This window comes from Sorex araneus, chromosome 4, assembly GCF_027595985.1.
Source record: "Sorex araneus isolate mSorAra2 chromosome 4, mSorAra2.pri, whole genome shotgun sequence".
In the NCBI taxonomy this organism is placed as follows: domain Eukaryota; kingdom Metazoa; phylum Chordata; class Mammalia; order Eulipotyphla; family Soricidae; genus Sorex; species Sorex araneus.
Window position 1 is genome coordinate 205,498,680 of NC_073305.1, and position 121,896 is coordinate 205,620,575.

A 121,896-nucleotide genomic window follows, 5' to 3' on the forward strand; every position below is an offset into this window, starting at 1 on the left:
CCCATCCCAAGGGACTCAGCCCTGGCAGTCGAAATCCCCCAGAACTCAACCGCCGACATGCTCAAGGCCACTTCCCATACGCTTGGGCTGAGCTTCCCCCACGAGTGAACCTATCCCAGGAGGGGAGATGCAGGTGACACATGTTCTCAGGCACCACTTACGCTCAACAGCAACACAAGGGCACAAGGTGTCCATGGGCTTGGGCAGCATGTGCTTCCTTTGTTCAACCTTTTACAGGGTTTCCCCCAAGCTACCCCAGTGGGGATCTCTACCTAGTTAAGAGTCTGTTGCTAGGGTGGTTGCCATGAAGGTAGAGTTGGGAGCAGTGGATGTCTTTGATACTCCTTTCCTAGCCTTTATTCCTGTTGGCTAGGCAGGACCCCCTCTGCTCTCCGAGGGGGGAGGGTCCAGCCTTCCCTGGGTTTGTGCTGGCACCAGTAAAGGTTTTTTGTGATTTTTTTTTGTGTATGTGTTTGTGTGTCCAGTTTTGTTTGTTTGGTTTTTGATCAGGCTTTGATTCCTGTGCTCATACCTTCGGATTTTAGCTACCAAAAGACTATTAGTTTCATTACTTCCCAAGAACTCATTGCCGGAGCTGGAGTGATAGCACAGCGGGTAGGGCATTTCCCTTGCATGCGGACGACCCAAGTTTGATTCCCAGCATCCCATATAGTCTCCTGAGTACTGCCAGGAGTGATTCCTGAGTGCAGAGCCAGGAATAACCCCTGTGCATCGCTGGGTGTAACCCAAAAAGCCAAAAAAAAAAAAAAAGAACTCATTGCCATGGCGAGCCCTTCTCTACCTGCCTGCCTGCTTCAGAACTTTGGGCAGGGTAAGGGAGACCCAGCAAACCTCATCCAATGGCAACTGCAGATTGGGGCTGCACACAGGTTCCATGCAAAAGGTTCCATGCAAACTACCGCTGTGTTCCAATGAAGATCTTAGAATAGAATCAAGGAGTGGGGTTCCCATCAAGGACATCAGAATTGTAGTCTTTAAAAAAGGCTCAGGGGCTGGCGCAATAGTACAGCGGGTAGCATGTTTGCCTTGCACATGTCCGACCTGGGTTCGATCCCTGGCATCCCATATGTCTCCCAAGTACCACCAGGAGTAATTCCTGAGTGTAGAGCCAGGGGATGAGCATTGCTGGGTGTAATCCAAAAAGAAGAAAGAAAGAGAGAAAGAAAGAAAGAAAGAAAGAAAGAAAGAAAGAAAGAAAGAAAGAAAGAAAGAAAGAAAGAAAGAAAGAAAGAAAGGAAGGAAGGAAGGAAGGAAGGAAGGAAGGAAGGAAGGAAGGAAGGAAGGAAGGAAGGAAGGAAGGAAGGAAGGAAGGAAGGAAAAGAAAAGAAAAGAAAGATTCCAATAGTCTTGGACTCCAGATGAACCATCTTCCTGTTTCAAGTTGACCTGTCCTGCTGATTGGAAAAGGGATTAAATCTCTATGCAAAGATGACTGAGCTCAGAACCTAGAGAATCTTACCTTTGGAAACCTGAGAAAGAAAGAGATTTCAATGCTACTGGGTCTTCTGAGAATCTACCTTACCAAGAAAGTTTTTGATCCTACTAAAGAGAGAAAATAATGGGTGGGAGAGAGTACAGGGGTTATGAGAGTGCACTAAGCCAATCTGATTCAAGGGTTTGATTAAGGTACCATCTGCAGTTCCCCCAAGCTTCATCAGAAGTGATCCCTGAGCACAGAGCCGGGAGTGAGCCCTGAACACTATTGGGTGTGGCCCCAAATAAAAATTAAGGGTGATAGAACAGAAGTTAGGGTATTTGACTTGCACATGGCCAACCTTGGTTCAACCCTCAGAATCCCATATGGTCCTCTGAGCACTGCCAAGATATTGAACACTGCCAGGAATGAACCAAAAGTCAGTAATTTTTTTTTTTTGCTTTTTGGGTCGCACCCGGCAATGCACAGGGGTTACCTCTTGGCTTTGCACTCAGAAATTACTCCTGGCGGTGCTCAGGGGACCATATGGGATGCTGGCAATCGAACCCAGGTAAGCTGCATGCAAGGCAAACGCCCTACTCGCTGTTCTATTGCTCCAGCCCCAATAATAATAATTTTTAAACAATACTTTTAATTTAAAAAATAAAAGGTAGGGGTCAGAAATAGGCAGTGGGTACTATTCTGTCTGTGACTGACCCAGATTTGATCCCCAGCATCCCATACAATCCCTTCAAGAGAAATTCCTGAGTTCAGAGCCCGAAATAAGCCCTGAGCATTGCTGGGTGTGTCCCTCCCCAAAATGAGAAGACAAAAAATATTACTAAACTCAGTAATTTTTGAAAGCCAAAATGGCTTTATTCAGTGATTCAGAACTAGGGTGCATAGTCTAGCAAACAGAATGTCTTTAGTTAAATAAGAGAAAAGGTATTTGTGGGTAGAGAGAAGATAGGACAAGGAAGTTGTAAGTGAAAATAAGGATTACTCTTTTGGGGAACTAAAGGGTATTAGGTGGATCACCTCACTGGTGCTGACCAGAAAATTTCAAACTGAGTGTTTAAGATTATATTCCTGGGGAAAATTGAAACTGCAACCAGCTTTAGGTAACAAGTCCTCAGTGACTCCAATTTAGGCTATTACTCCTCTATAACATTAGTAATGGGTTTTTTATTGTAATTTGGGGGCAGATACAGGCTGCAGAAGTACTGCAAAGGTCAAGGTGCCTGTGACCAACCAGGGCGCTGCCAGGTGTAATCCCTGAGCACAGAGCCAAAAGTAGCCTAAGAGCACAGCCAGATGGAATTCACATAAAATCTACCGTTTTCATTTGTATCTACTCTGCCTTGTGCCACACCCTACTATGCTAAGAGGTTTCTTATTCCCTGCTCAGTGCTCTGGGTCGCTAGGTAGCACCAGGCATTGATTGAACCATGATGCCAGGTGTCGAACCTGAGTCTGCCAGCAAAGCCCGGGCTCTGGCCCAAATCGGTTCGGTGCCTCTGATCAGTCTGTGCTTCATTAATAGATTCAAGGCCGATGACAAAACAATGGTCGCAAGGCCTGCAACTATACACCTACACCCCGAAATTAAATTCGAAAGCCGGACTGTGCTCAGCCGCCCCCCTGGTGGCCAGTGTAGACAAAGCGCCTGAGTTTGCACCGTAGCGCGGCCCTGACGTCAACGGCCGCGGGGCCAACGTGCGCGCAGGCGCCCTCGGCCGGGGAAACTCTCGTGGGACTCCGGGGGCGGAGCCTGAGAAGGAACGATCGTTGCGGGCCTCGAGCAGGCACTTCCGGAAACGATTAGCTGTGATTGGTGGAGCCTCGGCGAGGGGGCGGGACACCGGGAAATTCGAATGGGAGAGGCGGGCCCGAGGCGCGAGCGGAATGGACGCGGGGGTCCCCGCGAAGTCGGCGCGGCGTGAGATGGCGGCGGCGACTTCAGGTACGCGAGTTCGCCTGGGCGGGGTGGGGTGCTGAAGTCCGGACCCGCGGGTTGGTCTCGGAGAGGCTGTGGGGACGCGGGCGAGTGCGGAGCCTCACGCCGCCCCGCCCGCCTCGCCCTTGGATCGTTTGGTTTCCGGCTCGTTGCTGGCGTCCGTGGCGAGCGCTCAGCGCTCCTCTCGGCGCGCCGTGTGAGTTGGGGACAGTGACCCCACCGTGGCCGGCACGCCGCGCAGGGCGCCGGGACAGCCGCGAGCTGCGGGCCGGGCCGAGGTCCAGGCCCGCTGCCCCGAGTGGACTGACAGCCCACGGCCGCCGCCCGGGGACTCCCCGCTCCGGAGCAACGGCTGGAGTCTCCTCCCCTCCCGCCCGGGGTGAGACAAGCTACTTTGTAACCGAGTGTGGAGTCTCCGTGCGCCCGGACCGTTGTCAAGCTCTGACGGGGGGAGGGACCGTCCCAGCGGCACCCGGGGCTATGGGGAGGTGGCGACTCTCACTCGCCCAGAGTTAGGACAGCACGTAAATATCGGGGTCAGAACCCGCACCCAGGCAGTGTGACTCCAGCCCCCGCTGGCCAACGGGCCCGGGAACGGATTCTTCCGTGGAAGACAGGCCCCAGACCCTCCGCTGCCTCGGGTACCCTCATAGGAGGTGTCGTTCGTCCCCTCTTCCCTAGCCCAGGGTCCGTCTCCAGGGGCACTTAGAGGGGTCATGAGATGCCCTCGGAAACACGCAGACATCCAAGCCTTCCAGTGTAGACTTGGAAGCAAATCCTGGGCTGTCTGGAAAGATTTCACTGAGGCCTGATATTCAGAGTCTGAATTGGTGTTTGCCAGGCCTGGGCCGGACAAAAAAAGAAAAAAAAAGACCACCAGCTGATCTTACTTGTGATGTAAATTGAGGCCCTTGCTGCTCGCTCTGGCCCAGTTTCTTTATCAATAAATGAGAAAGCCTTAAGCCAGAGAGGATCTTGGGGCTTAGTCTATCCACTATTTCCCAAAGTGAGTGCTCCAGGGCACTGGAGCAATCCGGGGCTGTAGCAGCTTGAGGTGCTGAGGGGTGAGGCCCCGGCTGGTCTCTTAAACAAGGGAGCTTGGGGGGGGAGTGCTCAGTAATTATTTCTCTGGAAAGGGAGCAGAAAGCCAAGGAAGTTTGGGGAACCTCTGAGGTAGATTCTTGTAATATCAGCAGTTATTTCCACGAGGGGCTGGAGCGATAGCACAGCGGGTAGGGTGTTTGTCTTGCAAGCTGCCCACCTGGGTTCGATTCCTCGGAGAGCCCAGCAAGCTACTTTATAATAAACACAGGCAATGAACACTGAGGTTAATTCATGCACTGGGTCTTAATTTGTTCCACCAGCACTCCCAGAGGTCATACTCTGCCCGGTCTTGGGACTAGGAAAGAGCAGAGACTTGTTTTCACCAAGTTCACAGGCAAACATGAGGAACAGAAGAGCCAGAACTGGGGAGAGTGACGAGTGCATGGCTGAAGCTAGAGAGCTATGGCCGCACCTCAGCGCCTGCGTGGGGGAGGAACCCCAGGAAAGGTGTTTGAGGACAAATAAGGATGAGGTATTTCCAGTCACTTCCAGGGGGTAGAGATTCCCTCACATCTCGGGCTAGGTGTGAGGGAGCCTGGAGTGATGGAACTGAAGGATGTTCACAATGGCTGAGAGTGAACAGTACAGGCAGAAAGTGGAGGCAGAACGATGGCTAAAGGGAGACTACAGGTAGAAGAAAATAGAGGTGATGACCATCTGGACAGAGTGTGGAATTGAGACCAGGGATATGACTCAAGTGGTAGAGTACATACATATCTTAAAATATTCGAGGCCCCGGAGACTCCTAACACTGCAGGAGTGATAATATATACCTGTGTGTAGAACTTTATATTTTAAAATGTATTAATCACTGTATCACTGTCATCCCATTGCTCATCAATTTGCTCGAGTGGGCTGTGCTATTGCTGCAGCCCAAATGTATTAATATGTATCATAAAATATAAGTATAATATAGGTAGAATTGGCATGTTAGAGAATGTGAAATTAAGAAATACACTCATCTGGGAAACGGAAAAGATAACACATAGCTGACCTGGGTTTGATTCCCAGCATCCCATATGGCCCCCGAGCAGCACCAGGAGTGATCCCTGAGTGCAGAGCTAGGAGTAACCCCTGAGTATTGCCAGGTGTGCCCCCCTCAACAGAAAAATACCTCATTTGGGGGGTTGGTCCCATTCGTTTATGATAGAAAGTATAGGAGGGGTGGAGTCATAGCACTGCTGGTATGTTGCTTGCCTTGTACTTGGCCTACCCAGGTTCAATCCCTGGCATCTCATACAGTTCCCTGAGCACCTCCAAGAGTAATTCCTGAGTGCAGAGCTAGGAGTGACCCCTGAGTATTGCCAGAATTGGTGTAAAACTTTAAAAAAAATAAAAGTGGGGGAACATAGGAAGAAGAGATTGTAGAGAGATTTGAGGATTGATTTTGTTATATTTTTTTGGGTTACACCCAGCGATGCTAATGATTGCTGACATTTATTGAACATTGCTGAGGGGTACCATATATCCATATATACATTATTTCTTTGATGCCACAGATTCTTTTTTTTTTTCCTTTTTGGGTCACACCCGGTGATGCACAGGGGTTACTCCTGGCTCTGCACTCAGGAATTACTCCTGGCGGTGCTCAGGGGACCATATGGGATGTTGGGAGTCAAACTCAGGTTTGCCACGTGCAAGGCAAACGCCCTACCCGCTGTGCTATCACTCCAGCCCAGATGCCACAGATTCTTAAGGGCAGATACTGTTATTTCTGTAGAGAGGCTGAGAGTTTGAAGTTAAGGTCACACTGCTATTGGTGAGGTTTGTCTTTGAGTCTGCTGTCCTTGGGGATAATGAAGGAGATGAAAACGCCTGGGAATTTATTTTGTATCATGGAACTGAGGATTTAACTCCACTTGAAGTGCCTACCCCCCCCTCCCTCCCTCCCTCCCTCCTTTCCTCCCTTCCTTCCTTCCTCCCTCCCTCTCCCCCTTCTCTTTCCCCCCCACAGGTAAGTTAGGTGACTTCTCTCTTCTCTCTTTCTTTCCTCTTTTAGGAAAATGCAGGTTAGTATAGAATAAAACACTGTGGGATTGATTGGGGATATAGCTCAGTGGTAGTGAGCTTGCTTTGCATTATTGGTTAAAATCTGAGTTTGATCCTTAGCACTGCAAAAATAAATACAAGTAATTTTTTTTTAATGCCTTACGTAAGTTTTACAGAGTGCAAATGCTGCTCTAGGCAGCTTTACAGGAATTCCCTTATTTACTGCTTTTACTACCAATGAGTAGGCATTTTTATTTGTAGGCATGGAAATTGAGATTGAAGCACAGGAATAGAAAATCATTTCCTCTGGTTATTGTTAGAGGCAGGGTTAGGGTTTACATTCAGGTCGTCTTACCCTACCAGACTTACTTTACCTTCACATTGCCACCCCACTTAATAGACATGGCACACAAAAATTATGTCATTTGTCCAGTGCCACAAGCTTATAAATATTAGAGTTTGGAATTTAACTTCTGACCAGAGTCTACGCTTTTTCCACATCACAGATTTTCCTTCCCCTGTATTGATCACTGATCTTTAAATGCTTCTGTGATGAGTCGGTGGATCTCTGTGCCAGTCTCCTCATCTGCCCAGGCCTATCTAGATGGTATACTTAGGCACTTTGTTGACTAGTCTTGCTGCTGATATTAAGGGTTGCCAATGAGGATCAGAGGAAATAGAGGTGCCAACATATTTTGTAAACTACAGTGAGCGGCCTGAGTGACAGTACAGTGGTAGGGTGCTTGCCTTGAACATGGCCAACCTAGGTACCATTCCCAGCATCCCATGTGGTCCCCCAAGCACTGCCATGAGTAATTCCTGAGTGCAGAGCCAGGAGTAACCCCTGAGCATTGCTGGGTATGACCCACAAAGAAAAAAAAAAAAAGAGTGAGCTTCATCTGTCAGCTTAAGAACAAAGGGCCCAAGGCTAGAGAGCTGGTACTGTGGGCAGTGCACTTGCCTTGCATGAGGCAGACCTGGGTGTGATACCTGGCACCCAGTGTGGTTCCTTGGGCCTACAAGGAGTCACCCTAAAGTTCAGAGTCAGGAGTAAGCCCTGAGCACCTCTGGGTATGACCCAACTCTTCCCCCACCCCAGGAAAAGAGGAGGGCCTCCCCCCTTCTTCTTCTTCTTTTTTTTTTTTTTTAATATTTTTAAAGTAAAAGAGTTTTATTTAGGGGACGTGAGTGAGAAGAGGAAACCCCACGGAGTCAAAGAGAGGACTAGCACTCCCAAGTTGGGATGCTGGCCACTCTGGGCTGGGCTGGCCAAGAAGTAGAGGTCTTGAAACAAGCTATTTGCTCTGTAGCTGTCTTCCGTGAAAGCATCTCTCCACATTTTGGTCTTGCTATTTCTACATCAGTCTTTTATGAGGTCTGTGGCTTACCAGCAATCATTTGCTGCCCCTCGCAAAAAGAAGATCAGAGTTGCCAAGATCTTTTTCCAGTTTGTCTGAACAGGGAGATAATACGTCATCCTCATTAAAAGCAGATCTTTGAAGAGGAGGAGATCTTGGTTTGAATTCTGCTGTCTGTTGTCAGCTACAGCAGGGCATGCTCCCAGTATACAATAACAACTACCATCCTCAAAAGATTTTTTTTTCTTCAGTTTATTTAATCTTCACAAAAATAGACTTAAAAAAAATTATCTTGGGGCCAGTACACATACTATGTTTCCTGGAGTCTGGGTCCAATCCTGGCACTGTGTGAGCTCCTAAACACCACCAGCTGTGGCCGAAAAAGAAGTATTTTTGTCATTGTTTACTGATAATGAGGATAATTCATGATCTTTTCTTTCCCCTCAAAGATAACTTAGACTAAATTCCACAAAGGAAATTGAATGCTTACAAATAGCGGATTGTATATCAGTGTCTTTTGCAAACTGAGCAGGGACAAAAGTAGGGAACTACTTCTCTTCTTTTCCAAACACATCCACAATGTCTTTTCTTATGTTTTGGTTTGGGAATCATACCTGCAAGCATGGGGGTGGGGAAGGACATTCTTGGCTGACCACTCCAACGTGTTGAACTGTTTCTCCCCAGAACTTTTTTCTTTTAAGTGCAGACATTATAGCATTAAAGAACTGGGTAACACAGAATAAACATATAATCACTCATCAAGAGAAAACCATCATTATTGGTTTGTTTTGTTTGAGTTTGTATGTAATTCTAGGCATTAAAACCCCAGGACAGAAAAGTCAAGCAGTTCATTTACTAGGTTCTTTTTGGGGGGCCACACCTGGTGGTGCTCAGGACTTAAACTCCTGGCTCTGTGCTCAGGATCACTCTTGGCTGGCTCCAAGGACCATTTGAGTCCTGGAGATCAAACCCTGGGTTGGTCCTGTGCAAGGCAAGCGCCCTACCCCATTGTACTATCTCTCTGGCTCCATTCACTAGTTTTCAAGTGAGGGCAAATGTTAACTCTTTTTCTTTTTCTTTATTTTTGGGTCACACTCGGCGTTGCACAGGAGTTACTCCTGGCTCATGTACCCAGGAATCACTCCTGGTGGTGCTCAGGTTACCATATGGGATGCCGGGAATCGAACCCAGGTCAGCCGCATGCAAGGCAACTGCCCTACCCTCTGTGCTATTGCTCCAACCCCCAAATGTTAACTCTTAATTCTTCAAAAAGCCCCACTGAGTGCTGATTTACTCTGCCCAAGCAGTTCAGAATAGGTCCCGCCAATAATGGCAGCAGCATTTGGGAGTTCTTTAGAAATTCAGAATCTGCTAGAGAGACAGCTCACGGGTTAGGCCCTGAGTCCAGTGCCCCCCACACCATATGACACCTCACACATTTCCAGCGTGGTCCAGATGACCCTGAGCATTGCAGCCTCATTTCCTCTCAAAAGAAGCTCAAAAGCTCTGGTATCATCCCAGGCACTGACCCAAATCTGCATCTTAACAAGATCTTCCAAGTTTTTTCTACAAAAATATTAGTCTGCATTTCACTTGGACTACTTCTAGAGCAGAGACGGGTGAAGCCAAGTATGGGGACACGTACAGTATGGCCAGAGCTTCTCCTGAAACAAGCTGTGGAGGCCAGTGAGCTGTAACTTGCCAGTAGTATCCTGGGGACCCAGCCCCAAGCTTCTTTCCTTGCTCCTATGACAGGGTTATGGGGTCCACTAGTATTTTTTTCCTTAGGATTTCACATATGAAAGGCAAGTGTTTTATATCCTGGTTTCTCTCTTCTGGGATTTTGTTTTGCTCGTAGGCCCTGCTTATCTCTCCTTTGAGTGCAGAAAGACAACATGTAGACTACAATACAAAATAAAATTCATGGCCACATGACCCCAATATAAAATGCCAAGGTGCTCAGAATCTCAGCCCCTCTTTTATTAGAAAACTGGGACGAAGAGAACTCGCCTCTCAGGGACATTAAGATGTGCTTCTAACCAGTGTTAATAAAGTAAATAAGACGGTTCAGTTCCCAACCTGTAGATAGTCTTTTCCCTCCACCCTCCACTGTACCCGAGACCAACCATTTGATCCCTATTCTCCGTCCTGTCCTCTGCTCACTTTAGAGAACACACCAGTCCCGCCTCAGAGAGTCCTGTCGTGGCCATGCTTTTGCTCATGCCGTTTCTGTTGCCTAGGATTCTGGACCAGCTCCTGTGCAGCCTTCAGCGCTCAGCTACATCGAGTAGCTCCTCCCCAAACTCCTAGCTCTCAGCAAAGCTGGTCGCTGCTTTCTCTGTGCTGCCTGTATCCTCCATGCATAACATTTCTCCTCTACAGGAGCGGGTCGCTGTCGTCTAAGCAAGGCTGGAACCGGCCGCCGCCCACCAGCAGCTCGAGTCAGGGTGGCTGTGCGACTGCGGCCATTTGTGGACGGACCAGCGGGAACAAGTGAACCGCCCTGTGTACGGGGCCTGGACAGCTGTTCCCTAGAGGTTGCCAACTGGAGGAATCACCAGGAGACTCTCAAATACCAGTAAGGTTCAGGCTTTTCTTTCCTCCCATCCTTCTCCCGGCCTGCTCACATTATACCTTCTCAGCTAGACAAAGGGAGGAAAAAAAAGAGTTTCTGTTGCAGGAAGTGTGCAGTCTCTCTGGAAGCAGTGCCCACCTGAGTCACAATGGGATCATTTGGTCTGGAGCCATACATTGTACAGTGGGTAGAGCACCTGCCTTGCATGTGGCCAACCTGGGTTTGGTCCTTGGCGCCCATATGGTCCCCTGAGCCTACCAGAAGTGATTCTTGAGCACAGATCCAGTAGTAAGCTCCAAGCACTGCAGGAACCCAAAACTTTTTTGTTTGATTTTGGGCAACACCTGGTGATGCTCAGGGGTTATTCCTGGCTACACACTCAGAAGTGCACAGGGGACCATATGGGATGCTGAGGCTCAAAGCTGGACTGGCTGTATGCAAAGCAAGCTTCCTACCCACTGTACGATGTCTTGGCACCCCCCACCCCCGCAAAAAAAAAAAAAATCCTTATATAAATAAACAGATGTTTCCAGGTACTCACTGTACTGGGTCCTCTGGAGAATTCCGTGGGGAAAAACTGGAAACTGAATTGGACACATAGGAATTGGACACATATAACAGGGTATATACGTCCTATATGTCTCATGGAGGACATAGGCAGAGTGGGAAAGGAGCAGGCAGGGAGTCAGGCTAGAGTTTGAGGAGCTGTGGCAAGGGTGGAAGAACAGAGACTGGCCAACCAACCCAAGCCATAGTTGACGGGGCTCTGAGAAGACCACCGAGATTTGTGGGCAGAGCTTACAAGGGCAGCTACTCTAAGATTCCATCAGAAATGTAAAATTCAGATTTCTTAGTCTGTCATTCCAGGCCAGGGGTGGCAAACTCTGGCCTAGAGAGGTGTAATCAGACCAGGGGTCTTTCTAGAAATAAAGCTTTGCTTACTTACATATCACTAAGCACTGCCACACCTATTTCCCTTTTGTCTGTGATTGCTTTCTGGCTCTGATAGCAGAGTTAAATAGTTGTGAAAGAAACCATTGACCCAAATAAAATATTTGACAAAGTCTCAAATATTTCCTATCTACTCTTTTTTGTTGATTTTTATTTGTTTGTTTGTTTGTTTTCAATACCCACCAATGACTGAGGGCTATTCCTGGCTGTGCACTTGGGGGCCATACCAGGTGGTGCTTGGGGACCATGCAGCACCAAAGATTAAACTCGGGCCTCCACGTGCGTGCTTTGTAAGCACTTAGCCTATTGAGGTCTTTCTCTGACCCCCTAATTCTTTTCTCTCTCTTTCTCTTTTTTTGGGGGGTGTTATTTTGGTTAGGGGCCACACCCAGCAACCCAGTGATGCTCAACAGTTACTCCTGGCTCTGCACTCAGAAATCACTCCTGGTGGTGCTGGGGGTGGGGGCATGGGATGCTGGGGATAGAAATCAGGTCAGCGTCAGCCCTTTCCAAACAATCTTTCATTGGGGTGGGCAGTGGCTCCCAGCACAGGGGTCCCTCCAGGACACCAGCCATTCAGTGCAGGTTCACATCGCAGCTCAATGCAGGGGTGTGATACTGCCTAGGCTCAATGCCTAGGCTCCCCCCAGCTATCCTGACAGTGCAGGGGCATCCAGGGATGGGCCTGGTGGTGCTCGGTGCTGAGAACCAAACTCGGGACCGTCATCTATATGACTTGCACCCTAGTGTATCACACTGTAGCATCTTCCTTTTCTCTCTTGAATTTTTTACAGAAGAAAATTGCAAGCTTCATTTTAAGTCCTTGGCAATCTAACTTTAGTTTTCAGTCTTCTCCCTATACCTACGGCCCTGCATTTCCACTTTCCATTACCCAGCTATAATCTCGGCCACAGCTTCTCTGCCTGAGTGCAGGACCTGGGCTACAGGCGCCGTGAACCTCATTTAGCCGTAAGCCCCATCCTCTGCTAACTGTATTATGTTGCATGCATTCTACCTGTCTTATATACTAGGGCATGAAAAGGACTGGGGAGAGCTCTGCCCTTTCAGAGCATTTCTTGTCTTTGTGCTGTTTATGATCCCAGAATAGCTTGCTCATGTTTCTGGCAACATCCTCTTTTAAAGGGAATTACTTTTTCCTTTTACTCTATTTTCATACCTGTTTCTGGAATCACAGCAAAATAAGGGGTCAGCTTCCTCATCAAATCATAGAACAGAGGTTGGAGTGATAGTACAGCGGGTAGGGCATTTCCCTTGCACGCCACCGACCTGGGTTTAGTCCCCAGCATCCCATATGGTCCCTGAGAACCGCCAGGAGTAACCTCTGACAATTGCTGGATGTGACCCAAAAAGCCAAAAAAAAAAAATCATAAAACAGCCAGAAACAGGGAACTCAGATGCATCTCTATTTGTGACACCACTATATTCCTAACTGGAGTGGAGCAGGTGTACAGTAGGTGCCTAAGGTACATAAGGTCTTTGTGCAAAAGGGACAGAGACTCTTGAATTGAGGCTGGTATTAACAGTCTATGGTCAGTGGCCATTTGGTTATAACATCATTCATCGGTCATATGATGTAGCAGACAGGCCATAGGCACACAAGGAGAAGGATACACGTCTAGCCCATCATGTACCAAGGCTAGAACACATGATCCCACCAGCCTGCTGTTCCTCACCCCTGCTCCAGGGATGGGAACCGTCCATTAGCTTCACCCTTTCTTCCTGTCTGCAGCTTTGACGCTTTCTACGGGGAGCGGAGTTCTCAACAGGACATCTATGCGGGATCGGTGCAGCCCATCCTCAGGCACTTGCTGGAGGGGCAGAACGCCAGTGTGCTTGCCTACGGGCCCACAGGAGCAGGTGAGGGAGCAGCGAAAGCCCCGAGAAAGCTAGGAAGTATGCGGGGGCGGGGCGGGCTCACGGCTCTCTCCACTCTCGCCTCAGGAAAGACTCACACAATGCTGGGCAGCCCAGAACAACCCGGTGTGATCCCCCGGGCTCTCATGGACCTTCTGCAGCTCACACGGGAAGAGGGCGCTGAGGGCCGGCCCTGGGCCCTCTCCGTCACTATGTCCTACTTAGAGATCTACCAGGAGAAGGTAAGGCCCCACTCTTGACTGTGGAGGGAGGAGACAAAGGCTTGGAATAAGCCATAGTTCAGGCCCAGGAAGTGACGAGTGTAGAACACTCACCTTGTATTGCCCGGACCCCCGAGCATCACCAGGTGTAGTGTCCCAGTCATGAAAAATAAGATGCCATTCTAGAAAAAATCAGATGCAGCTTGAGCAAGGAGGTAAGAACTGGAAAGACAGACCTTGGGCTAGCACTTGGGAACCCAGCAAAGAAGACTGGCCCCAGGAAACAGAGCTGGTGCCTGGGAAACTGGCCCTACTCTCACTGCTCAAACAGGTCTTAGACCTTCTGGACCCTGCAGCGGGAGACCTGGTGATCCGAGAAGACTGTCGGGGAAACATCCTGATTCCAGGCCTCATGCAGAAGCCCATCAGCAGCTTCGCTGAGTTTGAGCAGCACTTCTTACCAGCCAGTCGGAACCGGACCGTGGGAGCCACCCGGCTCAACCAGCGCTCCTCCCGCAGCCATGCCGTGCTCCTGGTGAAGGTGTGGCTCGCCGCCAGGGTGAGCGCCTGGGAAATGCAGTAAGCCTTGCTTAACTAAGCTCGCTCTTACCCGCAGGTGGACCAGAAAGAACGGCTGGCCCCATTCCGCCAGAGGGAGGGAAAACTCTACCTGATTGACTTGGCTGGTTCAGAGGACAACAGGCGCACGGGCAACAAGGGCCTGCGACTGAAGGAGAGTGGGGCCATCAACGCCTCCCTCTTCGTGCTGGGCAAGGTGGTGGATGCCCTGAACCAGGGCCTCCCTCGTGTGCCTTACCGGGACAGCAAGCTCACGCGCCTCTTACAGGTCAGGCTGCCCATCCCAGGGCTGGGGGGCTAAAAGGGGGCCAGACAGTACAGCTGGTAAGGCGCTTGCCTTGCACACCATCCACCAGGTTGGGTCCCCAGCATCCCACATGGTCCCCTGAGCACCGCCAGGTGTGGCCCCAAAATTTAAAAGTGGGGGGACTGGAAAAGCAGGTGCTTCGGCCTATTGGGGATCCAGAGATCAGCACTCAAGAATTGACCTGCCCAATTCGCATTCTCAGGACTCTCTGGGTGGCTCAGCACACAGCATCCTCATTGCCAACATTGCCCCCGAGAGACGCTTCTATCTAGACACGGTCTCTGCACTCAACTTTGCTGCCAGATCCAAGGAGGTGATCAATCGGCCTTTCACCAATGAGAGACTGCAGCCTCATGGTGAGGACTGGGCGGTGGGAATTTGCTGGCTTCCCCAAGCACCAGCGGATGCTGACCATCCCCTCTCTCTCCCTAGTCCTGGCACCTGTTAAGCTGTCTCGGAAAGAACAACTAGGCCCTACAGAGTCAAAGAGAGCTCGGGGCTCTGAGGATGAGGAGAATGAGGGACCCGAGTCCCTAGAAACCCCAGCTTCTACTTCCCAGAAGCTCAGGTAAGCAGCGGAGGGGGCAGTGCTGGATATAGTCCTCCCTCAGTCTCTCTCCTCAGTGCTGCTCCTTGGGCCCGGAGGAGGTCTTCTCTCCTTGAACCCCTGCCCCTCCCCTTTACACTTGCCGATCCCTTTAAACAGCAGAACCTCATGTTCTATAGGGCAGCTATTTGGGGGGTAGGAGGGGGACTGCTTTTGCTTTTTCAATTTAGGAGTAATTTGGATCAGTTCTCTCAGGTCCAGAGGGTAGGAGCGAGTAGGGAGATGAGGTGGAAAGCTGTCTCGCTGAGAGTGGGCCTTTCGTGCACTAGAATCCAACATTTCCACACCTCTCCAAGGAACTTGCCGCTATCCTGATTTTTTCCTGAGTCTGCCCTCATGTACACAAAGCCTCTCTCAGTTCCTTCTGTGTGTGGTCTGTTCTGATGGCCTCCCCACCCTCCAGGAAGCACTCACCTTTCTGTCACCTCTGTTTAGTGGTCACCTGGCCCTCCCTAACTCAAAGGTTGGTTTAGTTTGTTGATTTTGTTTGGGGAAAACAAAGTCGCCCAAGGAAACCTAGGCATTCAGGAAATGTGATGCTGCAGACTACCTTGGGGCTCCAGCCCTTTGAGCTGTCTCTACCTCTCTGTCCCCCAGCCCCCAACTGCAGTTTTAACTTTGCCTTGTTTCTATCACTTGCCCAAATAGTATAAACTTTAAGTCCTAAGACTATTAAACAGATGATCTTAGGCGGCCAAAGATGCAGGCTCTCCCAGGATGCTATTACAGTATCAAGGAAAGAATCACCAAAAAAGTGCTTGTTCACTCAGAATCCTATCCGTTAGTCTTGTCTTTCTAAAGGCTTTGGCTAGCAGTCTCCTCTTGGGTGCACAAATGAGAAACATTTTGGTACGGAAGCATTTGTATTACAGGTAAAGAGGCTTTGGATAAGCGCAGAGATAGGGGCCACTTCAGACCTAGACACTTATCTTGGAGCTCGAGACTCAGACCAGTGAGGTGGGCCTACCTATCAGGCACAGGGAGGCAGGCAGTATTGAGTACAATAAGGAAGAAAAGCTTCTTGTTCCGTGTGAACGTGGAAGGAAAAACTCCTAGTTTGTCCATATATTTTGGCCCCGCTCTTCACAGGCACATCTACACAAAGAACCTTCTTTGTGATGAGACTGCTTTACAGAGTAGGAAGAAGATAGGCCATAAAGCTGAGCATTATGGGAGAGGTAGCATCAAACTCTGGAAAGCTGAGACTGAAGAGATAGTAGTGCAAGTAAGGCACCTGTCTCACGGGAACCCCACCGGGGTTCCATCCCCGGCACCACATATGGTCTCCCAAGTGCCAATAGGAGTGAGCCTTGAGTGCAGAGCCATGAGTAAGCCCTGAGCACTGTCGGGTGTGGCCCAAACACAGAAAGAGACTTAAAAATCAGATGTGTGGAGGTGAGGACAATTCCAGACAGAACAAACGTTAGGCATGATCCGCTTATTAGGACTGCCTGCATAGGCCTTCACTACTGCCTGCTGGCTAAAGGTGGGCATTGGAGGTCTTCACTGACAGAGCTCAGGTAAAACTGTTTCCTCTGAATTTTCCTCAGGTACTGTGAATGGACATGCACACAGTCCTTGCTGTCATCTCCTCTTGATTTCACCTTGATTGGATAGTGACTCCAAGACAGGGCCACTGCTATCTTAAACCCCCAGATGCTTGTTCTCTTCCGCTCTGGTTACTGGGACAGGCTGTTTTCATTCTCCTGAAAAGTTACATCCAGCGTCTGCACACTTGGTTAGAGTTGCCCCGAACGTTAATGCTAGGGTTCTGGAAGCACAATAGACGTGACGGCATGACGAGGGGGATCTTGCTACATGGGAGGGTGATGAGAAGAGGTAGGAGGAGAGTAACCTCTGTTTGCTCAGCCCCCTACAGAAACTAAGCAGTATGGACCCGGCCATGCTGGAACGCCTCCTAAGCTTGGACCGTCTGCTGGGTGCCCAGGGGAGCCAAGGGGCCCCTCTGCTGAGCACCCCCAAGCGAGAGCGGTTGGTGCTCATGAAGACAATGGAGGAGAAAGATTTGGAGATTGAGGTAAATGTTGGGAGGTGGGGCCTGGAGTTCCTGCTGGTCTTGGGAGGCTATTCCAAGATCTTCCGAAAGGGAAGAGCAAAGACTAATTCAGCATCTAGTTTTTTCCCAACACTGGGCCCCTCAATTCTGCAGCCTCTCCTTGAGTGTCCTTAATACGGCTGTACTTTGAAAATCATTGAGGTCTGATATGCCAAATTTGAAGGGAAAGAAAAACCCAGATAAAATAAACAAATATTGGACACTAATTTCCTAAAACCCAACTCAATACAAGTTCGGATTTTTCTGTGTGAACACTTTCCCTGTGCTGTTTCCGAGCTCCTCCCGTCTCTGGGAAGCCCTGATCCCTGGAGAGCTCTATATTTTGTTGGGCTCCAGTTGTCTTTGGGAGTTTCTCTAACCCGTCCTGCACACTCACTCCCCTACTCCAGTTCCTTCAAGCCCTGAATTTGGTTCTGGGTTCTTGCCTTGATCTTTTTCAAGAGACTTAAGGTGAAGCAAAAAGAATTGGAAGCCAAAGTATTGGCCCAGGCCGCTGGGGTCCCGGAGGAGAAGGAGAATTGCTCTCCCCCAGCGCTTCAGCCCCTTGCTCGCCGAGCAACCACGGTGGCGAAACCTCTCAAAAAGGCTGTGGTGATGCCCCTACAACTGAGTAAGTATGGGGGCCTCAGAAGGGAGGAGATGCTCAGAGCAGCCGCCCTCAAGTCAGTTTTGTCCTTCCCCTTGATGCCAGCCGAGGGAGTGAGGAGGACCTGGTGCAGAACTGGGTGCACTACTCGTGAGCACTTAGTGGGGTACACAAGAATATAATTGATTGTGTAAGACCAACTGAAATTACTTCCAAATGGGTGTATAAGGGAGCTTATATGAAGATAGGGTACTTTGATTTTTGTTGTTTTGTTTTGGGTCACACCCAGTGGTGTTTGGGGTTTACTCCTGGCAGGCTTGGGGGACCATATGGAGTGCTGGGGTTCTAGAACCCAGGTCAGCCATGTGCAAGGCACGCGCCCTACCGCTATACTGTCGCTCTGGCCCCACGTTGGAATATTTTGTAGCTCTCTGTATTTGGAATACCTTGCATGTGTGAGAACTTGCATCCCAAAATAAAACAAGAGTCATGTGAAGATACAAGAGACCAATTCTGGGTAGAGAGGAACTAGGGAATTAGAAATGGGTAGACCTCAGGCTGGAGCAGTACTATATTGGGTACTATTTATTGCCTTGTGCATGGCCGACCAAGGTTCAATCTCTGCCATTCCGTATGGTCCCCTGCATACCACCAGGAGTAATTTCTGAGTTCAGAGCCAGAAGTAACCCTTGAGCATTATGGTTGTGGTTAAAAAAAAAGGGGGGGTGTAGACCAGGGACCTGCGCCATAATACAGTAGGTAAGGGTGTTTGCCCAGGAATCCACCTGGAGTGATCCTTAAGCACAGACCCAAAACTAAAAGAAAGGGAAGACCAAGAGACTACAAGGGAGGGTGAAAAGTCATCTGTCATGAGTTCACGATTCTTGTTTTCAGTTCAGGAGCAGACAGTATCCCCAGCTGCTGAAATTCACATCCTGAAGAAGAGGGGCCGGAAGAGAAAGGTGAGAGTAGCAAGAGCTTAAGGGAAGTTAGGAGCAGGGATAGGACTGGCCATGGCTAACAGACCTGTCTGAACTCTTAACAGCTATTTGTCACTCTTCCAAGTGATATGCAAATACCTCATAAGGCAGAATTGGTGTCTTCCTGCTAGCCCTCACCCTTGTTCAGTAGCTCTGAAGTACATTGTGGAGCCTTGATCCTGCGCACTACAAACTTTGAGTCCAAAGGGAATATAACCTAAGCACTGGAAAAATGAAGTAACACTGGAAGAATTATTTAAAAGCTGATGTGGAATCTTACTGGATATCTTCTACATGCTTTTCTGGGGATGAAGGAGAATTTCTTCCTTAGAGATAAGGGACCAGATTTAAGTGCTTACAACATTTATTAAGTGATTTAATTAAGTCATTTCATTTTCATAGCAATATCCTTTTACCAATGTAGTAAAATGAAAATTAGTGCAGAGAGTGACCAGAGGGAAGGGCTTTTAGAAAGACACGACAGTAAAGAGTGACTGAGGGTAGCTAGCTGTCATAAGGCTCCTAGCCTTGGCAGAAAGTCCAAAGTAGTTTGCTGCCAGGAGCTGCACAGCAAACTCTGCTGTTTGTGTCACTCACCCCTCTCTGCCTCATAGCTGGAATCTCCGGACGCCTCAGAGTCCGAGGAGAAGGCTGAGGACGGCTGGGAGCTACAGATCAGCCCGGAGCTGCTGGCCCTTGGGCGCAAAAAGATACTAGATCTTTTGAACGAAGGCTCTGCCCGGGATCTGCGCAGCCTGCAGCGCATCGGCCAGAAGAAGGCCCAGCTCATCGTGGGCTGGAGGGAGCTGCACGGCCCCTTCAGCCAGGTAGGAGCAGGAGGGCGGCCAGGGTGGGATAGGGGTTGGCATTCCCAGGCTCCTTTCCCATCGCTGCTGTCCCGCCAGGTGGAGGACCTGGAACGCGTGGAGGGTATATCAGGGAGACAGATGGAGTCTTTCCTGAAGGTGAGCCCCCAGCTCTGCACCCCCGCCCCGCCCCGGCCTGTGCCATACCCTTCTCTAACATTGCCCCCCTTCCCTCCTGTGTTGCAGGCCAACATCTTGGGTCTCGCTGCAGGCCAGCGCTGTGGCTCCTGACTGCCGGCTACCAGCCTCCCTCCGCCTTTCGTTTTCTGTTTTTTAAATCCTTGTGAACCTGCGTGTTTTGTAAATACAGTAAAAAACTCCCCGACTTCGGTCTGATTCTTGGGGGCTGCGGGGGCGGGGCGGGCCCCGCGTGCCCTTGGGATGGGCCACCAGCTGGGCCCCGCTAACTTCCTTGGGCGCCATCTTGGGGGGAACAAGAAGTAGCGCAAGGTTGTAAATACAGGGCTGGAGCGGGGAGGGGGCCCGACGGTGGCCGATAGGAAACAAAAAGCTCACGCCCGCCGCCCGCCGACCGTTAGGCGGGCGCGCGCTTAGTTTGGCCCCGCCCCATCCGTACCTCCGGCGCGCGCTCCCCTGTTCTCCCGCTCGGCAACGACAGCGGTTCTGTGCGCGTGCGCGCGACATAACGGCCGCTGGCGGAGGGAGGGGGGGTGGAATCTTTGAAGGGGGGGAAAGAGAGAAGCCGCCCCGTCTCCCGCGCGCCCACCACCTGCGCCATCGTCAGCCAATCAGCGGCCGTCTCAGGGGTCTCGCGCTCGGGGCGACTCGGGCTGCTGGGTGGCTCCCCCGTCCCTCCTCCCGCCAGAGTCCCTCTCGAGCCTCCCCCCTCCCGCGGGCCGCGCGCACGCGCACGCTCGCGCCCGCTCCAGCCTCTTGTGTGTCCTCGCGCCCCCCGCCCGCCCTCCCCGCGCGCAGTGAGCTCCGCTCCCCCCACCCTCCTCCCCCCTCCCGCCCGCCCCGCGCGCCTCCTCGCCGGGTCCCCCTCCCCCACGGCCGCCTCCTCCTCCTCCCGCCCCAGGGTGAGCGCGAGCCACCTCCCTCCCTCCCTCCGCCATGGATCCCGGCAACTGGAGCAGCTTCATCTTCCAGGTAACAACCCCCTCCCCCCGCCCCCCACCCCTCCTTCCCACACCCCCTCCCGTCCGCCCTCCCTCCCGTCCCACCCCCCCTCCGCGCGCCCGGTGCGCGCGCAGCTGTCCCCCTCCCTCCCTCGCGCCCTCCCCCGCCCTCCCCGAGGCGCCGGCTGGGCGCGCGCGCGGCGGGGGCCGAGCTGCTCCCTCGCTCCCCCCACCCCGCCCCGCCAGGCTCCAACCGCCGCCGCCGCCGCCGCCGCCGCCGCCGCCGCCCGGGCCCCCGCCCCCGGCCCCCGGCCCCGCGGGGCCTTCCGCCCCCACCCAGGGGGCGTCGCCGCCGCCGCCGCCGTCGCCGCGCTCCGCGGCCCGCCAGGCGCCCTCCTTTGCTCCCTCCCGCCGGCCGGGGTGCGCGGGCGGCGGGGCGGCCCGCGGGCCATGCGTTCGGCGCGGCCCAGCCCGGCCGGCCGGGGGCGGCGCCCCGAGCCCGGGCCCCGCGCGGCCCGCGCCCCCGGCCCCCGCTGAGCCCCGGGGCCCCCCGCCGTGGCCGAGGCCATGTTCCCCGTGTTCCCTTGCACGCTGCTGGCCCCCCCCTTCCCCGTGCTGGGCCTGGACTCCCGGGGGGTGGGCGGCCTCATGAACTCCTTCCCGCCACCTCAGGGTCACGCCCAGAACCCCCTGCAGGTCGGGGCTGAGCTCCAGTCCCGCTTCTTTGCCTCCCAGGGCTGCGCCCAGAGTCCATTCCAGGTGAGTAGGGGTCGGCCGGGCCGGGCCGCGCCGGGGGGGACGCCCGCGCCGCGGCCCACACGCGCCTTGTCTCCGCAGGCCGCCCCCGCGCCCCCGCCCACCCCGCAGGCCCCGGCGGCCGAGCCCCTCCAGGTAGACTTGCTCCCGGTGCTCGCGGCCGCCCAGGAGTCGGCTGCGGCCGCCGCCGCCGCCGCCGCTGCCGCTGCGGCCGCCGCCGTCGCCGCCGCCCCCCCGGCCCCGGCTGCCGCCTCCACTGTGGACACAGCGGCGCTGAAGCAGCCCCCGGCGCCCCCGCCGCCTCCCCCGCCGGTGTCCGCGCCCGCGGCCGAGGCCGCGCCCCCCGTCTCCGCCGCCAGCATCGCCGCCGCCGCGGCCACCGCCGTCGTCGCCCCCACCGCGGCGGTCGCCGTGGCCCCGGTCGCGTCGGCTTTGGAGAAGAAGACAAAGAGCAAGGGGCCCTACATCTGCGCCCTGTGCGCCAAGGAGTTCAAGAACGGCTACAACCTCCGGAGGCACGAGGCCATCCACACGGGCGCCAAGGCCGGCCGGGTCCCCACGGGTGCTATGAAGATGCCCACCATGGTGCCCCTGAGCCTGCTGAGCGTGCCGCAGCTGAGCGGCGCCGGCGGGGGCGGGGGCGACGCGGGCGCCGGCGGCGGGGCGGCCGCCGTGGCCGCAGGTGGCGTGGTGACCACCACCGCCTCGGGGAAGCGCATCCGGAAGAACCACGCCTGCGAGATGTGCGGCAAGGCCTTCCGCGACGTCTACCACCTGAACCGGCACAAGCTGTCGCACTCGGACGAGAAGCCCTACCAGTGCCCGGTGTGCCAGCAGCGCTTCAAGCGCAAGGACCGCATGAGCTACCACGTGCGCTCACATGACGGCGCTGTGCACAAGCCCTACAACTGCTCCCACTGTGGGAAGAGCTTCTCCCGGTGTGCACGGGGCCGCGGCCGCCGCTCGGCGGGGGCGGGGGGGGGGGGCGCGAGCTCGGGGACGCAGCCACGCCGGGGGAGGAGGGAGGCCCGCCCCGCCGGCTTCCCCAGAGCAGGGGGTGGGTCTTAGCCCAGGGGGTGGGCCCTGGGGTTGCCGGGCCACTGGGCGGGGACGCGCCCTGGAGGCCTCCCGCCGGAGGGGAGGGGCTTCCGCCTGGCCCGGACTGGGCGGCGCTGGGGAAGCTGGGATGGCCAGGCAGCACCTTCTAGGAAACCCCTGGGGAACTAAACTCGACTGCTCTGGGGACAGCGCCAGGGCCCTAACTCCCACCCCCAACGTGTTCCCAGGCCGGATCACCTCAACAGTCACGTCAGACAAGTGCACTCAACAGAACGGCCCTTCAAATGTGAGGTAGGAAGCTCACGGCCTCCTGTCCTGGTTTTCATGATTTTGATCCTCATTGTAGCTGTCCGAGTTCAACCTCTCAGACCCCCTTTTTCTCTCTCTCTTGCTTTTTTCACTCCATTTTCTCATCCCTTCAAGATCTCATCATCCCATTCCCATCTCCTACAGATCAAAGATCCCCAAGGCCCTGATTCCCTTAACCTCTTGCCCCCTTCTCCCCACTCCCCAAAGCTCTAACTCTCCTGACACCCCCCACGCCCCTCCCCCCTCCCCAGAAATGTGAGGCAGCTTTTGCAACGAAGGATCGACTGCGGGCACACACTGTACGACACGAGGAGAAGGTGCCATGCCACGTGTGTGGCAAGATGCTGAGCTCGGCTTATATTTCGGACCACATGAAGGTGCACAGCCAGGGCCCTCACCATGTTTGTGAGCTCTGCAGCAAAGGTACTTTGTAGGGGCCTGCTGGGAGGGCTGGGGACAAAGGGTGGGAATAAAGCTAGAGGCCCTTCCACAGATGAGGGTCAAAGGGCTGCAGCCAAGAGCTTGTGGCATCTTAAACCCTTCAGGAAGCAAGCGGAGCTGCTGGCATGGGGATGGCACCAACATTAAATTCTAACTGGTCGTGGCTCGAGAAGCACGACCAGACAGTCGGTCTGTGGGTGTGCCAGGGGAGCGGATCATACCGTGGCTGCTTTGAGGGAATGAGTGTCAAGAGAACCCATTTCTGGGACCGGAGAGATAGTATAGTGGGTAGGGCGCTTGCCTTGCATGCGGCCAACCCAGGTTCTATTCTCGGCATCCTATATGGTGCCCCGAGCATTGACAGGAGTGATCCTTGAGCACTGCAGGTGTGGCCCCAAAACAAAACAAAAAAAAGTCAGGGAGAGAAAACCAGTTCCCGGGGGGCTGAAGGCAAAGTTTTCCGTTAGTTCTGCAGCCACACCTGGTCTTCAGCCCCTGAGGCAAGCAGAGGTCCTGGGCTGGGTAGTGGGCACTTGCCCTGCCCCCCCAGCAGAAAATGTTGCCTGCGACATTCATTTTCTCACTGAGTAAAGGGGCTGAGGCTATGGGGCACTGAAGGGAGGGGACACAGCCGTCTCTGCTGAGGGTCAGTCCTTCAAGTGGCTAGGAGCCCATGTCCAGTCACCCGGGAGATCGCCCCCAGCCCTGGAGCATGGGCTGTGTGGGTGCCAAGGCCGTGAAGCCAACTAACTCCTCTCTAGCAGGCCCGGCCTCCAGGAAGGCCTTGTCCATCCAGCCCCAGGCAACCCATGATGGGGTGGGAGGAGGACAGGGCCACTGAGCAGGGCGGCCCCCGCCTAGGAGAACAGCCCCGTCTCTGGGGTCTCCACCTGGCTGACCCCCATCCCCCCAACCCAATCCCCCCCCCCCATAGGCTTCACCACGGCAGCATACCTGCGCATCCACGCGGTGAAGGACCATGGGCTCCAGGCCCCGCGGGCTGACCGCATCCTGTGCAAGCTGTGCAGCGTGCACTGCAAGACCCCTGCCCAGCTGGCCGGCCACATGCAGACCCATCTTGGGGGGGCCGCCCCCCCTGTCCCGGGAGACGCCCCCCAGCCACAGCCCACCTGCTGAGGGGGACCCCCGCACCCACCAGGCAAGGCGTGGGGCACTGGCTGGGGGGTTGGGGTGGGGTGTGTGACAAGGGGGCTCAGAGGACCCAGAAGGGGATCTTGGCGAGGCCAGGGAGTCCCAGCTCTCACTCAAGTTAGGGAGACTACCCGAACAGGGAGGCCCCTTCAGAACTGGGTACGGTTGCAGGTTAAAGCCTCTGGGATCAGACAGGAAGTGAGCAACGGCTGTGTCCCGCGGGAGGGAGTCCGGAGGAGTCTAGAGCGAGGGGCCAGGCTCTTGCCATTCAGCTCGCGCTGTGATCTGCTGTTTGTCTTGCAGGTACTGGTGAGGTCTGTCCCATGGCAGCGGCGGCGGCAGCAGCGGCAGCAGCAGCAGCAGCAGTAGTAGCAGCTCCCCCCACAGCCGTGGGCTCCCTCTCCGGGGCTGAGGGGGTGCCTGTGAGCTCCCAGCCACTTCCCTCCCAGCCCTGGTGAGCTCCAGGTTGGCGGGGGGACCGAGGGGAGACCGGAGGAAAGTCCCTTGGTTCCACCCTCTTTCCCCCTCCCCACCAGCTCCTCACTACTTCCCCATCAACCAAGGAGCCTCCAGCAGGAAGGAGGAAGACAAGTTTTCTTAGGGGAATTCACTAGGTTTTAAAGATTTGTTTCTCCTGCTCCTCTCTCCTCCCTCAGACCTGACCCCGTACACCTGTTCCCTTGGTTGTGTTGAAGCCCCCTGGACAGTGGGCAGGGGTGGCAGAGGACAGGAGCAGCCACTGCCCTCACCCCCTCTCCTTTCTGGAACCCCCCTGCCCTGCCCTTCTGGGGATTTGTGAGCCTTTTCCCCGATGGCCCTGCTCTCCTGGCCCTCCCCCCTACTGTCTGCTACCCCTCCCTGGGGAGTTGGTGCTTTTATTATTATTTTTTTTTTTTAAGGGGGAAGGAGAGTAAGGAGGGGAATATCAGATACTGCCCCAAAGAGGGGGGAGACGGGAGACTTGAGAAGGGGCAGAAGCAGGGAAGGCAGAGATTGTACCTTCATAAAGCGGGCTGGTTTGGGGTCACTCCCCTAAAACTTAAGAGCGACTGTCAGGGCAAAAGACCAGGGGAGCAAAATGAGGAGCCATTAGGGCCAGAGGCAGGGCAAGAGATGGAATCTTAGGGGCCAGGGGAAGGGGGGGGATCCAGAGACTAGAGGTGCTTCCTGGGGGTGGGGGGGAAATGCAGCCACAGTGTCTCCCCCCTTCCCTCTTCCACCCCAGCTCCAGCCCTGGCCTTTTCTTTTCATCCCTCTTCCCCATGAGAGTCCGTGGCCCTGGCCATGTCATCGTGTTCCTGTGTCCCCTGCATGTTCCCCACCCTTCACCCCCTCCTTTTGCGCGGACCCTATTACAATAAATTTTAAATAAAACCTATCTCTGGCTGAATTGAATGACTTCCCAGCCCTCAGCAGCCCTCCGCCCCCAAGGAGTTCTCTGGGGCTGGCCCCGCGGCTGTGGCTCCTCCCCAGAGACAGCACCCAGGCACCGCCTAGAGCCTGGGTGGGGCCGAGGCACCCCAGGTTTGGGAGAGCAGGTTACCAGCCAATTGGGGCAAGGGGCCCCGGTAATCCCTGGTGGGCTGGAGAGGCAGGGGTTAGAGGTCCAAGCTGGACAGATGAGGAACTGTGCCCGGTCCCTATTCCTCCTGCGGGGGCAGCCAAGTACCTGCGCACTCCCGGCCCTGGGCGAGTGATGCTGTGGCTGCAGAGGAGCCCTGAGCTGAGCCCTAAGGCGGGAGCGGAGAGCTGGAGCACTGCACTGCCCCTTGGCCCCATGGTTCTTGGCACTGCCCAGACTGGAGACAGCTCCGCCCAGCGCCCCCCGCTGCGCCACGCTGCCCCTGCAGTCAGCCCGATCTTGCAAGTCCCTTCCAGAGACCCTTTATCTGGAGCCTTCCAGTACCTATTTCTGCGGTGCTGCTTTGGGGTACAAGGGTCTTCGGTCCCCTCCCTCGAGACCTTGCGGTGCTCGTCTGCAGCCTCCCCAAGTTTTGCCTCATCTCCCATCCCCTTTCTGCTCACGGTGCCTCCCCGGGGTCCTGGCGGCTCAGTGGTCCTCGCAGACCCCTCTCCGTTTCCTGTCAGAAGTCCCGGTGACCGTTGACGGGAGGGGCCCGGGGCTTGGGAAGGGGGCGCCCCGGGAGATGCGCGCGTGGGAAGAAGGGGCGGGGAGGGGGCGAGAGTGGTCCCCCGGCTGGTTGCCCGGGTAACTCGGGCCCTGGCACGCGTGGCTCCCCTGGGCTGGCCGGGAGGGGCGGGAGGCGTGCAAGGGGCGGGGGCGGCGCGCGCGGCAGCGGGAGCGGCGGGGAGGGGACCTGAGAGCAGGGAGAGGAGGGGACGAGCAGAGCGAGGGGAGACCCGCCGCCTCCCTCCCTCGCTCGCTGACTCGCTCCCTCCCGGGCTGCGGCTGCTGCAACGGCAGCAGCGGCGGGAGCAGCAGTCTGGAGCCCGGCGTCGAGGTGAGCCCCGGACGCGCCCCGGCTGCGGGTAGGAGCGGACCGACAGACGGCCGGGAGGGCTGCACGGGAATGCGGGCGCCTGCGGACCCGCGGGTGGGAGTGGGCGCGCCGCACCAATGGGAGAGGGAGGCGCCGTCCCCGGCCCGAGGGAATCCCTGGGAGAGGGAGCAGAGGAGGGGATCAGAGGAGATGCCAGGTCTCCCCCCGGGGAGGGGCCCAGATGTCTGCGCCCCAAACGCGCAGCAAGAAAACCCGCACCGGCTGGGTGCCCTGGGAGGAGGGGAGGATGCTGAGGGAGTGAAATGGGAGTCTCGGGGGAGCCCCTGCCCTGTCTGTCTGAGTGCATGGGTGTCGGCACCGCTTGTTGATTTGGGGGTGCTGGGCCACCTGCTAGGATCGGAGCGTCTGGATTTGGCGGAGTGGACCAGGAGGTGGCCAGGAGGAAGGTCCTGTTTACAAAGGGGTTAATCCCAGGGCTCTCCCGCAGCACTCCTCCCCAGAGATGTCCCACCCCAAGGCGAAGGAAACCCCAACTTTTCTTCCTCTCCCCAGAGCCGCCCCACTGGCCCGAGACACAGCCCTTTGGGGCTACAGTGCGGTGAGCCTCTTCTCACAAGCCCATCTCCTCCTCTTCCAGGATCCGCTGCTGTCTCAGCCGCTCCAGCCTCCCCGCAGACGCCCTCTCCCCTCTCCCCTCCCAAGATGGCAGCCAGCAGCACTGAGGGCCCCGAGATGAAGGGGCTTGAGGAGGACCCCCAGACCCAGGGCCAAGGGCCTAGCTCTTCTGAAGTGGGAGCTGGCCCTGTCCCAGCGGGGGTCCCAGATGAACCTGAGGCCCCGCAGCCAGGCCCAGAGACTACAGGGGCCCCTGTGGGCCCGGAGCCTGAGGTGACCAAGGTGGGGCCAACTCCAGAAACCACGGAGACCCCAGCAAGAGCCCCAGATACATCCCCGGCCAGAGACCTCAGTTCAAGCCCAGGAGGGAACTCCAAGGCTAACACCAGCCCCGAAGAAGCTGGCCAAGCACCAGCGTCCCAACCGGAAGTGAGCAAAGAGGCCTCTGCAGCTCAGGGGGCTGCCGTGCAACCCGCAGCCCCGCTGGAGCAAGCCTCAGAGCCCCCTCCCCAGCCCGCCCCCCAGCCTGCCCCCCAGCCCAAGTCCCCTACCCAGGACGCCCCTGCCCCTGAGGTCCTGACTGAGAGTGGGGGAGAAAAGCAGGAGAACGGGGCAGTAGTTCCCCTGCAGGCGGGCGATGGGGATGAGGGCCCAGCCCCCCAGCCCCACTCACCACCCTCCACCAAAACCCCACCTGCCAACGGGGCTCCCCCCCGGGTGCTGCAGCAGCTGGTCGAGGAGGACCGGAAAGGAAGGGTTCACAGTGGCCATCCGGGATCTCCCCGGGGCAGCCTGAGCCGCCACCCCAGCTCCCAGCTGGTCGGGTCTGGGGTGGAGGGGGGTGAAGGCACCCAGAAACCTCGGGACTACATCATCCTCGCCATCCTGTCCTGCTTCTGCCCCATGTGGCCTGTCAACATCGTGGCCTTCGCTTATGCTGTCATGGTGAGCCCCAGGGGTCCCTGGCCCCAGCTCCGGCCATGCCTGGGTCAGCGCCCCACAAGGAGCCTGGCCTTCCACCCCCCTGCATGGACCTTCCCTCCCAGCCAGGACTGGAGCCCTTACCCCTTCAGGTGGGAGGGATCAGGAGCCACGCTGCCCCCCCTGGGGCCTGGCTGACCTGTGCCCTCCTCCCCTGCCTCTCCTTCCTCTCCTCACGCCGGGCCTCCTCTGGACGACTCTCACCTGGTCCCTGCTGCGCGCCCTCACCCCTCCTCACCCCAGTCCCGGAACAGCCTGCAGCAGGGGGATGTGGACGGGGCCCAGCGTCTGGGCCGCGTGGCCAAACTCTTAAGCATCGTGGCGCTGGTAGGGGGGGTCCTCATCATCATCGCCTCCTGCGTCATCAACTTAGGCGGTGAGTGTGGGGGTCTGGGACAGGCTGGGTGGCGCGGATGGGTTGGCAAGGGCAGCTGTACTAACCCCTGCCCCTGCTCTCTCCTGTCTGTCTCCTTTGTCTCTCCTTGTCTCCCCTCCCTTCCCTCCCTCCCACCTTCTCGTCCCTCCCTCTCCTCTCCCACAGTGTATAAGTGAGGGGCTCTGCCCTGCATCCCAAGACTTTTCTTCCTGTTGGGAGCTGCCTTGGGCCCACCCTTCCCTGGGGGAAGCCCAATCGATGGCCCAGGCCCGCACCCATAGGGACCAAGGGAGCCTGAGCAGCCTTGTTTACAGCTTCTTCCCTGCTCCTGCATCCTGCCAGGCTCCTCTGCCAACCGTAGGCCTCCCTTCTCCTGCACCGTTTCCAACCTCCCTGTATGTCTGCCTGCATCCCCGCCAACCTCGGGGCCTCCCTAGCCCTGCATTTCTGGAAACCTCCCTGCACTTCTGGAAACCTCCCTGAACCACCTCCCCAAGTCTTTGCTCTCAGCTTCCCTGCATCTCTGCCCACCTCCTTCCAAACCCAGGGATTCCCTGCACCCCAGCCTGGTCTCCCCCTCCCAACTTTCATTGTCTTGGCATCTTCCTGATTATTTTCTTCTTTCTCGCCTTTAGCACCCTCTGCCCCCTCCACACCGTCTGCCTCCTTCCGCCTCCTTCCCCTCCTCCCTTCAAGATCCCCTCTCTCCTCCATCCACCCTCCTGCCACCGTTCATTCTGCAGAAACTCCAGCTTTTACTGGGGAGGGCAGGGGTGTCAGGAGAGGGCTCTCTAACCTGGGGCTCCGACTGTTCACTGTTCGGACCAGCTGGGCCCAGGCCCGGTCCGGACCGCTTGCTGGGGTGGTGAACCCACACCTGGGAGAAGGGCGGGGCCGCTGACTCGCCCCACCTGGGCTTTTGAGCCCAGTCAGTGAGTTACTTTCTTAAACAGGCGCCCTCGGGGCGGGGGTCGTTCGCGGGCTCTGTAGGAAAAGAACCCCCCCAAATAGGACCAAAGCTCCGAGCTACAGGAGCGAGGAGGGGCGGGCGCTCTACAATCATTTTCTATGAGGACCGGGAGGTTTGTTGCTCGCTGCAGTCCGCTGGGGAGGCGGGGACTGAACTCCCGCGCGGTTCGACGCGGTTCGGAGTTGACGGAATTTTTGTTTTCTAAAAAAGTGTGTGTGTTGGGGGTGGGGTGGGGTGGCGGGGAAACGAAATTTGAAAAAAAAAAAAAAAGGATACATCAAAACGGATTCTCCCTTTTTGTATGCCGGATGCTGCATGAGTCTGAAACACCAATAAACGCAGACTGCATGAGTCCCGCCTTCAGCCTCACTTGGTCCTTGCGTCCGTCCGCCGCGGGGCCGTGCTCCTTTCGGGTAGACGCGACTGGGTAGTCCGCGCACGCGCCGCTCTGGTGTCCATCTTTACTGTGGGCGAAGCCGGTGCTGCCCGGGCGCCTCTCTGCGCATGTGCGCTCCGTCCTGGCGTGCCTCTTCCCAGGCGCTTTGAGGAGCGCGGAGCCTCCGCGCCATCCCTGTGCGCCTGCGTGCTGTCACCCTGCGCAGCCCGGGAGGCGGGTCTTAGCTCCAGGTGCGTTCGCCGCGGAGGTGGCGCATCTGCAGGCATTGGTGTCCACCTGGGCGGCGTGAAGGCGAGAGGGACGGGCCCGAGAGTGGTGCCGGCTGGCCCCTGGCCACCGCGGAGTACCGGATCTCGACCCGTGGGGCGGGGTCCTTGGCGGGGATCGAGCGCCCCCTCCTGGGAACGGGCAGTTTGGTTGCAGGGGCCGCTGTGAAGTCTCTAAACGGGCAGCCTCGGGGTCCTTGTTGGGACGGGGGCTCGGGGAACTGCGGCATCTCTTTTCATCGCAGGGGCCCTTCCCTAGTGTCCTATGTCCCTTGTCCGGGCTCATGGAGACGTTGCGGCCACAACGGCGGTGCCTTTGTCTGAAGAAGGGGAAGTGACCTCGGGCCTCCAGGCTCTGGCCGTGGAGGATACCGGAGGCCCCTCTGCTTCGGCCAACAAAGCCGAAGACGAGGGGGAGGGAGGCCAGGAGGAGGCCGGGTGTGAGGGGCCCGGGACTGAGGAGGCGCAGGGAGAGACCCCCCGCGAGGATGGGGAAGAGCTGGCCAAGGGGGAGGCGGAGGACTGGTGCGTGCCCTGCAGCGATGACGAGGTGGAGCTGGCCGCGGACGGGCAGTCCTGGATGCCCCCTCCCTCGGAAATCCTGCGGCTCTATGAACTGCTGGCCGCCCACGGCACCCTAGAGCTGCAGGCCGAGATCCTGCCCCGGCGGCCCCCCACGCCGGACGCCCCGAGTGAGGAGGAGAGATCGGACGAGGAGCCAGAGGCCAAAGAAGAGGAGGAGGAGAAGTGAGGAACACCCTCACCCCTGGTCCCTGGGACCGCCCCCGACGCCAGGCGGAAATTGGGGAGCGGGGAGATTGCGGAGCATGGAAATCGTAGGGTGGGCAGGGGGGCTTCCCTGAGTTGCTGCAGGCTGAAGCGGTTAGGGCGGGTGACGCTTTGGATTGACCGTTTTCATTTCTTCCCATATTTGTCTGTCGCAGGCCGCACATGCCCACCGAATTTGACTTTGATGATGAGCCCATGACACCAAAGGATTCCCTGATTGATCGGAGACGCACCCCAGGTATAGACCAAAGGGAGGAGTTGGGGGGAGGTGAAGGGCTTGGTTGCCCCTCAGCTTCGAGCAGCGGAAGAGCATTCCCCCAGCAGACCTATCTAGATCGACACCCATCTTAAGACTCTCACAGATGATTCAGTCTCGCTTCCCATTGGGCCTGTTCCGCCTCCCCAGATGTTCCAAGTTTTCCTCATCAGCATGATCATAGCCCGCTACCAGGGCCTTCTGTGCCAACTCATCTGGTTGCCTTGGGCCTTCCTTGACTTCATTCAGCCTGGGAGCCAGACTCTCTTTCCATTTGCTCCTTCCATCATTCCAGCAGCAAGTCCTGTTTGATTTGCTGCCGCATTTTCAAATTCACCTACCACTCTCAGCCTTGGACACCATCCCCATGTCCAGACCTCCATTGTTGTACCTGTCAACTCATCTCCCTGCCTTCTATCTTAGCATTCAAATGATCTTTGTAAAACTTGAGTTGTCACTTCTCGGTTTAAAATGCTACAAAGCCTTCTATTGCTAGGGAGACACTCCAAACCTGAAACACTCCAAACCCACACGCCCTTGAGATTTTCTAAAGACGGGCCGTAGCAGTAGTACAGCAGGTAGGGCATTTGCCCTGCACGCAGCCTGTCGTCCCATATGGTTCGATCCCTGTCGTCCCATATGGTCCCCTGAGCACCGCCAGGAGTGATTCTTGAGTGCAAAGCCAGGAGTAACCCCTGAGCATCGCTGGGTATGACCCAAAAAGCCAAAAAAAAAAAAAAAAAAGAGATTTTCTAAAGACATCTCCATTTACAAGCGCTCCAACCCCCTGTAAATATTTGGCGTCATCTTTCTCATCTCTGCCAAATCTCTACACTCTTAGAAAAGAGTTTTGATTTTCTACTTTAGGGCCTTTGCACTTACTATTCCCTTGCCTGGGATGCTTACTGGCACCTCATAATGCAGAACTTCACTGCCCCCCCAGGTGGAAACCCAGCTCTAAAGTTCCATGACAATCAACTGTATGCAACCTCACCCCTACATTTCTCAACTCCCCCTTCTCTAGGGAGCTCAGCTCGGAGCCAGAAACGGGAAGCCCGCTTGGACAAGGTCCTTTCAGACATGAAGAGACATAAGAAACTGGAGGAACAGATTCTTCGGACTGGCAGGGACCTCTTCAGCCTAGACTCAGAGGACCCCAACCCCACCAGTCCCTCACTCCGGTCCTCGGGGAGCGGTCTCTTCCCTCGGCAGCAGCGGAAATACTAACTGCGGTTGCTTCTGCCTTCCAGGTGCAAAGTACGCACCCACTGGCCGGCCATTCTCCTCCCAGCACCTGGGAAGAGGGTCCGAGCGTGCATGGGTGCAAGATGGCGATCCCATCCTCCCAACACGAAGATGTGCGTGTGTGTTTCTGGTTTCTGTTGAACATTTTTCGGAGGCCTGGACTGACTTTTGAATCTGAAATAAAAAGTAGTTATCTTCTCTTAGAGCTGGGGATGCCCTTAGAGCCCAGACGGAAGCCCGGGTGGGAGGCAGGACCATCTTCCCCCAGACTTCGAAATCAAGCCAGATGGGGCAGAGGTGGATCCACCCAGTGCCTGCGTCCTGACCCTGGCCAGGCCCCTCCTGTCAGCTGCGCGCTGGCCCCAGACGAGGGAATCCGTTTCTCTGGGCTGAATGAGCCCTGAATGAGCCGTGGTGAAACCACCCCCAGAGGAGACGCAGGGGCCCTTTAAATGTCCAAGCCCCACCCCCGGGCCGGCCTGCCGGGAAGTGATCTCGGGCCGGCGAGGGCGTGTCTGACCTGGGGAATCCCGGCAGCTTTGGGCACCTGAGTGAGAGCACTTGGCCGCTTGGACTCGCCCCAGACTGCTCGCGGACCTCGTCTCCTTGAACCCCCAGTCCCCTAGGCCCTTGCTCCTGCCGGGACAGGTAAGATTTCTCGGAACTGGAGCTAGTGAGCGCTCAGCGGGCCGAGTGCAGGCAGCAGGGACCTCTCCAGCAGCCCCCGAGCGACCCTTCAAGCAGGAAGTACCCCCTGAGCACTGCTGGGTGTGGCCCAGTATCCCCCCAGGACAGATTTCTCTAGGGGCAGGCGGTAATTCAGCTGGTAGGGCACCTGTCTTGCATGTAGATGACCCGGGTTCAATCCAAGGCCCCGGCACCCTGTATATTCCCCAGAGCCTTGCCCAGACTAACCGCTAAATTATGAGCTGAGTGCGCCCCTCTCCGCCCTCCTTCCCGCCCCCCCCCCAAAAAAAAATTCTCCAAACCCTGAGTGTGGAGGAAGAAGTGCGCAGAGACTTGGTCTGGGAAGTTTCCTTTTCTTCTTGCTTTCGTGTCGGTGTGCGGGCCACACCCAGCAGTATTAAGGGGCTGTTCTGCTTCTGGGCTTGGTGCGTGGGGGTTGTGTCAGAGCTCCGGAGACCATGCGGTGCCCGGAGTGGAACCCCGGCTTCCGTGATGCAGAGATGCGCCCAGCCTCATGGAGCACACCCAGAGCCGGCCTGCTGCGCGGTAGGCAGGCAGCAGTGCCCAGAGGGCGCGGAGCCACTCCAGGGGATTCTCAGCCCGCTGCTAGGTGCTGGGCACCGCCTGGGCCCAGCGGTGCCGGTGCCACCCTGGGCTGCACCTGGCAAGGCTCAGGGTTTCTTTGGGGTTTTGTCTCAATCCTTCCCACACCCACTTTCCCCGGATCCTCAGGCCTCGCATATTCTAGGTCCCACTTTGGAAGGAAGGGCGGTGGGCTGGAAGGGCCTCTTGTACCCGCCTTTCCCCCTCCTGGAGCCCTGGACGCTGACCTGTCCACTGAGCTAGAATGTGATTATCCCCTTTGAGGTCCCTCCGCTCTGCTGAGCACTGCGGCCCAGTGCCAGATGGGCCTTGAGATGGCCTGAGAAGCTTAAACACAGCATCTTAAGGTTTTTTTGTGGGTTTTTTTTTCCGGTTTTTTTTTGGGGGGTGGTTGTTTTGGGGTCACACCTGGCCATGTTCAGGGCTACCTCCTGACTCTGCATTCAGGAATCACTCTTGGAAGTGCTCCGGAGATGCTATAGGATGCCGGGTCAAACCCAGGTCAACTTGTGCAGGGCAACCCTACCCACTGTTCTTTTTGCTCCGCTCCTTCAGGTCATTTGTTTAGAGGGCACACCTGGCAGCGCTCGGGGACTAAAGCGGGCCTCTTGCGCGAGAGGCATGCACTCTCCAGCCCTGCCAGCGCATCCTAAGGTAGTCTTGGCTTCAGAAGATGTGGGGTCGGGGCTGGAGCCATAGCACAGCGGGTAGGGCGTTTGCCTTGCATGCAGCCGACCCGGGTTCGATTCCCAGCATCCCATATGGTCCCCTGGTTACACCACCAGGAGTAACCTCTGCATTGCTGAGTGTGGCCCAGTAAGCAAAAAAAAAGAAAGAAAAATGCTCTACTGAGCATTTGCCTTGATTCCCTCTGGGAAGGGGGAGTGGAGGATGGGAAGCCTTCATACCGGCCTGCTGGCGACCTAGGGCCGGAGAGTGGCACCTGCAGGCAGGGAGGAGTCATCAGCGGAAGGTTTCTGCCTCTGCCTGTGTAAACCCTTGGTTACTGGGAGACGGCTGACTGTCGTGCAGGGCATCAAGTGGCTCCCTGGAAATGAAGTTTCCACCCTTGATACACAAGCACCATTGTCCTGGGCGTGGCTCTGGGCAGGGCAGCCCCTGAGTGAGCGGCCTAGACTGGGGCCTCCAGGGAAACCTGGTCCACCCTGCAAAGACTGAGAAAGATTCACCTTTGAGCTGCCTTTGGCACCGTCTCCCATCAAGGACCCTGCCTTGGCCATTTGCCCTCCGGGAGGGGGCTCTGCGGGCACAACCCCTGGCATTCTAGCACTTTCCTCTGTCAGTTGTATGCTGTTTAGTGAGCTTCCTTCTGCATTGTTGCGATTGTCAGTTAAAAGGCAACCAGGCAGGTGAGTTCTTCCTAAGCAGGGCACTTGATTTCCTCCTGGTTGCAGTCGGCCTGGGAACTCGGGTCCAGTGCGCCGAGCCTGAGAGCTGGCCCGGGGAGTCGCAGAGCGGGCCGGCCATCACACTGCTTCCACAGCGAAGGTCATGCTGAGCTCAGGGAAGACTTGTCAGAGAAGTTCTGAAACCTTCCTGCTTCAAAGATCTAGGGAGGGAGTCTGAGCCATGGGACAGCGGGGAAGGTGTTTGCCTTGCAAGCGGCTGACCCGGGTTCGACCCCAGCATCCCATATAGTTCCCCAAGCACTGCCAGATAAACCCAAAAAGAAAAAAAAAAAGATTTAGGGAAATAGTCTTGGGTTTCTATTACAGCACTAGTGGGGAGTAGCAGCCCCTGCACAGTTACTCGGACTATTACATTTAAAATTGGTGATGAGGGGGCTGGAGCAATAGCACAGCGGGTAGGGCATTTGCCTTGCACGCGGCAGACGCGGGTTCGATTCCCAGCATCCCATATGGTCCCCTGAGCACCACCAGGAGTGATTCCTGAGTGCAGAGCCAGGAGCAACTCCTGTGCATTGCCAGGTGTGACCCAAAAAAGCAAAAAAAGAAAAATAAAATTGGTGATGCGGGTGCTAGAGAGATAGTGTAGCAGACCTTAGGGTGCTTGCCGTGAACTCAACCAACTCAGGGTCGTTCCCAGGCATCCTGTATGGTTCCCGAGCACCACCAAGAGTCACCCCTGAGCACAGAGCCACGAGGAAGTGTTGAGTACTACCAGGCCTTCAAATTTTTAAGTTTAAAAATAAAGTCAGAGGGCTGGAGTGATAGAACAGCGGGTAGGGCGTTTGCCTTGCACGCCGCCGACCCGGTTTCTATCCCCGGCATCCCATATGGTCCCCTGAGCACCGCCAAGGGTGATTCCTGAGTGCATGAGCCAGGAGTGACCCCTGTGCATTGCTGGGTGTGACCCAAAAAGCAAAAAAAAAAAAAGTCAGAGCGGCTGGAGCGATCACACAGCAGGTAGGGCGTTTGCTTTGCACATGAATGACCCGGGTTCGGTTCCCAGCATCCCATATGGTCCCCCAAGCACCACTGGGAGTAATTCCTGAGTGCATGAGCCAGGAGTCACCCTTATGCATCACCAGGTGTGACCCAAAAAGCAAAGAAAAAAAGTTAGTGGTGGGAGTTTCAAGTTGAGCCCACATTTATGCTGAACCCTCTGTGTATTTTCCACAGCCTAAGGTTAACAGAGGTCATGTGGACTGTGTTGAATCACCGACTTCACCCCCAGACCAAGCCCCAGGGCATGGGGAAAGGGGGCTCGGGTTGGTAATGGGGGCTGCCAGAACCCAGACTGGAGAAGGGGCTGGAGGAGCTCAGTACGGCCCCCAGCCCTGACGGTGGCCTTAAGTCTGAGCCGCTTGGGAGTCCAGGTCCTTCGCACTAGTCATGTCCTGTCCCACCCCAGTCCCTTTAGCCCCCTGGGAAAAGGCAGGTCTCTCAGCTGGCAGAATGCAGCACGGGGGCTGCCTAGTGACCTGAGACCACGCCGCCATTCACTGCTCAGGCCTTGCTGGGAGCGCCGGCTCAAGAGCCTCGACTCTAGCGTGAACTGAGTCCATACTTCGCCTGTGGGAGGCCCTGGTGTACTCCCAACACGGCATAGTCCCCTGAGCACAGAGCTGGGGGTAGCCACGGAGCACCACCAGGTTTGAACCTCACCTCAGATCCATTCAACTCAGGGTTTTAAAAGCCCTTGCTAGAGGGGCTGGAGCGATAGCACAGTGGGTAGGGCGTTTGCCTTGCATGCGGCTGACCGGGGTTCGATCCCCAGCATCCCATATGGTCCCCTGAGCACCACCAGGAGTAATTCCTGAGTGCAGAGCCAGGAGTAACTCCTGTGCATCTCCGGGTGTAACCCAAAAAGCAAAAACAATTTTTTTCATTAAAAATAAATAAATAAATATGGGACTGGAGAGATAGCGCAGCGGGTAGGGCGTTTGCCTTGCACGCAGCCGACCCGGGTTCAAATCCCAGCATCCCATATGGTCCCCTGAGCACGGCCAGGGGTAATTCCTGAGTGCAGAGCCAGGAGTAACCCCTGTGCATCGCCAGGTGTGACCCAAAAAGCAAAAAAAATAATAATAATAAATAAATAAATAAAAGCCCTTGCTAGAGACCAGGAGGCACATGCTTAGCTCGGCCGACATAGCATCAGCGTGGCCCAGGCGGCCTCCAGCATCAGAAGGCCTGAGCTGCCCCGCGCCCTCCTTGCCTTCACCCACTGGCCTGTCTAGCTCAGCGCCACCAGACATCCTGAGCACGCCTTGGAAGCCCCACTAGCACCCCAAAAAAACCTCTTTCCAGGTCATCTTTTTTTTTTTTTTTTTACTTTTTTTGGGTCACACCAGAGATGCTCAGGGGTTACTCCTGGCAGTGCTTGGGGCACCATATAGGATGCTGGGAATCGAACCCGAAGATCACCTGGAGAGGGTGATCTTCATGCATGCACAGAATTGAGGTGGCCACTGCAGACCAGGGCAGTTCTGACTTAGTGTGTCCAGGTCACAGGGATCTAGTTCAAATGCTGACAGGGTACTGGGGCTGGCTCATAGTGTTAGGCTCCGGTTCAAATCACCGTCACCCCTTGGTCCCTGATCACCACCTGGTGTGGCCCAAAACAAACAGTAAGAAGCCCTAAAGTTCCAGGTGGGGCCAAGGCAGAGCTGGAGTCACTGGCCTACATGGCACGGCGTGTATGGTGCTGGGTCACTTAGCGTTTCTGCCAAAGGCTCAGTCACTCCCAGGTGACCCTGAAGGTCTCTGATAAGTAGTGACTGTGACTCATTTATTACATTTTGCTATAGCACGTTTTGCGGTGGAGGCAAGCCTTGAACCAACAGCCACCTCATGAGTAGAGTCTGAATCTGCGCCTGCTCTTCACAGGCCTCTTGTTCTCAGCTCCTCCACCCGGTGTTCCCTCCTGTGTTTGTGTGTGTGTACGGGGTGGGGTGGGCAAGCATTGGGCTTAGACTTAGCGTAAAAGTTGACTATGCAGGGACTGGAGCGATAGCTCGTTGGTTAGGGTGATTGCCTTGCACACGGTCGACCTGGGTTCGATTCCCAGCATCCCATAGGGTCTCCTGAGCACCGCCAGGGGTAATTCCTGAGTGCAGACCCAGGAATAACTCCTGTGCATTGCCACGTGTGACCCAAAAAGAAAAAAAAAAATTGGCTATGCAGGAGCGTGATCCTGGAGGGAGAAGTAGGATTAGCCGGAACTAGGTTTAGCTAGAGCGGCCCAGAGGGGAGGTCCTGGTGAGTTGGGAGTGTTGAAGCCAAACCCAAGGCTGGGGCGAGGGCCAGGCAGAGAGATTGGGTAGCGGGTGGGGCGCTGACCTTACATACAGTGACCCAGGTTCAGTTTCTGGCATTATATACGGTCCCCTGAGCCCTGCCAGGAGTGATCCCTGAGCACTGCCAGCTATGGGCCCCTTCCCCCAAAAAAGATCAAGGCTGTGGGCTGGAGCAATAGCACAGCAGGTAGGGCATTTGCCTTGCACGCGGCCGACCCAGGTTTCATTCCCAGCATCCCATATGACCCCCCCCCCCCCCCGAGCACCACCGGGAGTAATTCCTGAGTGCATGAGCCAGGAGTAACCCCTGTGCATCACTGGGTGTGACCCAAAAAGAAAAAAAAAATCAAGGCTGGGCAGAATGTTCCAAAGGCCACAGCAATTCTTATCTCTTGGGAATCCTGACACGTTAGAAATGAAATATTCTGAATTTAGGGGGCAGGGGGAGAGCTTGAAGAGTTGGAGCACCATGCCTCACATGTACGTAGCCTCCCATTTCTTCCCTGGCGCCTTCTGGCCTCCTGAACCCTGCTGGGGACCCACCCCCATCACTGCCCTCAGATCTGCCTCACCCCAGCACTGAGTCCTCAGGCGCCAGCACTGTGGAGAACCCTCCTTCCTGATAAATGCTCTGACTATTTATGGGAAACTCTTAAAAATCTAAACAAGAAATTTGCCACAAACATCCTGCCTAATACAAGTGGTTTGGAGGCCGTGGGTCGAGATTCACTCTACAGATGGTGAGAAGAGAGAGAGAGAGAGAGAGAGAGAGAGAGAGAGAGAGAGAGAGAGAGAGAGAGAGAGAGAGAGAGAGGAGAGAGGAAGAGAGAGAGGGGAGCAAGAAAGAGAGAGGAAAGAAGAAGAGAGAGGAGAGAGAGGAAGAGAGAGGGGGAGAGAGGGGGAGAGGGAGGAGAGAGGAAGAGAGAGGGGAGCGAGAAAGAGAGAGGGGAAAGAAGAAGAGAAGAGAGAGGAAGAGAGAGAGGAAGAGAGAGGGGAGAGGAAGAGAGAAAGGGAACAGATGAAGAGAGAGTGGAGAGAGAGGAAGAGAGAGAGGGGAGAGGAAGAGAGAGAAAGGGGAGAGAGGAAGAGAGGGGAGAGAGGAAGAGAGAGGGGAGAGGAAGAGAGAGAGGGGAGTGAGAAAGAGAGAGGGGAAAGAAGAGAGGAAGAGAGAGAGGGAGAGAGAGGAAGAGAGAGGAGAGAGAGAGGAAGAGAAGGGAGAGGAAGAGAGAGAGGGAACAGAGGAAGAGAGAGAGGGGAGAGGGGAGAGGAAGAGAGAGAAAGGGGACAGAGGAAGAGAGAGAAAGGGGACAGAGGAAGAGAGGGGGGAAAGAGGAAGAGAAAGTGGAGAGAGAGGAAGAGAGGGGAGAGGAAGAGAGAGAGAGGGGAGAGAGGAAGAGAGAGAGAGCTTGGGGCAGCGGCAGGCTGTCAGGGTGCGAGGCCGTCCTGGGGCCTGGTAACTGGGGAGCAAGGGAATAAGGTGGGTCCCGAGACTGAGCTGGTTGGCAAGGGCTTGGCCTAGGCACAAGGCCAGGTGGATCAGCTAAAAGGATGACTCTCAGCTGAGTCACCGAGCGGGGTGAGGCTCTCAGCCCCCCTGACTGGGTACAGCTGGGATGACAGATGGTGGCGAGGTCTCTGTCGTAGGGAGGGGGTGGGAAGTTTCCACCACGGAGCCTTTGGACGCAGCACCCTGGCCTGGCTTCCCAGCCTTGCTTCTAAAATGCAGATCTTTCTTGTGAGGCCCCAGGAGCCCTGCGCCAGCTCCGCTAAACCCCTCAGACCTCCCTCTGCCCCCCACCTGGCTTCTTGGCCAGGCTGCCACCCTGCAGAGAATGTCAAAGGGCCCCGCTCAGCTGTCAAGACACCCACAGCTGGGGTGATGAGAGATTTGCCCCTTCCTGACAGTCAAGTGTGCTTAAGCCCCAGGCCTGTTAGAATCAAAAGCTTTGGGCTAAGTTGCACCCCCTAGCTGTGGGGAAGCAGCCCCCCCCATGCGCCCTCCCTAAAAACTTGGTGCTGGTGAGCAAGGCTGTGTTCTAAGTGTATATCGCAATTAATTGGTGCTTAGGCCTCAGGACTTGGAGAGACCAGGAAACAGTTACTTGGTTAATGTTCCTTTCTAGTGGGTGAGTAGAAGCAACATATAGGCAATCCCAGCACCCATGTCTACCCACCTGTCTCTCCATAGGAGCCCTTCGGGTACCACATCAGGGAGCGCCTGGAGATGGTGGGCAGGATGGGACAGGAGAGGACGTAAGGAGGGGCTGGAGCAATAGCACAGCGGGTAGGGCGTTTGCCTTGCACATGGCCGACCCAGGTTCTATTCCCAGCATCCAAGCACCGCCAGGAGTAATTCCTGAGTGCAAAGCCAGGAGTAGCCTCTGTGCGTCGCCAAGCGTGATCCAAAAAGCAAAAAAAAAAAAAACTAGGAGAGGACCTAAGGGATCAGGTCTGTGACTGGAGCAGGTGCAGTGGATACGGCCTCGCACACAGCCCACCCAGGCCTAACCCCGGGCATCCCAGATGGTCTCCCAAGCCCCTCCAGGAGTAAGCCCTGAGCTCTGCCTATATTTTTGGTGTGCAGCCCCCCAAAAAATAAAAGTGTGTGGGAGGGTGGAGGCAGTCAGCGAAGCAAAAGCCAACTCCTGGGCTGACTCCTTCTGGTTCAGGGAACCTCAGCAGCAAAAGAAGCAACAAAAAAGTATCAAGGTCAAACTCATACAAAGTTGCAAGGTAAAGGAGGAACAGAATGGCAGAATGAGGCTGGCTAGGACAGAAAAGGAGGCAGAAGGCGGAAAGAGTCCAGGGGTTAGCGCGCTTACCTTGCTTGTAGCCAAGTCTGGTTCTAATCCTGGCGTTAGTAATGGTCTCCTGAGTCACCACCAGGGGTCACTCCTGAGCACAGAGCTAGGAGTAGCCCTGAGCGCGGCCTGATGTGACTGCACTCTCCAGAATGCCAAATCAGAATGTGGGCCCAGATGCTTCTGAGCACTGTGCCATGCTGGGGAGGGAGGGGTTGTCCTCCTGATAGCCCTGGTGACTGGCCCTTTGGCCGTGAGTGGTCCTACTGGGGACTCAGCGAGCCGCACTCTCTAATGGGAACAGCTCACCGGTTGGCTTAAGTAAGAGTCTGCCTCCCACCCCCAGCTGACTCGTCATATCCGAGTGTTCCACAGCCACACGTAGCCAGTCCAAAGACGGCACAGATATAGACCGTTTCCATCACTGCACAAAGTTCTGAGAAGCAGGAACCAGGCAGGGGCCATGATGCAGCAGCCCAGGCGGGGTGGGGACCGGTAGGCAGGAAGACCTGCTCGCCTGCTCTTTCCTGGCCCCGAGAGAATAGGAATCAGGAGTTGGTGATAACTCAACTGGGAAAGCAAAGAAATGTTCAGACCGCGTGAAACTAGTGAAACTTGGGCTTCTCCCGTCCTGGCTCCTGCGGCTCCCTGGTGCCTGGCAGTGCTACTCCCGCTTTCGGCACCCGTGGGCGCAGGACGAGCAGTGGGGAGGAAGGAGCTCCCCAGGGGATGCTTCAGGACTACCTGACCATGAGACTCCGTGCGTGGCTTTTGTGTGACTCTAAAGAACTTGTCCAAAGTCCAGCACAGGGGATGGAGAAGGGGACGACCCAGGGGCCGGGGTGTTGGCCTTGCACACAGCAACTCTGGTTTGATCGCTGATAGCACATATGGTCTCCCAAACAGCGCCAGGAGTGACCCCTGAGCACCTCCTACTATGCTCCCTCCCCAAAAAAGGGTGTGCGCTAGAAAAGGTAAGGAGGGGGCACAGGCCGGGAGGGCTTGGGGGAGTGTGGGAGCACCCAGCCCCAGAAGCAGCAAGGTTGGGGTGGGAGGAATATAAATGTTCCCCTTTCTCTTCCTGAGACTGAGGGTGACAACACAGAGAGAGAAGCGGGGAGAAGAGGGCGAGGAGCCTCTCCCGGGTTCAGGTGCAGCCCAGGACTTCGTTGCCAGCAGGGTCGCAGCCTCGAGGGACTGATCCTCCAAGGTTGTCTAATCCGCACAGGACAAGACCTGAGGAGCAGGGGCAGAGTGGACTGCAGCCAGGGCTGCCACACCCCACCCTGTCCCCAGGGCTCAGGGACCTCCAGAGACTCAGCCGCTCCCTCAGCTGCTGGCACCGCCGCCAGGGTTGGAGGTAGGGGAGACTCTGACCTGGAGAACCTTCTGGGCCCCAGACGGCTGCAGGGAGGTAAAGTGGATGTGGATTAAGGGAGTCAGCCAAGACCTGTGAGCTTCTGAGAGCAGGTCCCGGCCAGGGTGAAGTCTGGGGGACACTGTTGCCTGACTTGGGGGCAGAGGGAATGCAGGGATGCAAGGACCTGAGCTGGAGGAGGTCCCCGCGCCAGCTGCCTGCCCCATCTCAGCCCCTCTGGTTGTATCCCCCCACTCCTGTGCTGTGCTTCCCCCCAGACACCATGGCAACGGACGAGTCCATCATCCGCATCCCTCCGTACCACTACATTCACGTGCTGGACCAGAACAGCAACGTGTCCCGAGTGGAAGTGGGGCCCAAGACCTACATCCGGCAGGACAATGAGAGGTTGGTGCGAGGTCAAGGATAGTCCCTTGGTGGGGCTGGTGGGACTATCCTTCCTGTTTCCAAGCAGAACTGAACCTCACTTAGGTGACAGGAAACTTGCTTTCCCCTCCATGTCCTCCTTGGAGAAGAGAGATTGGGGCTGGACACCCCTGAGTCCTCACGGGTCCTCATTGCTGCTCACTTTCAAACAGGATCCTGTTTACCCCCCTGCGCATGGTGACAGTCCCCCCTCGCCATTACTGTACAGTCGCCAACCCGGTGGCCAGGGATGATCAAGGCTCCGTGCTGCTGGATGTCTCGGGGCAAGCACGGCTCCGCCACGCTGACCTGGAGATCCGGCTGGCCCAGGACCCCTTCCCCCTGTACCCGGGGGAGGTGCTGGAAAAGGTACCGCTCCCTTCCCTCTGCTCTCAGGCCCCTCGGCTGGGGCAGCTCGGACGGCAGGCTTGAGGGGCTCACAGCCACCCAGCTCCTCTTGCGCAGCTCCCCCCTCCACACCGCTGGTGCCCGCCGAGGCCTCCCCCCCCTTCCAGTTCCAGGGCCCAGCGCGCCACTGGATCGCCGTGTTTCAGAGCTGCACGCAGCACCTAGCCTGGCACTCCATGACTAGTGCAGAGTGAGCATTTCATAGATGCCGGCTATGCCAGGCGGGGCCAGGCTCTGATGCCTGGTGTTCTTCTGGGAGAGGAAGGAGAATCTTGTACCTGGGAGCATCACGGGTATCCACCTAAGCTCTCTCTTCCCTCTCATTTTAGTGCTTTTTCCGCTATTGGCTCACAGGTGCTGGTGGCCCAGGCTGCCCTTAGGAGAACTATGCATGGAGCCGAGTACCCACCATGCATGGTGCCCCGGCACCAGTAGGGGTCACTCCTGAGCACAGCCAGGAAAGGCAGGAGCACTTTGGGTGTGGCCCCAAAAAAACAACTCACCTCACCCTTCCAAACAACAAAAAAAAGTGTATCTGTGTATATATAGAGAAAGAATGATTAAAATGTTCTTCAGATTCTTAGAAGGTTAAGAGCATTGTAAGGGGCTGGAGCAATAGCACAGCGGGTAGGGCGTTTGCCTTGCACGCAGCTGGCCCAGGTTCAATTCCCAGCATCCCATATGGTCCCCTGAGAACTACCAGGAGTAATAATTCCTGAGTGCAGAGCCAGGAGTAACCCCTGTGCATTTCGGGGTGTGACCCAAAAAGGAAAAAAAAGCATTGTAAAACTTGTGTAAATAGTTTTATTTTTTAAGCTTCTGGGCCACACCCAGTGGTTCTCAGGGCTTACTCCTACCTCTGTAGTCAGCTATCACTCCTGGCAGTGCTCAGGGGACATCGAACACAGGCTGGCCTCGTGCACGGTAAGTGCCCTTCCCACTGTATGATCACCCCAGCCCTATGTGCTCTTTGAAGCCCGAGTTTTTTGTTCTAAGAATGTGATCAGAAGGCTCGGAAGTCTCCGACTTCTAGTATCTACTCTTCATTCCCCAGAACTCTTTTCCATCCTCCAGTTCAGAATCAGGGTGTAGCTACAGATGCGTGTCTGCATTTACATAAGTATCCAAAAATAATCCTGGCCAGTAGTCTTTTGCATGAGGCTATCACATTGTCCTTTGCTATGTGTTTGGACTATGGACCTGCTGGTACATAATTGATCTTGTCTAACTACTGCATGGAGTTCTAGGTTTTATCATTTAGGATATTTCCAACTGATAAGGAGAAACACTGCTTTGTCTCTGGGTCCTCATGCGTGCTAAGGAGTTGTTCCCTTTTTTTTGGGGGGGGAGTCAGGGGTCACACCCAGCTGTGCTCAGGGTTTCCTTCTGGCTCTTTGCTCAGGGGTCATTCCTGTGGACTCCCATGTGGGGTGCTGGGCTGCAGGCAAGGGCAGGGCCCCTCCCTCTGTACTATTGCTCTGGCCCCCGGGCTTGCTTCTTATAGTGAGTCATAGCCCGTTATAGTTCCTTCCACCTCTCCTTCCTCGAGTGCACAGGAGACCATGAAACACTCAGATATTTTGAGCATCTCGGAGATTCCTCCCACAGCTCCCAGTGAGCTGTCTACCCAGTTTCCCACCTATGGAATTTCTAGGTGAAAACAAATTCCAGGACTTCCCGCACCGGACGGCATCCTCAGGCCTCGGCAGAGACACTCTCGCACTGCCGACTTAGCTTTTCAGACCCAATGCTTTGGTACTACCCTGCCATGTATGTGCCGCTGGGTCTTACTTGGGGACATCACTGGGTCACTGGATCACTGTTATCCTGTTGCTCATCGATTTGCTCAAGCGGGCACCAGTAACGTCTCCATTGTGAGACTTGTTACTGGTTGTTCTTTTTTTGTTTTGTTTTGTTTTGTTTTTTGCTTTTCGGGTCACACCCAGAGATGCACAGGGGTTACTCCTGGCTCTACACTCAGGAATTACTTCTGGCGGTGCTACGGGACCATATGGGATGCTGGGACTCGAACCCGGGTCGGCTGCGTGCAAGGCAAATGCCCTACCTGTTGTGCTATCACTCCAGTCCCTGTTACTGTTTTGGCATATCGAATATGCCACTGGGAGCTTGCCAGGCTCTGCTGTGCAGGCGGGATACTCTCAGTAGATTGCCCGGCTCTCCGAGAGGGGCAAAGGAATCGAACCCAGGCTGGCCACATGCAAGGCAAATGCCCTACCCGCTGTGCTATCGCTCCAGCCCACTTGGGGACATATGCCAGGTTTAACCTTGGGGATCACTGCTAGAGGAAGAGTACAGTGGGTAGGGCACTTGCCTTGTACACGCCGACCTGGGGTTCAATTCCCGGCATACCGTAAGGTCTCCTGAACCCCTCCAGGAGAGATCCCTGAGTACAGAGCCAGTAGTATTTCCTGAGCACAGCCAGATATGACCCAGAAACCAAAATAATAATAATAATAAGATAAAAATAACTTTGGGGAGCACAGCACTGAATGCCCTGTTAAACCAGGCTGAGATCTCCCCAGAGGAATCACACGAAGACAAGTTCCAATGCAATAAGCCAAGGGTCTTTATTGGCTACCTCGATCAAGGGCCCTCGTCTGGCTCACCGACACAGTGGCAGCCTTCTCAGAATGAGTGGCCCTGAGTCTCAAAAGTGAGGGACTTTGATACCATAGCATTATATGACAGGGACTTTCTGAGGGCCACCCTTCTTGATGAAGTCTGAGGGGTTCTCCACTACTTGTACTTAGCGGACTGTTTATAAGTTGGAGTTGTACAAGGGTTGTAGAAGAGTTACAAAAGGGTTGGGGCTGGAGCGACAGTACAGGGGGTAGAGCGTTTGCCTTCCACGCGGCTGACCCAAATTCGATCTCCAGCATCCCATATGGTCCCCTGAGCACTGCCAGGAGTAATTCCTGAGAGCAAAGCCAGGAGTAACCCCAAAAGCCAAAAAAAAAAAAAGTTACATAAGGGTTATGTAGGGGGCTCTTTCCTACCTGCATCCAATTGGTAACCCTTAGTTGACCTCACTGTGGCTATCTCACTTTGGGGAAATCATGACTCAATTCCAGGAATTCGTGCTCAATTTCAGGAATTCTGGAACAGAAATGTAGGCCTAGCTTCTTCTGGCTTCTTTATGAGTCTGTCATGCTCTGCCTTTGCTTCTCTCTCTCTCTCTCTCTCTCTCTTAGCCTCATCAGCGCTCTTCTCCCCTGTTAGGACATCACCCCACTGCAGGTGGTCCTGCCCAACACTGCCCTTCACCTTAAAGCGTTGCTGGATTTTGTGGATAAGAATGGAGAGAAGGTGGTGGCCGGAGACGAGTGGCTGTTTGAAGGACCTGGTGAGTTCTTTCATCGGGTCCCAGTCTTGCCCCCTGCCCACCGGAACCCCAATACCAAATGACTGTCTCCCCCGACAGGCACGTACATCCCCCGGAAGGAAGTGGAGGTGCTGGAGATCATTCAGGCCACCATCATCAGGCAGAACCAGGCTCTGCGGCTGCGGGCCCGCAAGGAGTGCCAGGACCGGGACGGCAAGGAGAGGGTGACAGGTAGGAAGGGCAAAGAAAAGGGTCTGGGGTGGGGAGGGGCACTTCATGGCTACTCTTGTAGGGAAAGGGCCTCTGGGAGCTGGTGCTCAGGCTGCTACTCTGTGGAGTCGGTGACTGGCAGGGGGGCCAGCTTTCCCCTCGGCAGCCTTTACCCTGAGCCGCCCCCAGGGGCACGCGCTGGTGATCACAAAGAAACTGTTCTTTTTTTTTTTTTTCCTTTTTGGGTCACACCCAGCGATGCACAGGGGTTACTCCTGGCTCATGCACTCAGGAATTACTCCTGGCGGTGCTTGGGTGACCTTATGGGATGCTGGGAATCGAACCCGGGTTGGCCGCGTGCAAAGCAAATGCCCTACCCGCTGTGCTATCGCTCCAGCCCAAAAAAGAACTGTTCTTTAGCAGTTGTATTCCTTGTCCACTTGGAGCCACAAAACAACCCTGAGGCAGATCTGTTCCTTCCCTATGACAGAACCAGAAGCTGGAGCCTTAGTGACTTGCCAGGGGCCGTGGCCAGGAAGGACAAAGCTGGATCTATCTGCTGCCATAGTTTATTCTAGAAATGAAGGACAGTACAGCCGGGCTTGTGTTCCGCCGCCCACGTTAGGGGAAGAACCCGGGTGGTGTAGGGACTTTGAAGGGCTTCTATCAACATTCCTGGGGGGATGGTTTGTTTTCCTCCAGCCTCAAAAGCACTGAGGCCTCTTTGTGGCCCTTGAACCTGGGGCTGTGGCATCTCCTTCTCAGATGGACGCAAAAGGCTGGGCAAGACCTTTGCCTGCAGGTGGCCCTGGTTCCAACCAAAATGTCCCCCAGGCAGGGAGTAGCCCTTGAGCACCACCAGGTGGCCCAACAAATGAAGGAATAAATAAAGTCATGAGGTCTCAGTGGGTCGCCTGCTACCCTGTCAGCGGGTGGGACATGGGGCCAGTGACCTTTGCCTCTAACCCTCCACCCTCGGCTCAGGAGAGGAATGGCTGGTCCGAACTGTGGGAGCCTACCTGCCAGCAGTGTTTGAGGAGGTTCTGGACTTGGTGGACGCTGTAATTCTTACAGAAAAGGTTCGTGCGGGATGGGGGTGGGGGGGCAAGGGATATGGGGGTGGACAGGGATTTGGGTTCCTGGGATAGGGAATGCTTGGAGTGGTGATGGCAAATGGTGGCAGAGTGAAAACTCAGGAGAAGCAATATTTCTTAAGTCGTTACAGGAAAAAAATCAGGGGCCGGGCATGTGGTGCAGTGTGGTTAGAGCACACGTCCTAACGTGGCTGAGGTTTGGTCCCCAGCACTACAAAAAACACAACAACTCAGAGTTTCTCTGGGTCACCTGAAAGGATTCAAAAGTTTCCCTGATTTGGTAGACACTGTGCCTCAGATGGGGGAAGGTCCGAGAACCCCTGAGGAATGCAGTACTTGTTCCACAGACCGCCCTGCACCTGCGGGCCCTGCAGAACTTCCGGGACCTGAGGGGGATCACCCGGCGCACTGGGGAGGAGTGGCTGGTGACCGTGAAGGACACCGAGGCCCACGTGCCAGACGTCTATGAGGAGGTGATGGGAGTCGTGTCCATCACCACCTTGGGCCCCCAAAACTACTGTGTAATTCTCGACCCAATCGGAGAGGATGGCAAGAACCAGCTGGGGCAGAAGCGTGTCGTGAAGGTAAGTGTCCCCTCCCTATAGGGCATGAGCCTCTCAGGCCTCCCTCCAGGCACATTCTAGGAATACCAGGCCCGGGAGGTTCCCACCTGTGCAGGGACACACTTCATTCTAGTGTTTGAAACTTTCCTCGCGGGCCCTACAGCCGCATCGCAGTTCCAGCCTCCACCTTTAGAGGGAGCAGTCGCGCTGGCATCCTGGTTATCCTCCAGACCGCCCTATGCGGGACCCTCGGGAGTGAGCGCCCTGGTGCTCTGAAGGGCCAGCTGGGCAGTCTTTGGGGCAGGGTAAACCATCTGGCTACTCAGCTACTGCAGCTACCTCAGCAGCTGCTCAAAGAAAGTGCGCGGTTCCTGGAACATTCAATTTGCAAAAACCAGAAAAAGGTGAAAACAAAGTAGAAAGACTCCAAATGCCCATAAGGTGATGAATGGGAATCTCTGCGGTGGGGCCTGTGGAACAAAGTACTGGCGCTAAAATCACAGCTCCTGCAGCCAGGCCTCTGGGCCCCAGGGGGAGAAAATAGATTCATGGTTGGTGGGAGACAGGAAAGACTTTGAGGTAAAAGATTTCTTTCTATTTACTTATTTATTTTGCTTTTTGGTCACACCCAGCAATGCTCAGGGGTTACTCCTGGCTCTGTGCTCAGGAATCACTACTGGCAGTGCTTGGGGGACCATATGGGGTGCCAGGGATTGAACCTGGGCTGACTATCTACCTGCTATACTATCGCTCCGGCCCCAAAATTCCCTTTTTTTTTTTTTTTGGCTTTTTGGGTCACACCCAGCAATGCACAGGGGTTACTCCTGGATCATGCACTCAGAAATTGCTCCTGGCGGTGCTCAGGGGACCATCTGGGATGCTGGGACTCAAACCCAGGTTAGCACGTGCAAGGCCCTACCCACTGTACTATCACTCCAGCCCCCCAACATTTTTAGGTTGACAAAAATGTTCTGGAATTAGTGATGATAAAACAACTCTGGGGATCCATTGAAACAACTGAACTAGGGCTGGGGAGATAGACGGCAGTTGGGGTGCACGCCTGGCAAGTGCCCAGTCCTACCCACTGTGCTATTGCTCCAGCCCCTGGATCGTAAGTGTGATGCCTGGTCCTGCAGGGCTCTCAACAGATGTGGCCCTGGAAAGAAAATTTAAAAAACTGAAATGTGGTCAAAGAAATAGCACAGGGATCAGGGGTTCTTGCTTTGTCTGCCTCAACCCCTGACACCGCCTGGCTCCCAGAACAAAGCTGGCCACACCCCAGACCCAGGCTAATCCTTTTTCTTTTCTATTTAAAAAACAAAATTGGACCCCATCTGTCAGTGCTGGGGGGCTACTCCCAGCTTGGGCAGGGAGCTGAGCTGATTCCCACTCTTGAGTTGTGGGGCCCGGAGCCGATGGTTCACAGCATTTTCAGCAGCAGGAGAGGCTGGAAGGGAGCTGGGGTGCCTTTGGAGAGTGTCCACGCCCCGGACGAACCCTCAGGGCCTCTGTCCCCAGCACAAGCCCGGGGCTGTATTCGAGAGAGCCCTGAGAATGTGGCCGCAGTGATGGATAGAGCTGCATGAAAGACGCTTGCCTGGGGCTGGAGTGACAGCACAGTGGGTAGGGTGTTTGCACTCGACTGACTCGGGTTTGAATCCCAGCATCCCATATGGTCCCCTGAGCACCGCCAGGGGTAATTTCTGAGTGCATGAGCCAGAAGTGACCCAGTGACCCCTGTGCATCGCCGGGTGTGACCCAGAAAGCAAGGGAAAAAAAAGAAAAAGAAAAAGATGCTTGCCTGGCACAGAGCCCCTGGGTTCCATCCCCGGCATATCCCACATGGTCTCTGAGCACTGCCAGGAGTAAGCCCTGAGCATCGCCAGTTGTAGGACCTACCCCCCCCCCAAAAAAAAAATTGATGCTGAGTGGTGCGCTGGCTCTGGGAAGTGACTCTAACCCCATGTGTCCCCTCAGGGAGAGAAGTCCTTCTTCCTACAACCAGGAGAGCGGCTGGAACGGGGCATCCAGGATGTGTATGTGCTGTCCGAGCAACAAGGCCTGCTGCTCAGGGCTCTGCAGCCCCTGGAGGAGGGGGAGGATGGCGAGAAGGTCTCCCGCCAGGCTGGGGACCGCTGGCTCATCCGCGGGCCCCTGGAGTACGTGCCGTCGGCCAAGGTGGAGGTGGTGGAGGAGCGCCAGGCGATCCCTCTGGACGAGAATGAGGGCATCTACGTGCAGGACGTCAAGACTGGACGGGTAACAGCGAGGGGAGCGGGTCAGTGAGAGGGGGCAGAGGCCAGGGGCTGAGATCGCCAGGGCTGGAGGGTGTGGGGCATTCCTGGGCCACTTGCCTTTCCCTTGTCTTAAATGTCTAATTTCGAATTTTAGAAGTGCTCAGGTATTGGGGCTGGAGTGATAGCACAGCAGGTAGGGTGTTTGCCTTGCACGCAGCCGACCTGGGTTCAATTCCCAGCATCCCATATGGTCCTCTGAGCACCGCCAGGAGTAATTCCTAAGTGCAAAGCCAGGAGTAACCCCTGTGCATCGCCAGGTGTAACCCAAAAAGCAAAAAAAAAAAAAATTTAAAAATTAGAAGTGCTCAGGTATTAAAATGAGCCAGATTTTAGGATGGTGACTGGGGTATGGTCTAGAAAAAAACAAACAAAAACCAGACAAACCAGCCTCCCATTGGCTGCATTCTGGTAGAATTCTTCCTTTTTTGCCCTATTCACTGAATTATTGACCTTTGTTTGACCTATAATCACACTTTCAAGTTCTTCTTTTTGTAAGATTACAACCTAGGGCTGGAGCAATAGTACAGCAGGGAGGGCATTTGCCTTGCACTTGCCAGCTCAGGTTCCATCCCCAGCATCCCATGGGGTCCCCCGAGCACCACCGTCAGGAGTAATTCCTGAGTGCAGAGCCAGGAGTAACCCCTGAGCATTACCGGGTGTGACCCAAAAAGCAAAAAAAAAAAAAAAAAAAAGACTACAATCTAGAAAGTGGACAACTTCTTTCCTGGCTGTTCCATGGTCTCTTGAGCCCCATCAGGAATAAGCCCTGAGCACCACTAGGTAGCCTGTAAAACAAAACCAGACAAAAACAGTAACCACGTTCTCAACACTAAGGGCATGAGATGCCAGTCGTGCCTCAGGCCACACAGCAGCCAACAGAAAGCCAAGCCGGCCTCATTTTATTATTTATTTATTTATTTTTGCTTTTTGGGTCATGGCTGGGGGTTACTCCTGGCTCTGCACTCAGGAATTACTCCTGGCAGTGCTTGGGGGACCATATGGGATGCTGGGAATCGAACCTGGGTCAGCCGTGTGCAAGGCAAACGCCCTACCCGCTGTGCTATCACTCCAGCCACGCCGGCCTCCTTTTAGAGACCACCTTTAACGCGCTGCTCCCTGGCCGCCAGCAGCTCTGCCTCGGGTGGGGTGGCACGGGGGTCTCCCTCTCCCTTCACTGTGGGCGCTCGTCCCTCCAGGTGCGGGCTGTGATCGGCACCACCTACATGCTGAGCCAGGACGAAGTCCTGTGGGAGAAAGAGCTGCCCCCCGGGGTGGAGGAGCTGCTGAGCAGGGTGCAGGACCCTCTGGCCGACAGGGGGCAAATAAGCCTGTCCACGGCCCCGCCGCCCCTCACAGTCCGGAACAAGACGCGTGTGGTCAGCTACCGTGTACCCCACAATGCAGCGGTGCAGGTGTACGACTACAGGGCGAAGAAAGCAAGGTGAGGGCTGGGACGGGGCCGCGGGGTGGGGCCTGAGGGGAGGGGATGGGCCGAGGGGCGGGGCTTCGGGACGCAGCCAGCGGGCTGGAGCCCAGACTGAGGGTGTATGATCAGATGTGGCAGAGGATGGGGCAGGGCCTGAGGGCCTGGAGCCAGGACTGAGGGTGGGGGCTTCAATGTGTGACCAGCGGGCCGGGGCAGGGCCTGAGGGCCAGGGCAGTGTCAGGGGCTGGACGTGAGGTGAGCTCCCCTGCCTGACTCCCCATTCCCTCGGCAGAGTGGTCTTCGGGCCTGAACTGGTGTCACTGGATCCTGAGGAGCAGTTCACGGTGTTGTCCCTCTCGGCTGGGCGGCCCAAGGTCGCTCATGCCCGTCGGGCCCTCTGCCTGTTGCTGGGGCCGGACTTCTTCACCGACCTCATCACCATCGAAACCGCGGACCATGCCCGGCTGCAGCTGCAGCTCGCCTACAACTGGTGAGGGCTCTCCTGGGGCTGCCAGGCGAGGCGCCTCCGGAGTGCCACCCACACTTCGGTCAAGGGGGTGCCCAAGGGCTCCCTGAAGCCATGATGCTCCAGGGGAAAGTAGGGAATGCAGGCTTGCCTCCTGGGAGCAGGACTGCAGGAACATAGTAGGGGAACCAGCTCAGTCAAGGCTGACGCAAGTTAGATCACCAGGATCCCTGACAGTGGCAGGGGGCACCTGCCCTGGAGCCCATCGCCTGGTTCTGCACCAGCCCTGCTCTTGGCCCATTTGTAGACCAGTCCTCCACTGTGAGATGGGGTAGCGGCCCCTCGCAGAGCCTTTTCTTCCACTGGCATTGAAAGGAAATCCCAGAACTGCGTCTGGTGTCAGCAGTCTCGGGAGCTGTCCGAATGAGGGGGCGGGGGAAGGTGAAGTCTCGTGGGGTTCGTGTGTGCCTGTTGGCCAAGTGTCAGGACCATGGCAGAGGCAAATGGGACTGTGGCATCTCAGGGGTGATGAGAGAGAGCGTGGGGCAATGCTGCCAGGGTCTGCTTAGGGCCAGGTAGTGACTTTGGGCCCCCCTTTTTGCCACTCTAGACCACTTTCCTTACCTGTAAACTGCCTAATTCTTGACCCCGCCCCAGAGGGTGACTGAGAAAATTAAATGGGGGCCCAGGTGAGTTCTTAAGGTGCTTACCTGGCACGCAGTGGGCACCGGTTTCCTGCAGTGGCTTCCTTCTTTGGATCTCTTTGTTCCCAGGCACTTTGAGCTGCGAGATCGGACAGACCCCCTAGAGACAGCCAAGCTCTTCTCAGTGCCCGACTTTGTGGGTGATGCCTGCAAGGCCATCGCCTCGCGGGTGCGGGGCGCCGTGGCCTCTGTCACCTTCGATGACTTCCACAAGAACTCAGCCCGCATCATTCGCACCGCCGTCTTCGGCTTTGAGACCGTGGGAGCCCAGGGCCCTGACGGCATGCCCCAGGCCCGGGATAGGGCCGTCTTCCCACAAAACGGACTCGTAGTCAGCAGCGTGGACGTGCAGTCGGTGGAGCCTGTGGACCAGAGGACGCGGGACGCCTTGCAGCGCAGCGTGCAGCTGGCCATCGAGATCACCACCAACTCCCAGGAGGCAGCAGCCAAGTGAGTGAGGCCCGGTCACCTGGCACCCTCTGGCATCTGTGCCCGCACAAGGCACAACCTACTGGTGTGTGAATAGGGGCAGCCCTGGCTTCTTATCTGCCTTGTTCTGGAACCACATTCCGTGGCCTTTGAGGTGCTCTGGAACTCCCCGTGCGTCCCCCCTCACCTCCAGCCGTCTCCCCAGACTCAGGCACAGCGTTCTCGCCTCAAATGCACAGTGGGGCCTCACACCCTAACATTGTCTGCACCAGCTCTTCTCTTGGCCCAGAATATCTTTCCCTTCCGGCCAGGCTGCTGCTCTGACCTCAGCCCCGGGACCACTCCAGCAAGCAGCTCCCCTGCCTGGTCGTTTTCACAGCTCTTGCGTGCGGGCTGCGGTCAGGGGTCGGTCCCCTGGAAGGTGGGCCGTGTGGGAGCTGGCCTTGGTTCCCACGGCTGGGCATGTGCCTGAAGGCGCACCCGCTGGTGCTGCCAGGCACCCTCTGACCTGCCTGGCACCCAGACATGGGTGATCTCTAGCCCTGGAGCCCTTCCCAGCGCTGCGCCCGGGCCAGCAGCTCACCCGTCCCTCCCCTCCCACCCAGACATGAAGCTCAGAGGCTTGAACAAGAGGCGCGAGGCCGGCTGGAGCGGCAGAAGATCTTGGACCAGTCGGAGGCTGAAAAGGCTCGCAGGGAACTCTTGGAGCTGGAGGCTCTGAGGTGGGTGGAAATATTAGCCAGTGCCCGCAGGACTCAGGAAAGCACAGATGGGGTGCGGGAGGTTCCTGAGCCTAAGTCAGGGTCGGGGGGGAGGGGGGCGGTGGGAACAGAGCGATAGGACAGCAGGTAGCGGGTAAGGCCCATGTCTTGTACACAGCCGACCCCAAGTTCGTCCTTAGCACCACCCTGCACCCGCCAGGAGTGAGCTCTGAGCACAGAGCTGGGAGGGAGCCTTGAGCAGTGCCGAGTGTGGCCCACATCCCTTCCCCCATTGAAATAAAAAAAAAGGCCAGAGGGGAGGGCGTGTGGCTGGGGGCTTCATCCCCATCTCCGGGTCTGCACCTCCACAGCACTGCCGTGGAGAGCACCGGGTCCGCTAAGGCCGAGGCCGAGTCCCGCGCAGAGGCTGCGCGCATCGAGGGCCAAGGCTCCGTGCTGCAGGCCAAGCTGAAGGCAGAGGCCTTGGCCATTGAGACGGTAAGCGGGTCTGGAAGACGAGTGCGGAGTGCCCCCCGTAAGTCCCTTTCAAAATGCGGGGTGGTCTACAAAGCGCTGATCAGTTCACACCACCTGTCAGGAGAGCGTGGTCACTGAACGTGACGCCTGTGTGTGAAGGTGGGGGCTCCCTAGGGTCACTGGCTGGGAGTTCACGCCCGCCAGCCCGCTAGTCCGCCCCTTCCCGCCCCACTCTCCCGCACACTCTCAAGAAGGTGGGTTGTCTCCCATGCAGGAAGCTGAGCTCCAGCGCGTGCAGAAAGTACGAGACCTAGAGCTGGCCTATGCCCGCTCCCAGCTGGAACTGGAGGTGAGCAAGGCCCAGCAACTGGCTGAGGTGGAGGTGAAGAAGTTCAAGCAAATGACGGAGGCCCTGGGCCAAAGCACCATCCGGGACATCGCTGTGGCGGGGCCTGAGATGCAGGTGAGACGCAGCTTAGATGCTGCCACGCTACTTGGAACCAGCAAGGCAGAACCAGGGTGACAAGCTCGACGTGGAGAGAGATTCTGGAGCAGAGGGGGTAAAGGAGGGGTGACCGGGGTGACCCTGTGACCCAGGTCCTGCCGCTCCCTTGAGTATTCTACCGGACTGTACTGGGTATAGCTGTGAGCTGGTGACAGGGGTGAGGGCGGGGAGGGGGACACAACTGGTGAAGGAGCAGTGACACCTCTGATCAGCTAGTTTTGGGAGTGTCACTAAGGAGGGGTCCTTGACACAAGGTCACCAGGACACAGACCGAGGGCAGACACACTGAAACGTGGTGCCTGTAAGGAAGAGAAAGGGGTGGCCGCAGCTGGCGAGCGGAGTGGGCTGGAGGGAGTGACAGCTCCAGGGAGCAGCCAGAGCCTTCCAGCCCACAGGCCCCGGAGGGTGACAGGCTCAGGGACCCAGCTGCTCCCTGGGAATCTTTGAGGACGGCTCAGGCCGTCGCTGCTGTCAGGAGGGTGGCCAGCCAAGAGCAGGGACCGGAGCCTGACCCAATCTGTTGCCTTCCTCTCTCTCCTCCAGGTAAAACTGCTCCAGAGCCTGGGCCTGAAATCCACCCTCATCACTGATGGTTCCACCCCCATCAATCTCTTCAGCACAGCCTTTGGCCTCCTGGGGCAGGGACTTGATGGCCAGATCCCCGGCAGGAAGACAGACAAGGAGAGCCAGTCCTAAGGCGGCTCCGCCCCCCAGGTCCTTTCTGCCCCTGGGCCTTTAAGAATCTAGGAACTGGTTCCTCGAAGAAAAGTCTCCTAGCTCTCGTCTGCACTGACAAATAAAACTGATTTCTGGGCATTTTACTCCTTCTCTGCTGCCTTTGGTGTAACACAGAGGAGCTTAATGGAGTGTTGGGGGGCAGGGAGAGGGCACCTCTGAAACATTGTGATAGAAGTTATTAGAGTCTTGGGGCTGGAGCAATAGCACAGCGGGTAGGGCGTGCATGTGGCTGACCCGGGTTCAAATCCCAGCATCTCATACAGTCAGTTCCCTGAGCACCGCCAGGAGTAATTCCTGAGTGCAGAGCCAGGAGTAAGCCCTGTACATCGCCAGGTGTGACCCAAAAAGCAAAAAAATAAATAAATAAATAAGAAGTTATTAGAGTCTTTTCCAAAGTGAGTAGCACTGCCCCAGTGGGGGCACGAGAATGATTGGAGGTGGGGAGACACTAGTGACCTCAGGTGTAACTGGAAGGGGGTTTCCTATTGTGCACTGAAAGGTAGATTGTTGAAAGAAGGCAGATTTCTGGGTTGGTGAGTCCTGCATAATTATTTTTTTCTTAAAAGGGGTTGGTAGGGACCAGAGAGATAGCACAGCGGGTAAGGCACTTGGCCTTGCATGAGGCTGACCCCTGGCATCCCGTATTGTTCCCTGAGCACCGTCAGCTGTGAACCCTGAGCACAAAGCCAGGAGTCAGCCCTGTGTACTGCCAGGTGTGGCCCAAACCCAAAATAAGTGTGCGTGGGGATGGGGGTGCAGGGGGCAGTAGACTAAGTAAGTTTCGGCCTCTGCTAAAGGCCCTCCTCACATTCCCCTTATCTAAAGCGGAGGGAAATAGAGGCAAGGAGAAAACTAACCTCAAGTCATAAGACCCCAAAGTCCTTTTTCACGGGAGGAGGAGGGTTCCATATCCGGCGGTCCCAGGGCTTGATCCCAGCTCGGTGCTCAGGGATCACTCCTGGCAGGGCTCCGGGAACCATATGGAGTAATGGGAATCGAACCTGGGTCAGCCAGCACCCTATCTCCTGTACTATTTATTGCTCTGGCCCCCTGGCCCCAAGGTCCTAACCAGGCAGACTTTCTTCCTAGCAGTCATTTTTGCTAGACTCCAGGGCTGGGTGCTGGGGCCTGCATGATCCTTCCGACAGATTGATTGGTGCCGACTTGGGATGTTGGGAGCTACGTGCTGCTTTTCCGTGCCCTGCAGCGGAGCCTCCCCTGGCGCCACCTGCTGGTTGTACGGTGCAGTGTCAGGCGCGGGGCACTTCCTCAGGTTTTCCCTCTGGGCAGGGATCTGGGATGCTCCCTTGGACTTCCCCTGTGGTCTCTTTCTGGAGCATCCGGGAAGGAAACCCCATCAACCCCCTCCCTCAACAGAGAGACACTCTAATTTGGAGAGGAGACACCAGAGAGGCTGCAGGGCCCCAGCCCTCATGCTGCTCCGCTCCACAGCGGCAAGGAGGAAGTGCCCGCTCCTGGGGTCGGAGAGAAGAGTTAGGGCTGATTCCTGTGTGCTTAGCGAAGGCAACTCCACCGAGTCCTCCCTTCTGCCTTAGGTTCCTCCCCTGTGCAGGACCGAGCCGTTCCAGCCTGGCTCCTTTGCCCACGGGGCCCTCAGCCTTGCGTCTGAGCGTGCCTGGGCCGCCGCTCGGCAGATGGTGCCCGCTCCGTGTGGAGGTAGGCGGGGAGGCAGCTGAAAGTAGGCCGAGGGCTCTGACTGTGCTTCTCTGGGAGAAATCTTCACACCTCCTCTCCCCGACCTCCCACACCGCTGCCCACCATCTCTTACTCCCCGGGGAGCAGAAGCCCTCCCCCAGCTCGAGAATTGCCGCCTTGACTCTCGGCCCTCCTCCAGTTCCCACTGCGGAGGATCCCGCTGACCCCACTCTTCCTGGGACCCCCACTCCTGTCCCGGCGCACTTGTAGGCCAGCGTCCCCTTCACGCCGCCCTGGGTGCCGGTCACAGTAGGTGACACGTTCTCCCCACCACCGGATAGACTACAGGCGAAGTCTCCTCCGCCCTGGTCTGCCTCCACGCTGCTGTCCTCGGTTCCATCCCTCTCCTCTGCGCTCTGCAAAGGCCCAGGCCCCTCGGCTGTGTCTCCACGCCCTACCTCCACGTGCTCCAGCCCACAGCACTAATTGCGTCCCTTTTGCTAGACGGAGACAGGCTCTCCTCATCCTGTCCCTTTGTCCCAGGAACCATTCCCCCTCCACGTCCCCTGGATCTCCTGTCCAATGGCCGCTGCTGTCACACAGCCACTCAGTGGCAGCTCTTGTGTCCTTGGCCTGCTCCACTTTCTCCGTCTCTTTGATTTGGAGGGGCCACACCTGGTGATGTTCAGGGGGTACTCCTGCCTCTGCACTCAGGGGTCACTCCTGGCGGTGCTCGGGAGACCATATGGGATGCCAGTGATCAAATCCGTGTCAGACCATGGAAGGCAAACACCCTCTCCGCTGTCCTACAGACCCGGCCCCACTTTCTCTATCTCTGACATCCTCGGCCCGATTCTCTCACTCAGCTGCACTGTTTGGTCAGTCTCACAACTTTGGAGCCTTGGGACCAGTGACTTCAAGATCCTTATTTCCATTCCTTATCTGACCCTGAGCTTTGGGCTCATTATTATTATTATTATTATTATTATTATTATTATTATTATTATTTCTATGTTCTGAAATTTATCATGAGTGTACTTTTTCTATGGACTGGAGCAATAGCACAGCGGGTAGGGCGTTTGCCTTGCACGTGGCTGACCCGGGTTCGATTCCTCCATCCTTCTCAGAGAGCCCAGCAAGCTACCAAGAGTATCCCGCCCGCACAGTGGAGCCTGGCAAGCTCCCCGTGGCATATTCAATATGCCAAAAACAGTAACAACAAGTCTCACAATGGAGACGTTACTGGTGCTCACTCGAGCAAATTGATGAACAACAGGACGGCAATGCTACAGTGCAGTGTGATTATTATTATTTTGGTTTGGGGGCCACACCCAGCAATGCTCAGGAATAACTCCTTGCGGTGCTTGGAGGACCATATTGGAATCCAGGGATTGAACCCAGGTCAGCCACATGCAAGGATAAACATAGGGCAAATGCTTTACCTGTTATCGCTCTGACCCCTCTCCTTTCCCCTTTCCTCTTTTCTGGTGCTGTGTGACACCCAGATACCACACTCTTGGTTGTGGTGCTCACATACAAGCTTGCCGAAGGTCGTATCTCTGTCCAGGAAGCCTCCTTTCTTTGGGGTGTGCTGGAAATCTGTCTCAGTGCTGGGAACCCCAAAAAGCAGAGCTGCTAAGACCATGCTTGGTGTCACTGGGATTCGAACTCCTGTCCTGATGCTTGCAAAGCATAGGCTTCTCTCATTGAACCATCCTTGGGCCCTCTGGACTCATTTTTTAATCCATAACTTCCTGTCACCACTTGTATCTCCACTACTCACTCTTCCCACTGAAATGCAAGGGGAAGTACCATCTCTGCTCTCCATTTCCATGTTGACCAGCAGTATCCCAAGACCTCCCAGTCTGGGCTTCAGAGAGAAGGTGACATGAAGCAGATCCAGGGCTCAGATCTCCCAGAGAGTCAGGCAATAGATACCTGTTTGCCGAGATTTGGGGCAGGACTAGTTATCACAACAGAGTCTGTCCCGGTCATGGCTGCTCCACAGATCTACTGCTGGGAAATCCAGCGGCGTAACAGGGGAAGCTGCTCTTTAAATCGCCTTCTTCTGGGACAGAGCTCACCAGGCAAAATGAGCAGACTGACCATTCATGTTATCTGATGAACAAAGCTGGACTCTAGAAAGTTATGACTGCACGTATGTCATATTTCATTTGGGCTGCGGGAGCTGAAAGCCAGAATTTTTTTTTTCTTTTTGGGTCATACCTGGCATTGCACAGGAGTTACTCCTGGCTCATGCACTCAGGAATCACCCGTGGCGGTGCTCGAGGGACCATAAGGGATACCGAGGATCAAACCCAGGTTGACTGCATGCAAAGCAAGCGCCTTATCCACTGGACTATCGCTCCAGCCCCATGTGAGCCGAGATTTTTTGCCTTCTGGTTTAGGAGGCTGGAAGTTGGATGAAGGCACCAGCACGACTGGGTCTGCTCCTGCCCCTCTTCCTGCTTCCGAGCTGGCATCTTCTTACCGTGAAGGAAGGGCCAAAAGAATGCAGGGGTCCATCCTTTGTGAGGGCACTAGTGGCTTTGTGACTTTTTTTTTTTTTACTTTTTGGATCACACCCAGTGATGCTCAGGGGTTTCTCCTGGCTCTGCACTCAGGAATCACCCCTGGCGGTGCTCAGCGGACCATATGAGATGCTGGGGATTGAACCCGGGTCAGCAACATGCAAGGCAAATGCCCTCCCTGCTGTACTATTGCTCCAACCCCAGGATTTTGTCACTTTTTTTTTAATATAATGTAGGAGTACTGCTGTTTATTCAGCCATTGATTAAGCTGATTGATCAACTCAACTTAATCAGCTGAGTTGGGCAAGGACTCCACGGACTTTGTCACTCTTAAACCCCGACTCCAACACCTTCACGCTGGGCATTAGGCTTCAACACATGAATTCTGTAAACCACAGCAGCAATTAATGTGACTGCCTTATCTTTCTTGAACCACAGACTCCAGATCCACATTTGCCTTGATTTCCCATCCCTTCCACCAGGTCACGGGGCCAGGCTCAGTGCTGTTTCTCCTGGGCTCAGTGCTGTTTCTCCTGGGCTCAGTGCAGCCACTGGACAGAGGACGAGAGACACCACAGGGCAGGGGATTGAGCCTCGGTGCTGGTCCCCAAGGCCTCAGTCTCATTCACCGCCAGAGGAAGAGGCTTAGTTTCCTGCCCAACACACCCCCATCTTTATTACTTATTTATTGGCGTTTCAGCCACACCTGCTGGTACTCAGGGCCACTCCTGGCTCTGTGCTCTGGAGCAATCCTGCGGGTGCTCAGGGGCTTGAACCAGGGCTGCAGCTGCCACGGCTGTGTGCAAGGCAAAGGCCTCACCCTTATATGCCCTTCCCTCTGGTTTTTATTTAATTAATTAATTAATTAATTTTGCTTTTTGGGTCACACCTGGCGATGCACAGGGGTTACTCCTGGCTTTCCACTCAGGAATTACCCCTGGCGGTGCTCAGGGGACCATATGGGATGCTGGGAATCAAACCTGGGTCGGCAGTGTGCAAGGCAAACGCTCTACCTGCTGTACTATTGCTCCAGCCCCTGGTTTTTATTTTTTATTTAAAAAACTTTCCACCTTTGGGGCTGGAGCGATAGCACAGTGGGTAGGGCATTTGCCTTGCACGCAGCTGACCCGAGTTCGATTCCCAGTATCCCATATGGTTCCCTGAGCACCGCCAGGAGTAATTCCTGAGTGCAGAGCCAGGAGTCAGCCCTGAGCATCACCGGGTGTGACCCAAAAAGCAAAAAAAAAAAAAAAAAAAAAAAATTCCACCTTTGGGTCAGAGAAGTGGGTAGGGCATTTGTCTTGCATTTGGCTGACCCAGGTTCGATCCCTGGCACCACATATGGTCACCTGAGCCGTACCAGGAGTGATCCTGAGCAACGAGCCAGGAGTAAGCCCTGAGCATTATTGGGCTGACCCAACTCTTTCCCACCCGCCCCCCACCCCCCAAAATCAAAAGTTCACCTTTCCTTCCCGGTTTCTGTGGCTGTGATAACCAGGGTGACACTCTTGGACGTGTCAGTGTTCTCCAGGGGTCACTTACTGGTGGACTGCAGGGCCCTTGTGCAAAACAAGTCCCAGCCTAGAGGTGGGGCTCTGCACCAGCCACCCCAGGCACCCCCTCCCCTTTTTAGACACCCCGTGGCTGAGATTGCAGCCATTAGAGATTTCTGCCGGCAATGGGGCCAAGACACCAAGGACTCGGTCAGGGCTACAGGCTCGGGGGAAGTGCTCAGAGGTCTCTGGCTAGGGGAGAGAGCTGATGGGTTGGGGCGAGAACGGAGGCCAGAATGAAAGTCAGAATGCAGGCCGGGAGTGTCGAGCGTGATGGAGGCCAGAGAGCCTTGGGACAGAGGCTGGGGGACACCTCATCCTTCTCCTGGCTGAGGAGACCATCGCCCAGACAAAGGATGGCAGCTCAGGGGGCTGGAGCAATAGCACAGCGGGGAGGGCGTTTGCCTTGCATGCGGTCGACCCGGGTTCGATTCCCAGCATCCCATATGGTCCCCTATTCCTGAGTGCATGAGCCAGGAGTAACCCCTGTGCATCACCAGGTGTGACCCAAAAAGCAAAAAAAAAAAAAAAAAAAAGGATGGCAGCTCAGCTTTGAACTACTCTCTGCCTCCAGTGAGAACAAGTCCTGCCACTTTCCTGCATTCAACTGTGCAGCGTCCAGGCTTCAGAAACACGTAGGCGACCCAGGCGTCTTAGCCCGTCGTTCACGGGGGCAGGACCTGAACCAAGAATAGAACTTTATGCTGCCCTTGAGCTGCTGCTGTGGCTGCTGTATCCCCTGGGCCCTCAGGGCGCTGGAGAATTCCCCACGAGAGGATTGTTCGACAGCTCAGTCCACAGGCACGTCCGTGTGAGATGACAGAGGCAAGGCACACCCAAACTAAGTGTCTTAGCAGAACAGCGTGAGTGGAACAAAATTGACAGTATGGGTGTGTATGGGTGGGGGGTGGTTATCCGCATAAACAGGCTTTTGGCGTCCTGAGCAATGACCAGCAGAGATGAGCCGCAGAGCAGAGAGCAGGAGACTCCATAAGCCCTGGTCAGTGCACGTGATCTCATTTACCGTGTGAATTTATTTTTTCTTTCTTTTTGGGTCACACCCAGCAATGTACAGGGGTTACTCCTGGCTCATGCACTCAGGAACTACTCCTGGCGGTGCTCAGGGGACCCTATGGGATGCTGGGAATCGAACCCGGGTCAGCTGTGTGCAAGGCAAATGCCCTACCTGCTGTGCTCTCGCTCCAGCCCCACCACGTGAATATTTTACCTATCATTTTGAGATTCCTCCACTGACTCCCCGAGGCTCCCAGGATGTTTTAATGCCCTACTGGGCTCTCATCTCTCCCAGCACTCGCTGTTCCAGCCACATTGATCTGTTTCTATTTCCACTCCCCAAACCACCAAAGCTGCTCTCCAGCATCCCAGTTTCCTCGCTGAGCATCAATCAGCTCTTCTGCTCACCCCAAGTCCTCCCCGCTTTCTACTCAGGACCGCCCCCCACCGCGAAAGCAAAGCAAAGTGCTGCAGCACGCCCTGTTCCCAGCCCTGCCAGCACCTCCCTCACTGCATTACACCAACCCCGTCCCAGGGCTCGCAAGGAGTGACCAGAGCCTCTGAATGCCCTCCACAGTGAGGCTCAAAACCTGTTTACCTTCGGCTCTCCGGGACACTGACACCCCTTGATTATGTTCCAAGGAAAAGGGGAAACACCAGCTCAGGATCTGACAGCACCAACAGAATTTCAAAAAAGAAAACAAGTGGCTGGAATGATAGCACAATGGGTAGGGCGTCTGCCTTCACGCAGCCGACCCGGGTTCGATTCACAGCATTCACCATAGGGTCCCCTGACATATGGTCCCCTGAGCATCGTCAGCAGTGATTCCTGAGTGCAGAGCCAGGAGTAAGCCCTGTGCATCGCTGGGTGTGACCCAAAAAGAAAAAAGAAAAAAAAGGAAAAAAAGGAAAAGAATACCAGTGGCAGACAGCTGAGAAAGCTCAGATGGTAGCTTCAGGGAACAGAGCCCTAGAATAGTGTAATACATAGATTTGTTTGGTGCCCCAAAATATCTGAGAATAGTCATTCGAACGTCATTGGGGAGATTCAACTTGCTGGAGTTAATTAAATCTGCAGACTAAGCTCATCCCTGGAGATGGACTCTGAAGTTTCTGGTACAGGGGCCAAGAAGCTGAAAATTTTCTTACATCCAGCAGTGCTCAGGGGACCACATGACTCCAGCTCCTGCATGCCTTTTATCTCCCTGCCACGGGGCTGGACAGTACAGCAGGTAGGGCACAACCTGGCTTTGGTCCCCAGCATCCCCTATGGCTCCAGAGCACTGCCTGGAGTGATCCCTGAGTAGTGTCAGGAGTAAGCCCTGAGTATCACTGGGTGCCCCCACCCCCCGTCAACAGTTCCCAAAAACTCTAGTTATCTCCCTGTCCCCAGAGCCAAGGTTGCTTTTTGGTCACACCTTAAGGTAACCAGGGGACCATATGTAGTGTTGGGGACTGCACCAGGTTCAGCCACATGCAAGGCAAGAACTACCTCTGTACTATCTTTCCAGTTCTTAAAGTTGAGTTTTTGTGCCCCATCTGGAGGTGTTCAGGGTTTACTCCTGGCTCTGCACTCAGGGCTTACTCCTGAAGGGCATGGCGGGGACCATATGGGATGCCAGGGATGGAACCTGGATCACCAGTGTTCAAGCCAAGTGCCCTGCCTACTGTACTATCATTCTGCCCACATGCCCCCCTACCCCAAGCTGAGTATTTAAGAAATATCCTTTGAAAATACTTTTAAGAGATTAAGGACTACACAAGAAGCCAACCGACCTATTTGTGAATATTTATTAAGCAGCTACTGTAGGCTCGGTTAAGATCACTCTTCATTGTAGGAATAGACAAGGAACAAGTCTGTGCCCTTGTGGAAATTACATTCTGATGGGGGCAGAAACATCAGGTATACAAGTAAATACAGACAGCCAGTGTGGGTTTCGTGTAGAAAAGAAAGCAGGTAAGAGGACGTGACATGAGCTTGGCGGCAGAGAGGTCCTCTCTGAAGTCACTGTGGAATGTCAGAAGGAGCCTACAGTACACCGGAGGGAAGCATCTCGAAAGATCTTCCTACTTCCCTTCCACATACATCCTGGTCCAAGGGATCTCAAAGGAAACCACGCCCAGGAGAGTGAGGCTCCCACCTTTATTATGCGGCTCTCAGAGCTAGATGGACAAGACCGCAATGCAGGAGGGAGCTAGAGGCCCCTCTCCTGGGCGTGGCACCTGCAGGCTTCCTCTGTGCCAGGGGCAGAGGCTGGCTCCCTGCTTTTTGGGAAACACAACCTCTCCCCTATCTCCCTCACTCAAGTGTCCCTGGCTTGAACCCAAGCCAGACCCCAGGGCTGAGAGCCCAGCCACCAGCCGAGGCAGCTGGGTGTGACAATGTCCAGCCCTGATTGGCCTCCTGGCACCCAAAAGCACTGTCCTCCGCGTGGGTAGGACCTGGGCATCCCTCCAGTTTGAGGTCCAGGTCCAGACACGTCACAGGGGTGGGAGAGCAAGTTGCCCTTCTAGCAGATCAGACCACACATTAGGAAGATGGGGGCCTGGAACCTTCTAGAAGGGAAGGGGAGCCACGTGGCACAGTTCGACTCCCAGGGCAGGTGGTGGCCAGGGGCGCGAGGCTCGGGGGTCACTTCTTCCGGGAGCGGTCTGCCGCGTCCAGGGCAGCCATGTTTCGAGCAGCTGTGACCAGGTGGACAACACTGATGAGGGACTTGAGCAAGGCGATGGGAGCCGTAATCCAGAGGCCCAGCCGGAAAAGACCCACCGAGCCCACTGTGGGAAGAGAGCAGGGGACACCGGGGAAAATGAGACACGGGCGAGGAAAGGGGCCTGGGGGTCTGCCAGCCAGAAGCCTTCCCTCCCCTGCCCCAGGCCCAGCTCCTACCTAAAGGTCCCTCGGAGAAGTTGAACAGGTAGAGGAGGCAGTAGAAGAGTTCATTGCCGGCACACAGGGTAAACAGAGCGGGCTGCGGGAAGAGCCAAACAGCTGCTGAGGAGGGGTCCCCTCCCCCCCTCCATCACCAAGACCCCTGGGAGGAGACGGAGCAGGAGGCACTGTACTGAGGAGGTAGGGGGCGAGGGCGGGAGCAAAGAGCAATGGCACCACATCACTTATCCCTAGCAAGCGCCTTCAGAGGCCGCCTTTGCTCCCAGAATGAAGTCCAAGCTCCGTGGCATGGCGAAACCTTTTGAGAGCTGGGCACCTGCCGACCCGCAGCTCCAGGCCCTGCCCATCATCCTTCAAGGGCGGGCTGGCCCTTCCTCTCCGGCGGGGCAGGGAACGCTCACCCTGGAGGTGTAGTAGATGCGGAGCACCGGGTTTCCTGACAGGTCAATCATCTTGTGACTCTCACTGCCTCGGACCACGGAACTGGGGAGAACGGAGAGGGAAGCCATGAGCGGTCATTTCCACTTGCACCCATCAGCTCTTCCTGCCACCTTCCGGAGGGGCCCCTGGGATGGCCTCTGCGGTGCCCCGGAGGAACGGAGGCTCGGTCAGGGTCACAAAAGCCACACAGCTACCTAGCTGGAGCTCAAAACCTACATTCAAAAGTCCACATCCTGGGGGCTGGAGCAATAGCACAGCAGGTAGGGCATTTGCCGTTCACGCAGGCGACCTGGGTTTGATTCCTAGCATTCCATATGGTCCCCTGAGCACCGCCAGGGGTAATTCCTGAGTGCAGAGCCAGGAGTAACCCCTGTGCATCGCTGGGTGTGACCCAAAAAGCAAAAAAAAAAAAAGTCCACGTCCTGGGGCTGGAGCAATAGCAGTGTGTAGGGCGTTTGCCTTGCATGCAGCCGACCCAGGTTTGATTCCCAGCATCCCATATGGTCCCCTAAGCACTGCCGGGGATAATTCTGAGTGCAGAGCCAGGAGTAACCCCTGTGCATCGCTGGGTGTGACCCAAAAAGCAAAAAAAAAAAAAAAAAAAAAAAGAGTCCACGTCCTTTGCCAAGAACTGTTGTCACCTATGTGGAATCATCCATGACCCAGTCTGAAGGCTTTTAGGGAACACTTAGTCCAAATGTCAACTGGCTGTCGAGATCAGCCCAGGGTCCTTCAACAAAGACCCCGAGAAGCCAGAAGCTGCGGCAGATCCCCCATGGTCCCCCCACCCACTTGCTCGTGACCCAAACCCCGGGTGCTGCAGACCTGTGGAGGTGCAGCCAATGACTAGCCACATCCAAGCTCATGCTGAGCTGGAAGAGAAGGGTGGCGCGGGGGTACAGCAGGGCGAGGTTGACCAGCAGACACATGGTGGAGCAGCGATCGGTCAGCATGTCCAGCATGGCTCCAAACCGGGTCCCTGGAAAACGGGGACTGTTAAGTAGGAGGGGACAGGATGGCAGGGGTGACACTGATCAGACAACTTGGCCCCACTGTTTACAAGAAATTGAATCTGGGAAGCATGCAGGAACATTCAGGGCTGTGAGGCTGCAAGGGTCACTGGGACACAGCACAAGGTGCCATGCTAATGCAGAAGTGAGAAAATGATCTGGCCAATCCCTCCACCCCAGATCCACCAGGGCAGGTCAAGTCAAGAGGATGGGAAACCAAAGGTGAGAAGAAGTTTCCCAGGTAGGACTAGAAAACATAAAAAAAAAAAACCACCAACGCCAGAAACCACCCCACCCTTCCTGTCCACCCTCTCTCTAAACGTGCTCTCAGTATCTTGACTTCCTCGTGCATACGGCAGAAGGCCAGTCGGCACATGTCGAATGGATTTTTACTGAAACCTTCCATCACAGCCACAGTGCGGCCCAATCTTGCTCTAAACCTCCCTTCACGTCACTGGATTCTCAAAAGCCATTTAAACCCCTCTGCTACCAAAACAGGCCACGCGGTCCTGCTCCCTAAAGGAGTGCCCGCCCACCCTGGGCAGGAAAAAAAAAGGTGGGGGGGCTAGTTGGGAGGAAGTGTCCATCACCTTGATTAAGGGCTCGAGCTGCGTGTCCATCGAAAGCGTCCAGAAGTCCGCTGAGCAGGTAGAAGGAGGAGGCCGTGAGAGGGCAGCAGGGCATGAAGTAGAAAGAAATGAGGGCGAAGACGATCCGGGCGTAACCTTGGAACGTGGTCGGTGGGGAGACAGACAGGGATGGATCAGGGAGCCCGTCCAAGACCCCTTGCCCCACCACCGCCTCCGCGATCGGCCCCAGCCCGAGCAGCACTCACCGATGAGGTTAGGCACAAACAGGAAGATATTTTCCTCCGGCATCGCTGCGGCCCCCTTGGCGCCCAGGGCCGGAGCGGATGTTGCCAGCGCTGTCCTCACCCTCCGGCCTCGCGCATCGGCCGCACCAACTGCGAGCAGGCTCCCCGCTGCTCCGGCCCGGTCCAAGGTTTGCTAAAGCCCGCACGCAGCCAGCCAGAGCAAAGGCCAACCCAGATGGGCGCGGGGCACAGGACTGGGCGCGCACACCCCACCCTCCTTGGGGCAGAACCTAGTCTCTGCCCGCCCCGCAGGCGCGCCCGCCTCCAGCTGCGCCTCCTGCTGCTCCAGCTGTGCTCAGCTTCGGGAAATTCTGTCCTCTGCGATCGCCCTTGCAAAATTGGAAGAAGGAAAAGAGGCTGAAACAACGTCTGCGGCCCCTTTAAGACCTGCCGGCTTCCTTTTCCTTTTTCCTCACTCCGCCCCGGCCTCTGGGTTCCTACAAGAGCACCGAGGCCCCTCGACACCGGGCGGAGGAAGTGAAAAGAAGAGGGCAAAAGAGACGGGGGGGCTGAGTCGGTATCTCTAATTTCCTTTTTGCGGAGACTGTAACCTCCCGGAAACGAGATAAGGGAGAAGGTTCCGTCCCCGGCGAGTCCGCGTCCCCCCGCAGCACTCGGCAGTTGGTACAATCCACATCCTCCCGCCCCGCCCCGCCCCGCCCTGCCCCGCCCCGCCCTCGCGCGGCCGCCGCGCCTCTCGCTGGCTCCGGCGGCGTGGGACGGGCTAGAGTGGCTGCAGCTCGGCCTCGGGCGAGGCTGCCTCGCGCGCGCCCCCTAGTGGCCGGAGGATTGGGCCAGCGCCCGATTGATTGTGCCCCAAGTGAAAACCTGGAAGCAGGTGGATGAGTGGCCTGAGGAGCAGATGAGGCAGGCACATTGAGGAAACGCTCCCTTTACGCCCCCCCGCCCCCCCTTGGTTCTAGAACTGCTAATCTCCTGGCAACCCCGCAGCTGCGGACGCTCCCAGCACAGGAGAGCTCCCCTCCTTCCGTCCTTCCTCCCCTACTCCATTCCCTCCCCCAGCCCATACCTGGGGTTTCTTAGGCCTCCCCGGCCCCTTTCCTGCCAAGTAGCCAACAGCCCAACCTGTCGTCCAGGTCAGCTGTCCGCCTGGGCTGGGGAGGGCCTTGCGGGTGGAAGCGTCCCTCAAGTCCCCTCCCTCCCCGTGGAGCATCTGACTGAGAACAGACTGAGATCACGAATAGTTCCTCCAAAGGCCCTGCTCCCATCTGGGCTCAGGGAAGGGGGTGTGGATTTGGGAGAACCGAGCTGTTTCTTAGCTGAACTCTGGTTCCACTTGTACCCAGGCGATGTCCAGTCCTGTCAATAACATGGAAGAAAAAAGCAGGAAATTAAATTTCACCACAGCCTCTGTGACTCCGGTGAGCACTGCGGGGGAGTTTTAGAGATGTTTCCCAGGGAAGTGGGGGAGGAGGACCAGGTTGGGGACCCCGTGTCCTACAGCTCAACCCTGAATCCATAGCCCCCATTCCTGGGTCTGAGGCCCCGGATGACTCCTGGCCCTGCTCCTCCACTCCCCACTCCTGTGTGCTGGGGGTCTTCCTCCCAAATCCCAAGGCTCTGCCCTCCAGCACAGACTCAAGCCACTGCCCTGAGCTGCGCCTGCGGGCCACGATGGAGCTACCAAGGAGAGCCCCTCGGATTTCCCTTTTGCAGAAGGTGTCTCTATCGCGTTCTGAGGAGTACCTGACCCGGATCAGCACAGAACTCACCAATGAGGTCTTGTTCATGGCTGGATGCAACGTGAGCCCTGAGCCTACCAACAAAAAACAGACACAGGACCAAGGGACCCAGATACCTAGACAAGGTGACCCCCCACCTCTTGTCTGGAGAGGTTCTCCTACCCCTGCTTCTTTACTTCTTCCTGCCCATCAATTTGGCCTCACCAGGAATCTGCTCATTTCCTGGGGTCCCCCACCCGCTAACCCAGAACCCACACCTTCTGTGACCAGGAATGCCCTCAGACCCTTGACCCCTAGCCACAAGGAAACTCACTTTTCTCCTTCCAGCATTCTTCACCAATACCCGAGGCACTGACACCCGGTGAGTGAGGCACCCAGCAACCCGCCACCTCTGTTCTGGGTGGAAAATGAGTGAGAGGGGTGAGAGTGAGGTTTGAACAACCCCTCAGCGTGGAGGGGTGGGGGTTAAACTCCAACATCCTATTTCTTGAATTCGGAGCTCTTAGCCCTCCTCTTTCCTATCTCATCTCTAGCAGCGACAGAAACCGTACCCGCTCCATGGCACATCTCCTGCCATCCCCTCGAGACAAGGTACGACTAGGGGGTGTCACAGCCATTAACAGAGTTTGCATGACATGCCAGTCTTCAAATGGGGACAGAGCGGTGTCTGTTCCCTGGAAGAGGGTATTATTTGGTGGGGACCAATCAAATATGTGCTGAAAAGCCTGGTGGAGTGATGGGGCTGGAGCGGTTGGTATAGCAGGTTGGGTATTTCCCTTGTGCGTGGCTCAGTCCCTGGCACCACCCTGAGCCTGCCAGGAGTTATCCCTGAGTGCAGAGCCAGGAGTAAACCCGGAGCACTGCCATATGTGGCCCCCAAACAAAAACAAAGTGTTATAGGTGTTTTCTGTAGGTGCAGAGCCATCCAAGACTTTCAAGCCAGGAAGGTTGAATTTCATCTATTTGTTGGGCGGCATGCTGCAGTGTTTGGGGGACCATGTATGCCAGGGGCCAACCCCAGGACTCCTGCATATAAAACATGAGGATCTACCCATTGAGCCATCCAAGGTTGAAATTTCAGATCATTAACTCTAGTGGTTAGTGAAGGTGGTCAAACCAAAGAAAGAAGAGACTATCGAGGCAGGGGGGCCAGGTAGGAATGATTCTAGGAGATTCAGCTAGAGATGATCGGGTCCGAAAGCATAATGGTAGGGATGAAAAGGGGGGATATGAGAAATATATGAGAAATGTAGGTCAGGAAAATTGACTTTGGCATATGATCAGAGTTAATAAGGGAAGAAAGGATGGAGTCAGAGGGCTCTCAGGTTTTGTACTGTGATAATATAAGCCTTGCTTCAGCTCAGAACTCTACAATAAGTTCCCACTTCAGAGTAAAAGCCTTTCTTTTTTGTTTTGTTTTGTTTTGGGGGCCATTCCCAGTGATGCTAAGTGGTTACTCCTGGCTCTGAACTCAGGAGTTACGCCTGGCAGAGCTCGAGGGACCCTATGGGATGCGGGGGATTGAACCCTGGTCGGGTCACATGCAATGCAAGTGCCCTCTCTGGTGCACTATCACTCTGGCCCCAAAGCGAAAGCCTTTCTTTCTTTTTTTTTTTCTTTTTGGGTCACACCCGGCGATGCACAGGGGTTACTCCTGGTTCTGCACTCAGGAATTACTCCTGGCGGTGCTCAGGGGACTATATGGGATGCTGGGATTCGAACCCAGGTCGCCTGCGTGAACGGCAAATGCCCTACCCGCTGTGCTATTGCTCCAGCCCCCAGGATGTGGACTTTTGAATGTAGGTTTTGAGCTCCAGCTAGGTAGCAAACGCCCTACCCACTGTGCTATCGTTCCAGCCCCCCAAAGCAAAAGCCTTTCAATGCCCTCTTGAGGCCTTAAGTGGCCTCTCTTCTCCTCCACCCCATTATCTTTCCAACCTCGTTACCTGGAATTGCTCTTCCGGTTCCCCTGCTCTTTCCCATGCTAGCCGCCTCCTTTTTCCTGGAACAGGACAAACATGCTCCTGCCTTTGGACACATCGGGTTTGAGATGCTCGTGCAAGGGTGGTAGAGAGGGCAGAGAGCAGAGGGATGGCTCATGGCTAACAGTACCTGCCTTGCAAGCAAAAGGTTGTGAGTTCAGTTCCCGATGCCGCCACATCCAGAGCCTGATCCTGGAGGTCTGCTGTGTGGGCACAGAAGCTCTGTGGCCTACAATCCCTGTTGCTGCATATGATTTCCAGCCTCCCCCCACCCCCGCCCCGCAGCCAGTGTGCAGGGACGCCCATGCAAAGGGAACCCTACTGTAAAAAGATCACAAGCTTCACCTTCGGGAGTGGGAGCCTTGCAAGCTCTCCAACTGAGCATGTGCGCACTTCAACCTGAGTGTGAGCCTTCCACAAGATGGGAACGGGGAGGAGGGGAGAGGGGTGGAGAGAGACCACAGGGGTAAGGCGCTTGCCCTCAATCCGCAGCATCTTGAACCCCACCAGGAGTGACCCTGAGTGCAGAGCCAAGACTAAGCCCTGGCCTTGGGGAGAGTAATTTTTCTGGTGGGGGCTGCTCTTTTAAGTGGTCATGACCGAGACTAGAAAGACAGCACAGGGGGTTGGAGCAATAGCACAGTGGGTAGGGCACTTACCTTGCACGCGGCCAACCCGGGTTCGATTCCCAGCATCCCACATGGTCCCCTGAGCACCGCCAGGAGTAATTCCTGAGTGCAAAGCCAGGAGGTAACCCTTGTGCATTGCCGGGTGTGACCCAAAATACAAAAAAAGAAAAAAAAAAAAGAAAGAAAAGAAAAGAAAGAAAGATGGCACGACTGAGAACAAGCTAGAACTGTTGTCCCCAAGGCAGTGGCTTTCTAGTGCCTTTGGACCTTTGATCTCTCCCTGTTAGTGGTGTTGCTGGAAGAAGCAGCTCAGACGACAACAGAAACTCGGGCTTTGCTAGCTAACCTGCTGTTAACCCGATGGCCGAGTGCAAGTGGCTTCCCTTTCAGACAGGAAGCCCATTTAGCTTAGATAAGAGGCCCCGTGTGGGCCCCTCCTGCCCACGGAGGAAGAATGGCACATGCCAGAGGGCTTCGCCCAGCGCTCTTGCCTAATGCCTTCCCCTCATCCACCTGCCAGTCTCACAGGATCCTGAGACTTTTCCTCATCCTTATGAAAAAACACACAGAGAGATAGTAGAGAGGATAAGACACCTTCCTTCTATGCAGACAACCTGGGTTCAGTTTCTGGCACTGCATGTGGTCACCTGAGCAGCACTAGGAGTGATCCCTGAGTTGGTGATCACTCAGAAGAGCCAGGAGTGATCCCAGAGCACAACTGGGTATGGCCCAAAAATGAATTAAGGAAGAGATAAAGAAAATTTGGGCCAGAGAGAGAGAGAGAGAGAGAGAGAGAGTACAGCGGGTAAGGCACTTGCTTTGTTTACAGCAGGCCTGGGTTTTACTTTTTGGACCTGGCGATGCACAGGGATTAACTCCTGGCTCTGCACTCAGGAATAACTCCTGGCTGTGCTCAGGGGACCACGTGGGATGCTGGGAATCGAACCCTGGTCGGCCTCGTGCAAGGAAAACAGCCTACCCGCTGTGCTATCACTCCAGCCCCCGGCCTGGGTTTTAATCCCCAGCATTCCTTATGGTCCCCCAAGCCTGCCAGGAGTGATCTCTGAATCTCAAGTCAGGAGTAATCCCTGAACAGGAGAGAGAGAGAGAGAGAGAGAGAGAGAGAGAGAGAGAGAGAGAGAGAGAGAGAGAGAGAGAGAGAGAGAGAGAGAGAGGAGAGAGAGAGAGAGAGAGAGAGAGAGAGAAAGAAAGAAAGAAAGAGGAGAAAGGAAGGAAGGAAGGAAGGAAGGAAGGAAGGAAGGAAGGAAGGAAGGAAGGAAGGAAGGAAGGAAGGAAGGAAGGAAGGAAGGAAGGAAGGAAGGAAGGAAGGAAGGAGGGAAGGAGGGAGGGAAGGAGGGAGGGAAGGACTTAGAAACCTATAGGTCTTTGAATAACCCATATCTGGAGCTATAAGGTGGCTGAAATGTTAGGGGTATTGGTGGGTGGATGGGAAGAGTAGGTACATGGGAAAATGGATAGATTCACTGAACACTTTTTAGTGTTTCTATGTGCCAGCTCTGTTTTACAGACTGGAAAGTAGAAGTGAGCAAAATCCAAGTCCTTTCTTGTGGGGTGAGGGTAAAGGGGTGGGTGGGTGGAGACTGAGAGGTAGCAGCATGCGTGGATAGCTGCATAGGGGCAGTAGGTGGATGAATGGCTGAGTGGGAGAACAGTGGCTGGACAAAGCGATGGGAGGGGACCAGGGCTTGAATGGGTATCTGGGGACTTGGTGCTAAGGGTCCAAACACTTTGCTCTTTTTCAGGGAGCTCTGCCTAGCAACTTGACATCTGGAGGTTGAGCCCTGACTTTCCGTGGTGCTGCTCTCAGTCCTTCCCTCCCCAGTCCCGTCCCCCCCCCATCCCCCCACCCCGATCATGCCTCAAAGCCTCTTTGATGACTCTTTTAAACCCTTTGGTGTTCAACATGGGGTGGTTTCTGGTCATGAGCCACAGAACCCCAGGGGCCACCAAAGTGCTTCGGACCATCATAGACCCCCACTGGCAAGTACACTATCGCACAGCCGATGCTTTAATAAAGAGGCAGATCACACCACCCACCCCAACCCCTGTGCCAACAACAGTCCTCTGATGTGCTTTCTCTGGAGCGGAGACGTGGGAGAAGACCCCATTCGTGGCAGACGTTAGAGCATATTGGAAGAGCGTTCGTTCAGGCAGTTACCTAGCAACCGTTATCAATTTATTGGCACAGGGAAAACTTCTGACTCCAAATCCAACCTTCTGGCCAAACTCTCACCCCTAAAGCTGTAGGTCTGCAGCTCTAGACCGCGGCCGCCCGTGCCTTTGAAGGCCGCCTCTGCCTCAGTGCTCAGACTCCCCAATGGTGCCCCCTGGGAACACATCAGGGCCACCACGAGCCAGAAGATGTGCAGTAGGATTTGTGCCATTTGCTTTGAAATCCCAGTCTGGGATGATTGGAGCCTTCTGAGGAAGTCAGTTCACATCTTGAGACTTAGTTTCCTTCACAGATGAAGTGGAATAATTGTCTCCATCTCTCAGGGTACTGGTGAAGCTTAAACACATAATTCAGGCCAGAGAGCTGACTTTGAGGGCTAGAGCACATGCTCTGCGTGCAGGGGCCCAGGTCCAACAACTGGCCCCACACAGTTCCACGAGCGTTACCAGGAGCGTTATCAAGCTACCCTTGAGCAACTTGCTGGGGGAATTCCTGAGATCCTACCCCCCCAAAAAATTTTTTTTAAACCAGCACATAATTTATACAAAGAGTTTAGCACAAGGCTGGGCAGAGTAACTGGCTCCCATGTTAGATTGTTATTGAGATCAGTTATTGAGATCTCTAAAAAACTCAACCATTTTTTTTTCTTTTTGGGTCACACCTGGCGATGCATAGAGGATACTCCTGGCTCATACACTGAGGAATTACTCTTGGTGGTGCTTGGGGGATCATATGGGATGCTGGGAATCGAAACCGGGTCAGCCGAGTGCAAGGCAAACGCCCTACCCCTGTGCTATCACTCCAGCCCCTAAAACTCAACGCTTTTTGAGCATTTGGGGATCCTTTCAAGTGTCCACAAATGAATGCTTTTGACATTTTAATTAGATAAAATTCGATTTGGAGACCTTTGAGACAAACAGGCAAAGATTTCTTATGCTATTCCAAACTAGGTAGAGTAGACAAAGGGCGCCCACAGGATATAAAACATGCTCAGGTTTTAGGCTGCAAATCTGAGCAATGCTCGTCAGACACAGAACAGCAAAAATGCTTAAATTGTTGAAGGATGGGGGAAAGAATGCTACACTTAGAAGGATATAAAAATTCTCCACTGGGGGTTGACTTTTAGGTAAACCCTTCAGGAAACAAATCCAGAGCTGTTTGCCTCCTGCAGACAGTGGGAGATTCCTGCCAGGCAGACAGAGACATGCACCCCAGGCAGAGACAGGGGACTGAGGGACAAGAGAGCTTGTCCCAGGGGCTGGGAGTCAGGATTCTGGCCCCAGTTAATCCCCTCTGCCCAGTCTTGGGTTTCCACCTTTTGCTAAGTGGGTCCCCCGGCCCCAGGCCTCTCTCCCAACGGGCTACCATCACAGCGTCCAAAGCTCAGACCCAACTTCCCCACATTGGCCCAGTTACAAGTGGTGATTTTCTGTTTATTGCTCAAAAACAAAAGTCCAGCAGCAGAGGTGGAAAGGTGGTGGGTGGGGAGATGGCAGGAAGCGGGCGTGTCCCAGCGTCCCTTCTTCCGGCTCTGACCTTCCCAGGCCACAGAGCAGCCTGGAGCCAGGGCATCTGGGAAGAGGGGAGCCATCAAGCCACGGGAAGAGCAGGGCTTTCAGGACTAGTCCTGGTGGGATACCCAAGCTGGAGGGGCTCCAGGAATTGAAGGGGGCTGAGATGCCCTCCCGGGGTCCAAAAGCTGGTCGGGGGGATGGGGTAGGCCCATTGTTTGGCAACTGAGAAGAGGCGGCTTTGGGCGGCGGGATGCTGGTTTATTTACTGTGGGGTCCCCAGGGCCTTGAACCCCCTTGTGGGACGGGGGGGCTATTTACACAGGAGGGAGGAAAAGAGCCAGAAACCAAGTCCTGTTCTCCTCCCTGCCCAGAATGAGGCGGGAGGGGTGTCCTGGGTCCTGCAGCCTTAGTCTTGGGGTTCAGATGGAAACTTCATACTCCCGTGTATCCTGGAGACAGAGAGAGGGGGTCAGTACTGGAGGCGGATGTGTGGGTTGAGGCGACAAAATGGAAAGGAGAGAGACTGGAACGTGGGCCCAGTGGGTGGGAAGGGGGCTAAATCTGGCCCGTGGATATACTGGACTCATCTCAGGGCATCTGAGAGTCTCACACGCAAATCCCTGAATATCTGGGTGGTCTGGAACGCTTGGAAGATGTGTTTAGACTTAGACTCTGGAGTCTAAGTTTCCACTATGGGCCCGAGGGGCCGGTTAGCTGCAGACCTGCCCACTTCCTCTCACTCAGGTGTAACTGGCTTCGTTCATGAACATGGTCTTCACAGACAGCTGAGTTTGAATTTCCCAAGATAAAGATTACAGAGCCCTGGAGAGGTGATGGAGTCTGGGGGGATGCACAGGAGCGGCCCAGGCGGGGTGAGGACTCACCCCGGCTTCATACAGTGGGTTGCTGAAGTCTGACTCCACGGTGATGGGGCTGTAGGAATGGGAGCCCGAGAAACCGAAGAGGGATTTGCCCTGCAGCCTAGGAAAAGGAGAAAGGGTGGGGGGGTCAACAGGTGAGCCCCCAAGTCCCCCTCGCCCGGCTTCTGCATTCGGCTGACTGCCTTCACCCCCAGCAGCCCCCAGAGAAGGAAAGACACTTACTTGGTGTAGTATATGAAAACGCCACTGCCAAGGACAATGACCAAGCCCAGGGGTAGCAGGATGGCCAAGGCCAGGTTGCCCCCCTCCAGCTGCCGGGATGGGTCTGTGGTCTGTGTCACTGCGGGGAGGAGACGCCAGTCAGCTGGGCTCTCCCGGCCTCCTGCCCTGGGCTTCGAACCCTGGGCCTCACCCCTCCGGGACCTGGCCTCCTGCCCCCGGCGCTGCCTTGCCCTCCCGACTCGGCCAGTCTGGGTCTCCACCTGTGTCCTCACTGACCTTCCAGTTTTCGGTTGTCCAGGAGCTCCTCATAGGCCACTGCAGGGAGAGGAGGGGGAGGGGACGGGGTCTGAGCCAGGGAGGGAAGGAGGCTGGTAGAGGGCCCAGTGGGGCTGGGCTGGACTCCTGGGACTCGCTCCCTCACAGTCCCCCTTCCCTGCTGGGGTCACGGGGGGCAGGGGGGGAGGGGGGACAATGGCAGGACCGGGCCTTCCCCCTCCTTCTCCAGACCCCTGAAAGGTCAGGGCTCCTGGGCAGTCTGAGGCAATCAGGTATGAGAACTGCCCCAAATAGGGCAACTGAGGCCTATACTGAGGGCGAAGGACTTCCAAAAGCAAGGCTCCTACTGTCCCTTAGGATAGTTCTGTGACCTTGAGTGTCCCAGTTCTTCTAGAGGAGACTGCGAGGGTGAGGGCCCCAGGAGGTGATTGGGGAGCTCTGCCGGAGCCCCCCGTGGCCTCACAGTGGCTACCTGGCGCCCCCATCCCTGCACAGCCCTATGCGCTCTACTGCCCGGACCGCCCTGGCACCTTTGCAGAGTGGGGGCTGGCTGGTCCACTGGGAGGGGTGGCCGGGCAAGCAGGTGATGGTGACCTCGCCGATGAGCTCAAAGCCCTCGTAGCAGAAGAAGCGCAGAGACTCGCCCGCCTGGTAGTGATGCTTGTATAGCGTCTGGTAGCCGTTCTCAGGCACCCCCGGGTTCAGGCAGGGTTCATATTTCACTGCAAAGATCAGCCCCGTCAGATGCCAGCTGCGCTGAGCGGGTCCCCAGCCTCCCTTCCCTGGTGGCCCCCACTCACAGGCGCACTTGGGCACGCGGTCACTCCACTTGGGTGTGCCTGTGTCTCGACTGTAGCAGGTGAGGACAGCGGCCCCCTCTAGGCTGTACCCCGGCAGACAGCGGTACTGAACGTGGGAGCCAACAGGGAAGCCGGCGTCCGACGTGGTCCTGTGCCCATTGGTGATCTCGCCGGGGTCAGCGCATGTCATAACTGTTGGCAGAGGGCCAGGTCACCAGGAGCCAGGGCCTGGGAAGATCTCACAGAAGCTCGGGGCTGGGGCAGGCCCAAACCTCAGGTCACCCTCACCCCATCCCTACCCCCAGCCTCTAACTGTTTCCTAAAAAGGGTGAGAGCAGAAGATGTGAAAATTGAAGTCAACACATTTTCTTTTTTCTTCTTCTTCTTTTTTGGGTCACACCTGGCGATGCACAGGGGTTACTCCTGGCTTTGCACTCCGGAATTACTCTTAGCAGTGCTCAGGGAACCCTATGGGATGCTGGGAATTGAACCTGGGTTGGCCGAGTGCATGGCAAACACCCTACCTACTGTACTATCACTCCAGCCCCAACACATTTTCTATTGCCTGTTTTCCAGAGAATAGTGGCTGGCACCCCTGAGCCCCCTTGCCTAGGGAAGGTCTGGACTATGTGACCATGCATCAGAACACATCAGCTAAGTCCCAGCAGGGTGAGCCACAGGTCATTGGCGGGACAGCCGCTGCCCTTGGCAGGTGGGCCCACCTGAACCCACTCAATCCAGCTTATTCTGTGGCTGGGGTTGTGGTCCAGTTGCTGCGGGCCACTGAGTTCACAGCCTCATAGAAGAGTCAGGTGAGCCTTTTGTTGTATAGAGACTTGTGGCAGGCACCCCTGCTAAATCTTCTGCTTGTCTGTTAGTGGCCACATTCGGCTGTGCTCAGGTATACTCTTGGCTCTGTGTTAGGGATATCTCCTGACAGTGCTCTGGAGACCATAGGTGGTGCACAGCCAGCACCTTATCTTACTCTGTCTTCAACCCCACCGTGCTAAATCTTTTAGGAACATGGTATCTTACCCTGCTAGTCCTCAAAGATCCAGGTCACTGAATGCCTTGGGAGAGTCAGAACTGGAACACAGCCATCGAGCACTGGGAGATTTCGGTACGAGTCTCAGGCTCAGTGTTCCCCTTTCTGAGCAGTGGGGCCATAACCCTGTCCCTTCCTGACCCCGCGCCTCTTCTGTCTGGGTTTTAGGCAGAACATCCCGGGGAACAGCCTCCAGCTGAAATCTGGTTTCCTGAAACGCATTTCCAAGTCCTCCCACTGCCTGTGAGAAGCCAGGTGGAAGATCTACAACCCCATGTCTTGTGGCATGCTCCCCAAAATTAGGAAAAAAGTGTCAAGAAGACACTTCTTTCTTATTTTCAAATGACAGACACTTCTAGCTCCTTTAAATGTCACCTTTGTGAACTCTCCTGCTCATCCCTGAGATCACAGACTCATCCTTTTCCCATTGTTCTTCATCAGACCCGGAGTAGCCTCTACTTTTTTTTTGGGGGGGGTCACACCCAGCGATGCTCAGGGGTTACTCCTTGCTTTGCACTCAGGAATTACTCCTGGCGGTGCTTGGGGGACCATATGGGATGCCGGGGATCGAACCTGGGTTGGCCGCAGGCAAGGCAAACGCCCTACCCACTGTGCTATCGCTCCGGCCCCCAGCCTCTACTTTTCACTCTTATAAGCACCAGAAGCTGTGTGGAAAAACTTCCTTTGTTCTTGACAATCCCTGACTCGTACTTCATCAATGTGGAGGGAAGATACAAAGATGCCTAGTACTTTGTCCAAAGTCACCCAGAATTGCCACTCTCCTATCTTTAGCTGTTCTGGGTATCTGTCTCCTGCCCAGACTGCGTTATGGCCCTTTTGCAGAACTCCAAACTAGCTTGAGGCTTCAATCACTGCATTAAAATAAACCAAGTCCGGGCTAGAGATAGCTCTTGGCAAAGTTGCCTGCCTTGTAGACATAAGGGTATGAGACTGCCAGTTTGATCCCCAGCACTGCCCATATGTCAAGCTGGATCTTGGTGGGATCCCCCTTTTTGAGTCTCGACTCCACAACCAAGTGTGTGCAAGCACCAAAACTAAGACTGCAACCTCTGGGCACCACAACACCACAAAACGACGCGGGTGGGAGGAAGCTGGGGAGAGGGGAGCGGCACGTAGAGGCGAGGGGGCAAGGGGCAGAGAGGAGCCAGAAACCAAACTGTCCAATGCACTCAGGCACAGGCAAACGACTGCAGTAGTAATGTTTGAGACTTTGGATCAGGGTCTAGTACGGGAAGCGTGGAACCGGACTGACAACGGGCGGAGGGGGCACCCACAAGGGGTGGCACTCAGCAGAGCAGAGGTGTGCCCCCCCACCCGAGGGAGGGCACAGCTCCCCCGAAACATCAAAGAGGAACGAAGATGGAAGCTGAGAGCGGGCTCCGGAAGGAATAGTTTCCGGGCACCGTGCGGAGAAGTGGGACCAAAGGACACTGGGACAAGACCTGAGGAAGCTACGCGTGAACCCAGAGTGAAAAAAATGGATCAAGGCGAGAGGGCAGGAGAGAGAAGCAGGGGTGCCAGAGGCGGGGCCTTGGGAAGACGCGCAAGGGCCGGTCGGGGGCAGGTTCAGGGGCGAGACGAGGGCGGGGCCGGGGAGTCGGAGCGGGTCCAGGGGCGAGTCGGGGGCGGGTCCAAGGGCGAGTCGGGGCGGTCCAGGGGAAAGTCGAAGGTGGGTCCAGGGGGGGCGATACGAGGCCGAGGCCCAGGCCGAGGAGTCGGGGGTGGGTCCAGGGGAAGGGTCGGGGGCGGGTCAAGGGGGTGTTGGGGGCGGGTCCAGGGCCGAGGCGAAGGCGAAGCCCGGGAGTTGGTGGCAGGTACAGGGGAGTCGGGGCAGGGCCTGGGAGTCGGTGTTGGTTTCAGGATCGAGGAGCGGGTGGGGCCTGTGAAGCGGGAATAGTTTTAGGGAGAGGAGGGGCCCGGGCCAGGAGTAGGGGGCGGGGGCGGCAGTAGGGGCGTGGCCATAGAGAGGTTGGGGCGGGATCTGGGAGGCGGGGATGGGTCCAGGCCGGAAGTAGGGGGCGGGGCCTGGGGTGGAGGGGCGGGGCGGGGCCGGACTCACTCTTTTGACAGGCAGGCGGCGCTGCGCTCCAGGACAGGTCCCACTGACAGGTGAGAATGTCGGAGCCGAGCAGCTCGTAGCCGGGCTCGCACTGGTAAGTGAGCACGGTGCCCCGGATCAGGTCTCCGTGGGACGCCGTCCTCCAGCCCCACTCCGGAGGGGGCAGCTCCGGGCACGTATCGTTCCTCGGAACCTCTGCAAAGGAGAGCGAGTTTCGAGTGTGAAACTTCATGGCTCCTCCCGAGATTTCTGGCCCATTGAACTGCTGTCCAGCCAGGGGCCTGGTCCCCGTACCTTTGAAGTGTAACACGAACCCCTGTCCCAGCCCTGGGTTTGGGGACCCAGATGGTGCCTGGAACTGCAGCGTGAGGTCGGGCCCAGATGAGAGGAGCCGGCGGCGGGGCTGAGGTCCCCGGAGCTGCGCCAGAACTCGGGCGCTGGGCCCATCTCCATCAAACAGTGTCAGCATGTCCCCTTCACGCACGTTCAAGCTGTGAGAAGAGGAATCAGAAATGGAGGCGATTCTGTAAGGGGTTTTTGCTTTGGGTCTGCTGAATCATGACTCAAATCTCCCATAGCACCCCCACATCCCCATCCCTGGGCGGGAACCCCTCACTTTATCCAGGTTTTCCTCTGCTTAGGGCACTGTTTAGGTACCACTTATTTTAGGTCTCCTCCCAGCTACTGTCTCCCAAACCCCAACCCTGCTGTGCCTCCTGCCAGGCTCAGGATGAAGGCTAGAGCATGGCCTAGTCACACTCGGCTGAGCCCACACCACCACACACTTGGCAGCACCCACACATACATCTCAACTTGAAGCAAGATGCGCTTCTCTTCTTGAACGTGCAGGCCCCACATGCAGTCCTGGCCGGGGCTGTAACTCTGGGGCCAGTCTGGAGAGAGGACCACGCCGGCTGGCTCCGTCAGCTCCCCTCCGCACATGGCTAGGGTGGAAGATGTTAGAATGAGGACCCGGGGTGCGCCAGCTTCATCTCCCTACTGTCCTCACTGTTCCCAGTCATGGATGCCACACCACCAGCAGGTTTTCTTTTTCTTTTTTCTTTTTTGGCTTTTTGGGTCACATCCAGCGATGCACAGGGGTTGCTCCTGGCACATGCACTCAGGAATTAACTCTTGGCAGTACTCAGGGGACCCTATGGGATGCTGGGAATCGAACCCGGGTCGGCCGCGTGCAAGGCAAACACCCTACCCACTGTGCTATCGCTTCAGCCCCCCAGCAGGTTTTCTATGTATCTATTACTGACCTGTTTCTTGTCACACCTGTCCTGTTGTGCCCAGGCCCAGTCCTGCTCTTAAGAAACTCCATCCATTCTTCAGCCTCCCTATCATCACCCATCCATGATTTACCCCAAATCCAATTCCTAAATATACTGTGTTGGGATCTCTGAATTCTTTTTTGGAGGGAGGGCCACATTTGGCAGTGCTCAGGGATCACTCCTGCCAGGCTCAGGGGACCATACAGGATGCTAGGAATTGGCCTCATGCAAGGCAAGCACCCGATCCGCTGTACTCTCTCTAGCACTGGACTCCTGAATTCTTTTTTTTTTCTTTTCTTTTTTTGCTTTTTTGGATCACACCCGGCAATGCACAGGGGTTACTCCTGGCTCATGCACTCAGGAATTACTCCCAGTGGTGCTTGGGGAACCATATGGGATGCTGGGAATCGAACCCAGGTCGGCTGTGTGCAAGGCAAACGCCCTACCCGCTGTGCTATCTCTCCAGCCCTGGACTCCTGAATTCTTTAACAAGCCCACCATTCAGAGAAAAACCCTGAGTCTTATGAGCCTAGGAGTTCAAAGGGCTGGCATGTGAGACTGTGAATTTAACCCTGGCACCATGACTGAGGCCCATAAATGAAAAATTTTAAACATTAAGAATTTTTTTCAAAAGATATGTAAAATAAATTGAGTTTGTGAAAGGGACAAAATTTACCCAAAGCCCAGGGTTACAAGGTTTGGATTTGGCAGTTCCCTTCCTTAAGGGCCTTGCTTGGCCCCCCAGTTCAGGGGAATCGGTAGACAGAAGGGCTTCCTAGAGAGCTGGAGGTCTCACCCTTGCAGGCTGGCTCTGTGTCATTCCAGTGGGGTTCTGTAGGATCCACGCATTCAATGGCATTGGGGGGCCCAGGGGGCTCCAGGGCATATCCTGGGAGGCATGAGAAGGTGACCAGTGCCCCTGGTCGATACTCAGGATCTGTGGTGGTGACATTGCCATGTGCCAGGAAGGGGGCGAAGCAGCGATCTTCCTCAAAGGCTAGGGAAGAATCAGTCATAGAATGAAGTTAGGAAGTTTCCAGAACTCTCTCTGGGGGCCTGTGGCTTAGAGTCATGTGTAGTCTGTCAGCTTAGTGACTGTTTCAGTGGACTACGCTAGGGTTTAACCTTCACTCTCCAGTTTCCTCCTAGACTTGAACATTCCTCACACATACATTCATGCTTCTTCGGGCCTCTGGAAGGAAACTCCTAGGAGGTCAAATCCTAGCCACCGTCCTCTGGGTGAGGAAACTGAGGTCCTCAGACAAAAGCCACTTGCCCCACACCACCCAAAAGGGCAGAATTCAGTCTCAAATCTAGATGAGTTGCTCCCAGCCAAAGATAATTGGCTTTGGGAACTGCAAAGGAGTCAGGAATAAGTTTGTTAGGAGAAATGGTTCACGTAAGCATGTTCTTGCCGCAAAAGTACCAGTTGGATTGTGATGAGCCTTTTTGACTAGAATCCAAAAGTACAACTTTGCACCAGGTCAGCAAAAATAAATGTCCGTTAGAGCATTTTTTTTTTTTGGAGGGGGGAGGTTTGGCCATACCCAGCAGTGCTCAGGGGTTACTCCTGGCTCTGTACTAAGGAATCACTCCTTGCAGCGCTTGGGGGACCATATGGGATGCTGGAGATAGAGCCCGAATCAGCTGCATGCCAGGCAAAGCGCCCTACCTACTGTGCTATTGCTCCAGTCCCAACATTTTACTTCTTGCCCACCTGATTATTGCTTATCTGCAGACCATCTGTGACAAGACATAGATGCCTCTGAAAGAATAGATGCAGCTGATGCTTAGGGAGCAATAGAGTCCCATCTTCCGACAGGCAGGCCTCAAACTTAGGAGTCCCACTAAGCTCTGCATTCTCCGAGTCTAAACTGCACTTTGTTTTTCAGACCCACTGCTCTATGCCATGGTCACTTAACTGGAAAGCCCACCAGGTCCAATGCCAAGCGCATTTCTCTCATGATTCACACCAGAAACTAGCTCCTCTCATCTCCAGCAGTTTATTTTCTTTTTTGTGGGTTTCTTTTCTTTTTTCTTTTTTTTTTTTTTTTTTTTGCTTTTTGGGTCACAACCAGTGATGCTCAGGGATTACTCCTGGCTCTGTGCTCAGGAATTACTCCTGTCGGTGCTAGGGAGACATTATGGGATGCCGGGGATTGAACCTGGGTTGGCCGTGTGCAAGGCAAACACCCTACCCACTGTACTATCACTCTGACCTAGTTTATTTTCTTTTGTTTGCAACAGTTTGCATGAATTTGTTTCCCAAACATGCCAGGCTACCTCCACTTTTGCTCCTGTTTATCCTTTCACTTGAGGCACGCATGCCCTGTCTCCCTTTTTAAAAAGACTCTTCTCTACAGCTCAACAACTCAAATGGCTCTTTTCTGGTGGTCACTGATCTTTGTTCCTACCTGTCCGGCTTCCAATCCACCTCTTTCTGATAAGAGCAACTCTTTTCATTTTAAGACACACACCTCTCCTACTTCTAGTGCATGAGGTTCAGGTGAGGCCAACTAGGGAGGACAGTAGACCTACAAACATCACATCATGTGCCCCTAGCTCCAGTGATTGGCTAAAATGTGAGCACCTGACCAAAACCTGGCCAATGAGAGCTTTCCCTGATATTATTGCTGACACTCTCAGGAAAGAGAACCCTCCCTCCCTCCCTCTCTTTCTCTCTCTCTCACTCTTCTCTCTCTCTCCCCCTCTACACACACACACACACACACACACACACACACACACACTCACACATCTATCTACCTATCCCTCCCACTGATGGAGGTATTAGTTTGGTGGTATGACAGCCAGCCTTGAACCACTGAGTCCATGGCTGCTGTCACACCTGCTTGAAAATGATGCTCGCACAGGGGAGAGGGGAAGAGCTGAGAGTGGAGGGGACTGCTGATGCGGTTGTGTTCCTGGATCCAACCACACATGAAGCATTTTAGAAAAGATCATTTCAGGGACAGGATGGGGAGAAAATGATCTTTTAGAAAAGATCACTAAAAGGACAGGATGGGGGAGGCAACACAAGTTTCAGGGATCCAAATCCAGAGAGGAAGAGGGATGGAGAATGTGCTTGCAGTCATTCCTGGGGAAGGTGCAGGGCAGATACCTTCAAACCGGAGACTTAGCAGCAGGGGATTGGCCGGAGTCTCGGAGAGCAGCTCCACATAGAGGGACTGGGCATCACTGATGAGACCACGCTCCGGGACATCGTCCATGTCGGAGTCATAGATCACTGGAGACAGCGGACTCCCCCCTGAGCGCACCATCAGCCTGCAATGGACAGAAGGTTGGCCAGGGCCCTAGTCTTCCTAGTAAACTCTAACCTGTCTCTCCTAACTTCTTTATTTTGGGGGGGAGTGGGGGGCACACCTGGCAGCACTTAGGATTTACTCCTGACTCTGTGTTCAGGGATCACTCCAGGTAGGGCTCAGAGGACCATATATGGTATCAGGGATCAAATTTGGATCTGTCACATGCAAGGAAAGAACCTTACCCACTGTATTGTCTCTCAGATGCCTCCTCTCCCTCTCTCCTTTTCTTCCTCTAACTTCCCCTGCCCCACCCCCCACATACACACACAACATGCCCAGTGATGTTCAGGGTTCACTCCTGGCTCTGCACTCAGAAGTCACTTCTAGTGGGCTCAGGGGACCATATGGAGTTCCAAGGACTGAACCAGGTCAGCTGCATGCAAGGCAAGTGTCCTACCCACTGTAGTATATCTCCAGCCCCATCCTTTATTCCTTTCTTCCTTCCTTTATTCCCTCATTCCCTCTATCCTTTCCTTTCTTTCTCTCTCTATTTCCTTCTTCTTTCTTTCTTTCTTTCTTTCTTTCTTTCTTTCTTTCTTTCTTTCTTTCTTTCTTTCTTTCTTTCTTTCTTTCTTTCTTTCTCTCTCTCTTCCTTTATCTCCCTCGCTTCCTTTCTCTATTTCTCTCTCTTTTCTTCCTTCCTTCTTTCTTTCTCTTTCTTTGCTTTTTTTAAAAAAAATTATGACTCTGGAGATTGAACTCAGGGCCTTACATATGCAACTCAAGTACTTTACCACTGAACCACAATCCCCGATCTCTCTCCTAATTTATGTTCGTAGCTGTAATTATCCAACCGTCACTATGTGCTATGCTATGTACTCTTTGAAGCCTTGATCCATTTTATCTTATTTAATTTCCACAAAACACCTGCATCTGACACTATATTCCTGCCTTTTGTAGATAAAGAAACCAAGACAATGAAAGATTAAATAACCCATCTCAGATCTCAAAGAAACTGGAATTCTATGGGGTTGCAATTCTTTACAGTCTGTTCAGTAAAGAATGGTAATTTGGATAAGGGTGGCAAATACACTTACAGTGCTTATGAGTACTTGGCACCATTCTAAGCACTCGACATACCTTGATGCATTTATCCCCACAGAAACCTTAGGACAGAAGTACTATTCTGTCCACTCCGCAAGGAGGAAACCGAAGGCACTGAAAGGTCATTTGCACAAAGGCAGCCTGTGTTTGACAGACAATGCAGTTGGGACCCCGCCCGGGCCCAGGCTCCCTGGGGCAGCCTTCCTGTCTCCAGACGTGGGTTCCTCTGGGCCAGGCCCAGATCCTCACCGGTCATTGTCCTCATCCAGTGAGACCCGCTCGAAGTGCAGGTGCAGCCGGCGCCCCTCTGCAGCCTCGATGACCCAGCGGCAGGTGAGGTTGGGCCCTGCAGCTCCCCCAGGCTCAGGGGACACGATGCGGCCCAGTGTCGCATTATGGATCATGCCACCGCAGGATGCTGTGCAGAGGGGACAGGTGAGGGGACCTGGCCTTCACCAGCCACCTTTCCTCCCTCCTCTGGCGAGAGCTAGAATAGTCAGAGGGTGGAAGCACCTCCTGGGGGCCCCGAGCCCCTGAGGGAACCCCAGGAACACCAAGATCCAGAGCCTGTTGAAAGGCAAGGTCCTCAGATGGGGACGCCCTGGGTGTGGCAGTTGTGGAGATCCCTAAAATGGAAGCCTTCAGATGGAAAATCTTTAAGCTGGGGATCCCCAGGCTAGGGCTTTCCCAGATCTGGACCCTAAGAATGGCTTCCGGGATGAGGCGCTCCTAGAAGAAGGGGCCACAGGCAAATGAGTGTGAAATGGGAACCCACTGGCGAGACATTCTGAGGTGACACCCTCCCAGAGAGAGCTTTTCCCATGAAACAAACTCTATGGTGTAAAAACCCCTCAAGAGGTGGGGACTTCCTTGTGGGTGGCTCCCCACCCCCACCCCCAGGCCCCCAGGACTGAGCCCCACCTCCGGGGCAAGGACACTCACCCGTGCAGCTGGGGGGTTCACCGCTCCAGGCTGGCCGGGTGCCATTGAGGCAGATGAGGGTCTCTTGGCCCTGCAGCTGGTAGCCCGAGTCGCAGTGGAAGGCAGCTGTGCCCCCCGGGTGCAGGTCCGTGACACTCACGTCCCCGTGCGCCGGCCGCGGAGGGAAGCCACAGCTCAGGAGATAGGCTGGTCAGGCAGAGTGGGCAGAGCACTCAGTGGCCGGCTCCCCCTTCCCCAGTCCCCCAGACTTCTATGCTGAGGTCTCTCCACTCTCTCAGGAAGTGCTCATGGCCATATTCTTGACTGCCCTTAATCATCCTGATTGACCCATTTTCTAAAGGAAGGCTCTAAAACGTAAAAAAGTCATCTCTTTTGGGGAGATGGGGACTTGGGCCACACTCAGCAGTGCTCAGGACTTATTCCTGGCTCTGTGCTCAGAAATCACTCCTGGCAGACTCAGGGGACCATATGGGATGTGGGAGATTGAACCTGGATCAACTACATGCAAAGCAAACGTCCTGTCGCTTTGGTCCCCCCCAAAAAAGGGAGCGCTCGTTTGCCGGATGGCCCTGGGCAAGTCCATTGAACCCCACCCAGTTCCACATTTGCTCAGCTTCAAAGAGAGTTCACAGGGGCTGGAGAGATAGCACAGCGGGTAGGGCGTTTGCCTTGCAGGCAGCCAACCCGGGTTCAAATCCCAGCATCCCATATGGTCCCCTGAGCACGGCCAGGGGTAGTTACTGAGGGCAGAGCCAGGAGTAACCCCTGTGCATCGCCAGGTGTGACCCAAAAAACAAAAAAAAAAGAGTTCACAGAGTGGCTTCTGTGACCCATTGTCCAGATGTGGAACTTGAGGCTTCGAGTTATTAAGTACCTCAGGGCAGTTTTATGTGCCAGGCAAGTAAAGGCTTTCCTTCTTGTACTCTCGCTCTCTGCCACCCTTTTTTTCTTCCCTCCCCTTCTTTGGGGGGTGAGGGGAACACCAGAGCCACACCTGGCAGTGCTCAGGGGTTCTGGAGTGCTCAAGATCAAACTCAGGGCCTCCCGCAGGGCAGGCATCTGCTTCCCCAGCTGAGTCTCCGCCCCTGCCCCAGGCTCTGCCTGCACACAGAGAAGCCACTGAAACTCCCTCAGGAAGGCTGATTGTTTTCTCCATCCTCAGAGAATGTCATTGTTGTTCCCTAAAGGAAACCTCGCTTTCTCCGGGGCCTGGCTTGGCCTTTTCTGTGTGGGAAGAAGCTGGAAACCCCGCCGAGGCACCCTGAGTAGCAATGGCTTGTCCATCTATGTCTTGTTTCTCCAAGTTTGATAGCAGTTACCCGGGGACAAACCTTTTTTCACTCTCCCTAATTTTAGTGCTTGCATTCTCTTGAGGAAGCCTCCTGAAATTCCTCTGGAGCCATATGGGATGAAACCAATAAATACAAAGTGATTCGATAGTTAGCGAGGGCTCTAAACTGGATCCTACCAGGATTTTCCTGTCTGGTTCAGACAGGGTAAAGCAAGCAGGACTTCCTGGAGGAAGTTCATCAAAACTGAGATTGAACAGGCTCGGGTCCTGTTTGAGAGAACCAGCTTGTCTGGGCCTTGCTTTTTGTGATTCTCCAGCCCTGAATAGTTCTTTTTTTTTTTTTTTTGGTTTTTGGGTCACACCCGGCGATGCACAGGGGTTACTCCTGGCTCTTCACTCAGGAATTACCCCTGGCGGTGCTCAGGGGACCATATGGGACGCTGGGATTAGAACCCGGGTCGGCTGCGTGCAAGGCAAACGCCCTACCCGCTGTGCTATCACTCCAGCCCCACAAGCCCTGAATAGTTCTAAATTAGACTTGGTTCCTGCCCATCTTAATGGTTTCCTTTCCGTGGAGCCTGGGGGAACAGGCTACCCACCTGACAGAACTGGGGGCTGAACTGGTGGTAAGGTTCTACCATTTCAGCTACATCCTAGGACCTGGTCCTATCATTTTGTAAAAATGTAGGGGCTGGAGCAATAACATAGTGGGTAGGGCATTTGCCTTGCACGTGGCTGACCCGGGTTTGAATCCCAGCATCCCATATGGTCCCCTGAGCACCGCCAGGGGTAGTTCCTGAGTCAGAACCAGGAGTAACCCCTGTGCATCGCCAGGTGTGACCCCCCCAAAAAAAAATTAACAGATCCTTCCTTGGCTGGGAACTGGGACAGAGATAGAAAGACCCAAGCCTTGCTCTTCAGTCTACTGTGAAGGACACAAAACTGCAGTGACTTGAATTCAGTATTGGTGGCAGCTCTCCAAGACCACAGAATTGAGTCCATGTGCTGACACCCAGGTGCTTTCATAGCAGAGCCTCTTGCAAGACACACGTCTCACTCACTCTCCTCACTATCTTCAGACCATCTCCTTGCTGTTACTCCTTATTCACTCCTTTCTTTTCTCTCAAGGAACAATTCTCTCAAGACTTCTGCCATGAAGTCTTCCCGACTCCTCCCTTTCCCCAACAGAATATTTTACTTTCTTGCCCATACACATCCTGCATGTGTCATTTATTATCACACTAACCGCAGGCTACTGTCCTTATGAGATTAGACCGAGCCTTAATTGTCTCCTGAAGGCCTAGCCATGTGGCTCGGTGGGGACGGCCAATAGGCTGTGTGGTGCTGTGTGGGACTGAACTCTGGCCCCACCCCCTTGCTGTCAGCCTTGGAGCAGGTGACCTCCCCGCGCAGGGCTGCTCAGGAGTAAATGTAACCGTACTTCAAAAATGCAAACACGGGGCTGGAGCCATAGCACAGCGGGTAGGGCTTTTTTTCTTGCATGCGGCTGACCCGGGTTCGATTCCCAGCATCCCATATGGTCCCCTGAGCACTGCCAGCGGTAATTCCTGAGTGGATGAGCCAGCAGTAACCCCGGAGCATCGCTGGGTGTGACCCAAAAAGCAAGCAAGCAAGCAAACAAACAAACAAACAAAAAATGCAAATACTTAAAGCTACCGGATCATTCAACAGCTCAGAAAATGTTAGTCACTGGCCCAGCGGCCTCCATGAATGGCCAATCGGAAGTCAGGGAGTGGGACTCAGACTCCTGGCTGCCAATCATCCTGTCTAACCTTTGAGATGTCCCTTTCTTGTAGACAAGGGTTGACAGTGATCACCCCCAGGGTTGCTGGAGAAGCAAATGGAATTATAGGTGCCAGGCGTTCAGAAATGGGCGTCTGCTGGGTGGGGTAAAGGGTGCTGGAGACTTTGCCTCTCAGAGCAGAGAATGAGATCACTCGGGACCAAAAGCCCCGGTGCGTGCAGGCTGGGAAAGCTGAGAAGCAGGACTTGTAAATCTTGGTCCCAAAGGTTTAGAGAAGCTGTGCTGTGTGAAGCCAGAAAGACAGAGGAAGGAGTGGAGGCCAGTTTCTGCAGCTCGCTGCCTCTCTAACTATTCCTGTTCCTCTAAGAGCCCTAATTTCAATGCCCCCAGGGAAGCGGCTGTTTAAAGAAGCCAGCAGGGAGCTATTTTGTAATGGCTGAAGTCCAAACTTCAGTCTTAGGCCCTAAGGCACTCTTACTCCAAGCCACCAGGCCCCCACCAACTATGAATTCCCTGGTGCACTGGTCTCTCTAGGGAGGGGACTGCTATGGGATACTGCCACCTTGGCACTTGAGCCCAAGGAGCAGGTGCCAAGAAGATGCTCCAAGAGAGGGTGAAAAGAGTTGAAGAGGAACATATTTCACTACATAGTTGCTGCAGATTTTATGTCAAAGTTTTTTGTTTTGTTTTGCTGGGGTACCAAAAATGGGTATGACCATAATGTGGAAATTTTTTTTTTCTTTTTGGGTCACACCCGGCGATGCACAGGGGTTACTCCTGGCTCTGCACTCAGGAATGACTCTTGGCAGTGCTCAGGGAACCATATGGGATGTTGGGATTCGAACCTGGGTCGGCCGCGTGCAAGGCAAACGCCCTACCCGCTGTGCTATCACTCCAGCCCCATGTTTTTTGTTTTTATTTTGGGGCCACAGCCAATGGTACTTAGTATTTACTCCTAATTCAGGGATCACTCCTGGCAATGCTCCAAGGACCACATGGGGTGCTAGGGATCAAACCCTGGTTGGCTGTGTGCAAGGCAAGAGCCCTACCCATGGTACTATCGCTCCAGCCCCATGTGAAAATGTTTCAAGTGTTCAATTACTGAAAAACCAGGGTATGATCATTATGTGGTGGAGCAAGGGTGCTGGATGCAGGCGTGGCTTGAGAAGAGCACAGAGCTGAAGGTTCCAGGAGGCACAGCGAGGAGGCACCAGGAAGAGACGGATACTATTTTAAGTCTTGAAATAGTATCACACAGTTCCCTCTCTGCCTCCGAGGACCACAGGAAGGGCCTTTGGAGATGGTAGCAGGGTCTGGACTGGGACAAGGGGCAAAGCCTGTGCCATACACATAGGTGTGGGGGACATTCCCTGGCTCTGGGGGAGGACTTCAGAGTGGACAGCATTTTTGTAGGCTGTTTGTGCTTGTTCATGGAGGCCTGGAAGACACCCCCACTTCCTGATCCCAGAAGTCAGCAGACTCTAGGTCACAATCTGTGGCTGTCACTCTCCTGCTGAAAACATTTCCAAATTTCCCCCATCCCCTGCAGGAGAAAAATCATCTGATCTCCTTTCTGCAGCTGCTCGTGCCCTTCCTGATCCAAGGCTCACCTCCTCCCAGTCTGGTTTCTTAGCCTACTTCTCCCCAGATTCTCTCTGCTTTTACTGGAGCAGCCGTGACTGATACTGCTGAGTGCTCGCTGTGTGCCAGACACTATTTTAAGCCTTGAAGATGTATTAACTCATTTGCTCTTCCCAATAATGCCAGGAGGTGAGTATCAGGGTCCCCACGAGGGAAGCATTACGATCCCCAGTCACATAGTGAGGACAATTCTACTTTCCCTGACAAATTACTTCCTTGCCTTAGGGGTCACACTTTCTCTCCTCCCTAGGTCTTGAGGGGTGCTCTTCCATCCAGCTGCGCACCCGCCATCCTCTCCTGCTCCGGCTCATTCCCCCACCACCCAACTCCATTTAGTCATCACCTCCTGAGAAGGTGCCCCCTCAGTTCCTTAGGAGAAGGTTTCCTTTGTCTTTGCTCCTCCACTTGAGTTAGCCCCTCAGATGGGTCCTGATCTGAATAAATGAGTCATTCAGATGCCTCATCTGCCTCTCTACTGAGACTCCAGGTTCCTTGAACTCAGATTTCCATCTGACTCATCCATTCTTCTCCCCAAATGAAGCGGGCACTGGATAAACACTAAGGCGATGGATGCTGATGTGTGGTGTGGGATAAAGTATACAGATCCGTCACCCCTTGTGTCCCTTCAGAAGAAGAAGCCCTCATCTCCCTCTTCCCAGACATCTCCCAGGCCCAGTGTACCCCCATGCTCCCATCAGCTCTGTGAATGCCTCACCCTGATAGTGGATCCGGAAGCCACCGCCCCTTGGGGCCCGCGGGCTCTGGAAATGCAGGAGCAGCCGGTTGGTTGGACTCCGAAGGACCTGTCCTTCTCCTAGCATGGAGGAGTTGGCCAGGAGCCGGGGGGCCAGGCCTGGGGAACCCCCGCCAGCTAGCACCAGAAGCTCCTCCTCTCGTGACAGGTTCAGTGTCTGCACCTAGAGAAGTCAGACCCCAACCACCAGGGCAAATCAGCCAGAGTGGGGGACTGCCTGAGGCCCTCCCCCAGGCCCACGTGACCGTCCCCCTCCACCCCGGTTTGTTACAGCCTACACACTAGGGGGACATTGTTCAAGTGGAAGGACTCCAGGAGTGGATTTCCCATCATTGAAAAACAGGCCTCTGTGAGTCAGAACATAGGCTCTCTGGTTCCCAGTTGAAAGCTGTGCGAATCCCAGGCCCGGGAGAGAGCCCGGAGTCCCACACCATTGCTAGTTACCTGGATCTCAATGCCGTAGCCAGGGTACACGTGGATGCTGTAGGTGCAGTCCAGGAGCCCCGAGGTGCGGCTGGCAGCGCTCTCTAGATCTGGAGACTCCACATGCCCTTCGCCCTCGGAGATGTTGTTATTACACAGAACTAAAGAGATGTAGTGGCTGAGATTGGAAGAATGCCTGTTCTGGCCCTGCCAGCCAAGTCCTCATCTGGCCTTCCCAGACCCCTCACCATCTTCACCCACTGCCCACTGCCCCTGCTGTGTTCCCAACTCCTTTCTCTACAGTATCTTGTTGCCTGGTATTCAGGCTAGCTTTCCTTGCAAAGAGGAAGCCCTCTCCCATCTGCCCCAGGCCCCGGCTTCCTCCACCCTCGCCTCTCCTCACCCATGCACATGCACCCTGCCCACATCCCCACCTCACCTGGGCTGGTCACTGTGGTGGTGACCGTTGTCGTAGTGATGATGGTGGTGGTGGTCTCCTCTTCTCCGGCCTCAGGCCCGAGGGGTGGGCCAGGGGAGGCAGGACCGGGAAGGGGCGGAGCTGTAGTTCCGGGGGGCGGGGTCAGCAGCTCTGGTGCGGTGGGGCCTGCGCCCCTGTCCCCCTTAGGGGTTACGGCCGTTGTCAGAGGCCCTGTCCCCGGCTCAGTGGCCCGTGGCAGGGAGGGCGCTGCAAGAGTCTGGCCAGCTGGAGGGGTGCCTAGTGTGGGGTCTGGATCAGATCCTGGGACAGTGCAAGGGAAGTCAGGCACAGGAGGAACAAATTGGCTGGTCTTGGGTGGGGAGCAGGGTGGAGGGAAACCGGGGTTGGGGGCTCCCCACCAAAGACCACCACCACAAGATGCATGCCCCCACCTCGCCCTTCTCCTCCCAGACTCCCCACTTCCTCCCAAGGTTTCCACGGTCTGATACCCACTTCTTTTTTTTTTAGTGTAGGAGTACTGCTATCTATTCAGCCATTGATTAAGCTGATTGAGTTGGACATGAACTCCATGGGTACCCACTTCTTTAAGCACTGTCCCTCCTCTTCCCCTTCCATCTCTCTAACCTGGCCCTTCAATTTTGACAGTTTCTTTGAATCTTTCTGCTTCCCCATTCAGATCTAGTTCCTTCCCTGGGTACCCTTTTTTTCTGTTCTCCCTCTTGTTCTCTGGAATGCTTTCTTTATCTGATCAATATTCTTACCACTCTTAATTTATGACTCTGGATCTACTAGTATCCATCTTTCTCTCCCACTTTCTCTGATTCTGGATCTCCGAGTTTCCATCCATCTTTCTCTGTGTTTCTGGATTATGCTGCCTCTTACTCATTCTGGCTTGGTTTCTCTGGCTTGTCTATTTCCAGTTTTTTACTTTTTCTGTCTCGACCTCCTGAATTTGATGGGTCAGGCTCCCCATTGCCTGCCTGAGTTAATGTCCCACCCTTTGCTTCTCTGTCACTCCTGCCTCTCTGGGGTCTCACCAGGCAGGTAGCCCATCTCTGGGCCTTTCCTCAGCAGGGCCCCATGGAGCAGCTCCGCCAAGGCCTCCGAGGCTACTGTCGGGATTTCACTTCCAGGTTCTGGCGGTGCCTCCTCCTCCTGCAGGGGCAGCCCTGGGAGACGAAGTTGTGTGAATCGGCATGCCCCACACTCCTTTCTTCCCCAGAGATCTCATCCAGAGCTCTTCCTCCCCCTGCAGGGACTCACAGGGTCCAGGCTGAGCCAAGATGGGAGGAGGGGCTCCCGTTCTCCTCCCATACTCCTCCCCAGGCTCTGTGGGCCTTCACTGAGCGCTGACCCTCGGAGCCCTGGACAGCGCCAGCAGAGTGGAGAAGGAGCAGGGCGCTGCTTCATTTCCCCCTTGATTCCTTGGTTGCTCTCCCCCCAAACACTGGGGCTCTGCAGAGGGTCCAGTAGCACCTCCCAACAGCACCTTCCGCAGTGCCCGGCTTTCTCTCTGGGTTTCTGTCTCTGCAGTGTGGTTCTCTCTCTCTCTCTCTCTCTCTCTCTCTCTCTCTCTCTCTCTCTCTCTCTCTCTCTCTCTCTCTCTCTCCCTCTCCCTCTCTCTCTCTCTCTCTCTCTCTCTCGCGCTCCCTCTTTCTCCCCTCTTTTCCTCTCTCTCCTCCCTCTCCCCTCTCTCTTGCTCCTTAGTCTCTGTCCTCATCCCTGGAGTCTAGCTGGGGGGTCAGATGGGGAACTGAGTATCCCCAGGTGCTTCTCTTCGCCCGTCTTTGTCCACATGTCCAAGAACACTGGGATGTGCTTCTCTCCCAGCACCTCCATCTCCCATTCCTAACCTGCGTGCTTCTGCTGCCTCCGCAGACATTCCCCCGCCCCAACTTCCCGAGCCCTTCTTCCTGGATTTAACCCTTGAAACGCTGCCAAAAATTCCTTCTAAATTCCAGCCTCCTCGATATGGGGGCTCCGGTTCAAGGTATAGATTGGAGAACCCTGCCTGGCCCTTCCCGTTAGCTGTGCCCCTCCCCTTCCCCCAGGAGCGCAGAAGGCCCTGGATGTTCAGAGAAAAGAAGGTACTGGATCCTGCTGGGGTCCCTCCGAGAGGCCCACCCCCATGCTCCCATGTCCTTACCCTGAATCCAGGGACAGCTCAGCAGAATTAGCAACAGCAGCTGGGGAGGCGGCGGGTGCTGGGCCCTGGGAGTCCCCATGGCGACTCGCACCGATCTCCTCTGCGCCTCTCCTGAATAATCTGTCACCTTTCTGCCGTCTCCTTTATCTCTCCCTCTAATTTTTTTTCTGCTAAAAGTTAGCAAGAAAAACAATCTCTGTCCTTTGGAATGGAGGGGGAGAATGGGCTGGGGGTCCCTGAGAGCCCACCCCTCGTTGTCTAATCTGCTCTGTCCTCTGCTCACGGGTCTGTGGGAGAGGGGGCGCGGCTTCGGCTCGGGCTGCAGGGGGTGGGGCCGAGAGGCCGGAGGGGCCGGGGCGCCTGGGTTACCCTCTAGCTCGAGCGCCTGGATTCATTGCGAAGGCTGGGTCTCGAGGTGGGGCGGTGGGGAGAAGCAAAATAGATTCCGGGGGTTGGGGGGCGGGGCGGAGGATGGGGAGGGTCCCTGCAGACGCTCTCGGGGCTTGGCAGGGAGGGAAGGAGGTTGCAGAACCCGGAGAGCCTAAGCCTGGGCACTGGAGCTGCGGGAGGGAGAAGCTGAGAAAGGTGTCGAACCCACGTCAGATCCTGGGGACGGCCGAAGGGAGGGGCCTGGGGATTTATTGGGGGACGGAGGGAGGGAGGAGGAGGAAGTGCAGATGGAGGAAGGAGGGACCATATGAGCTAGACCGTAATGCTCACTCCCGCGGCCCCTAGGGGAGGCAGAGAAAACTCTCCGGTCCCAGACGTAATTACACCCCCCCCACCATTCCAGCACATCTGGAATTCGAATCTTCTCTTCCCGGGGTGCCGAGGGGCGGGACAGCTGCATTAGAGCCAGCCCCGCCTCCTAGCATGCCCCCTGCCCATATCCAGGCCCCCCATGGGACTCCTCTTTCTGTCTCCAGAAAAGGTGTGGAATGGGCTTTGCTCCCCTCCGGGAGAGCGGCGCGTTTTCACGGTTGCGAGAATCTTAGGGGTGGCAGGCCCGGAGCCGGGGAGGGTAGACCCCCTCCTCTTGCACACAACTTGACCCTGCTCAGCTGTGTGGGGTCTCTTTTGTTTTTCCCCTCTCTCCTGCCCGCTCTCTCGCGCACAGGGCTCGGGGCGGCCCTTTCAGCACCAGTAGCGCGCGGACAGCTCCCCAGGGCCCGGCCGGCCGGGCGGGTGGGCGCCGCCCGGGATTGGTTAACCCCGCCGTCTCCCCGCGCCCGCTCCGCGCCGGGGCCGACCGGATGCGGGCGGGGGGTGCGGGGGACGCGGCCCGGCGGGCGGGGGTCGGCGGAGCGCAGGCGGCCGGGCCGGAGGGTCTGCAGGCCTCCCGCGCCCGCCCGGGCCCCCGGTCCGCAAGCTCGCCCCGCCCCTCCGCCCGCCCCGCCCCTTCTTTTCGCATTGCGGGGCCGCTGGAGGTTGGCACGGTGCCCTGTGCGCCCCACGTGGAGCCCCAGCCGGGGCCGGGGGTGGGGGAGGAAAATCTGGAGCCGATTCCCCTCCCCTCGCCCAAGCATTTGGGTGGTTGATTCCTCATCCCCCCTCCCCCCCCCCCCCGCAGGAGTTGCGGCCGCTCCCGGCGGGGGCGGGGTCGCGGGGACGGGTGACGTCAGGGCGAGTGGGAGCCGAGGCAGGAGCGAGTAGGAGAGAGCGAGCGAGAGCGAGGAGAGCGGGAGAGGGGCCGGGAGCGGACCCGCGGGTCGGGTCGAGTGAGAAGCAAGGACGGGAAGGAGAGAGGGGGGAGCAGGGAGAGAGAGATCGCTACGAAGAACGGCTGGTTGCGGGTTCCCAGGCTGCGGGTCCAGGTGGGGTAGGAGCTGCTGTCCGGGGAGGGGAGGAGAGTGGGGCTGGGGGAGCGCCAAGAGAAGGGCTGAGAGGTGAGGAAGGGGAGGGGGAGATCGAAGATTGGGAGGGAGAGGTCGAGGGGGAGAGAGGAAACTGCTAGAAGAAAAACGGAAAGAGGTAGGCGGTGGGCGGAGGGGGGAGTTGGTAGGAGAAAGAAGAGGTAGGAGGAGGGCGGGATAGAAGGAAAGCAAGAGGCTTGGAGGTTCTTGAGGAGGCGAGAGGCAGGGACAGGAAGGGCTAGGAGAGCCAACGGTGTGCAGCATAAAAACCCCGGGGGCTTCCAGGGGGTTGTCATGGAGGGAACTGGGGGAGAAGTCCTCGGCCAGGGGAACTGCGGGCTGGAAGATGCCCCAGACCTCTTGACTAGAGCCTCCGTCCCCCTCATGCCTGAGTGGCCACTGCCCCTTGCCTCATCTGCCCTTACCTTGCTCCTAGGAGCGCTCACCTCTCTCTTCCTCTGGTACTGCTATCGCCTGGGCTCCCAGGACATGCAGGCCCTGGGCACTGGGGGGCTGGTGGGGGGCGTCAGTGGTGGGTCAGACAGATGCTCAGAGGCTGGCAGGCCAAGCCCAGGAAGCCCTGGGGAGCCTGGGGAAGGACCCGGGACAGAAGGTCTAGTGAGTCGTCGGCTCCGTGCCTATGCCAGGCGCTACTCCTGGGCGGGGATGGGTAGGGTGAGGCGGGCAGCTCAGGGGGGCCCAAGCCCTGGGGGAGGGCCAGTGGTCCTGGGTATTCAGCGACCAGGCCTATTTTTTCTGCCCGACCTACCCTCTGCCCCCTTCGTGCCACGCGATGCCCAGCGGCACGATGTGGAACTCTTGGAAAGCAGCTTTCCTGCCATTTTGCGGGACTTTGGGGCTGTGAACTGGGACTTCTCAGGGTCTGCCCCTCTGCCTCGGGGCTGGTCCCCACCCCTGGCCCCTGGGTGCTACCAGCTCCTGCTATACCAAGCAGGCCGGTGCCAACCCAGCAACTGCCGCCGGTGCCCAGGGGCCTACCGGGCACTAAGGGGGCTTCGGAGCTTTATGAGTGCCAACACCTTCGGCAATGCCGGCTTTTCCGTCCTCCTGCCTGGGGCCCGGCTAGAGAGCCGCTGTGGGCCCACCAATGCTCGGGTGAGATGCCATTTGGGTAAGTGGATGCCGCCTTCACCATCTCCCCCTGAGGACTCTCCTCTGCCATCCTGCCCTCTCGGTGTGGCTCTGAGCATGTCTCTCTCAGGTGTCCATGACTCGTGCCACCAGTACGGCCCATTGCATTTCCCATGCCCCAGCCACCTGCCAACCATCTCCATGAGCTTGCCACAGCCATTCACCATCTGTATTGCTTTCTCATATTCACTTCTAAATATTAAAAAAATTTTTTTTGCAGGGGGGAGGGCCTTTTGGGTCACACCCAGTGGTGCTCTGGGTTTACTCCCAGCTCTGTGCTCAGGGACCACTCCTGGCAGTTTGGGAGACCATGTGTGGTGTCATTAATCAAAATCAAAGCTGGGTCAGTTACATGCAAGGCAAACGCACTAACCTCTGCTCTCTCTTCCCGTCCTCTTTTTACTTATTTAAAAGGAATATTTCTAGAATATTAATATTCACTATTATGTATAAAATACTCCTAACAACAATATATATATGCATATGTATACAGATATTTTCTTTTTTAGGCCACACCCAGCAGTGCTCAGGGGTTACTCCTGGTTCTGCATTCAGGAATTACTCCTGACGGTGCTCAGGGGACCATATGGGATGCCGGGGATTGAACCTGGGTCGGCTGTGTGCAAGACAAACGCCCTATCCTCTGTAGTATCACTCTGGCTCCAAAACAATATACTTTTTAAAATGAAAGTTTTAAAAATTATACCCATGGTTCCTGAGACTGAAACCTATAATCTCTTTTTTTTTTCTTTTTTTCACACTCAGCAATGCTCAGGTGGAGCTCAGGGCTTACTCTTAGCTCAGCGTTCAGGGATCATTTCTGGCAGTGCTCAGGGGTGCCAGGAATTGAGTCTGGGTTGGCCACATATAAAGCAAGCACCCTACCTGCTGTACTATTGCTCTGGCCCCATACTCTTCTTTCCTATAGAAGGGAACAATGTAAGGTTAGGGTAGCACCAAAGTGATGTTATAAAGGAAAAAACAAAAAAGCTTTGCCATTAATACCCTGATGTTGTTTTGCCTAAAGTCATCCCCTGTGCTACCAGCTGGATGTATCCAAAGACCAGCAAGGACAAACCTTTATCTGACTCCCACGCTCCCTTCCTTCCTCTAAGGCATGGAAGGCCTTGACTGGTCCCTGCTCATCATAAGCCGGAGGATGCCACTTCTTCCAGGAAGCCTCCCCTTCTTTTTTGGAACATAATAGGTTGTACCCTGCCCTTCCTTTCCCTAACTCCTAGCACTTCTTTTATCAGTACTACATTGTAACTTTGCTCAGGTCACTTTCCAGAGAGCAAGCAGCTATCACAGAAGTTTTAGACCCTGGCTGGCCCTCAGACCTTAAGGACTGAATTGGGGTGGGCCCTTTGGGAGAGGCAGTTTTGGGCCCAACGTCTCTTTCCACAGGTCTGAAGATCCCTCCTGGCTGCGAGCTGGTGGTCGGGGGCGAACCCCAGTGCTGGGCTGAAGGACACTGCCTACTGGTGGATGACTCTTTCCTGCATACAGTGGCGCATAACGGTAACAGGAATCTCATTCTGCTAAGGATAGGAAATGAAAGAGATAGATGAGAAAAATCAGGCCCAACTGGCTCTAGTTGTAGCACCACCATCTTCCAGCTGCATGGCCATGAATGAGTCATGTCACTTCTATTGCCTGTGAAATGGGGAAACTTTATCAGGTGACTGTGAGGTTTTCATATTGGTGCAGACTCTAATGCAGACCACCAGGGCTCCTGCCCAGTGTCTGCAGCTACTGTGTGACCTTGGGAAAAATCATTAAACATTTTTGTACCTGCTACATTGTATAAATTGGTAGTATAGTACTACCTGGGTTTGATTCCTCCGCCCCTCTCGGAGAACCCGGCAAGCTACCAAGAGTATCTCGCCCGCATGGCAGAGCCTGACAAGCTCCCCGTGGCAAATTCGATATGCCAAAAACAGTAGCAAGTCTCACAGTGGAGAAGTTACTGGTGCTCGCTCGAGCAAATCGATGAGCAATGGGATGACAGTGCTACAGTGATAGTACTACCTCAGCTTGTTTTCATGGTTGTTAGAGAAGTACCTGGCATTTATTTATTGTATTTGTATGAATATTTGGTCAGTGGTCTGGAACCTAAGTCCCTGATTAATGCTCTCCTGTCTCCAACCCCGTGTGCCCTAGGTTCCCCTGAAGATGGGCCCCGAGTGGTCTTCATTGTGGACCTCTGGCACCCCAACGTGGCTGGGGCAGAGCGCCAAGCCCTTGACTATGTCTTCGCACCATAGTCTTGAAGGAAGGAAGAGTCTCCCTTCATCTCTCTGGGCCAGAGTGATGAGGCACGGAGGCACGGCGTGGCTGGCAGCCAGGCGCTCCTCTTCATTGGGGGTGGTGGAGGAGGGTGGGAACACTCACACACTCAGCTAACACTGAAATACAGATTTTCAAACCTCTTCTAACTCCTAGTGACTTTGTTCCCGGCGACTAGCTCCAGGAAGGGTTTGGGGCTCATGTCTCGTCCTTCCCGCCTGGGAGATCTCCCTGGTCCTTTCCCGAAAGCCAGCACCAGACCCTCAGAATCAACTTTATTCCAATAATTTAATAGAAAATTAAAATAATAAATAATATGAAACAAACTGAGAAGACAGCTTGGCTGGTGCAGACCCTGGCCAGCCTCGTACAAAGTTAAGGAGGAAGGACGAAGGTGGGGCAAGGATCAGGAGACCAACTACCCGGACAGCAGCGGGGAAGCAGCGCAGACGGGGTGGGGTCACGAAGGGCTGCTCATCACTTTGGCATGTATGTACTGGGGGGGAGGGAGAGAGAGTTTCTAAGTCATTCTAGGAAAGGGAGCAGGACAAGGGAACAAACGTAGGGCCTTCTGAAGGGCTCCAACTGAGAGGAGGGGTGGGAGAATACAATGTGATTAGCACTGACAGGGGAAGGACTGGAAAAGGGCCAAAGTGAACTGTATCATGCAGTGGAGGACAGAGGAGAGCCCCCGACTTGGCCAGCAAAGTCGTGGTAAAAGGTTTAGAAAGGGGAAGGTGCTTGGTCCCAGTGGCAGGAAGAAGAGAGGGTCAAGGGTCAAAGGTCAGTCCTTGAAGACAATCTGTTGGCCATGAGGACGCTCGTCATGGGTGATGTGCCGCCGGACGTGGATCCTGCGGACACGATGCTCCCGGTTCTCCTCGTCCTCCCCTCGGCCTGGCCCGCCACCTCCAGCGGCACCCCCTGTGGCCTCCAGGAGAGCTGGGTCTGGACCCCGGGGCGTCTCGTAGATCAGAATGTTCAGGGTTTCCTCGAAGATTCGAGCCTCTGGGAATTCCACCTGCAAAAGGTCAGCAACCTCCAGCTCAGCATCACAGCCAGCCCCCCAGGGGCCCACCTGTCCCCAAAAGTCTTCTAGCTTTTACAATCAGGACAATTTGGCCTGAACTGTCCTCGTGGCTACTTCTTTAAGTCACATTAATACTGCAGGGTACACTTCTGGAATTAGGCAGAGTTATGTCTTGTCTTATTTGCTCTCAGGTCTTGGTATGACACTCACTGACATGTTTAGTGACTTCTCTGTAGCTACAGGTGCGGGTCTCGGCAGTGGGAATACAGAAGCAGGCATAAGGCCAGTTCCGGCCCACATGTAGTCTCCATTCTAGGCGGAGGATGGAGACACACAATTGATGAAGTATAAACTATCAGTTGATGGAGAATGTTATGGGACAAAGAATGAAGGATACAAGAGAAAAAGGGTGGGGGCGGAGCTATAGTAGAGCAGGAAGGCCTTGCACACGGCCGACCCTGGTTCAATCTCCGCCATCCCATATGGTCCCCTGAGCACTGCCAGGAGTAATTCCTCTGAGTGCAGAGCCAGGAGTAACCCCTAAACATTGCTGGGTGTGGCCCCCCAAAAGAAAAAATGAATGGGGATGGTCATGGCCAGGAATAGCAAACTTTTAAAGAGCGCTCAGAGAAGTGACTCAAGCTAGTGGAGGGGAGGGAGGAACATGGGGGTTAAGGACAGTCTTGTGGGAGCTCTGGGGCAGGGTCTGGGGCAGGAGTGTACTCTGTGTGAAGGCAGGGTCGGCAGTGAGGAAGCCAATGATCTGGCACAGTGGTGAGGGAAGGGTAGAAAGGGATGAAGCAAACATGTGACTGGCAGGTGTCTTTGTGTATTTCGGAGGGACAATGAACAGGCTTGCAACAAGCTGCACGCTAACTACTGGTTATCTTCCTGGATTCCAAGGGAAGTATGTAATTCAGGAATTGGTGTGATGATCAGTCTCTCTGTTCATCTGTACCTTCATTCCTTCAAGCCCTCCCATATTCCCAAATTACCACCATGTGATTAAAGGGCTGGCTAATGCTAAAGTGATCAGGAAAGAAGAGAAAGCCCTAGCTAGCCTCAAGGAGCTAATACCAGGGGTCCAGGGGATGGTGCAGTGGCTAAAACACCTGACTTGCAAGTGTGAAGTCATGAGTTTGATCCCTGGTGCCACTGTATATGCACCACAAGCAACTTCTGGCTACACCACAGCCAGATGTGTGTGCGCCCCAGAACAAAAGGGTGTGATCTCCAGTGAGCACAATTAAAGAAAGGTGTGCAAGCAATTAGAGAAAGGTGTGCAAGCAACTGCAGCCCTCCTACTTTTGGCGAGGCACTGTGCCAGGCTTGAAATCTCAGTGAAGAAATACTGAGTAATTGCAAGCCCTCTGCCGTGTTACTCCCTTGACCATCTTAACAGCCTGGTCCATTCTGATCTTGGTAAGAGTGATTTGCCCCAGACACACAATAACATCTTATAATCTCTAAGCAAACAAAAGTCTGCCTAATGAAGTAGATCTCTAAGCCTCCAGCCAAGCATCACTTTTTTTTGTTTGTTTTTTTTTGGGTCACACCCGGCAATGCACAGGGGTTACTCCTGGCTCTTCACTCAGGAATTACCCCTGGCGGTGCTCAGGGGACCATATGGGATGCTGGGATTAGAACCAGGGTCGGCCGCATGCAAGGCAAACGCCCTACCTGCTGTGCTATCACTCCAGCCCACTTGCACATTTTAGTTGCGATATTTACTGGGGGTTGCACATCAGATTTTGGTGCTCATGGGCCAGGGTGGCGGGCCACACTCCTTTAGCTGTGGTACTAGCACATGTGCTCGGCGGGGTACTCAGGAATTATTAGCTGATGACTGTTGGGTTCACGACTCAGGATTTAAAAGCAGTGTTTCTAAGAGGTTGACTATTCTGAAATTGAATTTTGGAATTTTTTTTTGGGGGGGAGGGGGTGTACACATGGCAGTGCTCAGGGCTGACTCCTGGCTCTGTGCTTGGAATCACTCCTGGTGGGCTTGAGGGCCTATATGGGATAAAGGGGATAAAACCCATGTAACCCAGTCTGACCACATGCAAGGCAAACCCCTTATCCACTGTACATACTATCTATCCAGCCCTGAGGTCCTGATTTTTTTTTAAGCTGGGAGGGGTTTAGGTCATCCTCAGTGGTGCTCAGGGTTTACTCCTGATTCTGTGGTCAGGGGTCACTCCTGGCCATGCTCAGGGGGCCATTTGGGTGCTGGATATTGAACCCAGGTTGGCCAGATGCCAGGCAAATGCCTTTCCCACTGTGCATCTCTAAGACCCTGAGATGCTGAGTTTTAAGTACCTATTTTGGGTCATGTGCCCTTCTGAAAGTCTAACAAAAACTGCACACACACTCCCAGTAGGCATACTATTTCAGGGGACTGCCTAAAACCCCACTTGAATCCAACATCTTATTGCACAGATAGCGAAATGGAGACCCACGGAGTAAGTTAACTTGCCCAAGGGAACCCAGCTGACTGCAGAACCTGAACCCCTACTCCCAGAAAGATTCCCCCCGGCCTGACCAGCTAAGCTGCTTTGGTCCAGGAGGTCAGCCACCCCCCCCTCCCCCACAGTCCTTCCCGAGCCCCCTTCTGACCTTGGTCTGCTTCTTCTCTGTAGCATAGACGATGGAGGTGCAGCACACCTCAGCGATTTTGCGGCCCTGCCCGTAGAAAGACCAGCAGCAGATCTCGTCCCCCAGGACATCCTTGAGGAAGAGCAGCCGCCCATGGAAGCGCAGGGCCAGTTTGTCAAACAGCTCGATGTTCTTAAGCAGGTTGTCGTCTGAAGTGCTGAGGACCAGGGGGCCAAGAGATCTCACCAACTGGCTTCCCTCCCAGGCTCCCCTGCCTGCGCCTGCCGAGGCCAGCACTCTGGGCCTCCCAGGAGCTTCTGATCGCAGTGGGGAGCTCCTTCCAAATCCAGGGCAGACCAGTGGGCCTCAGAAAGGAAGTTGCATTTTTTAAAAATATAATTATTTCTTTTTTAAAATTTAGTTTTGGTTTTTTGGAAACAGCAAGGGATGCTCAGGGGTTACTCCTGGCTTTGCACTCAGGAGTCACTCACTCCTGGCAGTGCTCTTGGGGGCGATGTAGGATGCCAAGGATTGAACCCCTGTTGGCCGTGAATGAGGCAAAACGCCCTACCGGCTAAACTATCTCTTCGGCCTCAGAAGTTTCATGTGTTGAACAAATCCCAGTCTAGCAGAACGTTTTCCTGTGGAGATTCTGGAGTCAGGTCTGGCATCCTGGTTCCATCATTATTATTATTTTTTTTTTGGGTGCCACACCTGGTGGTGCTTAGGGTTTACTACTCGAAATGTTCGGGAACCATATGGTATACCGAGTATCAAACCTTGGTTGGCCGCATGCAAGGCAGGTGCCTTACCTGCTGTATTATCTCCCTGGCACCACCAATTTTAACTGAGTTCAAGTATCAAGTTATTTTACTTCTCAGAGCCTGAGTTCTTGGAGATCCCAACAGTACCAACCCCAAACAACTGTGAAGATTATGAGAATTAAGGGATGCCAAACATTTAAGAGCGATGCCTACTGCAAATGTTTGTTATCCTAGCTACTCCTCATCAGAACCCCAGTTTCTGATAAAAATGAAGCCTACCAGTGTCAAAAATATCCAGTGTCAAAAATTCCAGGAGCTGGAATTTGCATTTGGGGGCCCCCTGTGTGGGGACAGCACCCCTCTCTGACCAGGTGCTGTGACTTAGCCCAAGATCCCACCCAGGTTACCTCCCACCCAAGGGTGTCACCTGGTGTAGGAGTACTTGTTGTTACTCCGGTTGTGCAGAAGCTTCACCACGGGCTGTTGGGGGGGAAAGAGGATGGAGAAGGATGGGGGTCAGGCTGCAGGGCGAGGTCCCCACCTCCTCCCTACAGGGCTCAGGGGCCTCACCTTGGAGGTACTGGCCAGGAGCTGCTGCTCCTCCCGGGGAGAAGTCACCATGGGGATGAGGCACAGCGGGGACAGGTTCTCCCTTTTTTGCTGGAAAAGAAGCAGAAGGTGGTTAAAAGCACAGCTAAGGGCCCCCGACGTTAGGCCCCACTTTTTTTTTTTTGACGGGGGAGGGGGGCTACCTGGTGGTGCTCAGGACTTCCTCCTGGCTTACTCTGTGCTCTCTAGTGTAAGCTCAGGGAACCATAAGGAGTGACAAGAACGGAATCTCAACTGGCAAGAGCCCCACCAGCTATACTATCTCTCGAGCCTCATGAACCCCACTTCATTTATTTACATTTTTTAAATTAGTTTTTTGATTTTTGGGACACACCCAGCAGTGCTCAGGGGTTACTCCTGGCTCTGCACTCGGGGGGCACTCCTGGTGATGCTCAGGGACCACATGGGATGCCGGGGATCAAACCCATGTCAGTCGGTGTAAGGCAAATGCTCTACCTGCTGTACTATCACTCTGGCCCACTCGCCTTTCTTTCAATGAGGGCAAGAGGTGCCATGTCCACAGGACGCTCACCTGCGTCTGCAGAGTAAGGGAGCTGGTTTGAGCGTGTGATGCTCAGGTTGACTCAGAACCACACACATGGGCTTCTTTCCCCTTCTGTCTTCTACAGTCCAACCATCCTCTCAATTCTACCAGATATTTTTCTCAACCAGGAATTTCTGAAAATTTTTTGTTGTTGTTTGGGACATTTTGTGGTGCTTGGGGTCAACTTGTTTGAGGTGGTCACTTCTAGTAGTGCTCAGGGATCACACGCAACTACAGATTAAATCCAGGCCTCCTAGGTACAAAACTTCTGTTCCAGCCCTTTGAACTGTTGTGTCCAGCCAGATCTTTAGGAAGCCCAAGGAATTTCTTTTCTTTTCTTTTTTTGGTGGTGCAGGGTTTGGGCCACACCCAGCAATGCTCAGGGTTACTCCTGTAGTGCTCAGGGGATCATACAAGATGCCAGGGATTGAACCTGGGTCCGCCGCTTGCAAAGCAAACGCCCTACCTGCTGTACTCTCACTCTGCCTCCAACTCTAGGATTTTTTTTTGTATTTGGTGGAGAACCAAACCTAGGTCTCATGAATGCTTTACCACTATGCCACAATCCTGGGTCCAGAACACTTACGATTTTCTCTAAAATTAATATGGAAAGATAAAATTCTACTATTAATGGAGGTCAACTTGTTAAATAAGAATACTGACTTTGGGGCCAGAGCAATTGTACAGGAGAAAGGGCATTTTTGTCTTGCATGCGACCAAACCTGGTTTGATCCCCGGCATCCCAGATAGTACCCCAACACCACGGGGAGTGATTTTTGAATGTAGAACCAGTGGTCCTGAGCATCACTGGGTATGCCCTCTGCAAGCCCTCTGTATTCCCCCCAAAAGAACACTGACTACCAAATGTTAAGCTCTCCTACGAAGCCATAGTGAGGAATTGTGATTTTGTAGTAGGAAAAAACAGACCAAAAAAAAAAAAACCTCAATGACCACCCACAATAGAATGCTTGGAAACAGACTGGTGTATATATGAGGATTGATATGTATAAGGACACAAATCAATGGGAAAGCATGGCTATTTTTGGTTATTGCTGTGCAACTGTCAGGAACTTAGTATGCTCAGGGGACCATATGAGATGCTGGGATTCGAACCCGGGTCAGCCGCATATAAAGCAAACGCCCTACCCGCTGTGCTATCACTCCAGCCCCGTCCAACTTAGCACTTTAAACCAGTAACATGATGTAGAAATGATAGTACAGTGGGTAGGGCACTTGCTTTGAATGCAGTACACCTGGGTTAGATCCCTGGCAGGTACCACATATGATCCTTCAAGCCCTGCCAGAAGCGATTCCTGAGCAGAGTCAGGAATAAGCCCTGAGCACCACTGGCTATGGCCCAGCCTCCTCAGTACCCCCAGTCAGTAATACTTCAGTGAGTATTAAGAAATGAGATAAACCAACATCTCAATAGCTTTGGTCAGGGGATTGGCATACTGTTTCTCAGGATGTGAAGTCTGCTCAGCTGGTGCTGACAATCTGAAGGCACGACTGGGTCTGGGATATTCTTTCTAAGAAAATGCATGTGTATGGCAGACAAGTACCTGATTGCTGTTGGCAGAGAAAATTTGCTTTCTGTCATTTGGACCTCTTCACAGGGGGTCCGAGTGTCCTCATAACATGGCAGCAGCTTTCTCCGGAGGAAATAACCCGAGAGAGTAAGGCAGAGGCCTATCTTTTATGATCTAGTTAGCCCTATCCACCATGAGTGAAAACTAGAGAAGAGAAGGAACAACGGGACAGGAATCACAGTGAATGCCACGAAGCCTGGCTATACAAGCTCCCTTTTGGCTTCCACTGATTTTTTTTTTTCTTTTTGGGTCACACCTGGCAATGCACAGGGGTTAATCCTGGCTCTGCACTCAGGAATTACCCCTGGCGGTGCTCAGGGGACCATATGGGATGCTGGGAATCGAACCTGGGTCGGCCTCGTGCAAGGCAAACGCCCTACCTGCTGTGCTATTGCTCCAGCCCCCTTGGCTTCCACTGATTTCAATTCTTCCTGTAAACAAAATCTGTAACTTTCTTCCCAAGATACCTCAAAGCCTCCTCCCATTACATCAGCGCCCTAAAGCACAGAATCTTGCATCTAAATCAGGCCCAGGTGGGGAAAAGAAACTCTGTGTTTAGTTTATTGAACACCTCTTAAGTGCATGTCCTTTTGTTTTAGTTTTGCTTTCTGGGTCACACCCAGCGATGTTCAGGGATTACTCCTAGCTCTGCACTCAGGAATTACTCTTGGTGGTGCTGGGGGACCACATGGGATGCGGGGGATTAAACCTGGCTCAGCCCTATGCAAGGAAAACACCCTACAAACACCATAGCAATGGTACTATTGCTCCAGTCCCACATGTCCTTTTGATCTAAAGACCTATTAAGGGATCAGGTGGATACAAGTTCTGGTTTTCATGGCCCTGTATGCAATGGTGGAAGAGGCATGAGAATAACCTCTCGGGCATTCAGGAGGCATACACCATCGGATTCTGTAATCAAACTGGACAAATGTTAGCACTCTGATGTCTTACTCTTGTCCAGGAATGATTCTCTATGGATCTCAGCAAGTTACTATACTTCCTTTTCTGTTTGTGGCTCCAGAATTTTTCTCAGCCTGCTTCCTACTTGTAAGCAATGTGGATATCCAAAGACTTCTTCAAGCCCTCTTGCACTGTCTTTTCTCCCTTTCAGTCCAAGCTAGCTTCTGGCTAACACCTTCTCCTAAGAACTTAATGGGACATGGACAAAAGACACACACACAAACACACACACAAACACACACACACACACCCTGTTAGATGCTTTTGTGTTTTCTCTACTGGGGATGTGCTGGGATTGCTCTAGGGTAATACCCTTAAGTTTCTTAGAAGTGCCATTTCTTGATCAAATAATTCTGACATCTTCTTGGATATTTCTGCAGTGTAAGAATTTTACAACCATATCCTAAGCTTTATCTGCAGACCAAGTTTTATCTCTAGGGCACGAAAAGTACCCCGAAGCCCTGGGAGCTATTTATTTATTTAGCTTTTTGGGTCACATCCAGGGATGCCCAAGGGTTACTCCTGGCGGTGCTTGGGGGACCATATGGGATGCCAGAAATCGAACCCAGGTCAGCCACATGCAAGGAAAATGCCCTACCTGCTGTACTATCGCCCCAGCCCCGCTATTTATTTTTTTTTTAAAGTTTTGTTAATTTGGAGAAGGGCCTCCCGAAAGGGGCCTCACTGGGCCAACAGTTCCGTGCAAGGGCCTGAGGAGGTGATGATAACAGGGATTATCCAGGCCACACCAGCAGTTCTCAGGGGCCTCCATCTCCAGACCTTGCAATATTCAGGGGACCATGTGGTGCCATGGACTCAAACTTGGCTTGCGTGCATGAACCCTAATCACTGTATTATCTTTTGGCCCATCAGAAGTCATTTGTTAATTTTGTTTTGGTTTTGGGCAAAAGCAGGTAGTATTCAGAGCCTACTCCTGGTTTAGTTCAGTGGTTCTGGCTCAGGTTCATTCCTGAAGTTCCAAGTCCAGATACTGATCAGTGTGAAGTGTGAAGACTTGACTAGGTCTGGATGTTCCCTAAGAGTTGCTTGAGAATCTTCACACAGCAACTGGCTCTGCCAGACCGAGTGACTGGCTAGCAACTGCCTACCTCTTCTGACTTGGCTTCAGAAGTCACACTATCAGGGGCTGGAGCAACAGTAGTGAGTAGGGCCCTTGCCTTGCACACAGCCAACCCAGGTTCGATCCCCAGCAACCCCGTATGGTGCCACAGTATGCCAGGAGTGATTCTTGAGCATGAAGTCAGGAGGAAGCCCTGAACACCACTTGGTATGGCCCCCAAACAAGCAAAACAAACAAAAGAAATCACAGTATCATACCTGCAGTATCCTTCCTACTGGGCACAAAGATCAACCCTGTTCAGAATGGGAGGGAACTCAAAAAAGATGCCTGAATAAGCAGGAGACAAGAATCCCAGTGGGCCTCTTGTCTGCCGTAACATAAATAAGAATTGGGAGGGTCTGGAGCAATACCACATCGGGTAGGGCGTTTGCCTTGCACAAAGCTGACCTGGGTTCGATTCCCAGCATCCCATATGGCCCCCCGAGCACCACCAGGAGTAATTCCTGAGTGCAGAGCCAGAAGGAGTAACCCCTGAGCACCGTTGGGTGTGACCCAAAAAGAAAAGAAAAAAAGAATTGGGAAAATTAGCCCATTCTATGAACAACTGTAAAGCAAAACAGTTCAATCCTTTTGTATTTCACATTTATAAAAGCGAATTCCACTTATAATAAGAGAATTTGACCTTTATCTCATATCTTATGTATATAGGATAAAAACATACCATCAGAAAACCCTTTGGTTCTTTTGTTTTGGGACCAGGCACGGCCCTGTGCCTGCTCCCAGTGGTGTTCAGAGGACCATGTAGTGTTAGAGCTTAAAACTGGATCATTCCTGGCTCTAGAACATATGAAGTGCTGGGGACTGAACCTGGGTCTGCTGCATGCAAAGTAAGCACCCTATCTGCTCTACTATCTCTCTGGTCATTAAGGCCAAAAAAATGAAAAAAAAAGAGAGAGGAGGAATTTGATTACCTTAAAAATCAATAATTTCTCAGCTAAGGGTCGAGTACCACCAGGAGTGATCCCTGGGCATTGAGCCATGTGTGGCCCCAAACCAAAGAAAAATAATTTTTCAGGGGCTGGGGAGATAATATAGGAGGTAGGGTGCTTGCCTGGCACGCGGCTGACCCGGGTTTGATTCCCCGGATTCCATATGGTCCCTCAAGCACTGCCAGAAGGGATTCCTAAGTACAGAGCCAGGCGATACCCTTGGGCATCACTGGGTGTGGGCCCCCCCAACAACAATAAAAAAGAATTTCTCAGGGGTTGGGGCGATAGTACAGCAGGCAGGGCATTTGCCTTTCATGCAGCAAACTGGGGTCAATCCCCAACACCCCATATGGTCCCCTGAAACCTCTTAGGAGTGATCCCTGAGCACAGAGCCAGGAGTAAGCAAGCCCTGAGTACCACTAGTGTAGCCCAAACACCAAAACAAAAATAATTTCTCAGCAGAAGACCAGGAGAGTACAAGGGAGAAGGTGCTTGCCCTACGCAACCCTGACCATGGTTCAATCCCCAGCTCCACATATGGTTCTCTGAGCACAGAGCCAGGAGTAAGCCCTAAGCACTGCCAGGTGTGGGCCGCAAACCAAATAAAACAAATTGTTTTTGGGGAAGGGAGGAGGCTTTGGGCCATACCCAGCTGTGCTAAGAGCTTACTCTGGGCTCTCACTCAGGGATCAGTCCTAGAGGTACTCAGGGGACCATGTGAGGTACGCGGGATTGAACCCAGGTTAGCTGTGTGCAAGGCAAGTGCCCTGTCCACTGTACTGTTGTTCTGGCCCCAATAAAACAAATTCTAAAATTTAAAAAGAATTTCTCAGCTTAGGGGCTGGAGCAATAGCACAGCAGGTAGGGCATTTGCCTTGCACGTGGCCGACCTGGGTTCGATTCCCAGCATCCCATATGGTCCCCTGAGCACCACCAGGAGTAATTCCTGAGTGCAGAGCCAGCTGTGACCCAAAAAGCAAAAAAAAAAAAAAAAAAAAAGAATTTCTTAGCGGAGAGCAGAATAACAGTGTTATCCTACAATCCAAATAAAATTGATTCAAGCAAAGATAACTAACCGGTGTGTGGATGATACGTAACTGCCATTCATACAGTACCTAAGATCACACAGATTACTTTATAGCTGGCAATAAAAAAAAAAATTGAGGCTGGAGCAATAGCACATTGGGTAGGGCATTTATTTGCCTTGTATGTGGCCGACCTGGGTTCAATTCCCAGCATCCCATATGGTCCCCTGAGCACCGCAGGAGTAATTTCTGAGTGCATAAGCCAGGAGTAACCCCTGTGCAACGCTGGGTGTGACCCAAAAAGCAAAAAAAAAAAAAATTAACTACAAGGCCTGAGTACATGCCTTGCATGTGCCTACCTGGGCATAATTCCCTGGAACTTCAGATAGTATCCCAAGTCCCATCCTGACCGAGAGCCAGGAATAAGCCCAGAGCACTACTAAGTATAACCCAAAAGACCACATAAATAAATAAATAAACAAATAAATAAATCGGAAAAGGTAATCACAATGAAGGGCTTACTTGAATCAGGGATCAATTCTGAGTATCACTATCTGGGTTAGGTCTCTTGATATAACACAACACAAAGCATTTAAAGTTATCTAAATCTATTATAACCAAAATGTTTAAATTATGCAGCCTTCTAGATCTACTCTCTAGCTGACATACAGAAAATTAAAAATAGGGTAGGATGGCAAAACAAATGATACTATGAGTAAACAATGAAGTAACTTTGAAAAGTGCTCATTATTAAGGCCAACTGATGGTCTCTTTCAGCAGCAAGTCAGCATCATAAGGAAAATGGAACTGCTGGGGCTGGAGAGATAGTACAGCGGGCAGGAAGCTTGCCCTGCACTCAGCCGGCCTAGGTTCAAACCCAGCAACTCATAAGGTCCCTCAAGCACCACCAGAAGTGATCCAGGAGTAAGCCCTGAGCACTGCTGGGTGTAGCCCATCCTTGTAAAAAAAAAAAAAAAAAAAAAAAAAAAAACACACCCACATAATTAGGGACCAGAGTGGTAATACAATGGGTAAGCCTTGCATCCTTGCATTACCACATGCAAGGCTTACCTGGGTTCAATCCCTGGCACCCCATTAGGTCTCCTGAGCAACACCAGAGTAACTCCTGAGTGCAGAGCCATGGGCAACCCCTGAGTACTACTGGGTGTGATCCCAAAAAAAACTTAAAAAAAAAAAAAAAAGTAGGGCTGGAGTGATAGCACAGCGGGCAGGGCATTTGCCTGCACGCGGACGACCCGGGTTCGAATCCCAGCATCCCATATGGTCCTCTGAGCACCGCCAGGGGTGATTCCTAAGTGCGTGAGCCAGGAGTGACCTCTGTGCATCGCTGGGTGTGACCCAAAAAGAAAAAAAAAAAAAGTTTGGGAAAAAAAAAAGTAATTACCAGACATAATGCAAGAATAAACACTGGGTTCTAGAAGAACCAATTATATATATATATATATATATATACCATTTCTGGAACAAACAAGAGAAATCTGTATATGCCCTGGATAGAAGATAAAATTTTGTTGACATGAAAAAATGGTAATTATTAACAGATAAAATACCCCATCACATGTTACAGCATGACCATACTTTGATAAACACACACAGACACACATGATAAGACCTACAAGGATATTCAGTATTTTATTTTTTGATTATCTGACCTGTTTTTTCTAAATATTTTATAATATATACTACTTTTTTTTACAGTATGTATTACTTTAAAAATGATTATTTGTATTTTAAAAATTAACCAGGATTTCACTTCAACACCCAATACCAGGGGTAGGTACCATTGTAAAAGAAAATATTAACAAAAATGACTAGAACTTATTTGAAACAGACTTTCTCAAACGGGTTTCTCCCTGAAATTCAAAATGCAGGAAATAATCTAAATAACTATTTTCTCTCAACAATTCAGAGGTTGATAGGCCAGTAGTCCCATTCTAGACACTTTGGAGAAAAGCTCCTTTATTAGATAAGATATAAACCTTTGATGAGGGAAAAACAAGCACGAAAAGGTGTGAATCTGTAACTGTACCCTCACTGTGACTCACTAAAATAAATAAATAAATAAATAAAAATAATAAAAAATAATAAAATATAAGCCTTTGGCAGAAAAAATTCATCCTCCTTAGGTACTAAACTAAAATATGCAAGGACCTCCAGCAAAGCAACAGGAAGATGAAAAAATTGGGTAGGAAATTTGGTTAAGGAGTTGAACAGCCAATTCAGAGAAAAAGAAAACAAAAAAGCTAGTGACTACACAGAAAGATATTCAATCTCATCAGTACTCAGAGGCATGCCAATTAAAATGAGATCACTCTATACCAATCAGACTGGCACGATTAGAATGCTGGGTGATGCCATGTGTTTTGAGGATATTTAGAAATAGGATTCCTTATGCACTGCTGAGAAGGAGTATAAAGTGCTACAGCCATTTGGGATAGTAACTGGATGATGCTTGCTAAAATTCCTTAGCATGTATTCTGAGAGCCAGCAATTCTGCTCCCAGCTACAACCATGAGAAGCCTTGACCCAAGACCCACAAGGGCACAAATTCAAGAATGCTCATGGTGGCACCATCTGCGAGGGCAGAAAATGGGAGTCAATCTAGATTTCCAACATCAGGGGACTGTATAAATAAAATACACACCACAGAGTTCTGTGCAGCAGTTCGAAACAAAAAAAAAAAAAATAAATGTAGATGAGTGCTAAATATATAGCAATATGAGTAGATCTTGAAAAAAGTGAACTCAAACACAAAACACATCACCCACAGCAGCTCAGTAGCCTTTATGAAAATTAAAATGATTGGGGCTGGAGCGATAGCACAGCGGGTAGGACGTTTGCCTTGCACGAGGCCGACCTGGGTTCGATTCCCAGCATCCATATGGTCCCCTGAGTACCACCAGGAGTAATTCCTGAGTGCAGAGCCAGGAGGTAGCCCCTGTGCATCACCAGGTGTGACCCAAAAAAGAAAAAAAAAATTAAAAGGATTTATGTATATAAAACAGTACTTTAGATTTCCAAGGCACAAATATAATCCAATTGACAAAATATTAGAATTGGAAGAGTCTATCAATGGGGGAAGAGAAGTGGGCAGGGAATTTATTACTCTCAGGTAATAAAGGGAAAAAATAAAAAGAAAAGATCAGTGATGGTAAGGTGCCACACACAGAGGATAAGAATGAACTCAAGTCTCTGTATCCATGTCAGTGACGCTGGGATTGAATCTGAGCTTTGCTGCTTCCGGGCTCTTTGACCCTGGATGAATTCCCCCTTCCCTAATGTTTCTTTTTTATTCAAATAAGGGTATAAGTTGTACATATAAGCACAGTGTAGATTTGCTCCAGAAATAAGAGTGGGTGTGAAAAAATATTAAATGTAAAACTCTGAGAGGAATGCTCTTCCAAGATCATCTAGTTTCAAGTATTTCAAACTCCAAGTAGTAGTAGTATTTCAACCCAAATAACGTCATGAATAGTTCAAAGGGTCTCAACAACTTTTTTTTTTTTTTTTGCTTTTTGGGTCACACCTGGCGATGCACAGGGGTTACTCCTGGCTCTGCACTCAGGAATTACTCCTGGCGGTGCTCAGGGGACCGTATGGGATGCTGGGAATCGCACCCGGGTCAGCCGCTTGCAAGGCAAATGCCCTACCCGCTGTGCTATCACTCCAGCCCTGGATCTCAACAACTTTAAAAAGAAAGACCAGGGACCAGAGCGATAATACAGCAAGTAGGGCATTTGCCTTACATGCGACCAACCCAGGTTTGATTTCTGGCATCCCATATGGTCCCCTGAGCACTGCCAAGGAGTAATTCTTGAGTGCAGAGTCAAGAATAACCCCTGAGCATCACTGGGTGTGATTCAAAAAGATGGAGAAAAAAGAAACAAAGAAAACCAGGGTCAGAAAGTACAGTGGGTAAGGCCCTTGCTTTGCATTTAACCAAATGCCAAATGGGCTTTAGATCCCCAGCACCACATGAGGTTCCCACCCCCAGAGCACTGTGCAGAGTGATCCCTTAGCCAGGAGTAAGACCCGAGAACACGCCGGTATGGCTTATGTGTAAGTGAGAATAAAATGCATTTTTCTCCAGTGAAATGTAGTCAAGATGAAAAACATGAATATAGCCAAAGGAATTCTTTACTCTGGAATTTCTAGACCTAACAGGCATTCCTGAGGTTAATATAAATTTGTTCACGCCACTGTTTTTCAGAATTTGAAAAGGCATTAAAGAAGAAACTATCACTAGGTGCACACGTGTGTCACCAGCCCATGTACATGGTGCCCACACACGTGTCGCCTGCATTTCCCCTCTTGAGATACATACTTTCATACTTTAATGCTGGGATGTGTACTGGGGCTCTCTCTTTCTCTCTCTCTCCCTCTCCCTCCCTCATCCTCAGAAGTTTCAAATAAACCTATTTTTATTTAAAAAACAACAACAACAACTATCACCACTTGGGTCACACCTAGCGATGCACAGAGGTTAGTCCTGGCTCATGCACTCAGGAATTACTCCTGGCAGTGCTTGGGGGACCATTTGGGATGCTGGGAATCGAACCCGGGTTGGCTGCATGCAAGGCAAATGCCCTACCCGCTGTGCTATCGCTCCAGCCCCAAGAAAGACATTTTTAACACTGTAAAAAAAGAACAATAAAAAGGTCTTTGTAAAACTCACTACATTGTACATATTTTCCTATCTTTTGGAACATGAGGACAGAATGTCAGAGGTGGAAACTAACTCTCTCAAGGCTAGTCAGTTATGGAGGTGGCATGTAAAGCATGGGTTCTAATTCTGCTTTCTAAACTCCTTTCAGACTCAAAGAAATCCACAGAAAAAAAGTAAGTGCAATGCGTAGGGATCTAGGACCCGCAGCCTGTTTTACTGGGTGGGACTCTGGTTCCATACAATAAGCTAAAGAAGAAAATAATTTCTAATTTCTGAGGGAAGTGCTGTTCTTAGGAAAGACCCGATCATAGTTATATTTCAGTTTTATTTTAGATTTCCAACCCCCTACTAGTATATGAGAATCACTTAGGGTTTCTGAGCCAGGAAGAAATAAAATTGGGGGGGCTGGAGCTATAGCACAGTGGGTAGGGAGTTTGCTTTGCATGCAGCCAACCCAGGTCGATTCGATTCCCAGAATCCCATATGGCCCCCGAGCACCTCCAGGAATAACTTCCCGAGTGCAGAGACAGGAGTAACCCCTGTGCACTCCTGGGTGTGACCTAAATATCAAAAAAAAAAAAAAAAGAAAGAAAGAAAATTGGGGGGCTGGAGCGATAGCACAGCGGGTAGGGAGTTTGCCTTGCACGCGGTCAACCCGGGTTCGATTCCCAGCATCCCATATGGTCCCCTGAGCACCGCCAGGAGTGATTCCTGAGTGCATGAGCCAGGAGTGACCTCTGTGCATCGCCAGGTGTGACCCAAAAAGCAAAAAAAAAAAAAAAAGAAAAAAAAGAAAAGAAAGAAAGAAAATTGGGATTATGTTCTTAAGGATAATTCCTTTAGGGTGATAATATACCCAATATTTTCTTTTCCTTCCTCTTTGAAAATACCCATATATCTTTCTAAGTCCCTAAAAGATGAACTAAGGGTTCATCTTTGTCATCTCAGGAGACTGGCAATTCAGGTTGGGAATTCAGAAGGTGGCACTCACCTGCAGCGCCAGCTGGCAGTCCTCAATCAGGCCCTGCACCAGGTAGTAACGTGCTTCACCCAGTAGCTCTCCCAGTTCTCTGGTACTCTCAGGAAGTGGCACAGACCCGTCCCGCAGGTAGTTGAGAATGGTACCAAAGTGACGGCCGCTCCGGTCAATCAACACCCAGCCTTATAGAGTGGGGAAGGCAAGAGAGAAAGAATAACTTTACTGGGGGGGCCCAGGGGCTACTAATTTTTGTTTACTTGTTTTTAACTTGGGAACCACACTCAGCAGTGCTCAAGGATCACTCCTGGTGGTGCTCGGGGGAGCAAACGTGGTGCCAGGGATCAAACCTGGGTTGACTGTGTGCAAAGTAAGCACCCTACCCGCTGGACTATTGCTCTGGCACATCTATTAAATTTCTTGATAAAAGGATTCCAAAGTTACAATGAGGTCGGAACATTGATCTCTTTCAAATCTCTACACACACAAGAAAACTCTAAACAAATGCAGGGGCTGGAGAGACAGTACAGGGATAAAGGCACTTGCCTGCAGGAGGCCATCCCTGGTTTGATCCCCAGCACTGAATATGAACACGGAGACAGGATTAAGTCCTGAGCTCAGCCAGGTGTGCCCCCAAACAAACAAACATACAAAAATCCAGTCAGTTCTCCTATCAGGTCCTTTTATATTTTTGTTTCTGAGCCACACCTGGTGATGCTCAGGAATCACTCACTCCTGGTGGACTCGGGGGACCATATGGGATGCCGGATAGTACCCTGCCTGCCAGACTATCACTCAGGCCCCTCAGTTCCCTTTTAAAAACACATCCAGCCAGAGAATTAATTCCCTCTCAAGTCTGTTCTACAGAAGACTCCCACACTGAGAAAGTTTTTATAGACTGTCTTAGTAATAAATCTCTTAACTTCTAGTGTTAACCCCAAACACCCTATTTACTTAAAATGTCAACCCCACCATCCACATTGCTTCCATTTTAAGCATTATATTTTTCATAGACTATGTTACCATCTGTAATTACATAAACTTTTAAAATATAAGTTTGCTAATTCTCCCCTAACGACCATACAAACTTCATAAAGCTAGGGTGAGAGACACAGTATTAAGGTGCTTGCCTTGAGCACTGCTAATTTTGAAGCTCATATGGCCCCCTGAGCACCACCAAGAGTGATCCCTGAGCACAGCCGGGTGTGGCGCAAGGACCCCCTCCCACAACTCCACCTCAAATAAGGACAACCTTGTCAGATTTCCTTTACCAGTTATCTACAGTACTAACTTGCACGTTCCAAATACTTAAATATGGGCTGGAGCAATAGCACAGCGGGTAGGGCTTTTGCCTTGCATGCGGTGGACCCGGGCTCCATTTCCAGCATCTCATATGGTCCCCTGAGCACTGCCAGGAGTAATTCCTGAGTACAGAGCTAGGAGTAACCCCTGTGCATCGCTGGGTGTGACCCAAAAAAACAAAACAAAACCAAAAAACCACTTAAATACAATTCCACCTTTGAACAATTGAAGATTAAGCTCGACCCCGCCCCCCAGTTTTTCTTCCCCTACTCTCACAGTCACAGTTAATTCCCACTCACTCCCCCCACGCCCATTCCCTGCAAAATTTGGGCACGTGGGGCTCCAACTTGTATGCAACACTCCAAGAAGGCACGGTTTGCCTGCACCAAAGAACCGTCCGGCCTCCACGCTGGTTGCAAATCCAAAGCAGCTACAACTTGCATTTACAGACGGATTCCTAGAGTGGACGGCAGCCGCGTTAGAGAACACAAGAGCCAGACAAGCCGGGGCCCCTCCAACTCTCCAGGAGAGTTGTCGGAGAGCGCGAAGCTGAAGAACGCCTGAGCAGCTGGCAGGCGGGTGGGGGTGGGGGAGGACACGTGAGAGATGGGGAGCAGGGCAGCGGGGAGGCGGGGTGGAGGGTGGAAATTTCTAAAGTGACCTGCGGAATCACTTACCTGGCTCCCCAGGCAGAGCTGCGGGGCGGGGGTGGGGTGCGCGCGTCCATAAATGTTGCTCACGGCTGGGAGGGGAGGAAGACTACGAATGAGAAATGAAGCTAGAGCGGGCCTAGGGGAGAACGCGCTGCATGGGGCAGCGGGCGACGCGGGGAAGGAAGCGCGGGGGCAAGGGAGCGGCCGGCGGCGGGACGCGGGGCCGCACAGGTGGGCGAGGCGCCTACCTCCGGCGTCCGTGAGGACCTCGGCGCGGCCGCTGAACATGGCCTTGAGCATGGTGTCCTGCCCGGTGAGGGTGCGCAGCGTGGTGTAGTGCAGCGAGCCGCCCACGTTCAGCTTCACGTACTTGCTGTTGGGGGTCAGCGGCCCCAGACCGTGGGCGGCGGCGCCGGGCTCGAGAGCCGAGGGCTTGGGGACCTCCAGGGCCGGGGCCTCGGCCGCCGGGCTAGACGCCTCGGCCGACATGCCCGCGGCTGCAGCGGGCGGCGATCGGAGGTTCTCTTCCCGCCCGCCGGCCGCTCCCAGCGGCCCGGGGGTCGGAGCCGTGGGGCCAGAGCCTCGGGCGCGCTCGCCCTTACCCCGCCGCTACGCCGCGGCACCGGCCCTCAGCCCCATCGCGCCGGCGGCGCCCGTTAGCCGGGAGGAGCAGCTGCGCAGGCGCGTGGAGGCCCCGCCCCCGGCCTCCAGGCCCGGGGAGCAGCGCCTGCGCAGTAGATTCCGAGCCTGCGGCAGGGTCGCGCTTGGGGTCCTGCGGGGCGCGGCGGGGCGGGGCGGGGCGCAGCTCGAGGCCGCCTGAGTGCGGGCGCCCCTGGCCACCCTCCTGAGGTGGGAAGCGACGTCCCGTATC

At 54.2% G+C, this 121,896-nt stretch overlaps 10 protein-coding genes and 1 long non-coding RNA gene across 20 annotated transcripts; 7 read left to right on the plus strand and 4 right to left on the minus strand.

Moving 5' to 3' along the window:
* Positions 1-3,282: 3,282 nt before the first annotated feature.
* KIF22 (kinesin family member 22) lies at positions 3,283-19,792 on the plus strand. Its single transcript, XM_004615871.2, has 14 exons — positions 3,283-3,398; positions 10,226-10,421; positions 13,120-13,247; positions 13,332-13,486; positions 13,797-14,006; positions 14,082-14,312; positions 14,554-14,707; positions 14,784-14,919; positions 16,828-16,996; positions 17,477-17,645; positions 18,516-18,583; positions 19,216-19,428; positions 19,507-19,566; positions 19,654-19,792. Exons 1-14 carry the CDS (start codon positions 3,341-3,343, stop codon positions 19,696-19,698), a joined length of 1,992 nt encoding a protein of 663 aa, XP_004615928.1. The 5' UTR covers positions 3,283-3,340; the 3' UTR covers positions 19,699-19,792.
* A 345-nt stretch (positions 19,793-20,137) lies between these two features.
* Positions 20,138-25,641, plus strand: MAZ (MYC associated zinc finger protein). 5 transcript variants are annotated; one of them, XM_055136351.1, is made up of 7 exons: positions 20,138-20,577; positions 21,219-21,305; positions 21,384-22,240; positions 22,589-22,652; positions 22,922-23,093; positions 24,046-24,270; positions 24,567-24,704. In XM_055136351.1, the coding sequence occupies exons 1-6, from the start codon at positions 20,542-20,544 to the stop codon at positions 24,246-24,248; spliced, it is 1,419 nt and encodes a 472-aa protein (XP_054992326.1). In that variant the 5' UTR covers positions 20,138-20,541; the 3' UTR covers positions 24,249-24,270; positions 24,567-24,704. The 5 variants fall into 5 exon arrangements, with proteins under 5 accessions (XP_054992326.1, XP_054992327.1, XP_054992328.1 ...); XM_055136352.1 differs by lacking the exon at positions 24,046-24,270 and having other exon boundaries at positions 20,150-20,577; positions 24,567-25,641; XM_055136349.1 differs by lacking the exon at positions 20,138-20,577 and having other exon boundaries at positions 21,007-21,305.
* Positions 25,642-26,550: 909 nt separating this feature from the next.
* PRRT2 (proline rich transmembrane protein 2) lies at positions 26,551-29,880 on the plus strand. The gene is made up of 4 exons (XM_055135262.1): positions 26,551-26,725; positions 27,363-28,285; positions 28,565-28,697; positions 28,863-29,880. Exons 2-4 carry the CDS (start codon positions 27,428-27,430, stop codon positions 28,871-28,873), a joined length of 1,002 nt encoding a protein of 333 aa, XP_054991237.1. The 5' UTR covers positions 26,551-26,725; positions 27,363-27,427; the 3' UTR covers positions 28,874-29,880.
* Positions 29,881-30,018: 138 nt separating this feature from the next.
* Positions 30,019-32,825, plus strand: PAGR1 (PAXIP1 associated glutamate rich protein 1). The gene is made up of 3 exons (XM_004615867.2): positions 30,019-31,077; positions 31,275-31,357; positions 32,400-32,825. Exons 1-3 carry the CDS (start codon positions 30,596-30,598, stop codon positions 32,600-32,602), a joined length of 768 nt encoding a protein of 255 aa, XP_004615924.1. The 5' UTR covers positions 30,019-30,595; the 3' UTR covers positions 32,603-32,825.
* A 151-nt stretch (positions 32,826-32,976) lies between these two features.
* On the plus strand, positions 32,977-56,646 carry MVP (major vault protein). Of its 3 annotated transcripts, XM_055135259.1 has the most exons (17): positions 32,977-33,268; positions 42,341-42,408; positions 42,663-42,794; positions 43,070-43,199; positions 43,391-43,586; positions 46,866-46,989; positions 47,068-47,199; positions 48,163-48,257; positions 48,620-48,856; positions 50,813-51,094; positions 52,329-52,573; positions 52,851-53,048; positions 53,798-54,178; positions 54,763-54,879; positions 55,230-55,356; positions 55,610-55,798; positions 56,384-56,646. In XM_055135259.1, exons 2-17 carry the CDS (start codon positions 42,372-42,374, stop codon positions 56,534-56,536), a joined length of 2,775 nt encoding a protein of 924 aa, XP_054991234.1. In that variant the 5' UTR covers positions 32,977-33,268; positions 42,341-42,371; the 3' UTR covers positions 56,537-56,646. The 3 variants fall into 3 exon arrangements, with proteins under 3 accessions (XP_054991234.1, XP_054991235.1, XP_004616002.2); XM_055135260.1 differs by lacking the exon at positions 42,663-42,794; XM_004615945.2 differs by lacking the exons at positions 42,341-42,408; positions 42,663-42,794.
* An 8,461-nt stretch (positions 56,647-65,107) lies between these two features.
* Positions 65,108-69,141, minus strand: CDIPT (CDP-diacylglycerol--inositol 3-phosphatidyltransferase). Of its 2 annotated transcripts, none has more exons than XM_055135704.1 (6): positions 68,512-69,141; positions 68,267-68,316; positions 67,492-67,645; positions 66,627-66,708; positions 66,223-66,304; positions 65,108-66,110 (listed from the first exon to the last, which is right to left on the minus strand). In XM_055135704.1, exons 3-6 carry the CDS (start codon positions 67,626-67,628, stop codon positions 65,965-65,967), a joined length of 447 nt encoding a protein of 148 aa, XP_054991679.1. In that variant the 5' UTR covers positions 67,629-67,645; positions 68,267-68,316; positions 68,512-69,141; the 3' UTR covers positions 65,108-65,964. The 2 variants fall into 2 exon arrangements, with proteins under 2 accessions (XP_054991679.1, XP_004615923.1); XM_004615866.3 differs by having other exon boundaries at positions 68,267-68,401; positions 68,512-68,937.
* Positions 69,035-76,330, plus strand: LOC129404245 (putative protein T-ENOL). 2 transcript variants are annotated; one of them, XM_055135706.1, is made up of 6 exons: positions 69,035-69,174; positions 69,858-69,932; positions 70,228-70,378; positions 70,581-70,614; positions 70,787-70,844; positions 74,628-76,330. In XM_055135706.1, the coding sequence occupies exons 2-6, from the start codon at positions 69,861-69,863 to the stop codon at positions 74,661-74,663; spliced, it is 351 nt and encodes a 116-aa protein (XP_054991681.1). In that variant the 5' UTR covers positions 69,035-69,174; positions 69,858-69,860; the 3' UTR covers positions 74,664-76,330. The 2 variants fall into 2 exon arrangements, with proteins under 2 accessions (XP_054991681.1, XP_054991680.1); XM_055135705.1 differs by lacking the exon at positions 74,628-76,330 and having other exon boundaries at positions 70,787-70,973.
* On the minus strand, positions 69,246-70,799 carry LOC129404246 (uncharacterized). Its single transcript, XR_008629787.1, has 3 exons — positions 70,567-70,799; positions 70,284-70,327; positions 69,246-69,870 (listed from the first exon to the last, which is right to left on the minus strand). It is a non-coding gene; the product is annotated as an uncharacterized LOC129404246 (long non-coding RNA).
* A 136-nt stretch (positions 76,331-76,466) lies between the features above and the next one.
* On the minus strand, positions 76,467-97,200 carry SEZ6L2 (seizure related 6 homolog like 2). 2 transcript variants are annotated; one of them, XM_004615860.2, is made up of 18 exons: positions 96,925-97,199; positions 95,816-95,947; positions 94,779-95,078; positions 94,361-94,500; positions 93,878-94,079; positions 88,466-88,651; positions 87,773-87,941; positions 86,275-86,438; positions 83,950-84,150; positions 82,682-82,820; positions 82,171-82,367; positions 81,877-82,071; positions 78,752-78,943; positions 78,482-78,673; positions 77,952-77,990; positions 77,676-77,793; positions 77,457-77,553; positions 76,467-77,021 (listed from the first exon to the last, which is right to left on the minus strand). In XM_004615860.2, the coding sequence occupies exons 1-18, from the start codon at positions 97,001-97,003 to the stop codon at positions 76,992-76,994; spliced, it is 2,772 nt and encodes a 923-aa protein (XP_004615917.1). In that variant the 5' UTR covers positions 97,004-97,199; the 3' UTR covers positions 76,467-76,991. The 2 variants fall into 2 exon arrangements, with proteins under 2 accessions (XP_004615917.1, XP_004615918.1); XM_004615861.2 differs by lacking the exon at positions 77,952-77,990 and having other exon boundaries at positions 96,925-97,200.
* Positions 97,201-98,923: 1,723 nt separating this feature from the next.
* Positions 98,924-102,349, plus strand: ASPHD1 (aspartate beta-hydroxylase domain containing 1). Its single transcript, XM_004615944.3, has 3 exons — positions 98,924-99,909; positions 101,337-101,450; positions 102,093-102,349. The coding sequence occupies exons 1-3, from the start codon at positions 99,072-99,074 to the stop codon at positions 102,194-102,196; spliced, it is 1,056 nt and encodes a 351-aa protein (XP_004616001.2). The 5' UTR covers positions 98,924-99,071; the 3' UTR covers positions 102,197-102,349.
* Positions 102,350-102,487: 138 nt separating this feature from the next.
* On the minus strand, positions 102,488-121,679 carry KCTD13 (potassium channel tetramerization domain containing 13). Its single transcript, XM_004615859.2, has 6 exons — positions 121,274-121,679; positions 119,086-119,255; positions 107,178-107,267; positions 107,035-107,087; positions 105,865-106,060; positions 102,488-103,239 (listed from the first exon to the last, which is right to left on the minus strand). The coding sequence occupies exons 1-6, from the start codon at positions 121,512-121,514 to the stop codon at positions 103,003-103,005; spliced, it is 987 nt and encodes a 328-aa protein (XP_004615916.1). The 5' UTR covers positions 121,515-121,679; the 3' UTR covers positions 102,488-103,002.
* Between the last annotated feature and the right edge of the window lie 217 nt (positions 121,680-121,896).

Excerpts from the sequence above, each read along its gene's own strand:
- KIF22 (XM_004615871.2), top strand. The coding sequence starts at position 3,341 with ATGGACGCGGGGGTCCCCGCGAAGTCGGCGCGGCGTGAGATGGCGGCG. Across the intron at positions 14,708-14,783 it reads TGAGAGACTGCAGCCTCATG|TCCTGGCACCTGTTAAGCTG; the intron begins GTGAGGACTGGG and ends CTCTCTCCCTAG. Across the intron at positions 17,646-18,515 it reads GGTGATGCCCCTACAACTGA|TTCAGGAGCAGACAGTATCC; the intron begins GTAAGTATGGGG and ends TCTTGTTTTCAG.
- MAZ (XM_055136349.1), top strand. The coding sequence starts at position 21,114 with ATGTTCCCCGTGTTCCCTTGCACGCTGCTGGCCCCCCCCTTCCCCGTG. Across the intron at positions 22,241-22,588 it reads TGTGGGAAGAGCTTCTCCCG|GCCGGATCACCTCAACAGTC; the intron begins GTGTGCACGGGG and ends ACGTGTTCCCAG. Across the intron at positions 23,094-24,045 it reads TTGTGAGCTCTGCAGCAAAG|GCTTCACCACGGCAGCATAC; the intron begins GTACTTTGTAGG and ends CCCCCCCCATAG.
- PRRT2 (XM_055135262.1), top strand. The coding sequence starts at position 27,428 with ATGGCAGCCAGCAGCACTGAGGGCCCCGAGATGAAGGGGCTTGAGGAG. Across the intron at positions 28,286-28,564 it reads CCTTCGCTTATGCTGTCATG|TCCCGGAACAGCCTGCAGCA; the intron begins GTGAGCCCCAGG and ends TCCTCACCCCAG.
- PAGR1 (XM_004615867.2), top strand. The coding sequence starts at position 30,596 with ATGTCCCTTGTCCGGGCTCATGGAGACGTTGCGGCCACAACGGCGGTG. Across the intron at positions 31,078-31,274 it reads AAAGAAGAGGAGGAGGAGAA|GCCGCACATGCCCACCGAAT; the intron begins GTGAGGAACACC and ends TGTCTGTCGCAG. Across the intron at positions 31,358-32,399 it reads TGATCGGAGACGCACCCCAG|GGAGCTCAGCTCGGAGCCAG; the intron begins GTATAGACCAAA and ends CCCCTTCTCTAG.
- MVP (XM_055135259.1), top strand. The coding sequence starts at position 42,372 with ATGCTCCCTCCCCAAAAAAGGGTGTGCGCTAGAAAAG. Across the intron at positions 47,200-48,162 it reads CGGCAAGGAGAGGGTGACAG|GAGAGGAATGGCTGGTCCGA; the intron begins GTAGGAAGGGCA and ends CCCTCGGCTCAG. Across the intron at positions 48,857-50,812 it reads GGCAGAAGCGTGTCGTGAAG|GGAGAGAAGTCCTTCTTCCT; the intron begins GTAAGTGTCCCC and ends GTGTCCCCTCAG.
- CDIPT (XM_004615866.3), bottom strand. The coding sequence starts at position 68,554 with ATGCCGGAGGAAAATATCTTCCTGTTTGTGCCTAACCTCATCG. Across the intron at positions 68,402-68,511 it reads GTTTGTGCCTAACCTCATCG|GTTACGCCCGGATCGTCTTC; the intron begins GTGAGTGCTGCT and ends CCACGTTCCAAG. Across the intron at positions 66,111-66,222 it reads CTTCTCCGAGGGACCTTTAG|TGGGCTCGGTGGGTCTTTTC; the intron begins GTAGGAGCTGGG and ends CTCTTCCCACAG.
- LOC129404245 (XM_055135705.1), top strand. The coding sequence starts at position 69,861 with ATGTCCAGTCCTGTCAATAACATGGAAGAAAAAAGCAGGAAATTAAAT. Across the intron at positions 69,933-70,227 it reads CCACAGCCTCTGTGACTCCG|AAGGTGTCTCTATCGCGTTC; the intron begins GTGAGCACTGCG and ends TCCCTTTTGCAG. Across the intron at positions 70,615-70,786 it reads ACCCGAGGCACTGACACCCG|CAGCGACAGAAACCGTACCC; the intron begins GTGAGTGAGGCA and ends TCTCATCTCTAG.
- SEZ6L2 (XM_004615860.2), bottom strand. The coding sequence starts at position 97,003 with ATGGGGACTCCCAGGGCCCAGCACCCGCCGCCTCCCCAGCTGCTGTTG. Across the intron at positions 94,080-94,360 it reads GCTACGGCATTGAGATCCAG|GTGCAGACACTGAACCTGTC; the intron begins GTAACTAGCAAT and ends TGACTTCTCTAG. Across the intron at positions 82,821-83,949 it reads CACAGAGCCAGCCTGCAAGG|CCATGTGCGGAGGGGAGCTG; the intron begins GTGAGACCTCCA and ends CTTCCACCCTAG.
- ASPHD1 (XM_004615944.3), top strand. The coding sequence starts at position 99,072 with ATGGAGGGAACTGGGGGAGAAGTCCTCGGCCAGGGGAACTGCGGGCTG. Across the intron at positions 99,910-101,336 it reads TCGGGTGAGATGCCATTTGG|GTCTGAAGATCCCTCCTGGC; the intron begins GTAAGTGGATGC and ends CTCTTTCCACAG. Across the intron at positions 101,451-102,092 it reads GCATACAGTGGCGCATAACG|GTTCCCCTGAAGATGGGCCC; the intron begins GTAACAGGAATC and ends CGTGTGCCCTAG.
- KCTD13 (XM_004615859.2), bottom strand. The coding sequence starts at position 121,514 with ATGTCGGCCGAGGCGTCTAGCCCGGCGGCCGAGGCCCCGGCCCTGGAG. Across the intron at positions 119,256-121,273 it reads GGTCCTCACGGACGCCGGAG|GCTGGGTGTTGATTGACCGG; the intron begins GTAGGCGCCTCG and ends CCACTCTATAAG. Across the intron at positions 106,061-107,034 it reads AACAAGTACTCCTACACCAG|CACTTCAGACGACAACCTGC; the intron begins GTGACACCCTTG and ends CCTGGTCCTCAG.